The 144,179-nt window shown below is 41.3% G+C and overlaps 1 long non-coding RNA gene across 1 annotated transcript; it reads right to left on the reverse strand.

The window, feature by feature from the left end:
- Positions 1-22,890: 22,890 nt before the first annotated feature.
- LOC125630957 (uncharacterized) lies at positions 22,891-82,818 on the reverse strand. Its single transcript, XR_007354834.2, has 4 exons — positions 82,691-82,818; positions 55,822-55,927; positions 31,375-31,561; positions 22,891-23,582 (listed from the first exon to the last, which is right to left on the reverse strand). It is a non-coding gene; the product is annotated as an uncharacterized LOC125630957 (long non-coding RNA).
- Between the last annotated feature and the right edge of the window lie 61,361 nt (positions 82,819-144,179).

Raw genomic sequence — 144,179 nt, forward strand, 5'->3', positions numbered from 1 at the left:
GGAGGAGCTCCCTACGGTCAGCGCGAGTGACCGAGACTGGCTAGAGTTGCCTCTCACTCTGTCCGAGTTCTCGGAAGCCCTCCGTCGTATGCCCACTAATAAGTCTCCAGGCATGGACGGGCTGACCATGGAGTTCTATCGCATGTTTTGGGACATCCTCAGCCCAGACCTAGTCACTGTCTGGGCCGAGTCTCTGCAGAGTGGGGTCCTCCCTCTTTCATGCAGGCGAGCTGTGCTTGCCTTTTTGCCGAAGAAGGGGGACCTCCGCGATTTACGAAATTGGAGTCCCATCTCGCTCCTCAGCACGGACTACAAAATCGTAGCGAAAGCAATCTCGCTGCAGCTACGGTTTGTGCTGGCAGACGTGATCCACCCAGACCAGACCTACACTGTCCCAGACTGCAGTATCTTTGATAACCTATTTATGGTTCGGGACCTTTTGGAACTCGGGCATAGAGACGGTCTGTCGTTCACCCTCCTGTCCCTAGATCAGGAGAAGGCGTTCGATAGGGTGGACCGCGGGTACCTCCTGAGCACTCTGCAGGTGTTTGGCTTCGGACCCCAGTTTGTGGGTTTTCTCCGGGTGCTGGCACTTCCACAGAGTGTCTGGTTAGGCTCAACTGGATCCTGACCGAATCTGTCAGGATCGGGCGAGGAGTACGGCAGGGGTGCCCCTTCTCGGGCGAACTGTATGCTCTGGCGATCGAACCCTTCCTCTGTCTCCTCCGCAGGAGGTTGACAGGGTTGGCGCTGCGGGAGCCGGAGCGACTTGGTGCGGGTGGAGGCTTGCCAGGCCATCTATTCGGCAGCCTCCTCCGCCCGGGTCAACTGGGTCAAGAGCTCTGGCTTGGCGGTAGGAGACTGGTGGCAGGCGAGCTCCCTCCCACCCGCACTTCAGACCATCCGGTGGAGTGTGGGTCCACCACTCTACCTCGGCGTTTACCTTTCTGCCACGCATCCCTCTCCGCCGGAAAACTGGCAAAATTTAGAGGGCGGGGTGATAGAGCGGCTCCGGAAATGGACGGGACTACTCCGATGTCTTTCCCTCCAAGGGAGAGCGCTGGTGCTTAATCAACTTGTCCTGTCCATGCTCTGGTACCGGCTCTACACCCTGGTCCCGGTCCCGGGTTTCCTGACCAACCTCCGGACATCGATTCTGGGGTTCTTTTGGTCAGGAATGCACTGGACCCCTGTAGGGGTTCTTCATCTATCGCTGAAGGAAGGAGGACAGGGCCTGAAGTGTCTACAGAGTCTTCCGCCTCCAGGCCCTACAGAGGCTCCTCTATGGTGCAGGCAGTTCAGTGTGGAGCACACTGGCGCACACCATCCTGCGCCACCTCCGAGGGCTCCGATATGACTGGCAGCTTTTTTATCTCCATCTGGGAGGTCTTCCGCAAGACCTCTTGGGGCTGCCAGTCTTCTACCAGGAACCTCTTCCGGACTTGGAAACTGTTTTTAACGACCAGGTCCGTGGCGGCCACCAAGGAGGTAGATCTCTTCGCGGAGCCCCTGCTACACAACCCCCAGCTCCGTGTGCAGGTGGCAGAGTCCCGCTCAGTGCGCCAGAGCTTGATCCTGGCAGAAGTCATGAGAGTTGGAGACCTCCTGGACTACAACCGGGGAGACTGGCTGGATCCCCTGATGCTCGCCCGGCCCATGAGGCTCTCCAGACCTCGCACCCCCCGGCGCGTACTTCAGGAGGCGAAGGCTGCTTTGCCGCCCGCTGCTCGAGCTTACCTCGACCAGGTCCTGCTCGACGGCAAGCCCCACCCACCCTCTACCCCAGGCCCACCGGACCTTTAAATTGGACCCCTGCCCCACAGACCCAATTGACCCCCTCACTCCTTCACTGCAGCCGGTACGCTTCCAAACCGCGCCAAGGAAACATCTATACATGCTCGTGCTCCACACCCTTCACGCCCTCACCCTAGTGTCCCACCCCGACACAAAGTGGTGAGACCTTCTGCCACCTTTGGAAGGTGAGCAGCCCCAGTGGGCCAGCCTATATTCCACCTTGGTTCCGAGGCCTGTCGGGGACATCAGTTGGCGGCTCCTTCACGGAGCTGTGAGCACGGGCACATACTTGGCGCGGTTCACCCCCATCCCAGATACCTGTCCCTTTTGTGGTGTGATGGAAACCCTGGCGCATGTATATTTGGAGTGAGCCAGGCTGCAGCCCCTGTTCCAGTGCCTCACAAATCTCCTATTATGTTTTTGGTTGCATTTTTCCCCTCACCTTTTTATTTATGCAGTTCCCATCTGTGGCCTCAAAAAGTCGCGGGATCTCCTAGTTAACCTCCTCCTGGCCCTGGCTAAAATGGCCATCTATAAAACCAGAGAAAGGAGGTTGGCTGATGGAGTTTCCTGTGACTGTGGGGCCGTTTTCTGGTTCTCGGTCCGTTCATGTATCCGGGCGGAGTTCCTCTGGGCGGCATCCACCGACTCCCTTGATGCTTTTGAGGAGTGGTGCACGCTGTCCGAGGTTCTCTGCTCAGTGTCCCCATCTGGGTCCCTTTGTCTGACCCTTTGATTGGGGGAGAGAGTAAGGGACCCAGGCCCCAAGCCATTGCTGCTGTGGACACCACCACCTTAGAGGGGTCCTTTCACACTTGGGTGCATGTGATCCCCCCCCCCCGATTGTCCACCCCACAGCCTGCCCCTCTTGTTGGGTGCTTTCAGAGGAGGGAATTGTTGGTGACACTCGGGCATGGCGCCAGGTAACTCGAAGGGGTGGAAGACCACAAGAGTTGATGAAGCCCCCTCGCTCTGGGCCACCAGGTAACTCGGAAGGGTGGAAGACCACGAGAGTCGAGGAATCCCCCCGCTCTGGGCCCAGGCAAGCTTGAACACTTCCCTCCCCTGAAGCTAATGAGAAAACAATTGTGATTTATTGCTGTGTTATACATTGCATATGCTGCTGTTTTTACTTTGTAAGTGTGTTATGCAAATAAAAAAAAATGTTTTGCTTAAAAAAAAAATTACTCTCCTATAGCCATCTGGTCCGACCCTGTCACAGTACGTATAATACCTAAGGATTTATATACACGTGGGGACACTCAGAAAACTTAAGATGAATTAAATAAAGGAGCATAAGTTAAAGTGCATTTAATTCCCCATGGTGGATGCTCTTATTCAGAAGAAAAGTGACTTTAGTTCACTATAGCTTAGCTTTAACTTATGCACATTAACTTCAAGTTTAGTTAATTCAGCATAACTCCCTGTGTAGGTAAGCCTTTAGGTCAGGGGTTCCCAAACTTGTTTTGCAGCTTGTTCAGGGTAAGCCCCTGGTGGGCAGTAGACGCTTTGTTTATCTGAGCATCCGCAGGCATGGAGAGCTCGCAGCTCCCAGTGGCTCCGGTTCGCCGTTCCCAGCCAGTGGGAGCTGCGGGAAGTGGTGGCCCTGCCTATGCTGCTTCCACAGCTCCCATTGGCTGGGAATTGTGAATCGCAGCCACTGGGAGCTGCAAGCAGCCGTACCTGCGGAGGCTCAGGTAAACAAAGTGTCTCATGGCCCGCCGGGGCTTACTCTGAACAAGCCGTGCACCAAGTTTGGGAACCCCTGCTTTAGATAGAAGCAACTTATTGAAAAAACCTGCTAAGCAAAGCCTGGAAAGCTGCTAGTCTCAAGAAAACTGCTAAGTGTGTTATATATTGTAATCCTTCCAGTTCTCATGTGCTCTTTTTCATTTGTTTAGGTACTGGCAGGTTCGCAGACAATACAAAGAAAATGAATGAAAACTGTACATTGGTTTCTGTATTATGAATATTTACAAAAAGAAAAGAAAAAAAGCCCCCCAAAAGGAAAATAAAAGAGAAAACAGAACCATTTCAAGACAAATGTATTCTGCATTTACTTTGTTAGTTGCATGATAGCATTTATGGAGCTATGCCTGAATTTAGAAAGGCACTGAAGCACAGACTTAGCTTTATGTACGTGGTGAAGTCCCATTAGTATCAATCAAACTTAAGCACAAACTTATGTGTTTTCCTGAAAAGGGAGGCTTTCCTGAGTTGAGGCCTTAGTTTGTAGGTATTTGTACCTATGAAATGCACATTACTCCTAGCATTTGCCAATATATTTCAAAGCAAATATTTGGAGATCAATTTCATGGAGAGGGCGGGGACCTCAGTATCATTAACGTACAGTGAGTTACCATTTACCTGATCATATTAATTATATGAGTTTACACTAATGACAGGCTAGGAGAAGGTTTTGGAGGTCCTGTTCTAACTATTCCAGAGTGAGGATTTGGTTTTGGTGAAAATGGAAATAATTTTTAAAACATGTCAAACAACTCAGCAAACAAGTCTATCACTTAATGGTATCAGCTGATTTGTCATTAGGATGCCTCTTTCTCCTGGTTCACTACCGATCCTCTGAGTTGTTCAGTCCTCCTTTTCCTCTGAAGTTTGTTTTTTTGTTTGTTTTTTTTTAAATTTACACTCCTTATACTGACAAGTTGGACACAAAGAAACATATACAAGCTCATGAGACAGTTTCTGAATCTTCAAACACCAAGGTAAGAACAATGGATGGCATGAACTTCATTCTAACGGTGACCGGGTATTTGTCCCTGTTATCGTTTTACTATTATATTAAATCAAGTCTCACCTACTTTGACAGTGAGACAGAAGACATGATGGCTGAAATGTTATTTTGCTGCAAAAACCCAAAGCAGGTTGTTTTCCCTTTCAGGTTGAAAGATGGTTTTCTGTGGAAACATTCAAATAAAAACAGGCTGTCATTTTCTCTGGCAATTTTAAGCCAAAGTGCAACATATTCTGCATAAAAAACCCAACCAAACAAAAAAGTAAACTCTAAAAATAGGAATTTTCCCCAGTTTTAGTGCCATGGAGACTTTTTTTTTTCATAGCTCTAGGCACATACTGTATACATGCAACTGAAGCAGAATGTGAGGCCAGCTTGGAAAGCAACATAAAAATAATGTTTTGGGTAGTAGTGGGAGATGTAGATATGATTTGCGCTGCAATTAATAGTGGGTTCAAAACCAGACTTCATGGGTAGTAAATGTATTTTTTTAAACCAGTGACAAAGTAACTACTTCTAAAAAAAGCAATATTTAGGCTAATACATAAATCACACACATTCCCATTATATTTAGAGTTATGGCATGTTACACAAGATGAAGTAACATTGCCATCAGGTCATACAGCAATCTATATTTTAAACTCTTCTTTTCAGATTTGTTTGAAAGGTACATGAAAAAGGGGTGACTTTCTGAAAGAACAAAAGCAGTTGTGAGCATTCGGCTGCCAGCATGTCTCTGGCGTTGACTCTGTTTCTCTTCAGTTTTGTTTTGTCCTCTTGCATTTGGAAGCTTGCAGTGGGCCAGATTCATTAGATGAGAATGGCAGCTCTATGGGCAGCCAAACAAACTGTTAAAAGGCTTTCAGTTTATTTAATGTATTTATTTATTTGTGTTATTGTGATCACTACATAGCTATAGTGATTTTGTTATTGTGATCACTACATGGCACTGAATGCACAGCAGCGTGTTTCAATGCCTGAAAGTAAAAGTGATTCGTGTGAGTGTGTGTGAGAGAGATATTATGAATTAAGTATCTGTTCATTATTCAGATGTATCGCTTGGGATTAACTACTATACTGTGTGAACCTAATTCAGTGCTCCTTCTGAAACAAAATTTCCCATGGACTTAAATTCACTTGAATTTCTTGTACAAGGAGTGCTAGATCTGACCCAATGTAACAGAGAAATCTACACACATGAATAACTATGGGCCAGATTCAGGCACATTAATACCTTATTCCATGAGCTGATCCACTATGGAGTAAGGTACTAATCTGGAGTTTGGGCAAGATCGTGATAGCTTTTCTTATGAAATATCTACCTCTTTACATTTAAAAAGCGACTTACTGAATTAACAACAATTAATTATTAGAAAAGTATTACTGATGAAGTGTATTTAGAAGACGAAGCAAAGGTGATAAAATTGTTAACTCTCAGGGGTCAAATGCTTTTCAGACCATTCATGTCAGAGGGACAGCTCTGTAATTTAGAAAAAGATCTGGAGTTGCTTATGTAGCTGTGAGCTTTCCTCGAGCTTGTCTAATTTCTTCAAAGGAGGTTAGTGAATTGACCAACCCCCTGAAGACGATACCTCATCTTCTGATAGCTATCAAACATGTACCACCAAGTTTCCAAGCAGGGGCAGCTGTTGTGTCTGGAAAATCGCACCTTTATACACACAAATTAGGTAGTTAGGATCACAAGAGCTTGACTTACACAAGCAAATGATCAAATATAGGTATTATAAAAAGCACAAGTGTATGTGCATTTTCACGTGAGTAATCTTGGTTTGTTCATTTCAACGTATAGTCCTAACTGTGAAATGAAAAGGCTTTTTACTTGTCAGGACTTGAGATCAGGTTTATCTCTTTCAATGGTTGATAAACAACATCAAAAACAGTTCAGGAAACTGCAGTCATTGCACTGCTTCAGGTGCATGTGATGTTGGGCAACAGACTGAGACTCATAAGACATTAGTTCTTTGGCCAGCTCTGCTTCTGATTCCCCTTGACAGAGTGAAGTTTGGCCATAACTGCTCTGTTTCTACCTCAACAATTGTATTAGACCTTGTGAGTGTGTTAGGAAAGGAAAAATTGATATTGATAACAACTGTGCTATTCACTAAGGGCACGTCTATACTGTCCCGCAGTTCAGACTAAAGGGGTGTGAAGAGCAGTGCTCGCCTGTAACTCCCCCATGCGGATACTACAGACATGAACTTACAGGTCCCAAGCTCACACTAGTGAAGTCCTCTTTGACTACTATTCACTGTTATTCACACCTCCTTAGTCCAAACTGTGGGGCAGTGTAGACATGCCCTTAGGTGTTTGAAAGGTCCAGGGCCTCAGTAGACTGAGGATCAATCCGTTGTATAGAAAGTGATGGTCTTGACTCTGGAGAGTGTGTCCAAATGCATGTGAAGGGAAGGTTTTAAAGAACACTTCAATTCAAGTATTTGCACCTCTCATTTCAGAAAATGAATTTGCTATGTCAGCATCCTCTGCTGCTAGCATGTTATGTTCCAGGAAAGAAATAAGACAAATGTAGCAGGCCATCTGGAGCCAGCAGGCCTAATGGTCAAGCCACTGCCAAACAGTCTATCCAAATCTTATGGTGGCTCTTCCAGGTATTCTGGTGGGGGTCATGGCCAAGGCACAGTTTGTGTCTCCCACCACACCTCAGAGCCCTCCAGGGCTCTCTCAGTCATCTCGGGAAGGAAGGAACGGTAGGGGCACTCAGATTCTCCCTCTCCACCAAGTCCTGGCACAGGGCCCAAAGGGAGAGAGGCAAGGGATGGGTCAGTCCCTTCTGGCTGCTACTCCAGATCAGCCTCCCCTGGACTTCTTCCTACCTTCTCTGATTTCCCCACAGTTTGTGGCATGGACCCAGCCTTCTCCTTGTACAGCCTCAGTAATTCAGAACCTCATCTGGGAGAGGGGGAGGGGATTTCTGATCACTCTGAGTCCATTTGTTCCCCTTGGTCAGGGAGAGGAGGGAAGGGCGACAGGGTCAGACCCCAGCCTCCCACCAGAGTCTCTCTCAAAGTCCCAGTCCTTTCTAAGTAGATTGCTCTGGTGCAGCAACTACTTCCTCTCTGCCTTCTTGCAGCCAGTCTCTCTTTCACTCTCCCAGTGCCTGGCTGCCTGGCTCCCTTTTAAGCAGGCCCTCCAGAGGAAGCATGCCTGGCAGCTGCTGCTGGGTTGGGGCCTTCTTGACCTAAGACTGTTCCTGTCACACTGTCTGGCGTGGCTCACAACAGAGAGTGCTTACCTCAGGGCAGACTGCCAAAAGCAGGGCAGATACCCCAAACTGGTGGTGTGCTCTATAAATAGATTTCACCAAGCCGGTAACAAATGTGAACTCCCAAAGTACTACAGTACTACAGTCAGCCTCACTTCAGTCCCCGGCAAAATCAGGGAGCAGGTCCTCAAGGAATCCATTTTGAAGCATTTGGAGGAGAGGAAGGTGATCAGGAACAGTCAACACGGATTCACCAAGTCATGCCTGACCAACCTGATTGCCTTCTATGATGAGTTAACTGGCTCTGTCGATATGGGGAAAGCGGTGAATGTGATATATCTTGACTTTAGCAAAGCTTTTGATATGGTCTCCCACAGTATTCTTGCCAGGTAGTTAAAAATGTATGGATTGGATGAATGGACTATAAGGTGGATAGAAAGCTGGCTAGATTGTCGGGCTCGAGGGGTAGTGATCAACGGCTCGATGTCTAGTTTGTAGCCGGTATCAAGCGGAGTGCCCCAGCAGTCGGTCCTGGGGCCGGTTTTGTTCAACACCTTTATTAATGATCTGGATGATGGGATTAATTGCATCTTCGATGCATTCGCAGATGACATTAAACTGCAGGGAGAGGTAGATACTCTGGAGGGTAGGGATAGGGTCCAGAGTGATCTAGACAAATTGGAAGGTTGGGCCAAAAGAAATCAGATGAATTTTAAAAACAACAAGTGCAGAGTCCTGCACTTAGGAAGAAAGAATCCCATGCACTGCTACAGGCTGGGGACCAACTGGCTAAGCAGCAGTTCTGCAGAAAAGGACCTGGAGATTACAGTGGACGAGAAGCTGGATATGAGTCAGCAGGGTGCCCTCGTTGCCAAGAAGGCCAACAGCATATTGGGCTGCATTAGTAAGAGCATTGCCAGCAGACTGATGGAAGTGAATATTCCCCTCTATTCAACTCTGGTGAGGCCACACCTGGAGTATTGCATAGTAGTGTCCAGAGGAGGGCAACAAAAATGATTGGGGGCTGAGGCAAATGACTTACGAGGAGAGGCTGAGGGAACTGGGGTTATTTAGTCTGCAGAAGAGAAGAGTGAGGGAGGATTTGACAGCAGCCTTCAACTTCCTGAAGGGGGGTTACAAAGGGGATGGAGCTAGGCTGTTCTCAGTGGTAGCAGATGACAGAACAAGAAGCAATGGTCTCAAGTTGCAGTGGGGGAGGTCTAGGTTGGATATTAGGAAATACTATTTCACTAGGAGGATGGTGAAGCACTGGAATGGGTTACCCAGGGAGGTGGTGGAATCTCCATCCTTAGGTTTTTAAGGGCTGGCTTGACAAAGCCTTGGCTGGGATGATTTAGTTGGGGATTGGTCCTGCTTTGAGCAGGGGATTGGACTAGATGACCTCCTGAGGTCTCTTCCAACCCTAATATTCTATGGTTCTAGTCTTATAATGGAATCACAGACAATCATCTTGGACACTCGTCTATTTTGCCACCCAAGGAAGGTGGACTATGTAATAAATGGTCACTTACACCAATAATCACAAAATTTTACAGGTTACTCTCAGTCCCAAGAGACCGGTCACTCACCTAGCTCTATTTGCATCCTCGATCTAACTCCAAAGACAACGCTGGCAGTCACTTCTATAATAAACTAAATAAAGGTTTATTAGCTAAGAAAAAGGAATGAAAGTTATTGAGAGGTTAAATCAGGTAAAAATATATGTACAGGTAGGTCACAGTCTATAATTCCAAATACTAGCAGAGATGTAGTAATCTGCAAGTTTCCCAAAAGTCTCTCAAGGCTACCCAGAATAACTCGTTCAGTTAGTCTGCCTTGTCAGAACCCAAGTGCTCCACAGATGCTGGATCTTTTCCTGAGTCCATATTTAGAGCCTCTTCTCACAGAAAACAAGCTGACACAGTCACTACTCATGTGGGTTTTTTCTCTGATTGCAGAGAGCGAGGAGTGCATTTAGAGTCTTTGATCTCTAATTATCACATAAAATGACACTTGCCTTCAGATGCTCACAAATTAGTACTTTCCTGTAAGGTTCTTCCTTTGCATTGCACAAGGCTTCTTTCTCATTTGATGGGCTATTCAGTTACAAGGGTATATACAGTTGTAATGGAACACAGGTAGGTGAAAACAATGTATGTAACATCCCATTAGTTTTTCTGAGGTTTAAACACCAAATACACTCTTATACATTTAACTATCACTTTGATCTATACTAATACACAATCAAATGGGCCTGGCTTCCAACTATGCATTTGTAAGTGTTCAGTGAGGTCTGGGTCTTTGACATGATCTGGCACCTGATCTGCCAGCATCACAGTTCCCCCACTCCTTTATCCTTAGTGTGCGATCCATAAACTCCATCATACACCCTCCCCCGAGGCTAAGCACTGTGGGGTGGGTCTGTGTGGATGGGTTTCCTTCATCCCACAAAAAGAAATCCATGTTATTCTGATCATATCTCACTCAAGGTACTAGCTTAAATTTGTTCAGCTGAAGTCAGAGGTACCAACACAAAATCTGCGGGTTATGGTCTTCCATGGAGTTCAGCCACCAAAGGGTGCCATGATCCATCACAAGGTGGAATAGCTGTCTCCATAGGTAGTAGTGGCTTCAGAGACCCATTTTACTTCCAAGACCTCCTTCTCTATTACCAAGTACACACAGGCAGTAGAGCCTTCCCAAAATTGGGAGGGTGGGAGGGCATCCTCCCTCCTCTGTGGCCCTGCCCCACCCCTTCCACCTGAGGCCCCACCCCCAGCCAAGCCGGAAGCCAGAGCGGGCTGGGAGCTGCAGATCCTCCACTTGCCCGGAGAGCAGCCTAAGGCAGGAGGGTCCACAGGTCCCCATTGCTGCCTGTGTGGCTATTATCCCAACCTGGCTCCAGACGGTGGATGGAACCTTGGAGACACAGCCCAGCCATGGTAAGAGTTGCGTGGCTGGGCAGCTATGAGGAGCTGTGAACTCTCCATCTACCCTGGGTTAGGGAGACATGGGGTCGGGACATGCGATGGGGGCTGCTCTTGGCCCCCCACCCTGGTCAGGTGAAGGATCCGTGGTGCTCTATGCTGCTTGGGCTCCCCAGCTAGGCTCCAGCTGCTGGCCTGGCCAGGTGGGTGGGGTCTTGGGGGGGAGGAGGAGGGGCTGGGGAACCCATGGAAAAAAGTGGACTGTCCAGGGCCCCTTGGCCCCCCATATTCCAGCACCCCTGCAAGTACACCACTTCCGAAGGGAACAATTTATGGCAAAGTAAAGGATTCGTCTTCCTCCATTTCTTGGGACAGCACGGCCCTGAGACCAATGTCAGAGGCATCCGTCTGCAGGACAAAAGATTTTGAGAAAGGGTGGAATAAGATGGGATCAGAAATCAGTTGGTCTTTCAATTTTTTGAAGGCTGGTTGTACAGTCCCAAGACCACTGGACCTTCTTGCAGGCTCCATCTTTTACCAGATTATCAGCGAGGCCACAATTATGATGAAATCTGGAATAAACTGCCCATAAAATGCTACCAACCCCAGAAAGCATTGTACCTACCTCTTTGTGGTGGGTTCACAACATTCTTCTAGAGCTTGGATCTTTCCCACCAACAGGTGCAGGTACTCTCTCCCCACTGTATACCCCAGGTACATCACCTCTTGATTAGGTAGGTGGCACTTGGCAGGATTAGCAATAAATCCCACACTTTTGAGGGCCTGCAACATTGTTTTAAATGGAAGACCACTGCAACATTGTTTTAAATGCTCATTCCAGGAATTGCTATAGATGACAACGTCATCGATGTATGTGGTTGCATACTGGTCATGAGGCCGAAGCACCTTGCCCATCAGCCTTTGGAAGGTAGCTGCTATGCCATGTAGCCAAATGGAAATGTATTAAATTGGTACAAGCCAAATGGCATGTCAAGGGGATCAGCCAGTAACCCCTGGTTAGGTTGAAGGTGACAATATATCTGGAAGCTCCCAAGCTCTAACAATTCATCGACCCTCAGCATTGGGTAGGTGTTAAATTTAGACACTGCATTGACCTTCTGGAAGTCGAAGCAGAATCTAGTTGGCCAGTACTGTTTAGGTACCACCACCATAGGGCTTTACCGCTAGCCAAGAGTCCTCGACCACCCCCAGGTCTAACATAGCTTGGAGTTCCTTCTGTACTGTTTCCCACATGTGTCTTGGCAAAAGTTCTCTCTCACCTTTTTCCCTGGTTTGGTTATTATGTGATAAAACACCAAGTGATTCTGTCCTGGAACCACAGAAAAGATCACCAAAAAGGACAGGGAGAATTTTTGGATCTGCTTTTTTTGTTCTGCGTGCCGGTGTTCTCCTACTGAGACTTGGTTGGATCTGTGGGTCTATGGGGACCTGGTGGGCCCTGAATTCCTGTTCTGGGGGAAACAGCATTACCAGAAGGCCTTCCCAAATTTTCTAGGCCTTAAGCAGGTTGACATTTGGATTCCTAGGTGGGAAGCAGAAGTAACACCTGGTCCCCTGGTTGGAACTCCCGGGCATCGGTTCCCTTGTTGTATGCTTGTGCTTGTCCCTGTAGTGCCTTGACTAGATTACCTCTTGCAAACTCGTCTAAGGCCTTTAACTTCTCTCTCAGCTGTAGAACACACTGCACCAAGTTCATGGCCTTGGAACTTTGTTCCTCCCACACCTCCTGAAGGAACTCTAGTATTCCCCTTCGCCGTCTTCCATATATCGATTTGAATGGCGAGAACCCCATTGCTGCCTGAGATACTTTGCAGATGATGAACAGGAGTGGCAGAATTAATTGGTCCCACTGGTGAGGTTCCAAAGCTATGAACTTCTGCAGCATACTTTGCAAGATCTTATTAAATCTCTCTACCAGTCCATCGGATTTGGGGTGTCACACCAACATTCTTAAGGTTTTTATTTTCAATGGGCTACACAGTTCCCTCATAAATCTGGACATAAAGTTGGTGCCCTGATCTGTGATTATTTCCCAAGGGATCCCCACCCAGGCAAATATTTTCATGAGCTCTGGGACAAGGGCCATTGCCTTTGTGGAGCGGAGTGAATCACTTTGGGGTATTGCATGGCATTGTCTAATATGACTTGTATGCACTGGAATCCAGCTACACTCTTTTTTTCCCAAGGAGCCCACCAGGTCCATGCCAATCCTCTCAAATAGGGTCCCTACCTGGGGGAAAGGTATGAGCGAGGCCCTGAGTACCTTCCTTTGATTTGCCCACTGAAATTCTGGGCAGGAGATGCAGTACTCTTGCACCTCTTGGTGGATGCCCAGCCAATAAAAATGAAGAGTTACTCGCTTGAGTATTTTCTCCCAGCCAAGGTGTCCCACACAGGTTATGGTGTGTGCTAGGCATAGTAGTTTTCTGCAGTACTTCTTTGGGACAAGCAGTTGCATTTTAACTTCCCCCATCTGGTGGTATTTTTCTGCTCTCTATATTTTATCTCCCTTTAGCTTAAAGTGGGGCTAGGGCTTCAGGAGTTGAGGTACCATCACGTCACCATTGACCTACATGAGCTGTTCATAGGCTTATCCCAACGTTAGGTCAATTCTTTGTTCTAACACAAAATCTGTGTTGTCTGAAAATATGTCAGTCTCTGCTGGCTCACTTAATTTCTCCTCTTGTTTTCCCTACTAGGGGAAAGCCCACCCAGCCCCAGTCGATGCATCTTCTGAGGGGCCGATGTTTCTTCTCCTAGGTCTTCTTCCACACCTTCACTTGCTAAGTCGTGCAGATCTGCTGTCTCTTCATATCCAGTGTCACTGTTGATCCCTCCAGGGCCTCCCTGTTCTTAAACCTCATCAGGTCTCTAAAAAACCTCCAATCTTGCCTGATTATAACTGTATATGCAAGGTTTGGGGCTATCTCACCACACTGATCTCCTTATTGTGGTGTCACACCCTGAACTGCACCTTTGTGAGGTACGGGCATACATCCCCATGGAAGCATTGCAAATAGAAGGTGCCCGTGGAAACTGCTTCAGGCCGCCTCCCCTCCCCCATTTGACCTCTCAAACATCTGGCAGGACCCAGAGTCTATTAATCCTTGCACCTCCACAGCATTGACCTACATGGGTACTAATAGTTTCATTAGACCTCTCTTGCAGGCCCTAGATTCAGCCACCCATATTTGGCTGTAGAAGCAGTCCATGTATGGGCAGTCATGACAGAAGTGGCTGGCTCCACAGATGCCAAGCAAGCCCCTGTCTTTGAGGGGGCTCTGTCTGGTCTTCTGCAGCTCCCAACAGCTTCAGGGAGGGCCTGCCCCCCAAAGCCCCTACATTTCTTAATCTTTGGTCCTATTGGAGATGCATCCCCACCTGCGACTCTTGACCTGCAACTCTATCTTTGCTGGGACAGGAGGCCCTGTCCTTCTGTACCCCCCCATACCCCTTCTCACTTTCCCTTCCATTGTCTGAGCTGGTTGAGACAGGACTGGACAAGCTCCAGGTGTCTCCTCCATGGGCCCTTTGGGGACTGGATAATTCTCAGACAAGATTATGGCCTCAGAAAGGATTTCAGGATGGCAGGGCATCACCCACTCCCTTCCTCTGGCTGAGAGAACCAGTGTGAACTTTTCTGGGACAATTCTTTTTACCTGGGCTCTTTGACACATAGCACAAGCTACCCTGTACTTGTACTGATCAAGAGTTTATGACCATTTCCTTATAAAGATCAATAATTGTATGGCTCTGAGACCCTACATTTGTTTACACTATATGGTAGCTCTGTGATATCACTGAAGATGCACGTGTTTAAAGGCTTTAAAAATGATTAAATGTTTGGCAGGAATTTGATTTTGAACAGCCACTTTGTTTTGCTGGGGATGTTTTGTTTGTTTGGAACACCATCCATTTTTCTGTTTCAAATTTTGACATACTACAGTGGGTCTTATTGTTCAGGTCACTATACTTTGAGCAATCAAACACAAGAGGTGGTATTTCTTAAATCCCAGCTCCTGGAGTCAGGTGATCATGTGGGAACATCAGGTTTCTTTTTCTTCTCTTTTTTTTTAAATGAACTAAGTTTCCAGCCCTCATGGTTGTGGAGAAAAGCTGGGAAATGTGAACCTGAGAGACTCAGGAAACAGAAGGTAAATTAAAAATTTGTGCTTTAAATGGCTCAGACCCTTTGTAGATCTGGCCTATTGCATTCAAAGAGCTCCTTCTGGGATGCTGTGCCTTTGGGATGAGACTGTCAAACAGAATTGAGTCCTCATCATCCACAGCCTGTAGTACAGGATAGGGGAAGAGACTTTTTGGTTCTGAGTGTGGCAATTCCAGAGCTTGTTCAAGTAATTTTCCCTTGTATGTTCTTAGAAGGATCTTTTTTATAGCTAGAGCAGTGGACTTTGCATTCATTATCCATTAAAATGCATTTAATAAAATATATGTTAACTTTTCTTTTAAATTCATGCTATTAGGTTGTTTGAAAACAGACTTTCTTTTGGTTGACTCATTAGCACTGAAATGCCATTTGTAGAAAAGCCCAAAAACGCAGGTTTAGGTATTTGCTGACAGTAAAAGCAGATAATTAAGGAAGGACTATAGATGATACAGCACACAATAGCGATAACAGACCCTAAAATAGTAATTAGAGACAAGTTCTAGAGATAGGCAGACCCATCTGAGTATAATAAAAACTAATTCAAAGTGTCAACTAAAAAATGACCAGACCTTTCTTGAATATCTAAGCAAAACACCTGGGAAAGGCATGGCTACAATAACATTAATATTAAAAAGAAAAAAGAAAAATTTGATTATCTACTTTACATGGCTTTTCTTAGTTTTGGCATAGTTTAAAGAAATTAGCATGGTGCTCTTGTGAGCAACATCCTGTAGGTCTTAATAAAGATGAAGCCAATGGGGATCTACAGACATTAACTCTATCCCATATAATTTAAACCTATACAATTTCAAAACAAACCTAGTCTATGGAAATTGAGACACCCAGTAAAATTTTATTGCAGGGATATAATTCTCTAAACTAGAAAAAGTTTGCTGCCACCAGTGTGGTCCTTTAGCTGTCTTTAATGGGTTCAGAGTTCACTCATATATATATAATTTATTCAGCCCAAGTAGTAGCTAGCCTGTTATTCATTTTTTCTCTTTGCCTTTCTATCTGTCCATTCCCTCCTTAATTTCAACTGTTATATTCTTCTGTTTATGACCAGAGTTTGAACAACTTCAGATAACTCTGGATATAGTGGTACCTGCCTATCTGGGTAATGCACCCTAGCAATGCCACCTCTGGGGCTCTTTCCACTATGCTACCTGGCAGTCAGTATTGCTTGAGGGACTGCTTTTTAAGAGCCATTCTGCTGAGAATAACTTCATCGAAGATGCCCGCAGTGGCTTCAGATAACTGATGGACTCGTGTGGGAAAACTGAATGTTTTCAGGATACCTATTGGTAATCAAGTGGTTGAGGTATATCATAACTTGCCTTTGCAAAGCTACAGATGAGTAAATCCTGGGAAGCGCTCTCAATATATGCTCTGTTCTCAAATACAAAATCATTCAGACATCAGCAGCTCAGATTCAACCTACTTACTGAGAAAGAACAGATATGCGATGAAATCTGTTTCTTATATTGGGCAAGAGGAAACGAGACTACAATAATAATATCATCTTTAAAAGACACAGCTTTGCTGATGCCTTGTTCCTGCCCTGTGTGAGTAAAGGTATGCTATAAAGAGACAATTAAAAGAAAGATTGAATTTGCAAAGAAACCTGGCACATAAAATGCATTTGGATGTAAAATTTCTATGCAGTCCCAGGAGCTTTCAGAGCTTTAGATAAGTCTGGGTAATAATGACAGCATATATGAGTGAGTTTTAATTAAATTAGTAACTGAACTCTGTGCCATGGTATCATACATCACAGAGCCTTTAAACCACAAGTTTTCTTCTGGAAGCAATAATGCATTCCACTGGCAGCAAGCAAATAAAAATAAATAAATAAATAACCAATAACAAATAAATACACACATTGATTGTCTCCAAGAAAAAATACGGAGTTGCAGTCAAAGCACAGCTGAACTTTTTGTGCCAAACAGGGCATGAATCAGAATGTTTAAAATATAGGTTCTTTCTGACACTTAATACCTAATCCACCTGACAAAGTGATACAGTCTGTGTGATCTTTAAACTGAGCAACTGTAAAAAAAAAAATTACTATACGTCTATACCTCTGATGTACAAGCCAAAATCTGGCAGGCACTGCATATATAATTAAGCACCTCCCTATCTTTAAACATATGAGTAGTCAATGGGACTATTTACATGCTTACACACTGTACTGGCATTTGCTACCCTTACCTGGAAGAGGAAGGGTGGAGTAGAAGTTGACTGCTTCACAAGTTACTCTCTCACACTCTAAAGAGAGGTTGTACTACAGCCTAATTATGACAGAAGCTGTAAACAGCCTAGCTCCTTTACTGAAAAGGCCTATCAAAGTGAATAGCAAGTTATAGCCTGTGTGTTATTAACTAGTCTATAAGATTTAATAGAGCAATATAAGCCTGCTGTAAAATTCCGTAGGGTGGTTCTAAATATCCATTGAAAAGAAATCCTCTCTCTTAAAATCTAGCAGATTTTAAATTAAAAGAAATTACAGAATTCCTATAAAAACCCTCTAGGTTTCATTCCTATTGACTTCTACTGGATTTTCCATATGGGACTGTCCACGCACTTGTGTGTGAATGCTGATGACCCAGCAATGACCCCTATGAATAATTGTGTGCAAAGTTTATTCATGATCTTTGCCCAAATGTGGGTGGGCTGTACAGGGAGGGCACAGCAGGTCAGAAAAGAGGTGTATATTAACATTTTAGAGATGTCAGTGTGCTCCAGCATAGGGCTCTATTTCTGTCACTCCAAATGGTAATTGGTTTAGAAGCTTTGTCCCCCTTGACGTTTTATTAATTATTAATGATTATATTTAACAGAAGTTATAGGAACAACACTGAGTCTAATTCAGTTTTCATTGCCACTGCTTGTACACTAGCATAACACCATCACCTGCAGTGGAGTTACTCCTAAGCTACAACAGTGTGCAAAGTGAATTAAAACCAACATATCTTTCAACAATCAAAATGGCACTGCCTCACTACTCTATTAGAAGTGTAACATTTTCAAAAGTTCCTACAAGACTTGTCTATCTAAGTCCCATTTTCAAAAGTGACAGTTAGGCTTCTAAGTGCCTAAGGGGAAAAATTTCAAATGCTCTTAAGTGCCCAGGTCACTTATGAAAATGAGTCTCCTAAATCACTTTGGGTAAAATTTTCAAAAGCACCTAAGTCTCAGAGCACAAACCCTATGATTCTTTGATATTTAATTTAATTACCTTTCAACAGTAACTCTGCAATGAAACTGTACATTAGCAGTACTTTTGGGGTAAATTTTGTATCCAATGATGATGCCTTTACTTTTATTCAGATACATGAATCTGATGATTAAAGAAGGTGGATTGTACCCAGATTTTAATATCAACCAACTGTCCAGTTCCCAAAATTAATTAATTAGAAGAGACCCTCCTCTCCTGTTGATTTTGATGAGCAAAACATTTAGAACCAACCTCAAAAACAACGGATTCCATTAAAAAAAAAAACATGACATTTCAAACAAGGCCACCAAACATTCAGATGTTTTGTTCTTGTAACGTTTTCACTCTGGTTCTTAAATGTTTTTGGAGGTGGAAATAGGAAATATAACAACAAAAGAAAATAAATCCCTCAAGTGAAATTCATAGGGAAATGCATACATGCATAGGAAAATACTGCAGTACATCAGATATCAACAGGTGGTTAACTGTGAATGGCTGTTGACTTTGAATGGTGACCATTGTTTAGCAGCAGTATAGAAAATGTTGGTCCAAATCTTTGGTAAGATGAAGACCTGGTCCACTGCTCATCATTTGCCACTGCTGGGATCACTTTTGGCCATTTTTCAGAAAATAGAACTGCAAGGATTATGGCTGAGGGGCTGGGTTTGAGGGAAGAATTGTTGCTATTGTGATGTGACAGTAAAAACTGCTCTTTACTCAATGAAAACTGGAGACTGGGCATCATTACTGGGTGTGGAGGAAAGTGAGATCAAATTAAAATCTCTTTTGCCCTTACTGGTGGGAGTCTTGGGAACATTGGGGGTGGAGCATCACCATCTACCTGACCCAAGAGCCATCCTACTAGGATGAATAGCTCAGAGAAAGCTGACCGTTGGAAACCTGTTTCCTGGTGTATTTTACCACTGCCCTGAAATCATGGTTCTTGGCAAGCTTGTGCTCTAGAATGCAACACAAACAATAGCAGACTGGAACTCCATCCTACCCACTAGCTAGCAGACCACTCATTGATGGGACTGTAATGGACCAGTCTGACCCTGCTTCTAGGCAGGTACATTTCATAGGAGTGGGGCAGATGTTCCCTAATTCCCCTTACACCCCAGCCCAATCATAAAACAGAAGACAGGAGTTGGTCCACTTGCATGGTCAGTAGTGCATGCATCTTTAAGAGACCAATTAAGCAGGAGGACAATGAAGAGAAGCTGAGAAGGAAAGGGGAAAAAATGCAAAGTCAAATGACAATAGGCATATTGCTAATACAATACATTTTTTTAGATTTGTTAAAATGTTAAATTTTGCATTGGAAAATTTCACAAAGTGAAAATTACACTGTTTGGCCATTTTTAGCCAAGACCATTATTATAGCTTCCTGACTTGGTCGGGGAGGGGAAAGATGCATAATTCACTGCTATATCCCTTGTCAAGAGAAATGATGGGTGTTTTCCCTTACTAGTTGCTGGTGACCTTTAGAAGTTCACTTGTGGTAGGGTGATGGTGACTAGGGGCCTGATCTAGGAGGTGCTGAGCTCCCTTAGGAGTTTAGGAGTACCCTCAATTCCCACTTGAATCAATAAACATCAAGAGTGCTCAGAACCTTGCAGGATATATTGTATTAATTATTATTATTATTATTATTAATTATTATTATTAGAGCTAGTGCTTGCACTTCTACTATTAATAATTGCAATACCTAAAGGTGTTAAACAAGAATTGGAGCCAACTATGAACACATATTTTAAAAAAGGTAGTTCTTGCTTCTAAGAGCTTACAGTTGACGTCCTTGACATTGTAATTCACCTCACGTGTGCCACTCAGTATCCCACTGTAGTCAATGGGGCACACACACAGTGAATTACAGGACTGGGACTCAATCTGAAACCCCAGTTCTGCAAAACCATGCTTTACACTATGAATTGCGAGTAGTCCAATGGGATAGTTGTACAAGATAGCCCAAATAGGCATACTGAGTTGTCCATTAAAAGGTACTCATATGCATAAGTGTTTGCAGGATCAGGGCCTAAGGTACTGAGTACTTTGCAGACAGAGCTGTGACAAAACCATTTATTGTTGTAGCTGTCACTGTCCAGAGTTTTTGTTTTCTAATGAACACCTGTTGCAGTGCATGGACACCCTGTCCCCGTTGGGGCAGGGCAGGGTTGCAATACCACTGCTGTTACAGTCTCCTTGACAGCCTTTAGGCCGAAAGCAGCCAGAGTCAGGGCACTTCCAGCAGCCCTTGCATTCAGGGCAGCGCAGCCTAGTGGCTAGAGTTAATAGAACCACCCTCAGGTGCAGGGCAATATGGCCTAGCAGCCAGGGTCCATATAACAGCCCTCTGGTACAGAGTAATGCAGTCCAGTGGCTGGAGTCAATGTCATAGCCCCTAGGTGTGGGACAGTGACACCCAATGGCCAGTGTCAATATACCAGCCTTTGGGTACAGGACAGTGAGACCCAATAGCCAGAGTCAATATTACAGCTCCCAGGCACAGGGCATTAAGGCCCAATGGCCTGTATCTGGGGAGAAGAAAGGGGCTGCCAACAGGGGGGTGGTAGCCCAGGTAGGGAGGCCCAGGCCCACCCAACTCCACCGGCCTCAACCCAGGGCCCTGACAGAGGTGGAGTGGTGCACCACTGGATCAGCAGGAACTCCCACTTCAACCAAGTGAGGTCAGCATGGTGTGAGGTACCGCTCATGCACCCTCCCTGGGTTACTTCCTACCACATTTCCAGGCATTGTAGTCCATTGACGATCAGGGTTCCTGGGCTCCTCAGTGTGGGTGATTCCCTGCAGCTCTGTTGGCTGCCGCCCTCCAGTCAGGCTCTCAGGGTCTCCAGTTCCCACAGGCAAAGGCTGTGATGGCTCTTTGGCTGGAGCCTCCACCCAAGGTCCTTCCTCTCCAGTTGTCAACCTAGAATAAGCTGGGCTGCTCCTTTTTATACTGAGGCAATAGTTGGAGCATGCCCAGTATGGTCTGAGGGGCGGGACTTCCACCACTCATAGTGTGAGGTTAACCTCCTCTTGTTCAGTGCAGGGTAGGCCCACCTCCCGGGTTTTTCAATACGACAACGTCAAAGATGATTAGATTAACGATAGGATTCCAATTCCACACACGTATCACCCAGTTCTTGCTATATTTCTTTCTTTTTGTCCCATAAACATGTCTTAATTGCATTTCATTTGCTTGAGGATATAAACAGATTGTGGTAAACCTTTCTTTTACAAGAGTGCCTTTCTTACTTGCTTCCTGTCGCTCTAGTGCAGCTACCCAGCTATATAACATAGCAAAGATATAGCTGTTTTCTTCTGGAGTTTTTTTTCTGTACTTTAGCTCCTGTACAAATTTATTTCAGACAACTGCAAAACAACTGGATGGCTTGTTGTATTATTGCTGACATGTCTCCGTTATTCTAGATCACTGAAAACTAACATGCATAAGTAGGGTGGTGGTGGAATATTTTAAGCTTCGACTTACAGGCTTCACTGGCAAAAGAGCAGAGTTCTAATCATTTCTTGCTTTCAGTGGCTAACAATGGAGCATTTAATTAGCTACACCGACAAGGGATGAAAGTTGCTAATAATTCCGACCCCAGGAGTGAAAATTACTTAACAAGATTTTTTTTTTTTAAATGTGTAAAGAATCCCAGAAATGAGCTTCTTCTGGGTGCTCTTGCAGACAAATGGCTCATCTTGCAGAGACAGAAATCCTACTTGCCTCCAAAGATTGAAAACTGGTATAACAACTTATCAGAAATGGCAGCACTGAAAGACTCATGTGCAAACGACAGCAAGAAATCAAAAGCTTTCAGGAAATAGAGTCTTTGTTTCTTTTGCTTACAGATTTTTTTTAGACAGACAATTTTCCATTTTTTTTACATAAATATCATATGACATACAAAAATATCCTAAGTTTTATTTTTTAGTAAATATGTGTATCTGCATGTTAGTAAAAAGAAAAGGAGTACTTGTGGCACCTTAGAGACTAACCAATTTATTTGAGCATAAGCTTTCGTGAGCTACAGCTCACTTCATCGGATCCGATGAATTGAGTTATAGCTCACGAAAGTTTATGCTCAAATAAATTGGTTAGTCTCTAAGGTGCCACAAGTACTCCTTTCCTTTTTGCGAATACAGACTAACACGGCTGTTACTCTGAAACCTGCATGTTAGTAAATTTTCAATCAAATCTCCTGCTCTATTTGGGGTTCTAGTAGGCCGTTCCAAAACTTTCCAGCTTGAATCTTGAGAATGACAGGGAAAATCTCTAATTCTATTCTGAAATAAAGAATTTATATGCAGTATATAATCTATATGTTGTGGACAAGATTATCAAAGTTATGTGTATGTCAATATGAGCATACATTTGTACACTTGTTTACACAAGCAATACCTGATGTGTGTGCAAATTAGATATTTACATATTGTAGCGAGGTGGTCACCCGCTCCCTGGTCTGGAAAGGGTTACAGCCAGTCCTGGGAGAGGGCTGGAGCTGTGGGCTAAAAGCTAGGCTGATTGGGGAAGAAGCCACAGTTGGGCCACATCCCAATCAGATCTCAGCTAGCCCTGATAAAAGGGCTATGAGCCAGGAGCTAGACAGGACTCTCCCTCCAGCTTCAGAGGGAGAAGGACCTAGTTGTCTGGGGGGCGGGGCGGGGCGGGGCGGGGCGGGGCGAGGCGAGGCGAGGCGAGGCGAGGCGAGGCGAGGCGAGGCGAGGCAACGCAACGCAACGCAACGCAATGCAACGCAACACAACACAACACAACTTCCGCCTGGCAACTTCCGCCTGGCAACTTCCCAGGCTGCAGGCCTTGTCAAAGGCTGAACCAGGTACTGGGGTTGCAGGTCCAAATCCCCCTTTGCCAATGATGAATGGCTTGTACACAGGGAGTGGGGGCTAGATGGTGACTGGCAGTAGCCATAGACTGAGGCAAGGTGGGGATAGAGGGCTGGGGGTTCTCTGGGGAGCGGAGACCCAGAGCTGTGGGGTTACTGCAGGGGCAGAACCTTGCTGTAGGGGGCACCGGGGTCTGGGAGGGACATGGAGGCCAGTGGCAGGCAAGACACTCGCATGCAGAGGGCACTCTGGGGCAGCAGAACTAATTCCCAGGATGACTGACAGGAGGCGCTGAGCCACTGAGTCATTGCGCTTGCTGCACATATGCACAAGGCCAGGTAAGTGCCTAATTGTTATGTGCCTACAAGGACACCTGATTTGCATGCAAATACCTGACAAATATATGCATAAATAAGGCACCAGACAACTGTCCCAGCTCTCACCTCCTCCTTGGTCTTTTGGCTTCTTCCTTTGTGTTTGCCTGCCACTAGCCTGAAAACAACATAATTCACTGGGTGAGATCCTTTGGCAAGACTGAGAGGAGATGTAGGTTCCAGAAACCCTTTACCACCAATTTGTAGATGTTCTCTCTTCTCCAGGAACACCTGTGTAAAAATTATCCAGAAAACAGTAATTTAAACAAAAACAAAGTTTATTAAAAACAGAGAAAAAGTAATTAAAAGACAAGAAACTGTTCTCTTAACACATGTAGATCTATACCTCTCAAACTAAGGTAGATGAGGCTTCTTCAGCTTAGATACACTGAACAAAGAAAAGTGGAAAACTTACATCTTATGAAGCCAATCCTTTCATCAGCCTGTCACCAATTCTTGCTGTCCAGATATCAACTACTTTGCTGTCTCCAGAGATTAATTTTATCCAGCCATAAATACTTTATCCGGCCATAAATTTGTATGATCATGCAATTTGATCCTGTTGGATCAAATTGCATGATCATACAAATCTTTCACCTGATGATCATCCCTCTCTCAGATGTTAGAGCCCATTACCCACCAGGATGAGCTTTCATTCACATTTACACAAAGAGTCCTTAATAAGAAGTTTTGTTTGGGTGAAGGCCATATGACTAATTTCTCCAAACTAACTCTAGCCATTTCTTCTAATCGTCCTGTCTCCAAAGTTGCTATGTCAAAAGCCCTAATGACTACCATTATGTGATCATTTTTAGAAAGTTATTTTCTGCTGAATGTTTCAGGGCTGGGTTATTTGGTTTTGCTTGGGGATCTGCATAGAGCAATGGCAATCAGAGATTTGGCATTTCCTGTCTTGTGAGTTCTCAGCTTTCTAGCTAATGAGTTTGCACATGTTAGCATGTAGTATGGAAAGAACTGTGTGGAATATGTGTTAAGAGGATTGAAAATAAATAAACCAGTACCAATTTTAGTACAACTAATGCTGTAAGTGTTGAAAAACTCTATTACATACTTCCTTGATAAAGGAGTACATTTGCTAAGTACCTAAGCTTTCTCCTTAAGAGATCTCTTCTGTAATTTCGTCCATCCATTACCAAACTGAAAAGACACATAACCAAAAACAACATGTACTGTTGGTTTTTGCTTTGGTTCAGGGAATCTTGCGTTGATGTTAACTGTCACTGAGAACAGCAGATGGTAATTTTCCAAGGGAAACAAGCAGCTACTGGGCCAGCCATTCCTTATCCCTGAGAAGCATTGTGCAGGGAGTATTATAAATGGTGCGGCCTGCCTCATTTGTCCTTGCTTAAGATGACATTGTCATTCAAGACTACACTGTGAGTGTAAATGACGGTCTAATGTCACTTCTATAATTACTTGGCACCCTGTAATAAACTTTAATCTCACTGGGTCAATAACTGTTCTCAGCTTGACATTCAATAAACAAGAGTTTGAATTTTTTTTTTCTTTCCCCAGTGCATTTGCTGAATGTTTGGGTTGGAGTTCAGGATCAGGATAAAAAAAACAAAACCCTGCATGTGGTTTGAAAATATTCAAGGCGGTATCCATGACTATTACATTGATTTATGAAGTACCTGCTCTGAGAAAATCATATTGAGCATAAGTAAATGGAATGCTGAATTCTGCCCTAGGGCCCAAACCAGTCCTCAAGAGTTTTGCCCATATCACAACCCAAAACAAGTGAGGCACTCTAAACAGTGAGCTCCATGGCGCTGCACCATGCTTAAGAACTCATAGCAAATATTGTGATCGGGTCTCTTCTAGATGGAGGAAGAAGACTATGCAATATTTTTTGAGCATACCATAAACTGAATAGTTTGTAGGTGTGACAGGGAAGGGTTAAAAATCAACTTTTAAGAATGCACAGTAGCATTTGGTGCACACTCGTAAATCCCTGGGTGAAGATGGCTTAGCAGTATCCATGGAAGCAGGATGCTGAAAAATCTTTCATACTTACCAATGGCATTACCTTAGCATCATGCAAATCCATAGAATGGTAGAAATGTAGGACTGGAAAGGACCATGATAGGCTCAGTTTCCTGCACTGAGGCAGGACTAAGTATTATCTAGACCACCCCGATAAGTGTTTGTCTAAGTTGTTCTTAAAAACTTCCAGTTACAGAGTTTCCAAAACCCTGCTAGGTAATTTGTTCCAGTGCTTAACTACCTTTACAGTTAGGAAGTTTTCCCTAACATCTAACTTAAATTTCCCTTGCTGCAATTTAAGCCCATTACTTCTTGACCTATTCTCAGTGGATAAGGATGACAATTTATCCTCTTCTTTATAACATTTTTTTTCATACTTGAAGACTATGTCCCCCCTCAGTCTTCTCTTCTCCAGACTCAACAACCCAGTTAATTGAACCTTTCCTTGTTAGTCATGTTTTCTAGACCTTTAATCATTTTTGTTGTTCTCTTCTGGACTTTCTCCATTTTGTCCACATCTTTCCCAAAGGCTGGTGCCCAGAACTGGACTCAATAATCTGAGGCCTTATCAGTGATGAGTAGAGGCAAAGAACTATTTCTTGTGTCTTGCTTACAAGACTCCTACTGATTTTATTTTTTATATAATATATATAGTGATGCAGCAGGAGAATGTTAGAAGGGAGCCTTATTCCCTGTAGAGGGAAGAAAGTTTGCTATAGATTAATTTAAAGCACCTGAAACCAGACACATGATAAAAATTCCTGCTTCAATCAGACAAGAGGAGTCGAAGCAGAGTGGATTGGTGTTGGAGCAGAGAGCAGTTTGGAGGAGTCAAAGCAGAGTGGATGGCTTTGGAGCAAAGAGCAGTTTGGAGGGAAGCAGAGGAGAGTTCGGAGAAGTGCTGCGGTGGGCTAAAAAGACCAAGACCCTAGGTAAAGGGACACCTGGTTTGTGCAGAGGGAGGGCAGGAAGCCCCACAAGCTGAAGGGCAGGAGAGAGAAGTAGCCCAGGGGAAGGAACCGCTAGTTCTAGTGGTTTATCACTATCCCTAGGGCCCCTGGGCTGGGACCCGGAGTAGAGGGCCGGCCTGGGTCCCTCCCTCTCCACTCCCCTCCTCTAGGACATTAGTGGGGCAGTTAATACCCCAGTTCAGGGTCAATAAACAATGCTCTGACACACACACCCCCCAAGAAGAGAAAGTGCGAGACCCATCATAGTAGTGCCGGCAATTTGCCTATATATATATATATATATATTTTGCAAGAGTACTACATTACATTATTGACTTATTTAGTTTGTAATCTTTTATAACCCCCAAGGTCTTTTCCTGCAGTACTCAATCCGAGGCAGCCATTTCCCATTTTCTATTTGTCCAGTGGATTATTCCTTCCTAAGTGTAGTACTTTGCATTTACCCTTATTGATTTTAATCCTATTTATTTCAGACTTTCTCCACTTTTTCAATATCAGTTTGAATTTGAATCCTGTCCTCCAAAGCACCTACAACCACTCTCAGCATCATATCATCCTCAAAATTTATAAGTGTACTCTTTATACCATTATCCAAATCATTTGTGAAGATAGTGAACAGAACTGGACCCAGGAGAGATCCTTGTAGGACCCCCATGCAATATGCCCTTCCAATGTGATTGTGAATCTGATGAAGTGAGCTGTAGCTCACGAAAGCTCATGCTCAAATAAATTGGTTAGTCTCTAAGGTGCCACAAGTACTCCTTTTCTTTTTGTGAATTATTGATTACTGTACTTTCTGAGTAAAGTTTTTCAACCAGTTGTGCACCATCTAATGGTTGGTTCATCTAGGCTATGTTTCCCTAGTTAGCTCATGAGACAGTATCACTGAATGCATCCAATGAAGTGAGCTGTAGCTCACGAAAACTTATGCTCAAATAAATTTGTTAGTCTCTAAGGTGCCACAAGTACACCTTTTCTTTTTGTGAATACAGACTAACACGGCTGCTACTCTGAAAAGTATCAAAACCGTTACTAAAGTTGAGATATATCACATCAACTGCTTCCCCTCTATCCACAAGACTTCTTACCCTGTCAAAGAAAGATATTAGGTTGGTTTGACAAGACTTTTTCTTGACAAATCCACAGCAACTGTTACTTATCTTCTTATTATCTTCTACATGCTTACAAACGGATTGTTTATTTGCTCATTTTTTTTATTGGGTACCAAACTTAAGCCTACTGATCTATCATTCCATTCTAGAAACCACTCTCTTAGTTTGAAATATATAGTATGGCTTTATGATTAAGAGAACTGCTCACTCCCAAGGGAATGGCAGCAGAGAAGACACCCTTCAGGTGGTGAGGTGAGATCTCAGCTGGGTGATCAATGTTCCATGTGCTCTCTCTCTCTGCACCCACCCTCCCCCCCCTTCATCTTTGATGGGTGTAGTCTGCTGCTTCACACCCCATGTTCTTCCTTGTCCTGCACTGGTGTGGTGGAGGAGAATGGGGAGGGATCACATAGTGTTGCCAGGTGTCTGTGTTTTGACCAGAAAGTCCAGTTTTAAAGGGGACCTCTACAGTCTCTGGTCAGAAGTATTAACCAGACACCAAAAGTCTGGCTACCACAATTCCATTGTTCCCCCCCTCCCCCAGCCAGCCCAAGGCCACTTTCATCCCCGAGCACTGGTCCCAGAGCTGGGGAGGGGCAGAACTGGAGGAACCCCAGCTGCTAGTCCTGGCTGGGCTGGGGAGGGATGCTTCCTCTACTACTGCACTGGCTGCTTCTGGGGCTGGGTCTTACGCTCATCTCCAGGAGCCTCTTCTGGCTGCAGGAAGCTCCCCCCCACTTCCTGCCCCCCTCACTCCCTGCAAATGCTTTGCCTTGGAGTCACTGCTGGATGGAGCAGCAGAGACACAGTCCCCTTCAGCCTCAAATTTTGATTATAGCTAAGGGTCCGGTTTTGAGAAATTGAAAAGTTGGTAACCCTATTTGGGACTAGGCTCTAGGGCTTGTCCTGCCCACTGCTGCTGCCATTGGGTGCTGCAGAGCCAGGTGTTTGGCTCCCAGGTTTTGGGGTGGGGGTTGATATAATTTGTATCTCAGGTTGGTAGCCACTGCACACTTTCTGTTTCTGTCTACTGCGTATAGGGGTGACATTGGTATGGTTAATTTTAAATGACTTCTCAGAGCAGAATGATCTCCTCATATGCTTATTCTGCTCCTTCCTACTATCTCCTTTTCTGGACAGATTGTATCTTTTTGACTGAAACAAAACAGACCCTACAGATATGACACTGGCTTTCTTTTCTTTTACATCACCCTCCACCATCTTCTACTGGCATCACGGGAAAAGGCTTCGTGGCTGCTGAATTTAAGGAAACTAGTGTTCCCCAGTCCCTACTCTACAATCAAAGCTTGAAGCCAGAGATGCAATGCCAGCTGTACTACTCATTCCTTGTTGCTTGCCTCAGGCCAATTCTGGCATGAAGATGTGTGGTAATAACTGAAATGGCAGTGTGGAGAAGCAGAAACCTGAGATGACAAATCTTTCAGTGAGCTTTCTTTGCAAACAGGAAATAGTCCCTAACATAGACATCTTACCACTTACATTAGCAGCAGTAACTATGTAGGGAGTAAATTGCTGGGGACTGGACGTGATGGACTTTTCAACTGGAATGTATTAGTTCATATTGTGCTCAAATACGCAAGGAACAAAAGCTGTCCTTATCTAATAGTTATTCAATGCTCTATGTAAAATTAATTGGTAGTTTCTGTCTAGTCTCTGGAAGAAAAGTGTTCAGATCTCATAAAAGACCATCACCACTGGCACCTTTCTGATAGCTTAAGCAGAAGGACCAATGATTAAAGTATATCAAGTAGCATAAGATCATTGACTACTTTTTTTAAATCAGAAAACTATCAGTATTTCTAAATATAAATTTTGCAATATTAGTCTCCATTCAATCTTATTTTTACTTTTCCATGCATTGGAAATTGCAAGATTTGGATTCCAAAGCTTCCTGGAATCATTGTAAAATTGATGCATCAATTTGGTTCATCATGGTAGGGTAGCTCGCCTCATTGTTAGTTTATAAAGAAAGAAACTGAGAGGATGTAGCCTGAAAAGCAAATTAAGTGGTAGCCTGAATCTGGAGCTCCTGATTGCTCAACCAATGATAGGTGGTTTTTGTTTGTTTTTCAGTTTCTGCTTGAAAGAAAAAGTTAATACACCATCCTCCAGGGAGAGATGATTCAGACCTTTCTTTATTGAAAAATCTTTTGCCAAAAGTTCTGAATCTAGATGTAAAAGAATATCCTGTCTATCTGGAAAAAGGCTAACACATTCCTATGATGAAAACCCATGAAAACTTCCAGGGAGGAAACACCATCATATCTCTGTCTGATCAGAAAGATAGAGACAGAATTTTGGTTGTTGATCATACTCAAAAAGAAACAGAATTTATAGGGGCCAAACTGTTGTCTTCCCCAGATACCAGCCCAACCACAAAGGGAAAGAGAGGGGACTTTGTTTTTGGGAAAAATAATTTTGTGGAAACACATTTCTTATGCAAAACTCAATCACTTTTTAATGGAAAAATCACATCAATCCTGGTATTAAATCTCCAAGGACCCAGTTTAGCATGTTAATGAACAGGTACTTAACAAGCATGCCTAACTTCAAGCATATTAAGAGTAGCCCTTTGAAGATAATGTTTCCCTCTTCAGGTGAGCACCCAGACATTGGTGAATTGAAGTACAATAATTCAAATGACACAGGATTTTTTGCATATGATATTAATCTTCCCCTTCTTTGACACACTCCTCTATGGTCTCCCCTAGCTAGGAAAGACCCCTTATTCTATGGTTTGACATGATTTGCTCTTGACAAATCCATATTGACAGTTATTTATCACCTTATTATCTTCTGGGTGCTTTCAAATTGATTGTTTGATTATTTCTTCCATTATCTTACTGGGTACCAAAGTTAAGATGAGTGGTCTATAATTCCATACCAGACACCACTATCTTAACAGTCTGAAATATGTAGTATGGATTTAATGTTTGGATGATTACTTGAACAAGGCAAGAGAATTGTTGATCTTCAATACACATTAAAGGAATTTTCAAAAAGAAAAGTAAGTTTCTATTCAAAAAATAAAGAAGGTACTGGACCAGATTCTAATTTCACTCACAGTGGAATAAATCCAAATAACTCCACTGAAGACCACACACACACACACACACACAACTGGAATGAGGCCTACAGCGTAGAAAGAATTACATGGACTTTGTAAAGTGCAAGAAAGGGATTTTGCAGAAAATCCCATAGGCCTGATCCTGACAATTGTTGAGCTCCTACAACTCACATCGAAGTTAATTGGAGGTACCAGGTTTATCAGCATGAGATGTTCAGCAGTTTGCATGATTTAGCAGTAAGGGCCAGATTCCACCATCCTGGGACTAACGTAGCAGGTGTCTGGATAACAGAACTGGCCATAAGTGACTTATTGAATTCCAAGTGATTATAAGTCATTTTGTTATCTAACAAAATTGTTCACAAACTTATTTCCCCAGTCTGATTCACATACTTTATCAGTCTGATTCACATTTTTCTAACCCATTGCAGCATTTTCCCTCTGTTGGTCAGCCATGATCAACAGAAATTTAAGACTTGAAGGCATTATTCTTCAGGTCTCCACTCACTATGCAATAACAACAAAAAAGCCCAATTCATATGCTCTCTTGGTTTTACTTTGATGTAGCAAACCTGAGAAGGCTGAGAAGTTTAGTCTGGTTCATTCTAATATCTGAATCCTTTACCAAAGTTTGTTGGAAAAACCCAGACTAGTTCTACAAATTATGTTGGAAATTTGTAGAACTTGTAGAATAAGAACAGTTTTTTCACAATCTCTAGTACCTTCTGATTTTGGTCAGGTGGAAATACTGCAAGGACAGCCTTTCTCTCTCAGTATTTCTGACACTGGTAAGATGAGTATCAAGGCAGAAAGGACAGACACATAAAATAAGATAAAATTCATACCTCTTTTGTACGGCTTTTCATCAGTAGATCTCAAAGCACTTTATAAAGGAGGTCAATCTCATTATTCCCATTTTACAGATAGGGAAACTGAGGTACAGGGAGAGGAAGTGTCTTGCTGAAGGTCACCCACCAAAGCAGTGCTGGGAATTGAAACCAAGTCTCCTAAGTCCCAGTCCAGTACCTTATCCTGTAGGCCATAAAAACAAAGACAACAAAAAAGGTAAAGGAATTTATTTGAGAAAAACATTAATTTGGGCCCCAAGAAAAATATCAGTTATTTCTTATTTTACAAAAGACAGGCTTGAATCAAAACCCCTAACAACAAATAGTGCCAATGTCCCACCTGTGGTCAAAATCCAAATCCAGGCTTTATATATGGCCTCTATTTTAATAATGAAAAGACTCAACTCATCTTCTGAACATACCCACACTTTGGGGTGTTCAAAATCCAGATCAGGATGCATATCTCACATCTCTTTTTATTAGTTAAATAATTATCTGCCTCTCTGCTTTAATGCTACCAAATTACTCTCACCTTGGATATTGAGTTGGACTGAGTTTCCGTTACCAGACTATTGATCCAGAAGGGAGTTTTAGGTAGGTTTTTTTGAGTGAAATTTTTGAGGTATCAGTTAAACAGTGCTGGCATCAAGTAGTAAGATTTATCTAATTTCAATCATTGGGGTTAGTGTGCGGGTGCTGGGTGGTGTTGGTGGCCTGTGACATACAGAAGGCCGAAATAGATGATCTCTTGGTCCATTCTGGCCTTGAATTCTATGACTCTTCTTAGCTCTATAGAGCTTTTGGGCTAAGGATCCTAATATACTTGTACAACAATTAATGAAATAAATTGCCTAATATACTGGTGTCTGTAGGTAAGTGGTGTTATACCCATTTTACCTCTGAATAAACTGAATTACAGATTGGTTAGATGACTCTGGTAAGGTCGTGACACCTTTGTCCTTACAAATGTCTACCAGTTATTCTTTTATCTTAAAGATTCTGATTCAGCTTTGCTTACAGTATTTCATTTACCTCAGAGACATCTGTTAACAGAGATGGACTTGAATACAAATTAAAATTTTGTTCACTAATCTTTCCAAACAATTCTGTAATATTTTAAAGCGCACATGAAACTTGTCTGCCAAAAAAGTTTAGGACCTGATCTAAAGCAAACTGAAGTCAATGGGAGTCTTTCTACCAACTGCAGTGAGTTTTCGATTAGGCCTTTAGATTACTACTTATTGTTCATAATACTTCACAGCTATAGACGTGTATTCACTAAATAATTTTGGAAACTTTTTCCATCCATCCAAGCCTGGTACTGTTTTGGTTTCTTAACTGCCCTGTATTCATTTCAGCTGAAGGCCCTATCTCAGGGAATATAACAGAGATGGGCATCAGCCATTTCTCGAGATCTGGAAATTGCAGCTCTGGAGCCAGTCTTCAGAACTGAGCAAATCCTGGATGCAATTGGGCAGAAAGTTCAAATCTGGATAAGGACTGAGAGCTGAACTTTTCCGTATGGGTTCCTCTCTGCAAATTTCAAATAATTAGATGAATTTAAGCAAGTGAAAATGTAGGCTAAATTACCAGGAAATACTTCCTTGGGACGTCTGATAGATTGTGCAACAGCATCCCAAAAGCAGGGCTGGAAACCCTGTAATCTGAATAATTCAAAACTAAATTCAACAAAACAGTGAGGAACATTTCACTAAGGCTGTTTAAAAGACTCACATTATCATAATAGTAGTGTTATCTCCCACAATTCCTTGAATGATGTGACCAGGTGATAAACTCAGCTTTTGTGTAAAATAAAAATGTTCCAGCTCTCAGAGCTGTGGGGGGAAAAAAAAGCTTGAACATGTAAACCCTAAAGGCTTAAAAACCAGAATGCAAATAATAACTCCATGTTTATCTTTTTTTTTTTTAAGACTCATGGCTTTTAAGCCAATCTCACGATATTTGGGGGCTTTAGATGATTTTAGAACGTTTACGGTTGGCAGTAGCATTGTAGTAGCTGCATTAGCTTTTCCACAAGTACCGTTACAATTCCATTTTATTCTGCAGCAGTTCTTATACTGCCCTTGTCACCATGGTACCTGAGAACTTTCCAATATTGCATTAAGTGACATGACTAATATCTATCACGTGTGGCTCACTCTTTCTTACAGCCTCTCCCCAGGAAGTGAATTGTGTGTGCAGTACAGTGTTGATATTGGTAGGTTTTTGTTGTTTTTGTAGGGGTGGTGGTAGTTAATGTGTGTGTGTGTGTGTGTGTCTGTGTATGTGTACACACATGTATACAGGCATCTTACTTTTAAACCATCCTAGTGGTACCATAGGTAAAATTGTGAATTGAACTGGGGTGACTGGGGATATGGATAAGATGGCTTAATAGTTCCTCCCCCCTTCTCTAATTTCTGTGACTTAATTTGCAATTTTATGTTTGCTCTGTAACCATGCATTAAATGAGTAAGTGGGGATACTCTCTCCTGTGTAAATTTTTGTAGAGTGAGCTCTGCTGATAATATTTTGCACATTTGAAGGAATGGCTGAGGCTAGTGACATCCCCAGAGGGGATGGAGCTCCTGGGGGTCATTGTTCAAGGTGACAGTTAGACAGTGGATCTCAAGAGAGGGAGATCTGGGAATGGTGGCAGGGAACAAGGAATCAAGGCATTCAGACAGAAGATCTGTCTAAACTTGCCTGGAGAGCTGGGCTGACTGAAGAAGGTTAGTAGATCTCTGAGGAATTAAAAGAAAAAGGCTGAAGAGAGCTCAGTGTGGTGTCCTGAGCCTCTGAAGCTCCCAGCACAGGTAGATTGTATTGGATTTTCGAGGGGAGAGAATCCTCAGAGAAAATGAGGGACGTGCAAAACCGTCCCAAGTAACCCAGTAGCAAGGGTTTCTGCTTGTTCTGTTGCAAAATGAATTGTTAAGTTCACTGTCTACATGAGCTATATGACTCCAGACACAGTAAGGTCATGGCACAATACATGTATATATTTGTAGAGGATTAAGAAGCTCAAGATTGACTGACATGATAAGATGAGCAGTTTCTGTGAATGAAACTATTCCTTTAATGTTTCCAATTCCATGTTATGTTATGTTTGTTCTGAGCGTAATAAACAAAATCTGTTATTTTCACTAATTCTAAGGCTAATCATCATATGTGTTACTAAGTTATTTAGACAATTAACTGCTGTGTCTCGAAGTGATGCCACATAATAATTACCACATGCTAGAGTGTATCTCTGTGTTTTCCAGTCCCCGGGGAGGAAAGACTAAAACTTTTTACCTCTAGACTCTTTAAAATTTTAAGTCTCAAAGAGACAGGGAGCGAATATTGGATGATGGCAGCAATGGTACCAGACAGAGCGTCACCAAGTCTATTCATGTAAATGTGGCAGCTGTTCAAAAAAGGGGGAGAAAGTCATCACATACTATACTCGAATAGGACTCGCTTGTTGAGTTGTGTTGGTTTGGTTCTCAAACTGGGAGTCATGACCAGGTTTTAGAAGCTTACGACTAGGCTGGCTGGCAGACAAGTATCCCATTTCTCAATCGAGATCTTTTAAACTCTTTTTTTGTTTGTTTTTTGGGTCAGAACTGGGTGTACATAACAGACACTAGAATAGACAAGTGTTTGCTCTGCCTGAGTCAGAGCAGGGACTTAAACCTGGTTTGCCCACATGCCAGGCAAAGGCCCTAACCACCAGGTTATAGCATCAGTTTTCCTTTGTGTCTTGTTCAAACCAGAAATTTCACTCTGGACCCGAGAAATTTTCCCAATGAAGATTTCATCGAAACCCGTATGTTTCTGTGAGAAGTGTGGTTTTGACAAATCAATGATTGATGGAAAAACATTTCATCAAAAAATTCCTGACCAGCTCAAGTTGTGACGTCTGTTCCTTTTATGTCTGGAAGGTGGGGTGAGGAGAACCCAAAACTTTTCTTCTGTTCTAACATGGGGACACAGTATGGAAAAAGGTGAACAAAATTGCAATTGCACCTTCCATTTGAGGATCTCAAAGCAAAACACTCTACAAATACTTATGCATTAAGCCTTACTGCGTCTCTTTGGGTACGTCTATGCTGCAATTAGACACCCACAGCTGGCCTGCACCAGCTGATAGAGGCTAAGGGGCTTGGGCTAAGGGGCTAAAACTTTAATTGCACGGTGGACATTTGGATTCAGGCTGCAGCCCAAGCTCTGGGACCCTCCTACCTTGTAGGGTCTGGGTTCCATCACAAGCCCAACTATCGACACTAAAATTAAACAGTCCCTTATCCTGAGCCCTGTGAGATGGAGTCAGCTGGCATGAGACAGCCCAGGTTTTAATTGCAGTGGTCACATACCCTTTGAGGCCCAGTCTAGTGATTTTACCACCTGTGTCATCTAATGTTAGATTAAGAACAAGAGAATCTGTAAACCATATTTTAATTTTTACCTTCACTTGCACCTATGTTGGGATCTTCATGAAATGAGAAATTTTCATCCCCCAAAAAACAAAAGCTTAGCTTGTACCTCCAACAAAGAAGCTTGAAGTCTAATGTGATTTTGTGCACACTGCTGTAAGGAAAAGGCATATTGTACCAGATTTGCTCAGCTCCCACCTACAGCTCCATTACTTTAAGTATTTTCAGAAATGTAACCTGCACCTGGTTTGAAAATGTCATCCCAGTATGGGATCAATTTTTAGTGTAGTGTGCAGGGATATAACCATTCCACTCTCATTATTTCACTGCATTTTGAATGTACTCTAGTATTATTCTGCACCAGTGAAATATTCCTTGATTACCTTCCAATTACTACTTTCCCAGCAACTCAAGGCTTTCTTTTTTACCTTCCTTCAGATTCTTCCATTCTGATTTTTTTTACACATGAACTAAGAGAAGAATACAAAGTCCTCTGCCAAGCTGCTTGCCCCTTCTTCCCCTTTTCTCCTCTCAGTCCTACCAGAGCTTTCTCTTTCCCCCCAAACATTTCCCCCCATGATTCATGACCTCTTTTCACTGCGCACACAGACATCTTGAATGATCCTTTGCCCAAATGATGGACAGAACCCTGAATAAAGCCTGTTGTTCAAATGACGGGAACATTTTGGGAAATGAATCTGTGTATTATTGGAGAGGTCAAATTGTCTGTTTCACCTCTACCCATACTACAAATGTTCTTTAAATTCTGTCCAATAGCATTTTGCTGAGAAGATAATTAAGATTAAATTAGCTGATGGCAAGTTGGATAACTGACAAGCACAGGCCTCCTGGGCCCTGCCTACTCCACTGCATCCCAGCCCAGGGCCCTAACAGCGGCAGCGTGGTCCAGAGTGGGTCAGCGGGGATTCCAGCCGCAACATGGTGACGGTGTTTCCGGCATCACCACAGCCAGATAGTAGTCTGGTTTTCCTGGGCTGCTTCCTACTCTCCCTCTTGGGTGTACTGGTGTCCAGGGGTCATCCTCAGTCTCCCTGAGATATACTGCCATGCGTAGCAGTAGTGGCTTCTTAGTATAAGGAATGGTAGGGCTCTCTGGAAGTTCTGGCTGGTCCTTGGGGTAGCTGTGGTTCTCCTTGGCGTTCCACTCCAATAGTGGGGAAGAAGCATCTGTCTCCCTCAGCAGCTCCCTCCTAACTGAGCTGCTGGGCCAACCTTTTATATTTCCTCTTCTTGTCCCACCCCCCTGCTTCCAGCATGTGGGGCATGGCCGTCCTGGTCCTACCAACCAGGCAGCTTTCAGCGTTCCCTCCCCATCCACCTCTGAGGAAGACCATGCCTCCTCATTACAAGGATGATAGATTAGATAACTCTTGAGGGTCCCTTCCGGTCCTACATGTTCATGATTCTAGCTTGCCTCATTTGTGTTCCTTTTTCATTTGCAAAGGATGCATCCCGCATATGAATGCTTACTGCTTCGCTACACATGGAATTATTCAGGAGTAAGTGTTCCTTTGTTCCTCTTTAGGTAGATCATGATAAACCAGAATGAGGACTTCTTACTCTGGATTAAGAATGTCCACACAGTTATTCAGGATTAGTTCAGGATTCGTTCAGGCAATACCCTAGTTATTTAGAGCAGTGGTTTTCAACCCTCGGGGTATACAGAGGTGTTCCAGGGGGGGTACATGAACTCATCTAGATATTTGCCTACTTTTACAAGAGGTTACATAAAAAGCCCTAGTAAAGTCAGTACAAACTAAAATTTCATACAGACATTGACTTATTCATACTGTTCTATATACTATACACTGAAATGTAAGCACAGTATTTGTATTCCAATTGAATTATTTTAGAATTATATGATAAAAATGAGAAAGGAAGCAATTTTTTCAGTAATAGTGTGGTATGACACTTTTGTATTTTTATGTCTGATTTTGTAAGCAAGTAGTTTTTAAATGATATGAAACTTGGGGGTCCACAAAACCAATCAGACTCCTGAAAGGGGTATAGTAATCTGGAAAGATTGAGAGCCACGGATTTAGTGCATTAGCATATAATGTCATGTGGCATTTACAGTGCCAGCCACATAGCCAAGAATGTGTTAAATAGTGACTTAGGCATTATGTTGATGTTCATTTCTGACCCTACTCAAGAAAGCATTTGGCCATCAACATTAGGAGACATTTCATTATTTTATTCAGTGTTATTGTGTAGTTTACTTTTGAGACACATTACTAGTTTACGTAAAATGAAGTCTGACAAACAGCCTGTGAAAGAAATGCTTTCTCATCAACTTAGAAGGATCAGATCTCCCATTTTGGTGTGACAGGCAAGGTGTGGTATCGGAGGAAGGATATGGGTGAGGCCTCAAAACATTCTGGGCTTGTCTACCGGGTACAATTAGTCTGCACCAAAGGGATGTAAATTGTAATGCCCCCTAGCACGTTCCATGCTAACTGGCCTGGGTGGACACTTTTGGTGTGTAGTAATGTAGTCCCCTTTCAAACAGCACTACATAAACATGCACTAAGGAACTTTTGCTGCACACCAGCAGGGTCCACCTGGGCCAGTTAGTAGATGACAAACCAATGGGCACTAGAATTTACAGCCCTCTTGTGCAGACTAATGTTCCATGTAGACAAACCCTATGTTGAAATAATCCCCAGCTGCTCTTGGGCACAGACTCATTGGGAGCAGACTCAAGCTTTACAGAAGAAGCTTCAGGAAGATGAACAGAGACTACTAAGGAATTATCCAGAGAAACCAAAACTAGAACCAGACTGACAGCACCATTTCTGACAGCACGTTTCAATCTACAGCCAAATGGCTACTCCACAATCAGATGTCGTGCTACTGCAGACAGAAACCTGAGCCTTTAGACCAGTAGCATATGCCTCTAGGAACCTTTAAACACAGAAGTTTAATTGCAATTGTTTTCCGCCAGTCTAACCAGGGAAAGAGGTGTAGGATTGCTATGTTAAAATAAAACCAGGGAAGGATGAGTTGGATTGCTATGTTAAAATGTGGTTGTGGCTGCAGAGACCAAAGATCAATCTACATCGTGGAAAGTGAAATCCTGGACTGCAGGAAACTACAGGCTGGTGCACTCAGTACCAAGCTCGGATTTATAAACAAATAAAGTAAGTGTTCAGTCCGAGCTCTGTGTACTTCAATATAGGTAACCCTTGTCAACACCCGGGCCAGTTGTGCTTTTAAAGCATGCCCACAGATGGTAGTGGCCATGAGGAGCCCTCCACATAAAGCAAACTGTCATAGCTCCATTGTCTTCAGTGGAGCTATGACAATTTCTAGAAGCTGAGGATCTGCCCTTACATGCATAATGTCTAGAAAAAAAATCCAAAAACTTCTTCAAGCCCTTGTGTACAGGCATTTTTTGACCATCCATTATGGAAATGTTTAAGATTTTCAGATAAGTCATTATAAGCGCTCTCTCTCTCTCTAATTCCCCCCCCCCTTCAGCCTAAATCTTCAGTATTAACTAAGATTCTCCAGGCTTTGAAGGATTGAATGTATTTGTGTGTCTGTCCTTTTCATCAGCAACATTCATAACAACTTTTTAATTTGTGTTTTCTCATTTCTCTCTTCAATGCAAGCTCAGGTCAGGTCAGATTGAAATTTTCCAACTGCTTAGCCAATTAGGATAATGCTTGTGGTGTGTGTACATGGTGACTACAGGTATAACATACAGTTTAAGTCAGCGTGCCAAAAAGTAATTGGTGGCAGTATACCAGAAAGAATTAAATTAAGTGAAAACCTTATTAACATCTATTCAATTAGGGATATTTCTCTTTCACACTCTGTTAGCAACTCTACCAACAGACCTCTCCCTAATGAATTAGTAAAACAGATTTTATAAAACAATATAAATAGAACATATAAAGATTTCTATTAAACGATAACAATACTAAAGACTTTCTCCAGTGTTCTCAGAGTATTTTAGACAGGCAAAGAATATAGAGGTTGTGCTAAAAAATATAATGTAGCAATGTATGTGTGTATATATGTTTGTCTGTGTACACACATGTAAATGCACACATTAAGGGAGATGATGCTCTCCTCTCTGGTTCCTATTCTGTCAATGTGTGTGTATGAAGGCGCACACGCAAAAATCCACAGTGTAAACAATTATGCCCAAAATTGCAATGGAGAATTACTAGGGTCCTGTTCTCCCACCTTATCATGAGCATTAAAGCTGGTCAGAAAATAAAGGGCAGGGGAGGGAACGAGTGTCTGGAGAAAATTTGGACAAAAAAGAAAACAATGTTTTTATAGGAATGTTTTGAGGATTTTTTTGAACCTTCCTAATCTTGTCAGTAAGTGGATGGATTATGACCTGAAGCATGAGGGTTTATACCCTTAATTTATGTTTATTTTTTTTCTTTTTCAATATAACTGTAGATGTTCAGGTTGTCCATGCACATGAATCCTACTAAGCCCTTGGCCTAAAAAGTATCACGAGGCAATGAGTTCCACAAGTTAGTGATTAATTGTGTGTATAAAAAAATTCCTTTTGATCAGTTTTAAATGTGTTACCTTTCAGTTTTATAGACTGTTACATCCCACTGTTCGTGTATTATGAGAAAATGTCAATAGAAGAGCAGACTTTATTTATCTTCTCTATATTATTCATTATTTTGTATACCACTATCATTTCCCCTCTTATTTGTCTTGGATAAACTAAACAGAACCCAAACTTCCTTTTCTTCAAACAAAGGTAGGTTTTTTAATACATTTAGACAAGCGTATAGTATGTACATCCAAGAAATAATAACAGAATGGGCTCTATCATTGTTGGATAATGATATAAACATGTGGGGCCTGATGATAATTTAATCAAAGAGTTTTGCTTTTGGCCAGGATCATTGCCAATGGTATTAATTTTGGTGGAGTGCCATCTTTAAAGTCAAAATTTCCTGTCCATTATCCACCAAACAATATACCTTGCACCCTGGTAAAGCCAAAATGTGAGATGCAGTGTATGACAAAGACACAAAATGGGGAGTACAAAAGATTTATCATGGAAGAAGTTTGAAATTCTGTGGGATTCATTCCTGTAGTGTAAACAGATCTTTCTATAGCCTCAGTGTAATGATTCTTTGCTTCTGATGTGAATCATTTTCAGCAATAGAAGTGAGAAGGATACCAGATTTGTGTGCCATGCAAGTACCTTCAAGAGTAAAATGTAGTTATCATCCCTCAGTACAAGGAGCAATGGAAAGATGTAAAGAACAAATTAATACTGTAGATGACATGGTAAAGTTATGAAAATAATAAATCCATTGGAATAGTTCATATTTGAGATGACTACCCAAAGAAAAGTCTATTTATACCTATGTATTTTTATGGCCCAGAACACTATTCTGTTTGTGGGGTTCATTATCAGTTTGGGTTATCTGTTAGAGTGACTTAAGTAACAACTTGACTCAATCATTGCTATCTTTACTGCATCTATTGCTTTCAGAGTAAAGCTGATCTGAAATATAATGAATAGAAAGGACTTCAAATGTATCCCTTTTGTCTAGCCCTGGACAAATTGACACTAGTTTGGGTGTGTGATTTTCATCCACACCCATGGCTAGTGGCTGAAGGTAGTGACTTTGAGTGACAGCTGCAGCTAGGTGAATAATAATAAAAATGTATTCATGAATAATTTCTTCCAACAAAACTGCCAAAATGAATTGGATAAATTATTCAAGACAAATAATTCAACACGCTCTAGTGATATTCCAGGGCCATCCTCTTAACAAAGGATTTTAACGTGTTTGTTATGACATAGCAATCAGGACAACAATGAATGAATGAAGATTTGAACTCAGCTGATTTCTGGAGGAATGAGAGTTGTGACTTTTGCTTCTTAATATCTATCTTTGCTCAAAGCATTAGCAAGAACAATGTAGATATTAGACATAAATACACACTAAATTAGGAAAGATTATCTGGAGTCTTTGTCTTGTCTCTCTTAATAAGGAAATGTCCTACTTTTGGAGGCCAAGGGTCAAAGTCTGTTTGTCCAGATTATTGATTTATGGATTTTAATGTTAGAAGGGACCATTATACCATCTAATCTGACCTCCTGTATAACACAGGCCATTTCACCCAGTTACCCCTGTATTGAGCCCAATACCTTATGTTTGACTACAGCTCATCTTCCAGAAAGGCATTCAGTCTTAATCTTGATCAAGATGGAGAATCCATCACTTCCCTTGATAGTTTGTCCCAGAGCTCAATCACCCACAGCATTAAAATAATTGTGCCTTATTTATGCTTGCTTATCATTTGATCCAATTACAGTTCCCTGATTCTCATCCCTGGGCCTACACTCAGAAAAGTTTAGAGCAGCCTTAGTATTATGTAGAGCCCAGTGTGGGACTAGTGTAGAACCTTGCAGTGGGACTGGTTTCCTGTAGGTCCAGCAGGACCCTCTGCCATAATAGCGCGAGTGGGAGGGAGGGAGTATTGTGAGGTGGGACAGGAATGGGATTAAAAATAGTCCCGCACATGGCTCTAGTGCTATGAATATTATCAGCCAATTATTTAACATTTATAATATGGTAGTGCTTGGATGACAACCAAGCCCATAGGGTCCCTTTGTGTTAGGCACTGTACAAACATATAGTAAATGACAGTTCCTGTTCCTAAAGAGCATTCAGTCTGAAAGAGCTTCCGATCTAAAAGCCAGTGCTGATTAGCTGATGTGATGTAAATTACAGATATGCCCCCAGCAGAATTATCACATAAAATCGTCTGAATAGGAGGGACCCATGATTATGTGAAAGAATATCGAGGCAGAACAATGTCCTCTAGGATAAATTCTAACTTCAGATGTGCATGCCCTGCACTTATTGATCTCAGTGGGAGCCACTACATATTTCAGAGGGCAGAATTTGGCCTTTTGTCTTTAGCAATTTAGTCAAAGATCCTAAGTGAAGCTTTGCAAGTTTAATAAAGCTTGCAAGGCCTGACAAACATAACAGAGAGAAAGGGATTTTTACTCATCCTCTCTGGCTTTTTGCCAGCACATCCATTACAGAAACAAATTGCCCAACACATATCCTAAGGATGAGATCATGTCTTGGAATTGGTTAGGATTTTGTGATGGAGTTCAGTGATTAATTTCCCAAGTGAATCAGAAATGTGATGTTCACTTAGGGGATGATCCAATGCTCACCATAGTCAGTGGGAGTCTTCAGTGCAAGCCCTTTATCTTACATTGATTTAAACCAAACCAAATCAAACTGAAAAAGTCTAACCCTATTCTCTCTAAAAACAAAACCAAAAAACCTTACCCATGATGTTAACACAATAAGAGAATGTAAGATAAGAAACCTATGAGACAACACACAGCTGGAATTTACTGAAGGGCTTTTCTAATGTTGTGGTCAGTACCATCAACACAAAAGTGAAGAGGTCCTTCAAGCATGCTAATTTTCAAAATATTTTAAAATACCATTTTCAAATTTAAGTTGTGCTTTTTGTTTTGTTTTGTTTTTAAATGGGGACAAAGGAAATTGTAACCATAACCGAAGGGTTCAATACCCCATTATGAGATATGTCTAAGTCATGATACGCCCTTTGCTTTCATAGAATCATAGAATCATAGAATATAAGGGTTGGAAGGGACCCCAGAAGGTCATCTAGTCCAACCCCCTGCTCGAAGCAGGACCAATTCCCAGTTAAATCATCCCAGCCAGGGCTTTGTCAAGCCTGACCTTAAAAACTTCTAAGGAAGGAGATTCTACCACCTCCCTAGGTAACGCATTCCAGTGTTTCACCACCCTCTTAGTGAAAAAGTTTTTCCTAATATCCAATCTAAACCTCCCCCACTGCAGCTTGAGACCATTACTCCTCGTTCTGTCATCTGCTACCATTGAGAACAGTCTAGAGCCATCCTCTTTGGAACCCCCTTTCAGGTAGTTGAAAGCAGCTATCAAATCCCCCCTCATTCTTCTCTTCTGCAGGCTAAACAATCCCAGCTCCCTCAGCCTCTCCTCATAACTCATGTGTTCCAGGCCCCTAATCATTTTTGTTGCCCTTCGCTGGACTCTCTCCAATTTATCCACATCCTTCTTGAAGTGTGGGGCCCAAAACTGGACACAGTACTCCAGATGAGGCCTCACCAATGTCAAATAGAGGGGAACGATCACGTCCCTCGATCTGCTCGCTATGCCCCTACTTATACATCCCAAAATGCCATTGGCCTTCTTGGCAACTAGGGCACACTGCTGACTCATATCCAGCTTCTCGTCCACTGTCACCCCTAGGTCCTTTTCCGCAGAACTGCTGCCTAGCCATTCGGTCCCTAGTCTATAGCTGTGCATTGGGTTCTTCCGTCCTAAGTGCAGGACCCTGCACTTATCCTTATTGAACCTCATCAGATTTCTTTTGGCCCAATCCTCCAATTTGTCTAGGTCCTTCTGTATCCTATCCCTCCCCTCCAGCGTATCTACCACTCCTCCCAGTTTAGTATCATCCGCAAATTTGCTGAGAGTGCAATCCACACCATCCTCCAGATCATTTATGAAGATATTGAACAAAACCGGCCCCAGGACCAACCCTTGGGGCACTCCACTTGATACCGGCTGCCAACTAGACATGGAGCCATTGATAACTACCCGTTGAGCCCGACAATCTAGCCAGCTTTCTACCCACCTTTCAACTTCAGCAAGTGAAAGTTTTCTGTCAATCTTGAACATAACAGTGAGACATTAAACATAACTGTGTCATTTGATTTATAAGTAACTTATTGCATAGACCCAGACTCAGAGACCCTACCCTATTCCTGGTAAATGAGGAGTTCACATAGGATATGTCTACACTGCAGCTGGGAGCATGCTTCCCAGCATAAGGAAACATAGCTATGCTGCTATTTGTAGTGTGCTAGCTCAGGCAAACCTTAACATATCTGGCTACCTACTTGTGGTATTTATATGTTGCTTGTAATTATTAGAATTTGGAGCACTGGCTGTCTGGAGTCTGAAAGGACAGGAAATAGGAAGGATCGGGGAGGAGTTGAAGGGGCTGAGGGAGAGCTACTGAGGGAGCAGCAGCAGATTGGAAAAGAGATTTCCACTTTAAAAAATAAAGTCCTGTTGAAGTTTGTTAGTACCTTGCCTAGCTACTACAACATTTTCATAGAATCATAGAATATCAGGGTTGGAAGGGACCTCAGGAGGTCATCTAGTCCAACCCCCTGCTCAAAGCAGGACCAATCCCCAACTAAATCATCCCAGCCAGGGCTTTGTCAAGCCTGACCTTAAAAAACTTCTAAGGAAGGAGATTCCACCACCTCTCTAGGTAACGCATTCCAGTGTTTCACCACCCTCCTAGTGAACAAGTTTTCCCTAATATCCAACCTAAACCTCCCCCACTGCAACTTGAGACCATTACTCCCTGTTCTGTCATCTGCTACTACTGAGAACAGTCTAGATCCATCCTCTTTGGAACCCCCTTTCAGGTAGTTGAAAGTATCTATCAAATCCCCCCTCATTCTTCTCTTCCTCAGACTAAACAATCCCAGTTTCCCTCAGCCTCTCCTCATAAGTCACGTGTTCCAATCCCCTAATCATTTTTGTTGCCCTCCGCTGGATGTTTTCCAATTTTTCCACATCCTTCTTGTAGTGTGGGGCCCAAAACTGGACACAGTACTCCAGATGAGGCGTCACCAATGTCGAATAGAGGGGAATGGTCACGTCCCTCGATCTGCTGGCAATGCCCCTACATATACATCCCAAAATGCCATTGGCCTTCTTGGAAACAAGGGGACACTGTTGACTCATATCAAGCTTCTCATCCACTGTAACCCCTAGGTCCTTTTCTGCAGAACTGCTGCCTAGCCATTCAGTCCTTAGTCTGTAGTGGTGCATGGGATTCTTCCGTCCTAAGTGCAGGACTCTGCGCTTGTCCTTGTTGAACCTCATCAGATTTCTTTTGGCCCAATCCTCTAATTTGTCTAGGTCCCTCTGTATCCTATCCCTACCCTCCAGCGTATCTAGCTCTCCTCCACAGTTTAGTGTCATCTGCAAACTTGCTGAGGGTGCAATCCACACCATCCTCCAGATCATTTATGAAGATATTGAACAAAACCGGCCCGAAGACCGACCCTTGGGGCACTCCACTTGATACCGGCTGCCAACCAGACATGGAGCCATTGATCACTACCCGTTGAGCCTGACAATCTAGCCAACTTTCTATCCACCTTATTGTCCATTCATCCAGCCCATAGTTCTTTAACTCGCTGGCAAGAATACTGTGGGAGACCGTGTCAAAAGCTTTGCTAAAGTCAAGAAACAACACATCCACCGCTTTCCCCTCATCCGCAGAGCCAGTTATCTCGTCATAGAAGGCAATTAGATTAGTCAGACATGACTTGGCCTTGGTGAATCCATGCTGACTGTTCCTGATCACTTTCCTCTCCTCTAAGTGCTTCAGAATTGATTCCTTGAGGACCTGCTCCGTGATTTTTCCAGGGACTGAGGTGAGGCTGACTGGCCTGTAGTTCCCAGGATCCTCCTTCTTCCCTTTTTTAAAGATGGGCACTACATTAGCCTTTTTCCAGTTGTCCGGGACTTCCCCCGACTGCCATGAGTTTTCAAAGATAATGGCCAATGGCTCTGCAGTCACATCCGCCAACTCCTTTAGCACTCCCGGATGCAGCACATCCGGCTCCATGGACTTGTGCTCATCCAGCTTTTCTAAACAGTCCTGAACCACTTCTTTCTCCACAGAGGGCTGGTCACACGCTCCCCATGCTGTGCTGCCCAGTGCGGTAATCTGGGAGCTCACCTTGTTCGTGAAGACAGAGGCAAAAAAAGCATTGAGTACATTAGCTTTTTCCACATCCTCCGTCACTAGGTTGCCTCCCTCATTCAGTAAGGGGCCCACACTTTCCTTGACTTTCTTCTTGTTGCTAACATACCTGAAGAAATCCTTCTTGTTACTCTTAACATCTCTTGCTAGCTGCAACTCCAGGTGTGATTTGGCCTTCCTGATTTCACTCCTGCATGCCCGAGCAATATTTTTATACTCCTCCCTGGTCATTTGTCCAATCTTCCACTTCTTGTAAGCTTCTTTTTTGTGTTTAAGATCAGCAAGGATTTCACTGTTCAGCCAAGCTGGTCGCCTGCCATAGTTACTATTCTTTCTACACATCGGGATGGTTCGTTCCTGTAACCTCAATAAGGATTCTTTAAAATACAGCCAGCTCTCCTGGACTCCTTTCTCCCTCATGTTATTCTCCCAAGGGATCCTGCCCATCAGTTCCCTGAGGGAGTCAGTCTGCTTTTCTGAAGTCCAGGCTCCGTATTCTGTTGCTCTCCTTTCTTTCCTGTGTCAGGATCCTGAACTCGACCATCTCATGGTCACAGCCTTCCAGGTTCCCATCCACTTTTGCTTCTCCTACTAATTCTTCCCGGTTTGTGAGCAGTAAGTCAACAAGAGCTCTGCCCCTGGTTGGTTCCTCCAGCACTTCCACCAGGAAATTGTCCCCTACACTTTCCAAAAACTTCCTGGATTGTCTGTGCACCGCCATATTGCTCTCCCAGCAGATATCAGGGTGATAGAAGTCTCTCATGAGAACCAGGGCCTGCGATCTAGTAACTTCCGTGAGTTGCCGGAAGAAAGCCTCGTCCACCTCATCCCCCTGGTCTGGTGGTCTATAGCAGACTCCCACCACGACATCACCCTTGTTGCTCACACTTCTAAACTTAATCCAGAGACTCTCAGGTTTTTCTGCAGTTTCATACTTGAGCTCTGAGCAGTCATACTGCTCCCTTACATACAATGCAACTCCCCCACCTTTTCTGCGTTGTCTGTCCTTCCTGAACAGTTTATATCCATCCATGATAGTACTCCAGTCACGTGAGTTATCCCACCAAGTCTCTGTTATTCCAATCACATCATAATTCCTTGACTGTGCCAGGACTTCCAGTTCTCCCTGCTTTTTTCCCAGGCTTCTTGAATTTGTGTATAGGCGCTTGAGATAACTCGCTGATCATCCCTCTTCTCAGTATGAGACAGGAGCCCTCCTTTCTCACGTGCTCCTGCTCGTGCTTCCTCCTGGTATCCCACTTCCCCAGTTACTTCAGGGCTTTGGTCTCCTTCCCCCGGTGAACCTAGTTTAAAGGCCTTCTCACTAGGTTAGCCAGCCTGCTTGTGAAGATGCTCTTCCCTCTCTTCGTTAGGTGGAGCCCATCTCTGCCTAGCACTCCTCCTTCTTGGAACACCATCCCATGGTCAAAGAATCCAAAGCCTTTGGCAACGAGAATGGATCTTCTGCCTCTCAACCCACCTGCACCCTTTCTACAAAGCCCAGGTGAGCCTCTAATTGCTTTTACTGCCTGGATCCATATGTTTGAGATTTATCTGCTTGCAATCAGTGCTACAGAGATTTCTGAAGTAAGAAAGTGTGCTCTGCTAATCCACTGCCTTGGAGCAGAAAGGCAGCGTATATTTTACACTTTCCCCTTGCAGATGGTAAATATGAGACTGCACTCACTGCATTAAAGAACTTTTTGGACCAAAAGTGAATGTAGTAGCTAATCCCTACAGATTTTGCCAGCATGAGCAGAAACCAGGGGAGACCATAATGCGGTATATTACTTCCCTGAGGAGTCTGACTGTAACTTGTGACTGGGAATATGGCAGATGAGATGATTAGAGACCAGCTCATTGAGAGAACTATTTGAAAACCATATTCCGGTATGTGGCTGCCTGCCAGCAATAGTTACTTTTGGTGATTGCTGTGTAACTGCAGAGTTCTACATTGTCCACAAAGCCTCTCCTATCCTTGGCAGAGATTTATTGGCTGCTTTAAATCTCAGGGTAGTTAATGGACAAATTGATCTCCCTCAGTAAAGCACTCTTGCGGTACACACACCAGGTTGAGGAGAAACTCGGCTGTGCTTATGGGTTTCTGCATAAAGTAAAAATGCGAAATAATGTGATGCTTGTATGACAGAAGTTATGGTGCTTACCATTTTCAGTCAGGGAAGCTGTTTCAGAGGAACTTAGAAAACTTGTTTAAGAGGACATTATTGAAAAGATCGACTCCTTGGATTGGGTTTCACTTATAGTAGTGACGCAGAAGAAGGGTGGAGGCATTTGCCTTTGTGTGGATTTAAGGGAGCCAAATAAAGCTATTGTGATTGACAGCCATCCTCTTCCCCACATAGAAGAAGTATTTGCAGAACTCCATGGAGCAAAGATGTTTTCTACTCTTGATTTGCAGAGTGCATACCACCACGTTATGTTCATGAGGATAACAGAGACCTCACAGCATTTATTACACGAGGGACTATTCCGTTTTAAACGTGTTCCATATGGTCTTGCATCAGCCCCAAGTGCCTTCCAAAAATGGTGTCATTGATTTTGAAGAATCAACAAGGAGTTCAGTGCTATTTGGATGATATTATCGTGTTTGGAAATACTTTGGAGGAGCATGACAATAACCTGAAATCTGTACTAAACTGCATCAGCAAAACAGGCCTCAGGCTGAACAGGTCCAAATGCAAATTTAGACAAACTGAACTCTCCTTTCTGGGGCATACAATTTTACAGGCTGGACTAAAATCTGATCCGGTTCATATCCTGGCAATTTCAAATGCTCCTCCTCCAACAGATTTGCAAACCTTACATTCCTTCTTGGATCTTACCTCCTGGTATGCAAAATTAATTCCCAATTAGGCTTCTGTCATTGAACTGTTACGAGAATTACTACAAAGAAGTTCAACCTTAGTGTGGACAACAGATGCACAAGCTAGTTTCGAAACGGTGAAAGACTTGATTGTACACAGTCCAGTACTTGCACTATTCAGTCCTGCATTGTCCACAGTTGTCACTACTGATGCTTCTGATTATAGACTTGGGGCTGTCCTCACACAACTACATGAGGACAACACAGAGAGGACTGTTGCATTTGCTTCAAGGACACAAAATAATGCTGAGAGAAAATATTCTACGGTCGAAAAAGAAGCACTTGCTTGTGCCTGGGCTACTGAAAAATGGAGAACTTACCTTTTGGGCCACACGTTCAAGATGTGCACAGACCACAGCCCTTTGATGACGTTGCTCACCATGAAAGGACTGGGAAGAGCAGGATATCATATTGCTAGATGGTCTGCAAGACTACTCTCTTTCAATTATGAACTGGAATATAAGCCTGGAAACCAAAATGTGGTAGCTGATTGCCTTTCTCACCAGATGGTCCACCGGCGGATGAGGATGTTCCATATGGAACCATGTCTAGTTGGCAGCCGGTATCAAGTGGAGTGCCCCAAGGGTCGGTCCTGGGGCCGGTTTTGTTCAATATCTTCATAAATGATCTGGAGGATGGTGTGGATTGCACTCTCAGCAAATTTGCGGATGATACTAAACTGGGAGGAGTGGTAGATACGCTGGAGGGGAGGGATAGGATACAGAGGGACCTAGACAAATTGGAGGATTGAGCCAAAAGAAATCTGATGAGGTTCAATAAGGATAAGTGCAGGGTCCTGCACTTAGGATGGAAGAATCCAATGCACTGCTACAGACTAGGGACCGAATGGCTAGGCAGCAGTTCTGCGGAAAAGGACCTGGGGTGACAGTGGACGAGAAGCTGGATATGAGTCAGCAGTGTGCCCTTGTTGCCAAGAAGGCCAATGGCATTTTGGGATGTATAAGTAGGGGCATAGCGAGCAGATCAAGGGACGTGATCGTTCACCTCTATTTGACATTGGTGAGGCCTCATCTGGAGTACTGTGTCCAATTTTGGGCCCCACACTACAAGAAGGATGTGGATAAATTGGAGAGAGTCCAGCGAAGGGCAACAAAAATGATTAGGGGCCTGGAACACATGAGTTATGAGGAGAGGCTGAGGGAGCTGGGATTGTTTAGCCTGCAGAAGAGAAGAATGAGGGGGGATTTGATAGCTGCTTTCAACTACCTGAAAGGGGGTTCCAAAGAGGATGGCTCTAGACTGTTCTCAATGGTAGCAGATGACAGAACGAGGAGTAATGGTCTCAAGCTGCAGTGGGGGAGGTTTAGATTGGATATTAGGAAAAACTTTTTCACTAAGAGGGTGGTGAAATACTGGAATGCGTTACCTAGGGAGGTGGTAGAATCTCCTTCCTTAGAGGTTTTTAAGGTCAGGCTTGACAAAGCCCTGGCTGGGATGATTTAACTGGGAATTGGTCCTGCTTCGAGCAGGGGGTTGGACTAGATGACCTTCTGGGGTCCCTTCCAACCCTGATGTTCTATGATTCTATGATGTAGTAGTTGCGCTTATTACAAGCACTCTTACTGCAGTTACAAGAGAACAAGAGATGGCCCAGTAACCCTAAAAACCAATTTTGCTGCCTCATTTTAGAGTTCGGGATGAACTTTCTTTGCTCGATGGCTGTGTGCTATGAGGTACACACCGGCTACTTGTGCCAGAAGAATTAGTCAAAACTCATACACCTGGCACACGATACTCATCATGGAATTGCCAGAATCAAACAAAACCAAACAATGACTACATGATCTGTATTGGTGGCCAGGGATGGACTCTCAAACTGAAGCACTCATAAAATCCTATGTCACTTGCCAAATGCATGATAAGACAGCAGTGACATGTACCCCTCCATTACAGCCTGTTCCTCTTCCTGAATCTGCCTGGGAAAAAGTGGCGATTGACACTGTAGGACCCTTTCATACTGCTCCAAGTGACTGCCATTATGCCATCACTTTAATAGACTATTTCAGTAAATGGCCTGAGGTAGCGTTTACATCGCAAATCTCTTCTGCTACGGTAATTAAGTTCCTCTCTTCAGTTTTTAGCAGGGAAGGTAACCCCAAAGAACTGGTTTCAGATAATGGTAGTCAATTTACTTCCCTGGAGTTTGAAACTTTTCTAGCAGAGAGGAACATTTTAAATAGAAGGTCATCCCTATACTACCATCAAGCCAATGGGGAAATCATCCCTATACTACCGTCAAGCCAATGGGGAAATCGAATGGTTTAACAGAAGTTTGAATGAGAGTTTGCAAATGGCTAAATTGGAAGGGCGATTGTGGATAACCTTCACTACTGATTTCTTGCAAGCATACCAGGCTACATGACATGCCACAATGCAAAGATCATCCGCAGAGTTACTGCATGGGAAACAGATGAATACTAAACTGAACATTGTTGGATTGTTAAAGGCATGACCTGCGGCCCCAACTGAGGATGATGTGAGAAAAACAGTTGAATAGAACGAAGCAAAGTATAAGGCTTTCACAGACAAGCGGCGGGGTGCTAAGGAACCAAAGTTCGGGTGTGGTTCCTTCGTTAGAATACAAAAACCTGGAATTTTACGCAAAGGGGACCATAAATTCACAGCTCCTCTTAAAATCATAGAGACAAAGGGACCTTACACCTACTGACTTTCTGATGGGCGGCTATGGAATGCTTCTTATCTTGCACCTGCCTATGCACCAAGAGGAGATTATGCCAACACCCAGTCTGCACTGGATGACTTCACCATAGTATCAACACAGCAAGACATTGCACCGGAACAGGGGCTTGAGAGATGGCCTGTCAGACCCAGAAGACTGCCTGTCTGGACTAGACTATGTTACGTAGTATCTATTGTGTGTTTAATGTAATATTTCTGTCAACAGTATAGTGCCTTGTTTCCTATTTGTTCCTGTGGTTAGAACAACGTTTGTTGTAATTGGGAGAGTTTCTTAAGAGAGGAGAGAATGTGGTGTTTAGATGTTGCTTGTAATTATTATAATTGGGAGCACTGGCTGTTGGGAGTCTGAAAGGACAGGAAACAGGAAAGAGGGGGAGGAGTTGAAGAGGCTTAGGGAGAGCTACTGAGGGTGTAGCAGCAGCTTGGAAAAGAGGTTTCCACTTTAAAAAATAAAGTCCTGTTGAAGTATGTTAGTACCTTGCCTGGCTACTACAACACTACTCATGCTGGGAAGCACACTGTCAGCTGCAGTGTAGATATACCTCAGGCTCAAAAAGCTTCTAAAACAGTTGCCCAGAGAAGGGTGTTATCTAACCCCAGGGTTGTGGGTCTGCATAAGAAGCTCAAATCTGGGGAAGATTTGGCTGTTATATTGTTAGTATTTTCACATGACCAAGATAAATATGTCCTTGGTAAAGAGGATCTGTCAGGCTGAGCCTGTAGCTTTTCTGTGCTCAGGTGGTCCAGCAGCAATATACCAAACGGATAATGAGTCAAATTCATCCCTATTGTGGGCTTTATGGTGAATTTGGCCATAAATGATTTAAGATGTGTGGGCCAGGACAAAAGCTGTTTGAAAAATATAAACCTATTTTCATGAAGGGTGGTGGTGGTCAGATGAAATGTTAAAGTTGTTTTAATTTGGAAGTGTTGGACATTGAACCATTTTTGCATTTTTTTATTTTATATATTTAAATGAAAACATTCACAGATGGTTATTACATTTTCTCATCTACCAAAAAACGCATTATATTGAATTTATACCCTGTTCTAGAGTTGCCATCTTGGAGCACCCCTTCATGGCTGAACATAAGCATCAGCCTCAGCTCCATCTCCCCCACCACCAGAGTCTATACTCCTTGTACACTCCCTTGGGCTGAGGACACCTTATCACAGGGTAATTTATGATTACACATCTCAAAGGTATAAGCTAACTGTAATTCAAAACACCTCAGTCTCTGCCAGCTTTTAGAACTCTCATCTCTTCTTTGGTCCGCAGTCTTTCTGTCAAATAAAACAATGTCTGCCCAACCTGGGCTTAACAAAAGGCTTATGTCCCAGCTGGGTCCTTGCCCCTTGTATGGGACAGTGGCCACAGGGCTGGTCCCCTGGCTTTCCTTCCTGGAGTCTTTTCCAGGGACTACTTCAGGAAACTTTCCCTTTCCTCAGCTCTTTATAAGGAGCATCTGTCCCTTGCTCAGCTGGAACTGTTTAGTGACCAGGGCTGGCCAGCCCCAGGCCTTTAGCCCATAAATGAGCAGGCCATCCATTTACACACCCACTTGTAGGTCCATGTTAAACAGCTAGAGTGGTGTAAATGGCTTTTAGCAGCCCATGGTCTTTTGTAACTTGTAGAGAGCAGATCAGGAAATAAATATGAAATGTTTGTCATACTGGACAGATTGAAATGCATAAGAGCACACTGATAAATATTCTTTTAGGAAGTACGGTACAAGATCTTAGACAAAAGCCTCATGTCAAAATCCTTAGCCCATGTGGAGAATGTAAAGCTTTACTGCTTGTGTGATACCACCCTGGATTCAGGGCATAATTTATTTAAAAAAAACCAAAAAACAACAGAGCCCTTCAAAGGCTTGCGTGTGCTTTTTAGGTCTCTTTTCTTTGGCATTTCACTTTATAGAAAATAACCCAGAGAGGGTTCTTCCTTTTGGCTAAAAAGATAAGAGTCTTTTGTTGGAGTACTGGGGTTACACAATCTATGAACAACAAAAAAGGAATAATTGATTTCAGGGGCCTCCAACTCCATTTAATCATTTTACTTGTAAACACTTACATCTGAGATTCTGTCACAGACTCTTTACTACTTGGGCAGGATCAAAGCGGACATCATTCCGGACTACAGGCAACCATATCAGATATGATGATAACATACAGGGCCTGGTTTTCCCTTGTTTTGTTCAGTCATTTACACCTGTGTACAATGCATGTAAATCACTATTATTTTGATCTGATAGCATGTTCACCTAACTTTACACTCACTGGGCTCACTCCTTAACTCCACCTAGTTAACACTGAATGCAGCTGAAGACCAGTGGGAGGGGGAAATGTGGGTCTGAGGTGCATTTCTGCTCCCCTGAACCTGGGATGGCAGTAAATATCCCCCGTGATAATTTAGAGAAGCTTAAATAATCTAAACTACAGCAGTTCCAGGGATTCCATAGGGTCTGATGTACCAGCCTAGAATCAGGTGTAACATCAAGTGCTCGACCCCTCTTCTCCCCTTCCATACCTTCATGGCCCAGCCTGATCAGGGGTTCAAGATTGAGCCCAATATGAAGATGTCGTAAATGACTGCACAATAGAAAGGACAGGTGAGAATCAAGCCCACTGAACATGTGCTGCAGAACAGATTTGAATGTTGGAAGTTCTAGAAGTGCAAACAATTAGGGATTGAGAAACAGCATACACTGTGACCCTGCAATAACACCCATCAACAAACATACCCTGGAGTCTGGTAAAAAAAGATTACTATACCCATACCAAGAACAGTTTAAACATCACAGTTTCTGCCTAACCAGCCACAACATGGTAACCACAAGCTATTATACCCCAGAACCAACATACTTTACCATACTTCCAATACATATCACTTGTCTGCACCCCATATTTAATCTCACCAGTATTAATATACTGTGAACAAAGATCTATGTTACATCTTGGGTAACATATCACTGTGGCCCAATGGCTCTAAAATTGCATCAATAATGAGAAACAAACATTTCACCTCTTGTCCTAAAAACCCAAAATTGTCTCTTTCCAGTTCTAATCCAATCTATCTCATCCACACAGCAAAATATATTGGTTGACTGTAATACTCCTCTATATTCTACTATCCCATTTATCCACCTGATGCACAGGAGGTTGCTCACCACAAAGTGGTTATCATACAACAGAGTCCACATACTGGAAGCAAGTCTAGAGCCTCATAATATCCTCTTTGGGGATTTCTTTCAGAGAAATCAACCAGCCAGACACAGAAATCCACATTTTCTGGAATCTTGGCAGCCATTTTTACTTTTATCTTAGCCCCTAGCTGGAATAGACTAGTTAGTGTTTGGCTGTTTTGTTCTTCTTCCCTTAGAAGGAAGAAGTCTACAGACAAATGCTAAACCTGAGCCTGCTAGAGAAGAAGCTTTACAGCAGGCATATCTGAACACGACTTTGCAAACTGAAAACATCCCACACAGCCTTTGCGAACCCTCCCACAGTCTGCTCCCATCATCACTTGAGAATTGTCTTCTCAGAGGTGAGAGAAAGTGACATGCTACTTACATTCAGCAGCTTGGGTGGTTGGACACTGCAGCAAGTCCCCTTGGTTTGTGTGGCAAGCAAACAGTGAATATTGTGGTAAATAGGACCATGGGCAGCTGCCTGAAATCTGTGGAGAAACATTCAAAAGCGGACTTAAATGAAAATAGACCTCAACTGAATTGAAAACAAAAAGTTCTGTACAACTCAGATCTTAAAGCTCATTTTCTGAAAGTTTTTCCAGAGAATTTCCAGCTTCTAGAGGAATTTAGCAAACAAACCTGAGGACCACGACAGAGTTTAGGTTAATTGTTACCACAGAGAACACAATGGTCTGGGCATATCATAAGTGAATTATAGACGGAGACAATGGGCGAGCGTGACAGTTATTTGGGTAACTTTCACTATGAATTTCTAAATCTTTAAATGTTTCCCTTTTGTTAACTGTGTCAGACATGTATTTCTTTACCATCTTGGCAACCTTAATGGATAATCTCAAAATCCCAGACTTTAATATTTACTTTAATATTTTGTATGGTGTCTGAGAACCTGCACCTCACCTCCTGTGACATGCCCATGAATTAAAAATGCCCAGAATTATCCCTGCCCCAAAGACCTCACTCAGTCTAACATGGTTTTTCATATGACAAAGTTGGTAATGAAAAGTAAAATCCAATTCCAAACTTTGATATAAAGATGTTCTATCCACTTAAAATTTGGAATTAAGCTATAAATAGGAGACTGAGCTGGTGGTCATTTGAGTCCTAATGATAGACTGTCCTTGAAATTTGGTTGATCTGCAATTGTGGCCTGATCAAAAGCCCACTGAAGTCCATGTGAGTATTCCCATTGACCTCAATGAGCTTTTGATCAGGCATTAAGCGTTTTATAATTTACTTCAGTGGAAGCATAACTGGATCCTTATTGACTAGTGGATGCTGAAAAGAGAAGAACTGATGTTGATAAATGTCTTGCAAGTTTCGTACCAGTAATACCCAGGCAGTTTAGACCTTGGAATCTATCTTGGAGATTAGAAACAATACATCTGGTATCACATTTGCTTATGTGGTCTCCCACCATACCCACCTGACCCCTTTCAAGGATGTGAAGATGAAGATTCAATTACTTTAACTGAATATCTCAACTATTAAGGAAATTCTTGTGTCTCACTTTTTGAACAGCAACACACAAATCATATCAATCTCTGTTAATACAGTACCACGCTGCATCGCTGTGGTAACTGAATGGCTCCATGGTGTCTGAGAACCTGCACCTCACCTCCTGTGACATGCCCATGAATTGAAAAGATGCCCAGAATTATCCTTAATAACCCTACAGTTTTCCAGATAATGCACTCTTTTCATATTTTAGCTCCTTTAGCTAGTCTCTGATGGATACAATGTGGTTTTGCCCAAGATCTTTCATGTGAAACCACCAATGTAAAAAGAAATTTCTGGGCTGTGAAGTCACAACCCAAGCTGCCAATAATGATTAAACCTTTCAAAAACAACTCTCCCACGAAGATATCCATGAGCAGTCTTCTGTAGCCATAGGTTTCAGAGTCACAAAAGGCAGAGAAAGGTTAACAGTTATTCATCTTGACTTGAGCTGTAAAATGATTAAGTTCTCTGTGCAGGGAGATGAGAAGAGTGGTCACTGTTGTTTGCGGGGAGTTCAAAGCACAATCACTTCAGACGTCAGTTTGATACAAGTTGTTCAAAAAACATAAAGCCTTGACAATGAGTAACTTGTTAAGCACAGGGAAATCTCTGTAAATAGAAATCACAGGCTCACTGTTTATCTGAATTATATATGAATAAATTCAGATAAACACAGTGAGCCTGTATATTTATTTGATTTATTTTCAAACTATCTTCTGATCCGAAAAAAATAATTGTGTTTACCATCACCAAACTTCCAGAGAATTATTTGGTCAGTAAACACTTGCAAATTTCAGATTTCTGAAATGATGGGAAAGTTCAAGGCTGATTTTTTTCCAGTTAAGAATTTATTCTGAACTATTTTCAGAAGATGGTGTAAATCTTGATGTCCCCATTAGTTATTTTAGATTACCTTTTGCCTGAGTTACACGAAGTTAGATCTAGAGAAGCCTGACTAAAGTCAATTAAGCTAACTTTGGGTTTACACTAGTTAAATGTGAGCAGCATGTGGATATTTGTATTAAGGGGTAGCTGAAACCAGCAACAAAATTGGTGTCAGTATATTTATGACTATATAATATTTACATTATTTCATTTTAAATGAGTTAATGTTAAGGATTGTTTATCAAATATGAATATGGATTTGAGTAATTAATAATTGTCATTATTTAACTTAAATTTCACTTCTCTCTTTTTTTGCTCACACGTACAAATCCCTACTTTTCTATCTAAGTATTTATATATCACCTGCTGCTGTAATTCTGAGTTCCTGAAATTGATGTCTGAGAGTTTTTCAAATGAAATCAGAGTTTATAATTTGAGAAAGGTTGCTATCATGCAGATTCAGAAAAAGGAAGATATTATTTCTTATTTGTACTACTATAGCTCTTTAAGGAATGTGATTTTTAGGACTCATTTTTGATTAGGTTAAGTAAAAAGTATCATCTCTGTGATACTTCTAAGAGATTTCATACTGAAAACAAAACTGATATCAGTTTAAAGTGTTTCAGGGTTAAACCTAAATTTGCATATCTACAATAGCACCAGAATTAGCAGTGTTTCCAATAAAAGGATAGTGAGTAAATTAAGACTGCCCAGGGTAGCTTTAAAATTATGCTCTGGCCATTTGTGTAGGTTTCATCTGACCATGCACTATTAATTCTGCTATTCAATAAAAAATGAGTACAGTTACTATAGCAACTAAGTAACACATAGTGTATATATAGTATGTTGCCTGCAAGAAACAGAACAGCTTCTTGCAGAAATGCAATTCCAACCATACAGTATGAACTGATGTAAAACACTCTTCAAAAAATATTAAGAAATACATTTTTTAAAGCAAGCAGACATTGGCTCTTTTTTTAAACAATTTCTTTGGTTCTAAGTTGGTTCCATTATACCATGATTTTGACTTTTTTTCAGTTTGTTCTTGGGTTAATTGAACATTGGGTAGTAAGATTGTTACAACAATGTTCTGAGTAAATTTGAATTGGGTGGTTTTTTTTTTTATGTGAAGTATAATTTAATTGTGAAATAAATGTTCATTTAATTGTTTTGGAAAGAGATTAAATGACCATGATATACATGTATTTTCCTCTAACTAAACATGCTAAAATATAAATAGGGAACCCACAAAGAAAAAGCTTAAGAAAGTTTAAGCAGACAAAGAAATCAGAAGGAGCTGTGGACAGATTTATACAGATTTGTGTGTTTTAATTGTACTGGCACTTTAGTTTCGTTGTAATTGCACTTAAATTGCATATATTTTTACAAAATGAAAAAGTAGTTAAAGCTGAATTGTACTGCATGAAACAATTTCAGGCATTTACTACAGACATTTTAAACAGTTCATGTGTGGAACAATTTCACAGTCCTAATTATACTAAGCATTTTTTTAAAGGAATGGTGAGTAAATCCAGCTCAGTTACACATAAAAGTTATAATCTTGGTTCCAGTCATCCCGCAAACTCTGAGTGAATAGTCCTATTGACTGCAGTGGGAGCTGCTGGGTGCACAGCACTTTTGAAAATCAGGCTACTTATTTAGCTAAATATAGATTTTTTTGAAGCCTAACTTTGGGCATCTTTTTTTTTTCTTCTTCTTCTTATTTGGGCCATTGCTTTTTGTTACCTCTTGTTCCCCATTTATATGTTGCCTGTTTAGGCAGAAAGTTCTTCAGAGACGGGAACTTAGCCATGATTTTCTAAAGTGGCTGGTGATTTAGGGTACCTCAGTTTTTGGGTGCCCAGCAGGAGACACCTTAAAAGGACCTTATTTTTAGAGATGGCTGAGCCCCCATTCTTTGAAAATTAGGCTACCTTAAAGTGTAAAAATCAGGCACTGACTTGAGTTAAAATTGAGGAACCCAAAATCGCTAGTAATTATAGAAAATGTTAGCTGTTGAGCCCTACATGTCTCTAAGCTATCTCTCACATTGTTAGCATTAGAACAATTATTCATGGTCATAAGTTCCATTAGGGAGAAGGTCCCCTTTATACAAGGTGCTGCAAAAACTCCATCCTTACTTGAAAGAGTTTACCATCTAATTAAAGCCAGATGAAAAGTGAAAGTCCGATGCCAGGTGAGTGTGGCTGATAATGGGAAGGAAGCAAGAGAGTGCTTGGATAAAGGTAAGAATAAAACAATTCTGTCTAATATGATCTGTCTGGGGCCAGACCGTACCATCAGTGTTTTGCAGAACTCTTTGCAGAGGTTTTGCTTAAAAACATATATTATGACATGACTATTTGTTTGGCCTTTTGTTTCCTTCCTGGTCTGCACCTTGCTTGCAGTGTCCAGAATGTGTTTATTAGGCTTTTGGTTATTTCTTTTGGTCCTGCAAACAGATGCACCATTATTTATACAAATTCAGTATCAGTAAATATCAATAAACTATTTATAGGCCATTGCTAATGAGAAGCAATTATCTGAATTTGTATATTGCTAGATATTGACAGAGCCAACTCAGATTAATAAGGTATATGGAGCTATTAACATTTTACAGACCACTAATGTGCACTATTAGTGACTGGTGCAAATACAGTTGGGAAAAAAAAAGTAAACAAAACAGTAGCAGGTCATTACCGCTGGAAAAGTATAAGAATTAGAAAGTAAGTCAAGGAACAGTCCTTGCTTATTAAATACAGCAGTGAAATGTATTTACAGGCCGTCTTTGTTTCCATCTCTACTCACACAAAACTTCTCCTGTCCTTGATGGGAGCTCCCTATATATAGGATAGGGTTGGAAGATTGGATGCTCATTTTAGTACATTTTGCTTCCATCTTTGAACATGCAGCCAGTTCAAAAAGTCCTTTAAAATATGTCTCTTTAAAGAAGTTTAATGTAAAATCAGAAAAAGTAAGAAAAACATTTTAAAAACTAGCCATTATACAGTAGATCAAACTATTCAAGGTATTATATATAATACATAAAATAACAATAACACCCAGACTTTATATAGCATTTTTCATCCATAGATCTCAAAGCACTGCATACAGGAAGTATAGCTAACTAGCCATATGTCATCAAAGCAAGTCTGTAATTCACCCATTATTCTATTGACCAGTGTCAAGAATACACAATGGGCACAATATGTTAATCCCAGAAAGCAAATACGCAACTATATTTTACATTTTATACTAGCTCCAAGCAATGAATTTATTCTAGTGACAGTCTAGACTAGAGGAAATTGCAATGGTCAAGCCATAAATACCATGGCAAAGGCCTGAATGGTAGCATCAAGATTTCGCCAAAAGAGCAGCAAGTGAAGACTAACCAAGCTTTGAAGATATTAGAAACATCTTAACCACCTTCATACGTAGTTCTCAACAATAAGAGAGCGATGAAGAAAGACTCAAGGTTCTTGACAGTTCTTAAGAATTCTCGCTGTCCACAAACCATGATAGTGATGATCCCTGAACTCCACCCAGAACCCCTCTCTCTAGTATGAAGATTCAGTGGGAGAAGAATGTAAGCAGACATGGCTGAAAATTTCCTATCATGGGGAAATTGCAATTTTTCCCAAACAAAATTTTTCAACAACAACAAAAAATCAGTTCGGTCAACTTTTTTTCCCCTTTGAAACAAGAATTGTTTCCCTCTTTCTCTCAATTTTTATTCCTCATTTTTTTTTCTAGTGGCAAAACTGCAAATTAAGGTGAGAAAGGAAAAAAAATGATACTCCTCCCCCCACACACACCTAAGCATTTTTCAAGTTTTTCCACAGAAAGCAATTAACATTTTTAAACCAGTTTTAATTATCAGCTCTTTGGGATAGGAACCAGACCTTCCTTTGTGTTCGTACAGCACCCAGAACATTGTGGGTGTCACTGGAGAGACCTAATAATAATTCTAAAATCCAACCACAATTCCCTTCCAAAAAAAAAAAAATTGCATGGCGGGTGCCTCTCCATGGTGACATTCAGGCCTCAGTCTGATGCCTAAGCAATTGTTTGATAATAGAAAACATTCAGGGAAGATCACCTTTAATTTCACTTATGTTTTTCTCAAAAAAAAAAAAAAAAAAAAAAGAAAAGAAGCTACATTCTTGCAACTTATGATACATTTTCTGGACAATTTTCAATTGATTCTTTTTTTGAAACAGTGCTAGAAAGACAGCAGGTTCGATGCCATGGTTTCTTTGATCTCACTATAGTTAAATTAGAGAAAGCAACAAGCTCTTCCATGTTTAGAGGCCAGCAACGAGTAGAAATCAGTGCTTTATGTGAAGCCTGACACATTTTTTATGTATTCATGTGGATGACAGTTCAAGCAGTCCCTTTGTTGTCTCACCTCTATCAGATTCTGGCTCAGAGATTGTCGGAAACTAAGCTTTTTATGAAAAGAGGAACCTTCATTAGTAAGGCAAGTCTGAATAGCTAGAATCTTACCATTGCTTTTTTTCTGGGGAAAGCTGACGTGGGTGTAGAACTGTCCATCCATGTAGGACACACTTAAATCACTTCCTCTGACATGGAACTACGCAATTCATTCTAGGGTAAACATAAAACTAATTGAGTTCCCAATTCCTAGGGCTACCTCCTTATGCCATGAAATAGGTGTTGTAAATAGTGAATATGTGAGAAGGAAGGCCCACCACATCAATGTGTAGAAAGAATAGTAAATTGTGTAGAAAGAATAGTAAATATGGCAGGCAACCAGCTTCTCTTAACAGTGAAATCCTTGCTGATATAAAAAACAAAAAAGAAGCTTACAAGAAGTGGAAGATTGGACAAATGACCAGAGAGGAGTATAAAAATATTGCTCGGGCATGCAGGAGTGAAATCAGGAAGGCCAAATCACACCTGGAATTGTAGCTAGCAAGAGATGTTAAGAGTAACAAGAAGGGTTTCTTCAGGTATATTAGCATCAAGAAGAAAGTCAAGGAAAGTGTGGGCCCCTTACTGAATGAGGGAGGCAACCTAGTGACAGAGAATGTGGAAAAAGCTAATGTACTCAATGCTTTTTTTGCCTCTGTCTTCACGAACAAGGTCAGCTCCCAGATTACCGCACTGGGCAGCACAGCATGGGGAGGATGTGACCAGCCCTCTGTGGAGAAAGAAGTGGTTCGGGACTGTTTAGAAAAGCTGGACGAGCACAAGTCCATGGGGTCGGATGCGCTGCATCCGAGAGTGCTAAAGGAGTTGGTGGATGTGATTGCAGAGCCATTGGCCATTATCTTTGAAAACTCATGGCGATCAGGGGAAGTCCCAGACAACTGGAAAAAGGCTAATGTAGTGCCCATCTTTAAAAAAGGGAAGAAGGAGGATCCTGGGAACTACAGGCCAGTGAGCCTCACCTCAGTCCCTGGAAAAATCATGGAGCAGGTCCTCAAGGAATCAATCCTGAAGCACTTAGAGGAGAGGAAAGTGATCAGGAACAGTCAGCATGGATTCACCAGGGCCAAGTCATGCCTGACTAATCTAATTGCCTTCTATGACAAGATAACTGGCTCTGTGGATGAGGGGAAATCGGTGGACATGTTGTTCCTTGACTTTAGCAAAGCTTTTGACACTGTCTCCCACAGTATTCTTGCCAGCGAGTTAAAGAACTATGGGCTGGATGAATGGACAATAAGGTGGATAGAAAGTTGGCTAGATTGTCTGGCTCAACGGGTAGTGATCAATGGCTCCATGTCTAGTTGGCAGCCAGTATCCAGCAGAGTGCCCCAAGGGTCGGTCTTCGGGCCAGTTTTGTTCAAAATCTTCATAAATGATCTGGACGACGGTGTGGATTGCACCCTCAGCAAATTTGCAGATGCCACTAAACTGGGAGGAGAGGTAGATATGCTGGAGGGTAGGGATAGGATACAGAGGGTCCTAGACAAATTAGAGGATTGGCCAAAAGAAATCTGATGAGGTTCAACAAGGACAAGCGCAGAGTCCTGCACTTAGGACGGAAGAATCCCATGCACCGCTACAGACTAGGGACTGAATGGCTAGGCAGCAGTTCTGCAGAAAAGGACCTAGGGGTTCCAGTGGATGAGAAGCTTGATATGAGTCAACAGTGTCCCCTTGTTGCCAAGAAGGCCAATGGCATTTTGGGATGTATATGTAGGGGCATTGCCAGCAGATCGAGGGACGTGATCGTTCCCCTCTATTCGACATGTGTCCAGTTTTGGGCCCCACACTACAAGAAGGATGTGGAAAAATTGGAAAGAGTCCAGCAGAGGGCAAGAAAAATGATTAGGGGCCTGGAACACATGACTTATGAGGAGAGGCTGAGGGAACTGGGATAGTTTAGTCTGCGGAAGAGAAGAATGAGGGGGGATTTGATAGCTGCTTTCAACTACCTGAAAGGGGGTTCCAAAGAGGATGGCTCTAGACTGTTCTCAGTGGTAGAAGAGGACAGGACAAGGAGTAATGAAAAGCATGCCACATTTGAGTTAAATTCTGTCTTGCAAATTAAAATTTTAATTGAACTTACTTAGTGCTAGATTGTCACTTGGCCTGTACACTTATATAATGGTATATGGGGGAGTAGGAAGCCCGCTTACGCAGCTGCAATCGCTATTTGGACCTGGAGTCTAGATGTGCAAGGGTAAGCAGGTACTGCACCCATCTACTCCTTCTCTCCCAAGCACATGGGTAGGGGAATAAATGGATGGCAAAGCTGAGCTGGCCTGAGGATGGGAGTGTGAACCAGCAGAAAATTACTACCATCCTCTGGAACACGGCAGAACCAGAGTGGGCATCAAAGTCACAATCAAGCACCTATATTTTCATGAACAATTTCTCAAAACTGGTTAAATGAACATCAGAAAACCAGGTGTAATCTCCTTTTCATGGCATGAAATTTTGTTGAATGAGCAAGACAAACTCTTGTGGAGTAGAATTTAACCCTTGAAACTGAGCACTGTTGATTAAGCCATTGTTCCTGCTGGAGCAAAAAGGCCCCAATACTTATTTGGAATGGGGAGAGGTTGAGCATTTTTATCTGGCAATCATGAAATCTGATTGATGGGTTGTATTTTCATTTTGCTTGTTGCTAATAAGCTTCTTTGTATCTGTCTATTTTGAATGATTACATCTTTAAAGTAGGTTAATTTAAAAGGTCACATTATCAGACATTGTGCTATTGATAAAAAACTGTAGTCAGTCAATTATGCTTCATTTACTTGGCTGCCTACTTGTTATACTATGACTGAACATGTACCTGTGTTCATATTGTGTGGGAAGGGATGTGGAATAAGCTGTGGTGATGTACTAAAATATACATTATGGAACATAAAAGGAGATAAGCACGGTCAATAAAACACAATTTATCAGCTAAAATCTATATTTTATTTGCTCTTTACTTAGGCAAAAATCCCATTGATTTTAGGACTGAGTAGAATACCTGGGATTTGGTCTCATGATGCCAGGATTTCACCCTGCATCACCAAGGTTTAACAAGCAAACTTTCATATAAACTAAAGAGAAAACTCTGAAAAGAGATCTTTTATATTTTAGTTTTAGGGTCAGATGGTCTGATCCAAAAATCAGTGAAGTCAGTGAAAAGACTCCCACTGATCTCAAAAGGCTTTGGATCAAGACCCAAACGAGCATTATTTTTTTTTCTATACTGAGGCTCCCCCACCTCAACCTGAAATTAATCACAATGACTTGGAAACAAAGATAGTTTGATGTTTAGGCAATACATCCCATCTCTCCCTTTTTTATATGATTTGACAGGGTGCCAGGATGAGAATCACCCCCCACTAAGAAAGGGAAATTGGTGAGATCAAGTGGCAATTCTCTAAGTGTGAACTTCCCTTCATGGCTTCAACAGATCCTCTGGTTCCCGCATAGGATTTCTGTTTGGCTCATTGTGTATTGTACAGTCACAACAAAAAGTGAACTAGCAAGACAGCCTATTAACTCTTTGTATAGCAATAACTATCCAGGACCTTCAACACCAAAGCACAGTCCTCAATCATGTGTATTAAAGGAACAACTCTGTTAGCAGGTAGAAGTAATAGTTGTATTCTAGTGAACTAGCCACTAGAGGGAGACCTGGTGCAGTGGGTTGTGCTTGGAAGAGTTTGCTCACTAGAGCTTGACACTCAAATTCGTAATAGTATTTTGTTCTCGTATTAAGCCTTTCATCTGAACCTGTCTAAGCAGTTTACCAATGTTAACTGAGTCTCATAATATAACTGTGAAAAAAGTAAGGGATATAAAAAGATACACCCACCACTAAAAATGCAGACCCCTCCAAAGAAAAGAAGACAATTTAATAGCGCACAGCAACACTTCCCCACACTTTAGTACATGATATGAAGATGGATACTGCATCCAAATGATATAGCAGCACTAATTTAGATAGGCAGATGTAATCACCTGGGCTGGCATTTTGCCAGGACACTGACATGAATGCCCTGGCTTTTATGAAACATGTCAAGGGATCTTTAATATTTGCAAGAGGCCTAATTCTTATGGGAAAAGTCCCATAGAATTTCTTAGGGAGTGTTTTTTTTTTTTTAAATAAAACTATAATAGGGTTCTGAGGAGAGTGCCATGAAAAATGTATGTTTGCAGGGTTGTTGCCACTGTGTTTGTCCCAAGATATTAGAGAGACAAGGTGGGGGAGGTAATGTCTTTTATTGGATCAGCTTCTGTTGGTGAGAGAAACAAGCTACTGAGCTTCACAGAGTTCTTCAGGTCTAGGAAAGGTACTCAGGGCAGGTCTACACTCTGGCACATTGGCATAGCTGCACTAATCAACCATCAACCTAGCTACAACCTCTTGAGGAGGTGGATTACCTACGCTGATGGGAGGAGTCCTTCACTGACAAAGGTAATGTCTATATGTAAGCACTACAGTGGTGCAGCAGCAGCATAGCTGGGGCGCTGTAGCATTTTAAGGGTAGACAAGCCCTGAGTACATCTCCCAGACCTAAAGAAGAGCTCTGTGTAAGTTCAAGAGCTTGTCTCTCTCACCAATAGAAGTTGTTCCAATAAAAGATAGTACCTCACATACCTTGTCTCTTTAATAAAAATGTACACAATGTTAGAGAATTTTTAAAACTAGAGAATTTAATAGCTCTTTTGTAAGTTTTTTGTTGTTGTGACACCATCCTTTGCAAGAGCATTACATCCATGCTATAAAATTGAATTCTCCAGTATTGTTAAATCTATTCAAACATTGTGATTTTCTATTATATTCTAGAGGATTTCTCTATATGATTGGAACCTCAACATCTTCAGCTGCACAGTGTGCCCTTCCACAATGCTGTGTCATTGGTTCAGTAATCACTTAGATGGAGGAAAACTGCTGCCTAATAAATTACTATTACTTCTTCCCGCAGCATCTTGGTGTTCCTAGAACTCATGTTTGAATCCTGACTTAGGGCAATAGCCTCCTGAAGCCACAATCTTGCACATGGTTAAGGATGTATGAAAACTCTTGAGAGTTGTCCTGTGAAAGTCATCTTTCTGAAGTTAAATGTTTGCAAGATTAAGGCCACAGTTTTTCATCTTTGAGACATGATCTTATTTTTCTTATCTTTTTTATCTTCTAGCACTCTCCTCAGAACCCTATTAACTTGTCCACCATATTTCTAAAAATAGAATTAAAGCTAATACTTATGCCCTGACTTAAACAGAATGCAACTTCTAGTGACATTGAAAACAAATTCCACAATGTTAATTAATTTTGGAAAATCCAGAAAGAAATACAACAGTAAGCACGCAGACTAAGTTCTGAAATACAGACTCAGAACATGTCCAACCCTGAGTGCTAAACTCATGTTGCCTGGCAATATATTTAATCTTTGAAAGGCACATTTTAAAGTGAGTTATTATTCATAATGTCTGTGTCTGTATAACACAACTATTCTGAGTAAATGCAAGCAAGCAACTTACTGCCCCAAGTTACGGAGACTCGGCATTCAGCAAAACAAATGATAAAATATTCAGAACTTCTGAAAACTCAAACATCGTTCAACAACAGGCTCTGTAATGTACATGTAACCCACACACCTTCTGGGTGTGGTGTTCTGTCCCATCTAGTGGCACTGCAACCACTTAGCCCTGGTCTACACTAGGACTTTAGGTCGAATTTAGCAGCGTTAAATCGATGTAAACCTGCACCCGTCCACACGATGAAGCCCTTTAGTTCGACTTAAAGGGGTCTTAAAATCGATTTCCGTACTCCATCCCTGACAAGTGGATTAGCGCTTAAATTGGCCTTGCCGGGTCAAATTTGGGGTACTGTGGACACAATTCGACAGTATTGACCTCAGGGAGCTATCCCAGAGTGCTCCATTGTGACCGCTCTGGACAGCACTCTCAACTCAGATGAACTGGCCAGGTAGACAGGAAAAGAACTGCGAACTCTTGAATCTCATTTCCTGTTTGGCCAGCGTGGCAAGCTGCAGGTGACCATGCAGAGCTCATCAGCAGAGGTGACCATGATGGAGTCCCAGAATCACAAAAGAGCTCCAGCATGGACTGAACAGGAGGTATGGGATCTGATGGGGTATGGGGAGAGGAATCCGTGCTATCAGAACTCCGTTCCAGTTTTTGAAATGCCAAAACCTTTGTCAAAATCTCCCAGGGCATGAAGGACAGAGGCCATAACAGGGACCCAAAGCAGTGCCGCATGAAACTTAAGGAGCTGAGGCAAGCCTACCAGAAAACCAGAGAGGCGAACGGCCGCTCCGGGTCAAAGCCCCAAACATGCCGCTTCTATGATGAGCTGCATGCCATTTTAGGGGGTTCAGCCACCACTACCCCAGCCGTGTTGTTTGACTCCTTCAATGGAGATGGAGGCAACACGGAAGCAGGTTTTGGGGACGAAGAAGAAGATGATGATGAGGAGGAGGTTGTAGATAGCTCACAGCAAGCAAGCGGAGAAACCGGTTTTCCCGACAGCCAGGAACTGTTTCTCACCCTGGACCTGGAGCCAGTACCCCCCGAACCCACCCAAGGCTGCCTCCTGGACCCGGCAGGCGGAGAAGGGACATCCGGTGAGTGTACCTTTTAAAATACTATACATGGTTTAAAAGCAAGCATGTGAAAGGATTAATTTGCCCTGACATTCGCGGCTCTCCTGGATGTACTCCCAAAGCCTTTGCAAAAGGGGAGGACAGCCTTATTGCATCCTTCATGGTAGGACACTTTACCACTCCAGGCCAGTAACACGTACTCGGGAATCATTGTACAACAAAGCATTGCAGTGTATGTTTGCTGGCGTTCAAACAACATTCGTTCTTTATCTCTCTGTGTTATCCTCAGGAGAGTGAGATATAATTCATGGTCACCTGGTTGAAATAGAGTGCTTTTCTTCAGGGGACACTCAGAGGAGCCCGTTCCAGCTGGGCTATTTGCCTGTGGCTGAACAGAAATGTTCCCCGCTGTTAGCCACGGGGAGGGGGGAGGGTTGAGGGGTAGCCACGTGGTGGGGGGGAGGCAAAATGCGACCTTGTAACGAAAGCACATGTGCTATGTATGTAATGTTAACAGCAAGGTTTACCCTGAAAGACTGTAGCCACTGTTTTATAAAATGTGTCTTTTTAAATACCGCTGTCCCTTTTTTTTTCTCCACCAGCTGCATGTGTTTCAATGATCACAGGATCTTCTTCTTCCCAGAGGCTAGTGAAGATTAGAAAGAAAAAAAAATGCACTCGTGCTGACATGTTCTCTGAGCTCATGCTGTCCTCCCACACTGACAGAGCACAGACGAATGCGTGGAGGCAAATAATGTCAGAGTGCAGGAAAGCACAAAATGACCGGAAGGAGAGGTGGTGGGCTGAAGAGAGTAAGTGGCGGGCTGAAGAGAGGGCTGAAGCTCAAATGTGGCGGCAGTGTGATGAGAGGAGGCAGGATTCAATGCTGAGGCTGCTGGAGGACCAAACCAGTATGCTCCAGTGTATGGTTGAGCTGCAGCAAAGGCAGCTGGAGCACAGACTGCCACTACAGCCCCTGTGTAACCAACCGGCCTCCTCCCCAAGTTCCATAGCCTCCACACCCAGACGCCCAAGAACGCGGTGGGGTGGCCACCGGCCAACCAGCCACTCCACCACAGAGGATTGCCCAAAAAACAGAAGGCTGGCATTCAATAAATTTTAAAGTTGTAAACTTTTAAAGTGCTGTGTGGCATTTTCCTTCCCTCCTCCACCACCCCTCCTGGGCTACCTTGGTAGTCAACCCCTTTTTGTGTGATGAATGAATAAAGAATGCATGAATGTGAAGCAACAATGACTTTATTGCCTCTGCAAGCAATGAATAAAGGGAGGAGGGGAGGGTGGTTAGCTTGCAGGGAAGTAGAGTGAACCAAGGGGCGGGGGGTTTCATCAAGGAGAAACAAAGAGAACTTTCACACCGTAGCCTGGCCAGTCATGAAACTTGTTTTCAAAGCTTCTCTGATGCGTGCCGCGCCCTCCTGTGCTCTTCTAACCGCCCTGGTGTCTGGCTGCGCGTAACCAGCAGCCAGGCAATTTTCCTCAACCTCCCATCCTGCCATAAACGTCTCCCCCTTACTCTCACAGATATTGTGGAGCACACAGCAAGCAGTAATAACAATGGGAATATTGGTTTCGCTGAGGTCTAAGTGAGTCAGTAAACTGCGCCAGCGCGCCTTTAAATGTCCAAATGCACATTCTACCACCATTCTGCGCTTGCTCAGCCTGTAGTTGAACAGCTTCTGACTACTGTCCAGGCTGCACGTATGGCTTCATGAGCCATAGCATTAAGGGGTAGGCTGGGTCCCCAAGGATAACTATAGGCATTTCAACAAACCCAATGGTTATTTTCTGATCTGGGAAGAAAGTCCCTTCCTGCAGCTTTTGAAACAGACCAGAATTCCTGAAGATGTGAACGTCATGTACCTTTCCCGGCCATCCCACGTTGATGTTGGTGAAACGTCCCTTGTGATCCACCAGAGCTTGCAGCACTATTGAAAAGTACCCCTTGCGGTTTATGTACTCGCCGGCTTGGTGCTCTGGTGCCAAGATAGGGATATGGGTTCCGTCTATGGCCCCACCACAGTTAGGGAATCCCATTGCAGCAAAGCCATCCACTATGACCTGCACGTTTCCCAGGGTCACTACCCTTGATATCAGCAGATCTTTGATTGCGTGGGCTACTTGCATCACAGCACCCCCAACAGTAGACTTGCCCACTCCAAATTGATTCCCAACTGACCGGTAGCTGTCTGGCATTGCAAGCTTCCACAGGGCTATCGCCACTCGCTTCTCAACTGTGAGGGCTGCTCTCATCTTGGTATTCATGAGCTTCAGGGCAGGGGAAAGCAAGTCACAAAGTTCCATGAAAGTGCCTTTATGCATGCGAAAGTTTCACAGCCACTGGGAATCGTCCCAGACCTGCAACACTATGCGGTCCCACCAGTCTGTGCTTGTTTCCCGAGCCCAGAATCGGCATTCCATAGCATGAACCTGCCCCGTTAGCACCATGATGCATGCATTGGCAGGGCCCATGCTTTCAGAGAAATCTGTGTCCATGTGCTGATCACTCACGTGACCGCGCTGACATCGCCTCCTCGCCCGGTATCGCTCTGCCAGGTTCTGGTGCTGCATATACTGCTGGATAATGCGTGTGGTGTTTAATGTGCTCCTAATTGCCAAAGTGAGCTGAGCGGCCTCCATGTTTGCCTTGGTATGGTGTCTGCACAGAAAAAAGGCGCGGAACGATTGTCTGCCATTGCTCTGACGGAGGGAGGGGCGACTGACGACATGGCTTATAGGGTTGGCTTCAGGGAGCTAAAATCAACAAAGGGGGTAGCTTTACATCAAGGAGTATTTCAGGCAGGACTTCACAGAGGGTTCCAATGAGAAATGGTGCACCTAAGTTATTGTTCTTATTGGATCAAGGAGGCTAGTCTGGCCTCTGATTGATACATGGCTAGAATTACCTTGCTGCACCTTCTCTGTGAGTGACTGCAGTGTGACCTAGAGGAATGAGTCCCCTAGACGGGGGGGGGGGGGCAAATGAGTACAAAACAAATCTGGTCTATTTCTTGTTTTGATCCACTCCATCTATCTTTTACATCTTTGGCTGGCAGCAGACGGTGCAGAAGGACTGCATGCCATCCACATCTCATGGCTGCTCAGAAGAAGATGGTGCAATACGACTGCTATCCATCCTCATCTCTTCCTGCCCGGCAGAAGATGGTACAGTACGACTGCTAGCAATCCGTATCACCTGCCTGCTCACCATAAGATGGTTCAATAGGACTGACTGCAGGACTAAAGAGAATGACCTGGTCAAGTCACTCCAAATTTAGTCCCTGCGCCCATGTCTGCCCAGGCGCTCCTGGCCAACGCAGCCAGGAGCACCTCGGACATGACAATGATGGATACCGGTCATATTGCACCATCTGCTGCCAGAAGGCAATGGGTTGCTGCTACTGTGTAGCAATGCAGTACCACGTCTGTCAGCACCCAGGAGACATAGGGTGACGGTTACCTGAACAGGCTCCATGCTTGCCGTGGTATGGCGTCTGCACAGGTAACTCAGGAAAAAAGGCACGAAACGATTGTCTGCCCTTGCTTTCACGGAGGAAGGGAGGGAACGGGGGCCTGACGATATGTACCCAGAACCACCCGCAACAATGTTTTAGCCACATCAGGCATTGGGATCTCAACCCAGAATTCCAATGGGCAGCGGAGACTGCGGGAACTGTGGGATAGCTACCCACAGTGCAACACTCCGGAAGTCGACTCTAGCCTCGGTACTGTGGAAGCACTCTGCCGAGTTAATGCACTTAGAGCATTTTCTGTGGGGACACACACACTCGAATATATAAAACCGATTTCTAAAAAAACGACTTCTATAAATTCAACCTTATTCCGTAGTGTAGACATACCCTCAGAGAGATAAAATGAGTCTGCTCTGCAACCTTAGCTAACAGCCAGATGGCTTTTCGCTCATATGGTAGAAGCTTGTGAATTAAGTTCCAGAAGTCTCAGGTTCAATCTTACCTGCTGATGACCAAGGTCTGTCAGTGTTACATTTATCAGTGTGGAATCTGTGTTTGAGTGTAACAGACTATACACATTCCATTCACAGAACACTAATTCCACTACATGCATTTCAAAGTTAGCTCCATAAGATATACAGAAAAAATATTTTATTTGACCATAAAAGCCACAGTTCTCAATAGTACTAAATCAAATTTTCAAACAATGGGCCTAATCTTTCTTCTCTTGGCTTCAGTCAGAATTACACATTTAAGGAGACCAGAATCTTATTATTTGGACAAATACAAAGGGCTAAATTCTGCCCTGAATTAAACCAAATGCAACCCCTTTGAAGTCAATGGAAATTCGTTCTGAATCTGCAGTCCAGAACTCAATTTGTGTGGAATTTGCTTTTAATGTCATTAGAAGTTGCATTCTAAGTCGGGGAAGAAGTTTTACCTTTAATTTTATTTTTAGAAGGTTCAGGCAGTATAGTACAAAGTAGCAAAATCTCCTAGGATCTGATTAATATTTAAAACAGAAACCAAGCAATAAGCTCAATTTCCTCTTATATTAATGTCTGTGCACCTCTTTCTCATAGAGGATACATAAAATTAGCCACTACTATTGAATTTTCATACTGATCACTTACTGGTGAAGTAATACACCAGTAATTGTCATAATATTTATATATTCTTATTCATACAGATTTTTTCTTTATAGCCAGTATTGTCTGGTAGCAGTCATTTACCAATTGTTAAAAATCTGTTTATGATTGATGTGTTAATTGCCTCCGGAGGGGGAAAAAACATGCATTAATTAACCACACATCAGTTGTTGGCCACAATCCCCTGTAATGGTGTTTAAAAAAAATTAAAAAGTACAATCAATATAAGTTCAGTAAAGACACTTTAAGGCTTTAAATATAAAAAAAAAAGTATTCAAATGCCCCCAAATAGGCATCTAGAAATAGATTAGAGATATCCTAATTTCAAACTGAACATAATTATGAAACAGAAGAAATCCCATTATTTCTTCCCAGATGGATGTTAACACTGTGCAGTTTACAGGACATTAACAAAACTCCACTTTTCTCAATAGCTCTCTTCATGGCACCGTTTGTAATTATAAGTAAAGGTTATTAAATTTTAACTGTTGTCAGCAACTGCTGCCAAGAACCAGTTTTTAGCAGTTTAAGCAATTCAAGGGGCAGAGAAAGAGTCCAGGGAGTAGTAGCACATTGTGGCATTTTGTCACGGAAATTGGACAGAAGAGAAACTGTAGATCTGTCTAGGACAGATCAGTAATTGGAGAGAGACTGATAGGGAGTTTGAGAAAAAAATAAAGATTGCCTGATTAATCTATCCTAGATAGATTAGATGAAAAGCAGGAAATAAGAAATGTTGTAAGGCTGTCACTTTCAGTGAAACTTTATAAAATAAAAGACCTTTTATAACCTTTTTTTCTCTTTTGCAAAACAAAAACAAAAAAAAACAACAACGATGTTTGAAACAATAGTTTTATTTGCTTAGTTGTCTCTTTTGATATAAACTAGCAACAATGCTAATTCATAGATGTTATCCAAGCTGGATGTGAGAGCTGTACATTTTCTCAAACACAGATGACAGTTCACAGTAAGTAGAGGCTAACCTCAAGTTTTAGTTATAATTACACACAGAAAACTACACTGAAAGAACATTATTAAGGTTGCGAACTGAAGCACTGAAAATTTAGGAAATGCCAAAATTAAGGTTGCCTCTGTATCCTTAATTAAGCTTCCTTGTGCATATATATTATAATACAGTCTTTAATAATAACATGATGCCATACACTATTGTCTCAGGACCCCCTCCCTCATTCAGGATGGACCTGGACTGGGGATATAGCAAGGCTGTATGGTGAAGGAGATTGCTATCTGTAGGACCCATGCTTAATTTGTCTCAAATTGGGCATCCTACATCAGGGGAAACTTTTGACCTTAATTTCTCTGGCCCAGATCCATAAAGGTACTTAGGTGCCTAACTCCCAGTTTTGGCTCCACTGCAATCCACAAAACTCCCTCCAAACCCTGTAACTACCTAAACTCACTCAGCGCTTAAATATTCAGCATAAAAGTTCTCTAGGCACCTATATTTCCATCTCTGGGCATGTGCACTGCTGCCTCCCTCTAGATGTCCGGACACCTATGTCCCCCTAAGCCCTAGAGTGATTTACAAACCAGAAAAAGATGGAGTTCAGCCACTTACATCAGATGTAGAGCTGAATTGGGTAGGAATACTTAGAGGCCACCTACCAGGTTAGGTCCCATTTAAAATCTGCAGACGGGAGAGGGAAACGAGGTGAGGGAGATACCAAGCTTAGAGCTCTTATACCAGTGGTTAGAGCAATAGCCTGGGATGTGGGAAGACACAGGTTCAATTCCTGCCTGTGCTTGATGGGAAGAAAAGTTTTGAACAGGGGTCTTCCCGCTCTCAGGAGAGTGCTCTAACTGCTAATATTCTGATTTGGGGCTCCCTTCATCTTTCCTGCTGAAGCTGTTCCACTGTGGATAATTTATCAAAGGAGATAGGAGCTGGGGGACTGAATCAGACCCTGGCTGTCCCATCTTCCAGGTGGATGCCTTAACTACTGGACTACAGAGTCAGAGTCATTGTCTCGCTCTCTGGTCACATGGATAAACACTTACATTTGTTACCATTACTTGAACACCTGCTATATCTTTTTGAGATAGGGTGACCAAAACTGAACACAGTATTTCAAGTGAGTGTGTATATAATGGCACTATTCATAGAACCATAGATTCAGAAATTCCAAGGCCAGAAGGGACCATTGTGGTCATCTAGTCTGATCTCCTGTAGAACACAGGTCATAGAACTTCCCAGAATAATTCCTAGAGCAGATCTTTTAGAAACACATCAAGTTGTGATTTTGAAATGGTCAGTGATAGAGATTCCAACATGATTCATGATAAATTGTTCCAGGGGTTAATTGTCTCACTAGAGAGTAATTTAACTAGATACGTTAAATATGTATGCCTTATTTACAGTCTAAATTTGTCTAACTTCAACTTCCAGCCATGTTATACCTTCTTCTACTAGACTGAAGAGCCCATTATCAACTATTTGTTCCCCATGTAGGTATTTTTATGCTGTAATCAAGTCACCATTAACATTCTCTTTGTTAAACTAAAAAGATTGAGCTTATTGAGACTATCACTATAAAGCATGTATTCTAATCATTTAATCTTTCTCATGGCTCTTCTCTGAATTCTCTCTAATTTATCATCATCCTTTCTGAATTGTGGACACCAGACTTGGACACACTATTCCAGCAGCCATTGTACCAGTGCCAAATAAGAAGGCAAAATAACCTCCTTCCTCTTATTTGCAATTTCCCTGTTTATGCATTCAAGGATGACATTAACCCTTTTGGCTACAGCATCTCAATGGGAACTCATGTTCATCTGATTATCCACAATGATCCCCAAGTCTTTTTCATAATCATTGCTTCCCCCATTTATAAATATGAGCTATATTTGCTGTTCCTACATGTAAACATGCACATTTAGCCACATTAAAACATATTGTTCACTTATGCCCAGATTACCAAATGATCCAGATCACTGTGTAGCAGTGTCCTGTCTTCTCCATTATTTAACACTCCCCCAATCTTTGGGTCATCTGCAAACTTTATCAGTGACAATTTTATGTTTTCTTCCAAATCATTGAGAAACATACTTAAGGTCATAGGGTCAAGAACTGATTCCTATGAGATCCGACTAGAAACTCATCTTCTCATTGATGATTCCCTGTTTACAATTACATTTTTGAGACCTATCCATTATCCAGTTTTTAATCCATTTATCCAAATGTAAATAAGTAACAAAAAATCATAGCAGAATTTTCTGAAACCTTCATGATCAAATGCTAACCTCAAGCACATGGCAGCTGATCTTCCAGTGATCTGCTGCACACACCCATCCAACTCCTCACTGATTGGTCACTACTATGATAAACCTCAACCATTTCTTCCATAATAACTTTCTCAAGGTTATTTCCATCTCTACGTTTGTGGGTTTTTTTTCATTTCTAACATCAGGGTCTGCTTCTCTCCAATAATATTTCTACAATAGACATTCATCTGTTTTTCTATCCATGAGATATGCAAAACTCTTCTCCAGAATCACATTTCAAAAGCTTCAATTTTCTTCTTGTCAGCAGCATTAACTTCCCACGGCTCACATCCATAAATTACTATGGAAAAAAATAGGCTTTTCACCAGTCACATCTTTGATCATTTCAAGATGCCATGATTTTTCCACACTTTCTTAAGAGAGGCAATAGGTGAGCAAGCCATCCCAAGTCATTTTCTGATTCTTTAGCAAAGCCTTCTTGTTTGGCCATATATGATCCCACATAATTAAATCCTTCTACTGCCTCTACAGCTTGCCTATTGTGATGTTCACTCGCTGTCTGTTTTTGTTAGTTGGCTCTGTCACAGAGCCCAGTGAACGCCCTTTCCTGGTCACGCATTAAGTTTGCTTTGTGGGGAATCCACAGCTCTGCGCTCTGGATTCCTGAGGGTGTTTTAAGGTCTCAACGGAGTCCAGCTACAGCCCCAATCTCAGGGTCCCTCAGTTCACTCTCAGGGCGAACATCTTCTATTTAACACCCTCTTCCAAGTGTTGGAACCCACTGTCCAGCCATCTAAACCCTGTTGGCACAGCACTGACCCCTCTGACTCTTCTTAAACTCACCCCCTCTCCCAGGACTCCACCCAAAAGGTGTGAAACTTCTGGTTTACAGTTTAATTCTGGGGTGGGGGGGTGGGAGGGGTTGAGAGTACTTGGAGACGATCTGTGTTCTTCAATCTGGGAGGATTCTCCATCCCCTTGCCTACAATGCCCCTGCAGCAGGATCCCTCAGGGTGTAAAATGGTTTTTAGTTCCCTACAGAGAGTCCCTTGCTGGGGTACCTTGCTTCTTTCATTTTGCCATCTGGTAATTTACCATTAATCCCAAATACCCTCCCTTTGGACAAGAGGAGGAAGTGTCTTCTTCCAGGTAAAGCAAATCTCTTGTCCCAAGGTGTTTTACTTTGAATAGACCATTATTGAGTGCTAGTCATTCACCATTGTCTCTGGGCTGGCATGGACATGACACAACCCTGCTAACTCATAGGGGACCCACAGACATCCAGGCTTTCCATGACACAATAATTTCATAATAAATTTCATAAAATCATTCAAAATTCAGAAGTGTTACAGACAGAACCCCCCCCCCATTCATCACAGCATCATATTTTTGTTTTTGGCTTACATTTTGTTTTTGGCGCATTCAGGAATAGTCCATATTCCTCACTAACTGTTTTTACAGACTCCAATATTAGTTGCATTACATTGGTGATTGTAGCAAAGAGTGTCGTCGCATCAGCATATCTACGGTTGATTGATGGACATTGATTGTCCATCAATGACAATTCCTGTTCCTTCCACTACATCAGAACCTTCCAAGCTTTTCTCATAATAAAATCTGTGTATATGTTAAAAGACTTCGGGACAAATCACTCACTATCACCTGCTTCTGTTCACACCATTTCATATATGCCATATAAACTTTGTATTGTTCTACTTTTTTATTCAAAATGTTGCATGGTAGCAAGTCAAATGCTTTACAGAACTCTCAGTGTATTACATCAGCACTATTACTTTTATCAGTCAAACTAATAATCTTATCAGGAAAAGATATCAAGTTAGCTTGACAGATCTATTCCCCATAAATCCATGCTGATTGGCATTAACTGTATTATCCTCCTTTAATTCTTTATTATTGGAGTCCCTTACCATCTGATCCATCATCTTCCCTGGGATCAATGTCACACAATAATGGTTCAGTGAGCTCATTAAGCCATCTCTTTTAAAACTCTTGGATGCAAGTTTTTCAGACCTGCTGATTTAAAAATGTCTAACTTTAGTAGAGGCCATTTATCATCCTCCTCAGTTACTATTGGAATGGAAATATTGTCATCATGATCATCATAGGATATGACTAGATCCATCTGGCTTTTTCCCAAATACAGATCAGAAATATTTATTGAACACATCTGCCTTTTCTGAATTATTATTGATAATGCTGCCACTTCTATCGACTAATTTTAGGATACTTTTTGTTTTTAATATTCTTAAAACCCTCCTTCTTATTGTCCTTAACTGCAGCCCATTGATTTTTTCTTTGCTTCCCATATCAATCCTCTACAATTCCTAGCTTCTGGTTTATATTCATTACTATCAACTTCCCTCCTTTCTTCCATTTGTGATATACATATTTGTGTGTGTGTGTGGAGGGGTGTTTGTTTTATATCTGTCTTCATTTCCCCTCTAAGCCAGGTCATTTTTTTTCACCAGTACAGCACCCAAGTGGAACTAGCATCAAGCCAGAATTTTACCATTTGCATTATTGTTGATAACATATTTATTTATTTGTAGAGATCATGTACCAAAGGTAACAAAGTTCAGTGTTCTGCCACAGGGACTTTCAATTACCTAAACAAAATGTCCCCTCTTGGAACATCTCTGTAGTTAGTTCAGACTAGCTTCTAATCACTACTGAAGTCAATTACTGACATGTTTAGTAGACAAATGGTGTATGGATAGAAGACCTCTGGATATCTCCTCCTGCCACCCTCCCCTTCCTATGTTGAAGGATTTTTTGTTTGGACTAAGCTTGGGTCCATTCCTGCTTCTGATCCACTTAATAGTTTACTGCGTTGTGTTAAATTCAGTGTGGCTGGCTGGGTAACAAATGGACAAGCTATAAACTGGGGCCACAGGGGCTTGCAGTTGTCAGCACAGTGATAAGCTAGTGCTTTATCATCAGAAACTAAAGAGTACTTAAATGATACCGGCTATAGTTGTGGTCATAATTTATTGGCCTCAAGAGATTACTTGCTGTATGGTGTCCCTGCTTTTTCTCTTCCGAGTTTCTATTTTGCTGTAGTTGTCATTATAAAATCTCAGCAATCCTCTTGCACAAAATCTTTATCTCCACAATATAAGAAAAAGCCAGAGAGATTATATAGTAGAAAATTGGAGAGACTAAGAATACACCGGACATTTTTATTTAAGGCCATTATAAAATACCTCTGTAAAACCAGAATGAACACTCCCCTATTCTCATGAAGTATCCTCCTCTACACATTTTTATAATTTTTAGTAAAACAGGGCATTTTTTTCACATGGGCATTTTTATTGTGCTCTTTTATTAATGTCATGAACAGATTTTCAAATGTGTTCACCCACAAGAACTAGTCAGGAAATGATTTTCCCCTGCAAAAAATGTGATGAAAGTGAAAATAGTTTGGTTTTTGTCCATTCATTTTATTTTTTTTTTAACTTAACATTTTAGGCAACGGTTTTTTTTTTAATTTTGTAAAAAACATTCCTTGTTGTCAAAAAGCCTCTTTTCATAATACGTTTTTCAACTATGTCTACTCAGCCTGCAGCATCTCCCATTGAAATCAGACCATTTTAGTTAGGGACCTCAGCACCTTGAGAATCTATATTTTAATTACAGTTTGTAACATGCCTCAACCACCTCATGTAAAGAAAGGGTCAGCTTTAATTAAAAATCATGAAGGAATTAAAGCACAACTAGGAAACAATTCTGTCTTTTTACAAATTACCATTTTGATCATTGTTACTGTTAATCATATTTTATTACAATAGTGCCTAGGAACCAGACAAGAATGAGGCCCCATTGTGCTAGGCACTGTACAAACAGAACAGACAAAGGGTGGGGAAAAGGGATATAACATACAAGAGTCCATGGATAAACATGGAATGATAGTTGTTTCACATTTTGTGTTGCTTTGACTTTGGGCATTGCTTCTTATGATGTAAATGGTGGGGATGAACTTTATTACTGAAGGGTGCACTCAGACTGTGATTGTGCTTTAGAAACATTTCTTACTTTTAGCAAAACTAGCTAAAAATGATGAAGACAGGTTGGTGGTTTGGTTTGTTGTGTTGTCCTGTTACCTGGTGGAATTTTGTGAATTGTTTAAACTTTAATCATAAGGTCTGTTGCTTTCAGTTTCATGATGAAAGTAAGATAAAAGCATCAGAAAAGGTGAAATTCAACCCCTAGGATAAATTTGTGACCGTTTTCAGTTGCAAAAATAACTTTGAGTGGATGTATTGTGCAAGTCAGAAATCTAGGTCTTTGTTATGGGAGTGAACTTAGTACTTACCAAAGTAACAGCACTAGTTAAAGGGAAGCAGACAGATCCGGTTCAAGGTTCCCAACAAAATTTTGGCAAAACACCTTAGTTTTGACTCACAGACCCCTTGTTGTTCCAGCCCTGGATCTCTTTCAAGAAGAGACCTCCACTTATATCAATTTGTGGTGGTTCTGTGATGTCCATCAATGGCACTCTAATCAAGATTTGACAGTTTTTCTACCCAAGGTCACTTCATCATGTAGGGTGATGTGTGGAGACCTCCAAGCCACCTCCGCCGGAGAACTGCATGTGCACGTAATAGTACATTTATAATATACCATTTTACTATGAGAACTGAAACACACAAATCCCCCTTTTTGCGATATTGTGAAAACCCCTATAAATAATCTCTGTTGCCCAACGCCAGCCCCTTCACTCTGCCAATGATGCCTCATCACCACCTTGTTTGTCCGCTTCTTCCTCAGCTAACTGTATGCTTTCTCTCATGCCATGGAAGACCTTGATCCACAAAACTGCTTCCCTCTCCACATTTAAATCCCTCCTGATCACCTATCTCTTTTATGATGCTAATGAGAAACTGGAGACCCAATCCTCAGAGCTGCCAAGTACCTTCAATTCACATTTGCTTCAATAGGAGTTGAAACATTCAGCTTCTACTAGGATCAGGCCCTAGCTGATTGAGGCTTTAATTTTACAGATGAATGCCTGGATGAATTCGTGCACCTTCACAGAGCACCACTGATTTCAACAGGGCTCCCAGTGCATGCAACGGTCTGCCTGCAGGCAATTGTAGGATCAGTGCCTAATTCATCCACTTCCTATGCCTATCATTTTCTTGATAACTTTGTAAATTATTGTGTTCAGAGGGAGGACTACAAGCCTGTTCTTATACCTATTGTCAACTTTAGGAAGCATTTTTCCAATTTCCTGTACATTTTGTTAGTCCATTTCTTTCCTATCCCAGCTGATTCCCTCCTTCTCCCTCCTTTACACTCTATTTCCTCTTCCCCCTTCTTTGCTCCCACATGAATCACTTCCATCCCCAGCTGTCACTGATTCCCAATTTATTCTGTCCATCTCCCTCACTTACCTGATAATGAATTTTTTCCTCCTTTCCCCTCCGTTGTTCTACCCCCACCATCACAGTAGAAAATACAGAGCCATGTGCTCCCTGCCCCAAAACCATTCATCTCTGTGCATATACATATATCGGCCACAGAACAGAACGGCAAATGAGGCAGGGGAAATGGGCAATATCCAGCTGGCCTTCTGCCCACTCTGAGGTATACTCAGCATACCCAGTACCCAGGATTAGAGCTGGTTGGAAATTTTCTGATGTAACATTTTTCAGGGCAGCCTTACTGGTAGGTTGATGAGAACCCCAGCTCCCAAGCTCCTCTGCTGCTTAGCAGCCTGCCGAAAGAATGGCTGCAGAGGCAGGGATCTCAGCGCTTCCAGGCTCCAGGAGACCCCGGGAAACTTACTTCATTTCAGCACATCTGAAACAAATTTTGTGGACCTCCGGTTCTGTGAAAAAATTCAAGTTTTTGAATGTTTCTCCAGATTCAGGATTAAATGTTTTCCAAATACTCACAATTCTTTACAGAAGTAGAGATCCCTTTCCTAGCCCCCACAAGACACTGGCCAGGACTGTGAACACCTGGGATGTTTGCAGATTAACCAGGACAGTTAACATCTAATCGGGACTTTTAGCCTCTTTGAGAAATGTGCCATAGATTGAAGACTTGGGATCCAAAACAAATTTGAACTCATTTCACTGGATTTTATCGTATGAAGAACTAACTCAATCAACACCAAACTTCTGACCTGAGCTTTGCACAAGAATGGAGTGATAGGTGGAGAGAGGTAAATGTAGTGTTAGGCCACCTTTGCAGGAATCATTTTCTGGGGCTGCCCGGTCTGGCCCATGGTATAAGTTAGAGCACATTCAGTGGAACTCTAAATTACACTCTGTTTCCAGTGAGCTCTGGGAAGCAATATATAACCACCTGGCAGTGCATTCTAGCTTTGTCTCCATCCTGCCCCTCATGTACCTAGTGCTGGTGTAGAGAACTTGTGCCAATTCTGCACTTGCTAGGGAGCCCGCTTGTGTAGAGCAACTGTAAAGCCCCTTTACATTTCCAGAATGATGTAAAGGGGGCTTAATATAACTGACAACCAGGGCCAGTAATCAAAATTAAGCTAATCACTATTTGATGATTAACCGTGGTAGAAAAATTAAATACTTATTGTGATACCAAATACCGCAGTGTTAAGGACCTGCTCCCTTAATATGAACCCTTACCCATGTGAGTAATCCAGCTGAAGTATTAGGGTTACTTGTAAGTGAACAAAATATATAAGCTAAGCAAATAACTTCTTAACTGAATATGGGTTGAAAGATTAAGCCCTTAGTTTCAATTTTCTAATTGGCAACTATAGAATAAGTAGTATCTTTGTTGCACAGTACTACCATTAAAGCTTTTTATGAAAACAACAGTATTTGACACTGATTTAAATAAGACCCAGATTTCACTTTATAGTCTGTGGGAGTTTTCCATTCCACAGAAACTGTTCTGGGATTTACAATGAGGCTCTGGTTTAACTGGGGCCTTTAGGTGCTACTGTACTACAAATAATATATACATAAGTAATAATAAATCTCATAGGTTGTTTCAAAAGCCCATCATTTTCTATGTAATTCAATAGAACTTTCCATAAAGTGAGACTGTGTTAATCAATGCATTTGTCCTACAGGGCTATCACCAAGGGGCTCCCGCATTCAACAAAACACAAATTATATTAAATTGTATGTGAAAAGATAATGAGTTTGTTCTACAGAAATTCAGTGTGACCTGTCGACATTAGTTACCAAAAAAGGATAGAGAAGTTTGCATAGCATTCCTGAAAGAACATCCTGATGTAGATTGGAATTTAAGGTAAAGAATTTGGATTTGAAACATCATGGATCCATCCCAAGAGAAGGGAGATTTAGAGTAGATGTTCTTTTGGGGATCAGCATCTAAGGGGAATATATCATCATCAGGATTAATGTAACCAAAGATGGAAAGATAAAATGCACAATTTCTCTTCTTTTGCATAAACAATATCAAGGCCATCTCACGCTCATGCACATACTCAGATAAAAAGGAATTCTAAAGATTATTCCAGGATAAACAAAGAAGACTTGAACATTCCAATGTATCATTTCTGTTGCTACGTGAATCTGATGGTGATTTTCATGACTCAGATTCCTTGGCTAACAGACCGCCTGCCTGTAAGCCTATATGATTTTCTCTCTGAAGCCATATAGATTACAAAGTGAAAGTTCAGCCTTTGTTTCCATAGACTGCATTTTTAACTAAGCTCCATTTAGAAGCTTTGTTTGTATGAAAATGTAATACTGAAGGTGAGCAGTTAAGTGTAAAAAAAATAATTAGTATTTCTTTACATGAAACTTTGGGAAGCCCATTGACTTTCCTGCTCATCAATCCAAATGCCCAATCCACATATAAGTACTGTGAATAAAGTACTATACTTTGTATTCATGTAATGTGCATCCATATCCATTTAGGATATTGCATGTGTATATACTTCCTCAGGAAATTTAGTTAAGGTTGCATGCCCAAATCAGTATATTTTACCTTTTAGGAATATTGTATTTAATATTAAACTGCCTTACCTCTGGACCCACACCGATCTCACTATAACATCTTCCCTTCTGTTCATATAGAGTGTCAGATCTTCAACTAATGTAAATCAGTATAACTTAGCTGAACCCAACCATGACCCAAAATTGGCTCCTCAGCCTTCGATGAGCCAAAATCAATCGCTTAGTTTCCAGTGGGTCAAAATAGCCTAGCAAATCTACTAATACTTACCTAGGGACAGTGGTGGTGCATGAAGGGGTGGAATCAGAATTCAGGGCTTCCTGGCTCCCAGCCTGGTCTCAGTCCACTAAACCAAGATGACAGATTTTAAATTTCACAAGTACATATTTTCTAACAAAAGGGGCTTTTGTTTTAATTTCTTGCACATGTGTAAAATATGTCTAGCCTTTCCAAATTTCTTTAAAAAAATATTTTTGGGGTGGGGAGAATGGGAAAATGATGTAAAAAGTTGAAAAAAAATCATGCCCACCTTTTTTTCTGGCATAGCTGTACCACAGGGTATATATTTGGGTAAGTTTTGCTTTAAGGCTGGTGATGACATGTCCAAGATTAAAAGCTTTTCTGCATTAAGACCCTTTTAAGATAGAAATGAATATTTTCTGATGCATATTGAACTTGACAAATTAACTCCTGGATGAATTGTTTACAAAGGGAGTTGCTTAAGACTATTAAGATACACAGTGAAATGTTCAGTGTTATGTGTTAACATTACTCCAAAGTGTATTTAAAATTTAAAAAAGGTCTGGTTCAGCTTAAGTTTCTCTCTTTAATCATGCATACTCCCCCAGGCTGCCAAAAAAGCAGCCATCAGCATTGCGTACTGAAGGCAGCTTAGTGCTGTCAGCCATCTTATCTCCCCTGTTGCATGGACGATAGCTTTTATCTGTGAGTATAAACATTAAAATGGAACCATAATCCTACCTTAGTCCTAGAGAAGATTTTCAGCTGCTTCTCAGAGATGAAGAAACTCCTCCTGTTACAGAGAAGAATACACACACACACTCACACATTTTTTAGCGTAAGAAGGCAGCTAAAGGCAATATTGTTTTGATGAACAGCATAAAAATATTTTGTGGGAAAAATCCCCTCAACCCCTAGAAAATTTTGGAGCCAGTGAGCTTAACCTGAGCCTCAGCCTTATGAGGAGCCCTGACCTAACTTGTACCAGGTCATTTAAAATCTCTAAGAATACTAACTTGGCACTGTAGCATGATCCTCTTTATGCCTTTTGTCTTCTTAATACACAATATTTTTTTATTAAAGTGCTTTTTAGACAATGTACCTCAGAGCCTCAGACTAAATAAGGAACGACAAAGAGAAGAATAGCAATGATAACTTATGAAATCTGAAAATAAATACAGTGTAAGTAGGTTTAAGCTTTGCTTCTGAAATAGGAGGAGTCAGAATTTCTAATCACTTTGGGCAGATAATTCCAGAGTTTCTGCATAGAAACTGAAATCTCTTTTCTACCAAGTAGTTGGCTGAATACAAGGACATTTTCCTAAAGATGCTTGACCTCAGCAGGATAACTCAAATGGGGGAAATATATAGCACATCTAATAGACTTAGTCTTTCTTTACTCTCTAACCTGCTCTTTTTATTCAGAAGCTGCATTATCTCTTCCTCTTCCTACAGTCTCATCACTGTAAGAGCCTTCTTGCTATCGCAACTGCCAAGTGGAACAACTTCCTTACATCTTTCTGCTGCAATGATGCTCCATCTATTTTCAAATCTCAGATGGAAGTTTACTTTATTCCCCTTAAATTTCTCTCTTCCTCATTCATATATATGAATTATATGGATTATATATGGATTATAAATGAAAGAGGAAGAGAGAAATATACATGTGTATATATTTATATGTATATATATAGTGGGCCTGTGCAGGAGGGATAGAAGAGTGCTGCATCTGTTTCACTGTTACCTATTTCCCCAGAAGGGGGATTGGGCTGATAGGCAGGGAATGCTGAGCATTAAGAAAGGGTAGACAGGATATGATAATCTCTCTTTTGCTGTCTCCCCAGCCTCCACTGAAGCCAGTGGAAAGACTCCCACTGATTTTGATGGAGCTAGATCAAGCCCTAATATTAGGGTTAAATGATACAAATTTTACATATATGCTTAATTTTAGGCAGATAAGTAGTTCAATTGAAGTCAATAGACCTATTCACATGTTTAAGATTAAGCACATGCATAAGTGGTTACATGATTGGGGCTTTGATGCTTCCAGAACTATACATGTGTATGGGTGGGATTTTCAAAGCCATGTAAGGGATTCAGACACTCAACTATCAATGGAAATTAATTGTAACTGGTTATCCAAATACCCTAGGTAGATTTGGAAATTTCAGTCTGTGTGTAGTGGGCACATTTCAAAAGTTCTTCCATTTTTAAAGAGTCTAACAATTCTAATGATATTCCCTCACTTAAGAATGAGGAAGTCTGCTGGAAATAATAGATCCTTAATTTTCACATTTTTAATAGTGTCAAATGTATGTCTATTTGTATAATAGGTAGATTGTTATAAAATATATAACATCTGCTAATTTAACAAGACAGGAACATTTTTTCCCTATTCTATGGAGCTAAAAAGTATGCAAGAATGTATTAAGCATAATATGCTTTATTTTATTTTCATTTATTATTTTCCAAGAAGCTTTGATTGCTGCAGTTTTTAAGCTTCTGTATGAGCATTTGACATTCTTACCATGGGATTTGATGCAGAAATATGCACTCAAATCAAAATAGTTTTCATCAAACCAGGACTGTTAGTGTCCTCCTTCACCAAAATCAATAGTTTTTACCAACTCGATTAGATCAGGCTAGATATACAAACTGCTTCTGGCATCTTTATCATTGTCAACTACATATAAGTAAACAAATTATGTCAAGAAAAAATACATTATACAACTGTTCATTTACACTGGAATATAATCCTTTTGTGGAAAGAATATCACACTACTGAATTACACACACCCCCACACCAGGGCAGCTTCTGACATTTTTACTCACTGAGTTCTACCACAGAGCTAATCCAGCTCCCATTAAAACCCCTGGTAAGATTCTGATTTACTTCAGTGGGCATTGAACCAGGTTCTTCACAAATAGTCCCACTGAGGACAATAGAACTCATGGAATAATCAAGACCATAACTTTTAATAATTATTCTAATAATATCTGAAGCAAAAATAATATGGTGCAAATTAAAAAGAGAAAGCTGCAATTTTTAATCAAACTCACAGGTTTCTTTGTTAATTTTTGTCTTGTATAAAGATGATTAAAGTGGAACAAATTGTTAAAATAATTTCCAACTTTCTAGTGCTACTGAATCAGGCAAAATCTTACACTGAAGAGATAATTGGCATATTTAGCTAATCTTTTATTAAGGTAGCACAATTTAAAATACTTGTTGTCTTGGAAAAATCAGCATGGAAGTTTTCATGTCAATATGATGCAACACCCCTTTTAATAATTCTCTGCAGGATTCACTTTTACATGACAAAATGAAATTTTTCACTTTTATATGTACTGTATATCATACAGATTTTATTCTGAGGAAAGTGGTTCCTTGATTTGAAAAAAAGAGCACTAAATCCTTGTATTACAGACTTTTATTATGGGAAGCTGTATAAAACTTTCAGGGATACATTTGAACCTCAAAATTTTTACTTTATACAGTTTGTATATAATGTGCTACTTTATAGCAAATCATATTTCTTTTGAATCATGTGAAAACAATATATACTAGATCAAGGAGGGCCAACTGACTACCAAAGGACAGAATATCCCCCAAGGCTGCACACAAAGGGGTTAGTTCTGGTCCCAAGTTCTCCAAGACTTAAATGTGAAGGCGTGAGACCTACTATTGTGTGATTTAAGTAAGCAGATCTCACCAGGTATTAAAGTCTGTACCTGGACTAAAGTAGAGCATGCCAGGAATTAATAGAGATTTTTGTGCCCAGAGATCTGGGCACAAAAACACGTAACCAAGGAGGAGCAACTAGGTCCTACTCATGCAACAAAAAGTAAGATTCTTCTCCCATCCAGCTTTCATGAGGAAAAGAAAGAGAATGGGATGATGTCCATGTAATATTCTGGCATATCCTTTGCAGTTCCTAACCAGGATTGTGAAAAAATCAAAGAGGAGACTATCCTCACACATCTGTCTCAGGTTTTACATTGAACCCAGTGCATTCTGGGATAGGGTTTTGGCAGGTTAGTTAGTACTGCATGTATATTCATGCAGTGCAGACATGATCAATAATAATGCTATCACTGTACCTCACCAGTGATTTTCAGCACTTTGAATTATGAAACAAACCTTATTCAGGGACACAACTCCCTCAGCCACCCTATTCCCAGAAAGGATGGAACTCTGCAAGCAGGAGACTGGAAACTGGCTCGAGTATGTGCAGGGGTACAGTAGGATATCACTGACCTAGATACCTTCACTATAAACAAAACATAGTTATTTTCTCATGGAATAAAACTAAACATTACAGGGCAAAATTCTTCTCAGCTGAGCATCTGCAGTAGAATTGAGTAAACAATTAAAAAATAATAATTTGTAAACTGAATTTATGTGCTCGTTGAATACCCATTAAGAGTTTATAGTTTCAATTGTTTAATTATCTAACAAAAAGTTGTGGTGACTTGCCTGTGGATACACAGAAGGTCAGTGGCTGACACAGGAACAGAACTCAAGCCCCTCCTCTAGCCGTCTACTGCCTTATCATCAGGACCACACTGCCTCTCACAGAGTGAAGATGAAGGTGTGAAGAGGGGCGTCCAGAGCCAGATTCACCCACCATGACCTCTGTGTGTGTGCGTGCGTGCGTGCATGTGTGCACGTGTCTAATACTTACTTGTTTTATTTGTCTGATATTTGACTTGTTCTGCTTATTCATAAGTATTTTTCCTAATAATTGACAATGACCAGGGGTGAAATCTTGGCCTTATTGAAGTCAATGGCCAAGATTTCATCTCCAGTTCAGTACAAGGCATTATGGGAAACATAGTTTTACATACTTCAGAATGTAAACATATTATAGAGTAATTACCTTTTATGTATGACCAAAAATGCAAGGGAGTATGACAGTAATGGTTCAAAGCCATGTGACATAAACAGCACTAACATTGCAAAACTCATATAATTCAACTTGAGGGGAAGTGTGGGAAATTACCCTTCCCTAATTGAACACTGAGTTTATATATTTACTCTTTTGTCTATTTTGATGCATTTGGAATTAAATTCAAGCATTTCAATGTTTTGACTTTAAAATCTCTATTCCACAAGGCACCTGCAGCATAGTGAGAACACACAAGTAAAGCCACAGGTTCTCAACTGGAAAGCAAGAGGTAAATTTCTCATGTCCCCAGGAAACATAGTAGTTAAAAGCCTTGAAAGCCATCCTTATACAGTGAAAGCCTGATGGGATTTTCTCTAGAGAACATGAGAGATGCATAATCCATAGGAAACAATATGGCTGCCCATTATCTGCCCTGTTGTAATGTCAATAAACAGAATTTAAACACTGTTCCTTGCTAGTGTTGCCGGCACCCAGTGCCAAGAGGCTGAACAACAGCTTGAGTGGTTCGTTACCCGGTGTGCTACACCCAATAATCACAACGGGGTGGAGAAGCAGAAAAGTTTATTTGAAGCTTCAAAAAGGTACAGGGAGATTTGAATCTCAAATCCTGTACACAGAGCAGGAAGTTACATAGGCTCTTATACATCCTTTTTCCCAGCATACTTATCCAATAGCAAGCTGCCCCAAGTATCCATATAGCCAGCAAATCCAGTTCCCAGCTAGTTCCCTGATTCTCTGTATCATTTGTTAAACTATACATAAAGCTGCTTTATTCAGCATTGTTCTTCCATATCTGCCCTGTTTGGCCTTGCTTAGTTTCAGGCAGTCTGACTCTGCAACATATTGTTGCAGATTCTCAGCATAACTGCTGTGTGTGCCTCCAGGCGGGGGGGGGGGGGGGGGGCGGGCAAGGACACTTGGGCCTAGTACGCAGAGCTGCTGCGAGTGCCTCCAGGCAGGAGGGGGGGGCCAAGGACACCTGGGCCTAGTGAGAGGGGGCTTCATCGACACTCGTGGTCTTCCATCCCCTCGAGTTATCTCGTGGCCATGCCCCAGTGTCCCCAACACCAGGATTAAATTATTTAAACTCTTTCTTGCTGAATCTCCCACTCAATTACAGCCTATATATCCATGTCTAGTTGGCAGCCGGTGTCAAGTGGAGTGCCCCAGGGGTCGGTCCTGGGGCCGGTTTTGTTCAATATCTTCATAAATGATCTGGAGGATGGTGTGGATTGCACTCTCAGCAAATTTCCAGATGAAACTAAACTGGAAGGAGTGGTAGATACGCTGGAGGGCAGGGATAGGATACAGAGGGACCTAGACAAATTGGAGGATTGGGCCAAAAGAAATCTGATGAGGTTCAATAAGGATAAGTGCAGGGTCCTGCACTTAGGACGGAAGAACCCAATGCACAGCTACAGACTAGGGACCAAATGGCTAGGCAGCAGTTCTGCGGAAAAGGACCTAGGGGTGACAGTGGACGAGAAGCTGGATATGAGTCAGCAGTGTGCCCTTGTTGCCAAGAAGGCCAATGGCATTTTGGGATGTATAAGTAGGCGCATAGCGAGCAGATCGAGGGACGTGATCGTCCCCCTCTATTCGACATTGGTGAGGCCTCATCTGGAGTACTGTGTCCAGTTTTGGGCCCCACACTACAAGAAGGATGTGGATAAATTGGAAAGAGTCCAGCGAAGGGCAACAAAAATGATTAGGGGTCTGGAACACATGACTTATGAGGAGAGGCTGAGGGAACTGGGATTGTTTAGTCTTCAGAAGAGAAGAATGAGGGGGGATTTGATAGCTGCTTTCAACTACCTGAGAGGTGGTTCCAGAGAGGATGGTTCTAGACTATTCTCAGTGGTAGAAGAGGACGGGACAAGGAGTAATGGTCTCAAGTTGCAGTGGGGGAGGTTTAGGTTGGATATTAGGAAAAACTTTTTCACTAGGAGGGTGGTGAAACACTGGAATGCGTTGCCTAGGGAGGTGGTGGAATCTCCTTCCTTAGAAGTTTTTAAGGTCAGGCTTGACAAAGCCCTGGCTGGGATGATTTAATTGGGGATGGGTCCTGCTTTTGAGCAGGGGGTTGGACTAGATGACCTCCTGAGGTCCCTTCCAACCCTGATATTCTATGATTCTATGAAAATGACTATGGCCATGTGTTTCTGTAAGTGAAAAAAAACCAAAAACTACCTAGAACATTATGAAAAGTATCTGTTCTCCATCTATGAAGGGCAAGGTTCTGATCTCAGTTCCACTGGTATAAATCTGGATATCCATGGAGTTACTCCAAATCCACAGCAGAGGAACTGAGATCATAATCTGGAGCATGGTGTTTACAGTGTTAGATACTGGTAATCTATGGGACATATGTTCCCTTCTGCTGAGCATGGTGGAGTGGAGCAAAGGAGTTGAAACCCCACAGAAAAGGTTAGAGTGGATGAATGGAAGCTATGGAATGTCATTCTCTCTCCCACACCCCTCCATGTAGTTGCCTGAAACCTTTCTATGGCACTCATGTGAACAGAACTCTACCTGGAAGAGGATGAAGAATTGGTTAGCTGGCTGGGAAAGAGCTGCTCTGTGTAGCACATTCATTTTTCAGGGCAGCTTAGTTAATGACACAGTGGGCAACATAAATCCCTTTCTCCAGCTTTTACACACTGTGGAGAGGATATATGTGAGTAGCTGGTGTGGGGAGGCAAGGGGGAGACACCAAGGATAAACTGGTATGACAGTACTGGGGGACAATGCATATATGGTGAAATCTTCAGGCAAGAACTTTGGCTAGAACTGCCCTGGAGTTACAGATTCTCAAAGCCCAGGGCCCCTGAGCCCTGGGGCAATCCAACTGTCTGTCCTGGAATTGTGGCTGCTGGAAGCCCTTCAGTCCCCAGTCCCATGGCAGCCCACCTGGATTGCTGTCACAGAGCCACCCCTGGAAGCCCATGCTGTGGAGGAGCCAGGCAGGCAAGCTGACAAGAAACCAGGCAGATTTCTGACAAAACCCTGCCTGGTTTCCAGAAAAACTTTATTGAAACTGAATTATCTCCATGCAATGTTTTGATTTTGATGAATCCGTGAATTCTGAAAACTGTTTTGTCAGAACTTTTCTGGCTAACTGTACTAGAAACCTAACTTGCTTAGCTTGTAATCTGCATAGACCCTTATTATTTCCCCCACAGCTGAATTTCCGGTTTTACAGGGTTATGATGCACATAATAAAGGAGCACAAAAGAATGCTGTTTTGACTACACTTACAATCCTAATGCAATATTTTGAACAACGGAATGCCCAGCTACTGCAAATCTCTCATGTCGAGACTGGCAAATTTAATCTCATTCAAACTCATTACAGATTTGATGAAGATATTTATGGCCAAGAAAAAAATTAAAAGGAGCACTGTCATTATCAGGAGGGATACAACAATCCTGTTGTCAGGACTACACAATTTTTAAGGAGGTTTACATGACTCTGCTCATAATGAAAACACTATTTTGAATCCTCTGATCAGAGAGAAATGATAAGTGTGCAGTGTGGATTTCACAGTTCTGTTTTCCATCCTGTAGATATGTAAAAGGTCTGTCATTTGGAAAGTTACTGAAATCTTCAGGGGCCAAAACTGGAACCTCAAATATAGCCCCTCAAGGCTTAGAGAAGGTGCTTCATACACATTTAAATGAACACATCAAATCCAAATCTGTTTGAAGTTCAGAGCCATTTGCATTAAGATGTCAAAACCACTAAGATATGGATCCCAAACTAAAATGCTATGGGAGTGACTTACATTTTCTGATGATGAAAAACTCAGAAAAACAGTGGCTCGTATGGGATTTGCATCTTTCCAAGATGATGAAAATCGTGGAAAAACATCTCACAAACATTCAATGCCATCAAATCTGAACTAAAACCTTGGTCCCAATGCATGTTTATATGTGGATCCTTCTCCTGTGTGTACCCTTCTCCAAACCCAGTGAACATCCAGATTCAAACACAACCTCCTTGATCCATTACTATTCAAATCCAATTATTTTGAAGTCCTGCTATACAGAATTTGTCAAACACCATAAGTCCCATGCAATCTTTAATAAACCAAAATGACTTCCTTTCTTAAAAATGGCTCCTCCAGCAGTACAGTGCCTACTAACAGCATACTGGGACACTGTTTGAGTACTAACACAGAGGGAAGAGTGCCACAAATTTAATCACAAACATTGCTTCTGGGAGGAACATGGATTTTTTTTCTTCTAAGAGCTTCCATTCGAGCACCAATGTGACCTGTAATAAAAATCTGTAAGTATCTGCCCACAAGGAGGTGATATCTGATACTAGAGGGCTCTCTAATTTAGCAGACCTATGTTACAGGATCCAGTGACTGGAAATTAAAGTTAGAAATATTTAAACTGGAAAGAAGACAACCTTTTAACAGTGAGGGTATCCAATCATCGGGACTGCTTATTGTGGCATATGGTAAATTCTCCGTCACTTGGAGTTCTTCAATCAAGACTGGATGTTTACTTAATAGATATCCTCTAGTTCAACAAGCTATTGGTCTGCATGCAGGAAGTACTGGGTGAAATCCTCTGGGCAGCATCATGATCAGACTAGATCACAGTGTTGCCCCTTTTTGCCCATTCAACTACGAGACTGTGCTTTGGATCTGAACCACACATGCAGAAATATTTGTCTTATCTTTAAAAAACATCGGTGCTTAATTGAAGAGACTTGACACACCAGAATACAGTATATCAACACTCATATGTGGGATGCCTATATTACCAGCTGTTGGATCCTTTGTGAGAAAATTACCCTTTACACAACTGGCTGTGTACACGTTGCATAAATTGTCAGGTTTTACAAAACCTTTTCTACTTGTCCTTACTCTGCTGCAGGCTGCTGCGTTAACATAATGTACTGTACTGTTGTGTCTGCAGCACATTGCATTTAAGTGTATATTTGATCAGATTTGGGCTTTTACGCTTTTGTATTTTTCAAGTAAAGTGCCTGAATTTGCACTTGCATATTTTATTAGATTTTTTTTTTTAATCGTGCTTGCAAGCTGCTAGCAACAGACTGTATATAGTGCATTTGATTACATGGTTAGACAACACAGTTTAGTACAACACCGTTTAATCAGAATTACTCAAAAAAACCCAACGTAGCCTTGATCTTGTAATATTTTTTGTGGCCTGAATGTACAACTTGCCCATTTTAGGAAGGCATTGTGTAGCTGTAAAGTATGTGGAAACAAGCCTTTTCTTTCCCCCCCATTTGCTCATATGTAGAGTAAATAGATTGGAATTACAAAATCAGGTATGTATGCATGTTCTCTGTGGAGGTATTGGATAGAATAAGAAATTCTTCTCTTTTATATATTTCTTATTGGGTAGATGAAGAACGCTAGCAATTCCTAGCGTGAGGTTAGAGACTCAAAACTGGTGGTTAGGAAAGGAATCAAATCACTTAAACTAAGGAGGCCTGAGAGGGTGAATGGGGGCAGGGGATTATTGCTGAGAAAGTAACTGATCTTTTGGTTAAAAAAAATCACTTTGGGTTGAACCAAATGAGAAAATTCCAAAAAAAAAATCAGCAAAGTGAAAACATCCTTTAGAAGTTGACCTAAACTTTTTTTGTTTTCAGGCATTTAAAAAAGATTAGATTCACACAATGGACAAAGAAGGTGGTGCCTGCCTTATAATTTTTATCCAGTGATTAGTGCACTCACCTGAGAAGTACGACATGCAAGTTCAAGTCCCTGCTCCAATTCATATTTAACTGGAACAGGTTCACCAAGAGAAAAAGAGAGAAATCTGCCCCTGAATACTCCATAGCCCAGTGGTTAGGGCATACTCCTGCAAGCTAGGAGATCAAATCCTTTCTCCTCATCTAGTCGGGTGGGAGGAATTAAAACCAGGTGTCTTCCATTCTGTGTGAGTGCACTAACCATTTGTCCAAAAATTATAAGTGAGCACTAACACCTTTTAGTCATTCTCCCACTTTTTTGTGAATAAAACCCTGTGACAGAGTGTTGACAGCTCTGGTCACTATTAACACCTATTAGCTTAGGTCTAATTGGTCAGGGTACCTTATCCGTGTCTGATTACTAGGCCAGACTGAGGTTAGGAAATTAATTATCTAATTAGCCCATTAACACTTTCTTGGTCACTTTTGAAGGAGTAGCGATGGGTGCAGGTTGAAACAAGGAAACTTAGGCCCTACAGCTAGCACCCTGTTTGACTGGGGAAGGTTAGGTGGCCTACATGGTTCTAAGCAAGTATGAGACTATGATGTGGCTAAGGCAGTCCTGCTGGAGGCCGTTGGCCTGTCCTCGGCAAAATGCTGCCAGAAATTTAGAGTGGCAAAATTTAGAGTGGCAAGAAGGTCTCGGGGAATACAGCCTATGAGTTTGCACAGAAATTAACAGATTGGGCTACTCACTGATTAAGACCAAATACCCAAACTCTGGGGGAGATTCTGGACTCTGTGATTCTGGAACAATTTCTTCAGTGTCTCCTGACAATACCCAAGTATGGATTAGGTAGCATCAGCCAATTAATCTGAACAGCACAGTTAAACCTACCAAGGAAAATATAGAAACGGACATTCCCAGGGTGAGTCAGGAGTTTAAGAGACTAGATCTGGAGAGAAGGACTGGAGAGCCTGCAGCTGGAAAGGGCATCAACAAGAAGAGTGAGGAGCCCTGAGGAGCTCAGGTAGGGGCTCTAGACATTGTGTGTTTTCGGTGTGGATGTGAAAGACATATAAAAAGAGACTTTCCATTCATGGACTGTGGTTTTGTACAGTTTTGTGGTTGGGCTGACACCCCCAGGCATGGAAGAAAAAAAAAAAGTAATGAGAGAGAGGAGGCACCAAAACAGCCTCGTGGACACAGGTTCAGCCTGCTCATTAATCAAGCAAGATCAAGCGATGCCTCACCAGATACTTCCCAGAGCAAGGGTCAAAATTGCATGTGTATATGGGGACACATTCTGCTCTATGACAGTGGTGCCCCTGAGAGTCAAGAGCAAGTTTACGTGGAAATGTTTAAGATTAGCGGCTGGATTACCACACCCACTTGTACTTGGCATAGATTGGGAGCCCTTCCCATTAGGGAAGAAAAAGACTAGACACTACCTGCAGTGGGTGGAAATAAAACTTAGTGGGCAAGATAAGAAGGAAACAAACAGAGGAACTGGAGAAATCTAGACATGAAATTTTAGGTCACAGAGAGGGATGACAGAACAGCCCTCCAAGATACTGAGTGGGAGAAGGAAGAAAACAAAGATATAGAATCAACGAGTTGAGGTAACACAAGCTTCTCCATGGAGGTTGAACCATAAATTGAGCCCCTAGAATTAGTTAAGGTAGGCCTCTAGAATGTCAGGAGAAGGCATTCCTGGAATACTTTTAAGGATTGGGCAAAACAGAGATCTAGGGCAAGAACAAACTGTGACACCAAACAAAGAAGGTGAAAGCAGGGAGAATAACTCAATAGGCCGCCCTTGTTGTGAGGACCTGTGGGAGTAGAGAGAACTATGGGGGTTACCTCCACCCCCAAAATGTGTATGTGTGTCTTTTGCTGGTGGAGAATGGACTGATCCTATAGGAAAATCCAAGATGACTACACTGAGGGCAAGAATAGGCAATGCTCTAATAAAACCTTCAGTAATGGAGGGAAAGTGAGGGGGAAGAAACTTCCTTGCATTAGAAAGGTGGGGAGCTATGTAATAGAGTGCTAAGCGATGGATCTTGAGCCAGCACTCTGGTCTCTATTAGTACCAATTACGTTCCCCTGGAGAAAGTCTTATTTGTCAGATGTGTGCCTGATTATTAGGCCAGACTGGGGTTAGGAAATTAAAGTGCCAATTAGCCCATTAGTGGGCAAGTAGTTTAAAAAAGGACACAGGAGAAGAAAGGGAAGAGAGAGATCAGCAGGGTAAAGGAAGATTGCTGCATAGAGAAAGCTCTTCCCTTGATTCTCTCTGGCAATGTGGTTTTCAGTTCAGTATTTCTTGCTTTAGGCTCCCCTAGTGCTATTTTAATATTTGTGCTCTTGGTCTTGAACAAAAAAAGAAGAGATTATATAAAAAAGAAAATGGTCTGAACCACTAAATTTTACGGTCACTTTGAAGTTGCAGCAAAATTTAAACACTTCAGTATTTGATCAGCTCCTTTTATAAATAAATTGAACCAGTGCCTTGCCCACTTGAAATAAAAGAGCCAGATCCCTGGACCCTGTTCCAGCTGCCTCACAATCCTCAGGAAGCACAAAACACTGAATAGGTGCCATAAAGGGGCAGCCAATATTTCTCCAACATAAGGAAATCCTTGGGTGGTGTAAACGGAGGATAAATAGCCTGATACCATCCATTCCACCCAGATGGGAGAGCACAATGAGGCATGGAAAGACAGCAGCCCAGAGTGCACAGCACTCTGGCTTATCCTCAGCCTGTGAAACAGTCCCTGTGTGGCCAATCCAGGAGATACAATTTAGAGCAGGTTTCAGGGAGCTCTCAGTTAGGCCAGAGGCCACATCAGTCCTTGGCATCCCCAGGATGAGGGGAGTTGAAAGGTGGCTTAGAGACACATTCTCCCCACTTCTCAACATAGGAGAAGAGTCTGCTCCAAATCTTGACACTAATGGAAAATGCATTGATTTTTTTTAACCCAGTATATATTGCACAATCTAAGAATATAAAATTGGAAAGCAGCACAGGATAACTTGCAATGATGTTCCTAAATTCCAGGAAATTGAGTTCTCACAAGGAATGTGTCTTACTGTTTTTTAAGACAGGAATTAAACAGAACAGTAGATTTTCTATAAGTGTTAATGGCCTTTTCAGCCACCCTCTAGCCTAGTGCTATAAATAGGGACTAAAGAGAGAAGCTGCTGCCGCTCTCTCTGCATATCTGCATTTACTGATATGGCCCATTTAAAACTCTACCATCTCAGTGGCAGCCAGCACTGGCTAGCTTGCCTGAAATTTTGAGCTCTTTGGGCCTGATCCAAAGCCCGTGGAAGGAAGTGGAAAAACACCCACTGACTTCACTGGGTTACAGTTTGATCCCTTAATACAGTGCAGCGCTAGGCATTTCAAATGCCTGCCTCTTAAAAACACTACTTCTCTTTCTATTCTGAAATAGAAGTGTCAGATTTGTCCAGTTATGCTTCTTAAACCTCTAAAGTTTTTAAACCATACAAGAGAAAGTACTCCATTCTCTGTCTTGCAATTTCTTAGTACCCTGTGTTCCATTTAAGAAACAACCCCATACTACACCACCACCACTGAACATGTAAGAACAGTCACTCAGCTGATGTAAATCACTACAGCTCTATCTAAGCCAATTTACAGCAACTGATGGTCTAGGGTGAAATCTTGGCTTCATTGCTGTCCATGGAAGCTTTGCCATTGATTTCAGTGGGGCCAGGATTTCACTCCTACCCCATCATATCTCCCCAGATTGGTCTAACAGGCCTTCGGGAAGATTAGGTATTTTGTACTTCTTTAGAAGAGCTGGATTTTATTTATTTATTTTTAATAATTGAGAAAATGTAATTAGCTGCTTTAGCATATAATTTTGGAGGACTCCGACATGCAGTTAGTTGTGCCAGTCTGTCTTTGGGCTTTTAACATTCTTTCTGAGAAGATACATGACACCTTGCATAAGTGTACAGTCACCATCCAGGCAGCCCATGCGCTACCCACCACTTCCCAGAATGGTCTGCTGTACCACATTTGTGAAGTTCATGAAGTTCCAGCTGCATAGTGTCTCTCATCTATTTTAGCAACATATTCTCTCTTTGATACATTATTGGAGCACTTTCAGTTGATGGTATTAAGTTATTTCCTGAGGCACAGGATGCCTTTTTCCAGACTTGTCCCTTTGAGATCTGGGTAGCTCTTTTGGGTGTAATCCACCTCCATCTTCATTGCAGTTTTACTGGAAGCAGCTGTTACCTCTTCTTTAATAGTCTGCAGGTCGTCAGGTAGCCTGAGGGACCCACCATCTGACATCCGTGCTCGATTCTAAATATACACCTGCACATCATGTTTTCTTGGGGCAATAATAGAGCAGTGGGACTCTCATTTCCTTTGGCACAGATGCACTTTCATCTCATGCCTGGGAAACTTTATTTAATCCCCACAGTTTCATTTCATAGTTTAACTATTCTTCCCAAAATAGGATAAACTTTATTGTTTACAGATATGTGTAAAAGTGCTCCAACCCATTTGTCTATGTCTTTCTAGAGATAAATATCCAAAACTCAAATCTCTGTTACCCCTTATGTTTCATTCCTATTCAACGGAAGAAATTCAGACTCTCTTTTGTTAAGAAAACAGGAAGTAATACAAGTATGATTCATGCGTCTCAGCTTAAAGAAGTGTGACATTATTAGGGACAGGCTCAGAAAGAATAAATGTAAAACGGTATCAGCCAGAGACTGACACATGGGCAGTCATGCCTAATAGTTCGAGCCAAAGACAGTAGCCAGGAATTGGAGCCAAGGGTCAGAGCGTGAGTCAGAGGACAGATGCCATGGCCAAGGGTCAGAGCTGCAAGGCAAGGCAGGAACGGGCCTGGGTCCAAGGCAGGAGCAGTGCTGGAGCAGGACTGGAACAAGATGAGAACATGGTTGGGAACAAGAAGGCACCGGAGCTATGGCAGCCATGGGTAAATGTTTGAGCCTCCACCAAGTTGCTGCTGCTGGGCTTAAGAGAGGTCTGTTGACTCCTCCCACCAATCCGATGGTGTAGCCAATCACATAGCCTACTACCAGACAGCTGTACTTATTAGATTGCCTGGAGACTGGATCTGCTTCAGGTCCCGATTCCTGGTAACATCATACTATTATTCTGTGTTCTGCAAGATTAGGCTTGATAGTGGACATAATAGTGAAGACATTAGTACAATGCAATCAAAAAAGCAAAGAGAATTATATATTGTAGTTGGGGACCCCTGAACACGATGAGTGTAATTATCTATAAGAAACTTGCTAAGCCATTTTAAATGATTAAATGCAACAAAAATGACACAGATGTGATAGAAATTAGAACAAGAATGAAGGCTACAGAAATGTCTGATGTAGAAAGGGTAAGAATCTAGAGTGACTAGGATATCTAATGGAGAAAAGGAAATTCAGAAGGGGCATGATTCAGTTTTCACAATGCTAAATGAGAACCTCTTGGATAATGTATAGTAAGACCCATGACTCAGCACAATAAAGTAGTCTAGAATAGGGAAAATAAGAATGTGTAGAACATCTTACTTGAAAACAGTAGTAGTGTCCAAAAATTACCACCAGTCCGCTCTGTACTGGACAATGTGAAATATGCTTAGTGGTCTCAACTGGGAAAATGTTCACAAATGGGAAAAGCAAACCATATCACCACAACAGACACTGATACTTGTGAAGCTACTGGATTGGCCTACATTTTCAAAGAAGACTCATCTTGCTGTCTCTATTTGTGCATGCAACATGTGCACTAAATATTGGGACCCTGTACATAATGTATGTAAAAATGATAGTAACTGCATGTGCAAATTATTTGTAGATCCTATTGTTTGTGTTAAAGCTGGGTGACAAAAGCTAAAAAAAAAAGGAATTGAACATTCACTCAAATAAAAGCATAAATCACTTTTACCCCTTTTAGTGTCAAATTAGTGTTCAGCAACTATCTAGAAACCTTGTTGACATCCCTTCTCCTGTTTGTCAAAAATCCAGTCAGTGAACAGAAGCAAATGGCTTAGATGACAAATTACAAACCACAAAAATAATAGCCAAATATACAGGCTAAACATTTATGAACAACCTGGAAAATCTAAACTGTAACATGACTTAGGCCCTGATCCATGCATTTCTTTACTCACTTGAGCAGGCCCAGCCATTTGCATAATACTGCTGGCATCAGAGCTCTGCAGAGATACCAAAGAGCATAGGTTTATTTCTGTGTGCAATGAATTCCTTTGTGCAGTATGTTAATTTTTAAAAGCCTACTTAAGATCACCTCTGATTTCTGCAATCCTGAAGGCACAAAAAAGGCATTACCATCCTTTCGAAGGTTGATCAAGAGCATATCAGACAATACCACAAAATGCTGCACATGGGACACACAATACAAATTTCCCAAAGTATATTTAAAATATTCAGAAACAAAGCAATAGTCAATATTAATATTCATCCTAATTTATAAATTGAGGAGGCACAAAATGTCACTACCCCATCTTCTACTGAAGCACAAATTTCTTTTACGAAATTTCCATTAAAGCAATCAAAACAACAATCACAAGACTTCAAAGATGACTGACCACAGTCTTTTGCCCATTTCATAACCAGTGTAAAAACATTGGTTTTCTGTTTAGTCTCAAGGAACATGTTCTAGTGATCTGAAAGACAGAGCAGTGACTAAATAATCAATTTATTCCCTTTTTAATTTACAGAGATGATGTATCTATTTGCAAGATTTTCTTCTGTGTTCACTGCTCATCACTGTAGTATCTGAGTGCATCACAGGTTTATCCTCACAATAGCCCTATAACATAGGGAGAGTAACACTTCCCTATATTACAGCTGGGGAGCTGAGGTAATGAAGAGGTTAAGAGTATTTCTATACTGCAATTAAAAACCCATAGCTGGCCTGTGCCCTCTTACTCTGGCTCATGGGACTCATGCTAAGGGGCTGTTTAATTGCAGCGTAGACATTCAGGTTCAGGCTGGAGCCTGGGCTCTTGGACCCTACGAGGTGGGAGGATCCCACAGCTTGGGCTGCAGCCCAAGTCCGAACATCTCCCCTGCAATGAGTCAGCCCCTTAGCCTGAACCCATGAGCCAGAATCAGCTGACATGGGCCAGCTATGGGTTTTTAATTGCAGTGTAGACAAAGCCGCAGTGACTTCCCCGTGTTCATACAAGCAAAGGCTTGCAAGCCCGGTAGGCTTGAAGAACAGGATGCCCACTGGAGGTCTGAATATGCCTTTTCCCAGATCAGGCTGTTTCTTGACCATAGCAGGTACTGTTGTACAATATCTCAGCACAGCAAGGAGGGGAGAAGAATGTAGAAAAAATTCAAATACACATTAAAGCATGAATGTTTTCAGTTCTGTAGATAAAACATTCCAATCATCAGGATACAAATATGCAAAGCTGTATAACTTAATTTTACATTGGGGACCACAGAGTATTTTCAGAAGATTTAAATTTCTAAACAGGGGAGACATTTTTAGAAAATGTCATCTCTAATCTATAATGATACCATTTATGAATACTTAAAACCCCACAATGAAATATATTCAGTGATACCTACTACAACCTAATGATTCAAAACGCTGCATAGACAAATGCATGACATCTCTATTTACTACATCCTAGGGATAGAATGTAATATTTGTACCTTTCTAACTGAACACAACAATGGCAAATAATTTTCATGTGATGAATGCAAAAAAGGTGCCAAAAAGAGGGAGACAAATTTGCTGCATACAGTTCCACACAGATGGAGAGGTTTAATCCCACTGACTTTCTTATTTCTAGAGGAGATACAAAATGATAAATTCCAAGATGGGTATTATCAAATGATGAAACTTTTTTTCTTGGGAGATTATCACTTATTTATTGAGAGCCACACCATGTAAAATGTCCAGGAGGAATTAATATTAATCATTTGTTTTAAAACTTTTTGGGGTGTAAAATTACACTGTTCTAACCACCTGTTCTCCCTTGCCCATCATTTCCATCCTTTACTCACTGTTTCAGAAAGTTGCCACTTTGTGACTCATTGAAGCAAATTCCAAGAGTGCTGAATAGAAAAGGGGGAAAGAAATAATGGCATAAGGTATAAACTATCTTTTCTTTTTGCTGGACTCCATTTATCAGCTTCATTTTCTTGATTACCTGTTCCTCCCTTGGGATTTCCTCTCAAAATCTACTTCCCTCTGTCCCCTTCCTTCACCAGCTCTAGAGTGAGGATCCAGTCACTGGTCTACGTAAGGTTCACAATCCTGGTTAGACCACCATGAGCAGCAATTCAAAGTGTCTGTAGTCCACACCTCATCTATGGTCAGCCAGGAGTGGATATCTCTTCTGTTGTGTTCTCAGCTATGAACAAGCTCATTGGTGGCCAGAGGGAAGGAGGTACTTTAAGCCACAGCGATGGGGGTCAAGTCAGATATGTTGATGTTATGAACCCTGTTAATCTCACATTCCAGCTGAGCATGGGAGAGACCAAATCTGACAACACACACCAAGACTGCAACAGAAGACAGGGACATCAATATATATGGCCCTTCCTAGAGTCTCACCCAAATATGGCATTTAAAGTTGTCAGCTCCAAGGTGGAGGGGTTGTCTACTGGGAAGGCTGATGTTCTATCTGGCAAGAAAGCAAACATTGTATGCCTGTAAGAGACACCGAGATAATAGCACTAAACATCCCTGGCATGCACAGTACTGTGAACATCAAAAGCAACATTTATGGCAACATGATATTTGTATGTGATGAAAAACACTATTGTGAAACACCATGATACAATAAGAAAAGGAGTACTTGTGGCACTTTAAAGACTAACAAATTTATTTGAGCATAAGCTTTCGTGAGCTACAGCTCACTTCATCAGATGCACTGCTATTCATGAAGGTGATAGATTTCCACTCCATATGGCTACATTCAGTGCCTTGCATAATGACAGGTTTCAGAGTAGCAGCCGTGTTAGTCTGTATTCGCAAAAAGAAAAGGAGTACTTGTGGCTGTAGCTCACGAAAGCTTATGCTCAAATAAATTGTTAGTCTCTAAGGTGCCACAAGTACTCCTTTTCTTTTTGTGAATACAGACTAACACGGCTGCTACTCTGAAACCTGCTATGGTACAATGGAACTTTTCCTGGCTCTACATGACCAAATAGTGGTAGTTTCTGTTTACAAACCACCAGGTAAACATTTTGCATGGACAAATGACTTTCCCCGTCCAGAAAAACCATGCCAGGTCAAAGATGATGTCAACAGTCACAATATCATCTGGGGATACCCTAACAATGACAACAGTGAGGAAGAAGTTGAGAAGTGAGCGGCAACAAGCGATCTGAGGTTGCTCTATGACCCCAAGAACAAATGTTCTTTCCCAAGTGCATGATGGAACAAGGGGTGCAGTTCTGACTTAGCTTTTCTCACCTCTGAAAATGCAGTCACCTTCAGAAGTTAGGTCATGGCTGTAATCCCAAGATCTCGGCAATGTGCAGAGACCAGAGCAAGTGATAACAGTACTGCAGTACAACCCAGGAAAACAAAATAACTGCTAAGATCAACTTCAGGAAAGCTGACTGGGTAGGCTGAATTGGCTGAATCCATCTGTAACATTAGTTTGGGATACAAGCACTATGGGGAATTTGTGTCCCTAGTGTGGAAGACTGCCCATAAGTACATCTCTAGGGGATTTTGGACATTATATGTACCTGGGCTTTCAGAACAAACCAACCAACAATATAAGAGAGATTCAGAGTTGTTTGACTTGGAGATGTTTGACTTTGGTGAAGAAACCACTGGGCTTGGGGAACTGCTTATGAGAGAGATTGGAACTGATGGAGGGGGCTAATTGTGGCACGGATTTGTTCTTTCAATAGCAAAAAAGCTTGGGCCTTCATTTGCAAGCTGAACCCCGATGGAGAACAACCACAGTGCATTTCTGCAGTCTCTCCCAAAAAAGTCACACACCAAACTCATCCTAAATGATTAACCAGAACACAAAGTAAAGCACTAAATGAAACCAGTCAAGATGGGACTTTGCTCACTCCTCAGAGACAGCAAAGTCCACAATCAGCAGCTCACACTGAGGAGCTGACAACAGCTATGAAAACCTTGAGAAGTGGAAAGGCAGCTGGACTCAGTGGTATAGCTAATAGAACAACTACTATATTTCAGGACAAGCACATTTGTGGCTACCTGACTTCTTTAATTTTTAGACAGCAACAATGCAGATATTCAGGTTGTGAATATAGAGAATGACTTGGTTAAGGCAGTAATAGTCTGAAAGGCAGGTATGTAGCAGCAGCTCCAAACTAGTTGCACACAACCAACACTATACACTGTGACAGGGTCAGGCCAGATGGCTATAGGAGAGTAATAGAAGGCAGATATATTAGCCCCAGGCTAAGTAGGTCCCTTTTCCCTGGGTAAGGTAACAGGGAAGGTTCCAAAACAATCAGGAACCTTCTGGAGACAATTAAGACAGGCTGATTAGAACACCTGCAGCCAATCAAGAAGCTGCTAGAATCAATTAAGGCAGGCTAATCAGGGCACCTGGGTTTTAAAAAGGAGCTCACTTCAGTTTGTGGTGTGCGTGTGAGGAGCTGGGAGCAGGAGGCACTAGGAGCTAAGAGTGAGAATGTGGACTGTTGGAGGACTGAGGTGTACAAGTATTATCAGATACCAGGAGGAAGGTCCCATGGTGAGGATAAAGAAGGTGTTGGGAGGAGGCCATGGGGAAGTAGCCCAGGGAGTTGTAGCTGTTGCACAGCTGTTCCAGGAGGCACTCTAGACAGCTGCATTCCACAGGGCCCTGGGCTGGAACCCGGAGTAGAGGGTGAGCCCGGGTTCCCCCCAAATCCTCCCAACTCCTGGTCAGACACAGGAGGAGTCAACCTGGACTGTGGGTTCAGAAAAACGGCCAAGCTGAGGGCTGCCGTGAAGCTCCAAGGTGAGCAAATCCACCAATAAGTGCAAGACCCACCAAGGTAGAGCAGGAACTTTGTCACAATACATGAACTGGAACACTGAGTTCAGGGAGCAGGAACCAGGAAACAAAGAGGAACAGGGAGCAGGAAAAAAACACACACACCAGTCATGACAGTAGTTTAAGGAGAATCTTGAATAAGGAGTGGAGGGGGAGGAGGTCCTTTTGGATCAGGTGCAGGGGACAGCATGGAAGAAGGCCACAGACTGGCATCAGTGGAGCAGAGTGGATGAAGTGTGATCCAAAAAGCAGCAAAATAATTTAAATTGGGGAGGACAGAGTGATGGGGCAGGAAGAAACATGTGCATGCAAGTGAAAGTGTGTGTGTGTGTGTGTGTTAGCGAGAGAGAGAGAGAGAGAGAGAGAGAGAGTATACACACACAATATTTAAAGAGAAATTAACCTTTGTCTAGACGTAAAACAAATAAAGGAACTTTTAAGAGTACTTCACGCATCCTGCTATTCTCCAGTAGCCCATGACCTAATTGTCTGAGAACAGACTTGAATCTGCCAGTTACCAGCTGGGATGCCCAAATACAGCTGTGGTAGTGGGACACCTTGTTTGTGCACATGCAGGCGCTTGTAGATGACTGATTCATTTAACACAACTGTCTGAAGTTTTGTCATTAGATTTAGAAAGCTAAACCAGCTTATGCTTTTCTTTAGTAGAAACTGGCAATAAGCAGATAAAGTCCTCAAAGAATGAGCTACATTTTAAGGACATTTCCCAGAGTTTGGCCCAGTGAAAGGACTGAGCTTCTGAGAGAACTCAAGTAAGCAAGTCACTGCTCAGTGGCACTTCCTATGGGTGTAGAAGGTTCCATTGAATCTGACTGAAATTCATGGGCTCAAACAAAATACTAAGGGAAAGTCAGACTTAAAAGTATTTGAAATAGCTTCTTCTCTTTTTGTTACAAAAAGAATAATAAAGAGATGCACACATTTAAAAAAGGAAACAAATACAGACAGCTCTAAGATTAAAGAACGGCAGAAACCTAAATCCAACTAACTAAACCAATCTTCAGGTAACAACAATAGATCAAGTCCGTTGCAATAGAAATAAAACTGTATCAATTTCAAAACTGAATAATGCCTGTGAAAGTATTCCTTATGATATCTAGAGAAATTGACATAAAAATGACTGCTGGAACAGTTTCAAAAAGAAGTTCTTGTTTGCAAGGACCAATAGATAATAATAGATTGCACCTCGTCTAGAAAACTTTCAGACAGAAGGCTGCCTATGATACATGGATATTGTCTCATACATTACTACTACAATATACAATTAGATCCTGAGAAAAGAAAATACCTTTAAAATACACTTTTGAAATGCTGCCTGGTTTACCAGGCCTGAAAGAGAATGTGTTAAGTTTAATGAAAATGCAAAGGGTGCATAGGTGTGAAACTAATATTTGTAGTGAATATTATCTTGGAAAGAACATCTGGTAGAACAGCATCCACAGTCACTAGCAGTGACAATGTATAACTAATAAAGCATTGAGCTCATTGGTGAGGACAACACATACCTTTCTACTTGATGGGTTGTTAAAAGCTGACACTTGGAACAGCAATGAATGTGGTCTCTGATACCTGCAATGAGATCATCATCATGGTAAAATCCCAAAAGGATGTGGCTTCCTTGAAAACTGCACCACCTCGATTAATGTATGTCAAATAGGGCTGTCAAGTGATTAAAAAAATTGTGATTAATCGCACTGTTAAATAATAGAATGCCATTTATTTAAATATTTTTTGGTGTTTTCTACATTTTCAAATATATTGATTTAAATTACAACACAGAATACAAAGTGTACAGTGCTCACTTTATATTTATTTTTATTACAAATGTGTGCTGCAAAAAACAAAAGAGTATTTTTCAATTCACCTCATACAAGTACTGTAATGCAATCTCTTTATCATGAGAGTTGAATTTACAAATGTCAAATTTTGTACAAAAAATAACTGCATTTAAAAATAAAACAATGTAAAACTTTAGAGCTCACAAGTCCACTCAGTCCTACTTCTTGTTCAGCCCATCTCACAGACAAACAAATGTTTACATTTGCAGATAATTCACCCTGCTTCTTGTTTACAATGTCACCTGTCTCACTTTCAGATGTTCGCATGGCACTATTGTAGCCAGCGTTGCAAGATATTTACATGCCAGATGTGCTAAAGATTCATATGTCCCTTCAATCATATGCTTTAATCATCATTCCAGAGGACATGCGTCCATGCTGATGATAGGTTCTGCTCACTAACAATCCAAAGCAGTGCAGACTGATGCATGTTCACGTTCATCATCTGAGCAGATGCCACCAGCAGAAGGCTGGTTTTCCTCTTGTGATTGTTCGGGTTCTGTACAAGCCAATCTTAGCTGACTCCTCCTTGATTTACCGGAGTGCCTCACAAAACCTGTCGGGACTCCACACTAGAAGAATGTCATCAGCATAACCAAGGTCTGAGAGGAAAAGATCACCAATCTTAATGCCTATGGACCTGACAGAATGCTGCATTATGAAATCCATCACCTGACAAAAGAGTGCAGGGGCCAAGACACAGCCCTGCCTGAGAACAGATACTGATTTAATAGATGCTGACATACAATTCCCACATGTACACAAAAAGAGAAGGAGTACTTGTGGCACCTTAGAGACTAACAAATTTATTGTACACAGGCAGTGGTTCCATTATGCAGCTCTCTAATGAAGTCCAGCAGAATATTAGGGACACCTATGCCCTTTAAGGCCTTCCATAGAGTGACACGGTCAACAAGGTTCCCCCACCTCCACCCCGCTCTCCTGCTGGTAATAGCTCACCTTACCTGATCACTCTTGTTACAGTGTGTATGGTAACACCCATTGTTTCATGTTCTCTGTGTATATAAAATTTCCCCACTGTATTTTCCATTGCATGCATCCGATGAAGTGAGCTGTAGCTCACGAAAGCTTACGCTCAAATAAATTTGTTACTCTCTAAGGTGCCACAAGTACTCCTTTTCTTTTTTTTTTTTTTAAATCAAATGGAGGCTTAAGATTGACGTACGCCCCATGCAGGGGCTTTGTGAACTCACGGTGTATCTCTGACAACAAGCAAAGGGCCAAAATCACGTCTAATGTGGACCTGTTCCTTGTAAAGCCTAACTATTGGGGGTGATGCTTCTCATGTAGCAGAAGCTCCAAGCATGCCAGCAGAACATGCACAAACACCTTCCCTGGAACGGAGAGCAAGGTGATCAGCCTCTAGTTCTTATATTCACTGTGTGCTCCCTTGCCCTTATAAAGTGAGATCACAATACCGTCCTTCCAGGTGGTTGGCAAGGTTCGAGTTCTCCACATCAGACGAAAGATGGCCAGAAGTGATTCCGCTATTATATCTGTTGGCTTTCCAGAATGATGCAGAAAAATTAATGAGGAAAAGTGGTTTAAAAAACCCCTGTTCTTTTTAATACACTTCTGTTTTAAAAGAATCATCCCCCATAACATTTTGTCTAAGTCCTCATCCCTCTGTATGTCTGAATAGTTAAAATTAAGTCATTTATAACTGAGAGGGATGTTCTAATTCCTGAAACTATTGAACAGCTTCACTTTCAACTTTCACAAACATGTACTCTTTACCTTAAGGGAAAGTGATGTACATTTGAATGCAATCAGAACCTGTTTTTAAGCTTTGCAATGGGATTTCAACAGTGTAGTTGAAAAATTGAACTCAACTTTAACTGTGGGAGTAGTTGGTAAGACCTGCATAATGCAGGTCAGGGTTTTCAAAGATTTGGAAATGTTAACTGAATTATGATCAGAGATTAAATCCTATCCTAGTGCCACATAAAAGTTGAGCACTGTCAGAATAACACAATTCACAATGAACTTTGGAAATAAGCCAGAATTTGTGCAGGTGTGGTCTATTATACAGTTGCTTTAATTATCAGCAATTTCATTAAATCTACTCATTACAAAACGTGCATAGCTGCACCTTGAAAATCTGTTTTATTGGTTGTGAATCTCATTTTATGAAAGCAGTGATTTTTGTCCTTTTCCTGTTCTTTGCTCATGAAGAATTTAGTGGATAATATAGCACTAATTAAATAATACTGCACATACATGACTTTTATTAGCCATATCACTCTATAAAAATGGAAATCACACTTCCTTCTCTACTACTACAGCACAGTACCGGGGGGAGCAGCACTCTAAAAATAGCTGCTTTATGAGCTTTTTAAAAACTTTACTGGCTAATTCTTGGTCACTTTACTCACATAAGTAGTCCTTTCTATTTAAATGGAAATAGTCTCATAGGAAAGAGCTGCATGGTTTGGTCCTATATTTCTTTTGAAGTTTTGCCTGTAATGCAGACAACAGGGGGACAATTTCTTTTACAATCATATTCTTAGCATAAGCTTGGAGTCTACAATTTTCCTATTTTAGCACCAAAACACAACGGCACTGCACAGATGACAGACACAGTCCATCCATGCCCTGGAGGGCTTATAAAATAAGTGGCTCTGTTTCAGGAAAGCATCCATATTCAGGATTTAGCACACGGTTAAATGTTTTACAAGTTGGGGCCTGAGCAGGCACATAGGCAGGCTAGTAGTCTGATTTCAGTGTGGCTATTCATGCACTTAAAGTTATGCATGTGTGTGACCAAATGCACCTCTGTATTCACACTCTACACACTACTGTAGTCATCTTTGCACAAAATGTATTGTGAAGTATTATTTGAAAACTAAACTCACTGGTCAATAATATCATGATGAAATATGCATAGTAACATTATATATAAACAGGTTTCAGAGTAACAGCCGTGTTAGTCTGTATTCACAAAAAGAAAAGGAGTACATGTGGCACCTTAGAGACTAACCAATTTATTTGAGCATGAGCTTTCGTGAGCTACAGCTCACTTCATCGGATGCATACCGTGGAAACTGCAGAAGACATTATATACACACAGAGATCAAGAAACAATACCTCCTCCCACCCCACTGTCCTGCTGGTAATAACTTAACTAAAGTGATCATCAAGTTGGGCCATTTCCAGCACAAATCCAGGTTTTCTCACCCTCCACCCCCCCACACACAAACTCACTCTCCTGCTGGTAATAGCCCATCCAAAGTGACAACTCTCTTCACAATGTGCATGATAATCAAGGTGGCCATTTCCTGCACAAATCCAGGTTCTCTCACCCCCACACCCCCCTCCAAAAACCACACACACAAACTCACTCTCCTGCTGGTAATAGCTCATCCAAAGTGACCACTCTCCCTACAATGTGCATGATAATCAAGGTGGGCCATTTCCAGCACAAATCCAGGTTTTCTCACCCCCCCACCCCCCTACACACACAAACTCACTCTCCTGCTGGTAATAGCTCATCCAAAGTGACCACTCTCCCTACAATGTGCATGGTAATCAAGGTGGGCCATGTCCAGCACAAATCCAGGCTTTCTCACCCCCCTTTTTCCCGAGGACACACACACACACACAAACTCACTCTCCTGCTGGCAATAGCTCATCCAAACTGACCACTCTCCAAGTTTAAATCCAAGTTTAACCAGAACGTCTGGGGGGCGGGGGGCAGGAAAAAACAAGGGGAAATAGGCTACCTTGCATAATGACTTAGCCACTCCCAGTCTCTATATAAGCATAAATTAACAGTATCCAATTTGCAAATGAATTCCAATTCAGCAGTTTCTTGCTGGAGTCTGGATTTGAAGTTTTTTTGTTTTAAGATAGCGACCTTCAAGTCTGTGATTGCGTGACCAGAGAGATTGAAGTGTTCTCCGACTGGTTTATGAATGTTATAATTCTTGACATCTGATTTGTGTCCATTTATTCTTTTACGTAGAGACTGTCCAGTTTGACCAATGTACATGGCAGAGGGGCATTGCTGGCACATGATGGCATATATCACATTGGTGGATGTGCAGGTGAATGAGCCTCTGATAGTGTGGCTGATGTTATTAGGCCCTGTGATGGTGTCCCCTGAATAGATATGTGGGCACAGTTTAAGGATCTACAACCTATCCTAAAGGATGACCCAACACTCTCACAAATCTTGGGAGACAGGCCAGTCCTTGCCTACAGACAGCCCCGCAACCTGAAGCAAATACTCACCAACAACCACATACCACACAACAGAACCACTAACCCAGGAACTTATCCTTGCAACAAAGCCCGTTGCCAACTGTGCCCACATATCTATTCAGGGGACACCATCATAGGGCCTAATAACATCAGCCACACTATCAGAGGCTCGTTCACCTGCACATCCACCAATGTGATATATGCCATCATGTGCCAGCAATGCCCCTCTGCCATTTACATTGGTCAAACTGGACAGTCTCTACGTAAAAGAATAAATGGACACAAATCAGATGTCAAGAATTATAACATTCATAAACCAGTCGGAGAACACTTCAATCTCTCTGGTCACGCAATCACAGAGATGAAGGTCGCTATCTTAAAACAAAAAAACTTCAAATCCAGACTCCAGCAAGAAACTGCTGAATTGGAATTCATTTGCAAATTGGACACTATTAATTTAGGCTTAAATAGAGACTGGGAGTGGATAAGTCATTATGCAAGGTAGCCTATTTCCCCTTGTTTTTTCCTACCCCCCGCCCCCCAGACGTTCTGGTTAAACTTGGATTTAAACTTGGAGAGTGGTCAGTTTGGATGAGCTATTGCCAGCAGGAGAGTGAGTTTGTGTGTGTGTGTGTGTCCTCGGGAAAAAAAAGGGTGGGGTGGGGTGAGAAAGCCTGGATTTGTGCTGGACTTGGCCCACCTTGATTACCATGCACATTGTAGGGAGAGTGGTCACTTTGGATGAGCTATTACCAGCAGGAGAGTGAGTTTGTGTGTGTAGGGGGGTAGGGGGGGGAACCTGGATTTGTGCTGGAAATGGCCCACCTTGATTATCATGCACATTGTAGGGAGAGTGGTCACTTTGGATGAGCTATTACCAGCAGGAGAGTGAGTTTGTGTGTGTGGTTTTTGGAGGGGGGTGAGGGGGTGAGAGAACCTGGATTTGTGCAGGAAATGGCCACCTTGATTATCATGCACATTGTGAAGAGAGTTGTCACTTTGGATGGGCTATTACCAGCAGGAGAGTGAGTTTGTGTGTGGGGGGGGTGGAGGGTGAGAAAACCTGGATTTGTGCTGGAAATGGCCCAACTTGATGATCACTTTAGATAAGCTATTACCAGCAGGACAGTGGGGTGGGAGGAGGTATTGTTTCAGGATCTCTGTGTGTATATAATGTCTTCTGCAGTTTCCACAGTATGCATCCGATGAAGTGAGCTGTAGCTCACGAAAGCTCATGCTCAAATAAATTGGTTAGTCTCTAAGGTGCCACAAGTACTCCTTTTCTTATTATATATAAAGTTATAAACATACACTGAAATTAGGTCCAAAATGTATTTACCAGACAACTGTGGGTAAACCAGTTTCTCAAAGACACCTCTAGCCAGGTGCCATCAACACTGATAGGCAATCACCTGTCAAGTGGCCATTCATCTGCATCTTAGCAAACAACAAGGTGAAACCTCTTTTACCACAAGACTCCATGACTCCAACCTCACAGCAGGAATTAAATTTATCTAAGGGTAAGAACTGAAAAAGTACAAGAAATGCGTTGGGCAGAGCATGTCAAAGAATTGCTGAACAGGGAGCCACCTAAAGAGGAAACAAACATCAGGAAGGCAGAAGATCTTGATATCAACACAGACACCCCAACGAAGGAAGAGATCATTCAAACCATCAAATCCTTAAAAAATGGGAAAGCTCCTGGCAAGGATAACTTGAATGCAGAACTGTTTAAGGTAAATCCTAAATTAGCAGCATCTATCCTGGCCCCCCTATTTATATCAGTCTGGGAAAGGGTAAAAGTGCCAGATGAGTGGACCAATGGGGTTATAGTGAAGATACCAAAGAAAGGAAAGTTCAGTGATTGTAATAACTGGCATGGTATCAGACTTTTATCTGTGCCAAGGAAAGTATTGTGTAAGATCATAGTCCAGCGTATATCAGAGACAGTTGATAGTATTATCAGAAAAGAGCAAGCTGGTTTTTGGAAAGGAAGTAGAGGCACAGACCAGATCTTCACTTCACTTCAAACATAATAGAATGATGCTTAGAATGGCAATGGCAACACTACATAAATTTCATAGACTTTGAGAAGGCTTTTAATAGCATTCACAGGACCACCCTATGGCGCATTCTGTGAGCATATGTAATTCCTTTCCGTATAATCAATGTCGTCAAAAGCTTCTATTTCAACTTTACATGCAGTGTTGATCACAGTGAGCTCAGTTTTGAAGTCAAAACAGGAGTATGTTAGGGGTGCATCATGTCTGCAATCCTCTTCAGCATTGCCATTGACTGGGTAATGTGGCATACAACAGAAGACATGCCAAGAGGAATTAAATGAAGGCTCTTCTCATCCCTTGAAGACCTGGACTTGGCAGATGATGTCGCTCTCCTATCACATACCCAACACCATGTACAAGAAAAAGCAATTTGATTCAACACATTCAGCCAGCAAATTGGACTGAAAATCAACCACAATAAGACAGATACCTTTAATATTGCCTCACCATCAACAGTATGAATAGAGGATTATGTCCTCACCAATGTAGAAACATTCACATACTTGGGCAGCGCCATCAGCCAAGATGGTGGAACAAGCCAGGACATCCGGAACAAAATCAGTAAAGTCAGGAACATCTTCAGGAGCTTAAATACAGTCTGGAAATCATCAAAAATACAACACCAAAACCAAACTCAAGATTTATCAGAACTGTGTACTTTCAACATTACTTTATAGTGCAGAATTCTGAGGAATGTGCAAGTATGATATGTCCAAACTGACTTCATTCCATACAACCTGCCTCAGAAAAAAACCTCTGTATCTGTTGGCCCAGAACAATCTCAAACCAAGATCTATTGACACAGTGAAGCCAAGAGGATCTGAGCACCATCATTGCCAGGAGGTGTTGGAGGTGGATCGGTCATGTGCTTCAGATGGAAACTGATTCCAACACCAGAATAGCAATAAGATGGACACCTGAAGGCAAGTGAAAATGAGGCCGCCCGAAAACAACATGGCAAAGAGCTGTGGAAGATGAGCTGAAAAACCTGGGGCACAGCTGGGAAACCACTGAAAGACTTACCAGAAACAGACAGGAGTGGAGGAGCTTCGTCACTGCCCTAAACGCCAGAGGCGTAATAGGAACATGATGGTGATGAACAACCCTCAGGAAAATGTATTTCAAAGGGGGACTGGACTATAAAATGAGGGGCAAAACCACCCTAAGGTGTCTCTCTCTCTCTCAATTTTTTTCACCTAAAAAGACAAAAGAAACAGCTGCTGGACTTTGGGAGCAGATTCTGGCCTGAGAATTTGATCAGCAGTGTTACTGGGAACATGTGGTAAGGGACATCATCTTGAACCAAGTCTAATTTGGCAAGTTTTAGTAGTAGGACATGTCTGATCTTTATTTCTCTTGTAACCATTTCTGATTGTAATGCCTTATGCTTGTACTCATTTAAAATCTATCTCATTGTAGTTAAATAAACTTGTTTTCTCCTTTAATAAAAACTAATTCAGTGTTGTGAACTGTGTGGTTAACTCCATTTAAAGTAGCAAACTGTTGTACATTGATCCCCTTCAATGTACAAGTGACCTAATATATCCAGCCTGTCCAGGAGAGAGCTGGGCAGTGCAGAACACATACTTTGGGGGAAAAGCCATAACTGGGGGTGTATTGGGGTCACCCTGCAAATGGTAACCAAGGCTGGTGGAAAGCCTGAGTGTGACTGATGTGTGGCTGGCAGGCTGCAGCCGTATACAGACACTCAGGGTGTTACCTGCATACTGGAAGGGCTTTGTGAGAGTGGCCCAGTTTGGAGCTCCAACAACAAAGCATCGAGAGGCATCTAAGTGTGCAGGACAGGGGTGACATAGCCCCTTGCTGGTCTGGATTGCAGCCAGAATGTCATAATGTGTCCAAATAGCTTGCACAATTGGAACCAATTAAGGATAAAAGACCAAAGGAAGAAGATGCAGTGTAGATGGATGAGGCTTATCATTTAATCCAGTTTACCCTAACTCCAGAAATAAAGCCTCTAGGTCTACCCACATAAATCCAGCTGCAAGGTTGGGTCCCAAAGCAAAATGCACGGTACAGGATCAAATCATGTTGCCTCATTTGATGAAATAATGGCCATGTTGCTTGCTGACGTAACTCCACTGAAGCAAGAGTTGTCGTACTAGCAGGTAGTTTGTTCCAATATGTTCAAGACACTATAGCTGGGAAATTTGGTACCACACAAATCGATATACAAGGATGTAATAGAGGTTTGATTTTAAAAGAGGGGTCTCTAAAAGTTGACATTTGAGCTGAATGTTTAACTGAAGTTTAGGATCTTAAAAAAAAAATTGGTAGAGAATACAAGAAGTATCAAAAAAGGATGAAATCCTTCCCTCATCACCTTCTCTCCACTCTACCTCGTTCTGTTATTCATTTAATTCCTGAATCCTGGAATTTTATACTGTATATTCTCCATAATTGTAGCAGATTCATTCTGGTGGGGATTTCAAATAACATTGGAAAGATGCACAGGCATGTGAAAAGAGAACTTGAAGCACATGTGTACTTGTGTATTAAAATTAGAATACTCTTCACCTCAGGCTTCCCAAGGAGCCTAAGAGAGAGTTAGGTACCTCTTGAAATTCAATGAGATTTGAGACCCCAACTCCCTTAGACTGCTTTAAAAAGTACAAGAATGTTTTTCGCTTCAGGGAATTATGGGACAACTCCTTGAGACATGGTACATAGAAGGGGGATTAAATTCTCTAAAGCAGATGTGCTTTAGAGTCTCTAGCTTTGTTAAAATTCAGTGTGGTTAGTGCAGCTTTGTAAGAGAAATGTTCAAAATTCCTGTGTGAACATACCTAACGTGTCACTTACTTTGCAGCACAAATATTTGGAAAGGTCAAGTCATTTAAAAAAAAAAAAGACTGATTGCCTTCCTAAACTGAAACTTACCTACTCTACAGTTCCAGGAGTATTTTTGGCATCCCGGGGTCCCTTCTTTCTCAACTGTCAACAAAATGATGCTCTCCCCTTTTTTCCCTGATAACATTTATCTTGGAGCCAAATCCAAGCTGTGTACGTAAGTTTGAAATAAGCTGCCTATGTGTTACCATCGTTTGATAAATCATCTTATCACTCCTCCTTCACAAAGTTTTATCCAAGTGATCCCTCTGATGTTAAAACGTGGAAAAAGTGATAGCTTTTCTCTTCAAAATCTTTCTATCCTCACCTCAATCTTGTGTGCATCAGGAAAACAATAAATCCTCCAAAGGCTTCTGTTCTTTCAAGCATCAGGACAATTCAAATGTCTCACAGGAGCACTGCAGCAACATAGCAATGCAATCTAATCAAGTATTAGAGCTCCAGGTTTTATGCTGGAGGTGATGTCATTGACACAGACTGCGGTGGACTGAATTGAATACCACATTAAAAAAATGCACAGTGCTGACTTTTAAATCATCGAAAAATGGGAGCCAAAGTCATGCTTGTTAATTGATTATTTATCACTTAACATAGAGAGAATGGGGCTGAAGTGTCAAAATATTGGCACACCAAGAACTAGCTCATTAATAAGGGACAATTTGAAACATGACTGTAATAATGTTAAACAAGTATATTACTTCCTTTTAATATCCAATAGAATCTAAAATGAACTATAAAGTTCTGGGGGTTTCTTTAAACTGGATTAAACTTGAGTTTATGTTTCTCCTGCAACAAAAAGATAACACGAGTACTTAAGCAGCAGAGTGAGCTGTATTCATAAAGCTGCATTAAATTTAAGGGAGGTCAGGTTTGTTATTGGCTCCACAAGTACCAAAATATGAACTCAGGTCTTGACAGATTAGTAAAGGACGAAATTATCAAGTCTATTTTTTTGGTACACTTAATTGCAAATATGTCTAGGTAACGCTCAAGTCTCTAAAAGAGTTACATCAAAAATCTGTAGTGAAACTGAAACCACATGAGGGATGTTTGCGTTTCTGCACCTTGTTGCAAAAATTGCTCTATTTTTGTGCATATAATTATGCATTTTGTTTAAAATCCAAAAGGGAATCCTTTTGGTTAAAATCCATTCATAAATAGACAGAATAAGGCTCATTTACACACACACACACACACTCAAAACATGGCAGATGTAAAGCTCACCAAATAAAAAGTGTAAACATTTGTGCATATTCATTTACATAAGTAGATTCACACATTTAGATGCACAGAAATAATTACATATGTACACAAATGTGCAGTTTATAGAAGCCATGGGGCTCTAGTTATCACTGTAAATCCAGAGAGACTCCATTAATGCCCATGGAGTGACTCAGGTTTAACTCATGGCCAGATTAAAGTATAGGTACCGTGGTACCATCCCCACTTAGAGGGGAAGTGGTATGGGATCCATCCCACTGGCGCTGACTCTGAGGTAACATCAAGTGGCCGCTTTACCTCCTGAGGGGTAGCAGTGACCTCCCTCCACATGGGATAACAGGAGCTTCCTTCCCCTGAAGATACTGGGGTGGCAGAAGAGGTTCCTCAGTACTTTCACTGAGATAGTGGGATATCTGTTTGGAGATCTGATGGACTAGGCCCGCTGCTCTGCTTCTCTTGACACATACACTTACAGACCTCAGAGCTGTCAATCTTGCTGTTAACACCCTGTTGACCTTCAAGGGGAAGTTCACACCTCTGTTGTTCCAGGCTGTCTGCAGACTCCAGGAAATATCAGTGCTTCAATTAGGCTCAGCTCATATTTTCAAGCTTTCTTTCACAACTGTGAGTGCTAGAAACTTCCCTAAAAATAATAATAAAAGTTGAGATGCATATGTAGTCACATGACTCCAAAAAATGGAGCCCCTAAGCACAGGCCTATGGAGCCTATACCTTAATCTTGCCCTTGAGGAGAAGGAAGAAAGGAAGTATGGTTGCTGTGACTGATTTTGTTTGCATCTCCTTGTACTGTCTTTTAAAAGTTGATATCAAGAGCACTCAGAGTTGTGGACAGGCATCCTTTGGTTTGAACTCAAAATAAATAAAAAAAAACTGGCTGAGGGTTTTGTTTTTTGACTTTTTCCTTTTCTATTCATACTCCTGGTTCTAGATGTGAGGACTATACATATACACACACACACACACACACACACACACACATATATATATATATATATATATATAGCATGACTGTATTCTTTATATAATAGATAGAAGCAGACACCAAATAATGTTGTGACGTTGCACTCCATATGATTTTATGAAAATATGCTAATGAGTGTGAATATAATGTAAGTTAAATATGCTTCATGAAAAAGGTCTCTTGTAAGGTATCATTACAAAGCTTATAATCTACTGAGTGTGGTCATCCTATTTGTATAAATGCATCATTCTTGTATCTGAAACTAGAAATATGCAAAAAGAAAAGGAGTACTTGTGGCACCTTAGAGACTAACCAATTTATTTGAGCATGAGCTTTCGTGAGCTACAGCTCACTTCATCACGAAAGCTCATGCTCAAATAAATTGGTTAGTCTCTAAGGTGCCACAAGTACTCCTTTTCTTTTTGCGAATACAGACTAACACGGCTGTTCCTCTGAAACTAGAAATATGCAATATAACTCTGAGGTCTTATTGTAATTATGCAAAGTGTGGGCCATTAATGGTGGTTTGGAATCTTGATGGCTCCCATCAACTAGGACAATTGGTTGTAAATGGCTGTTTACTTGCAAGCCTTCCTGTGAGTCAGGCAAGGAAGAATGAAGGCTTGGGGTTTCACAGGACATGTGACCATATCACCTGGTACTGGAATCAATCTTAAACCTGGTGCTTTTCCATTTAGAAGGAGGGATGGGGACCCAGAGAGACAAAAGATTCCTGCCTTGTGCCAAAGCTATATAAGGGGGTGGAACAGAACAAAGGAGGTTCCTGTCATGAGAAATCCCCTAGTTACCACCTGAGCTGCAGCTAACAAGAACTTTATGAGGGGGAAGGATTGGGCCCAGACTAGGAAGGAATCTAGTCTGTGAAAGAAGCTTATTGGAACATCTCTGAGATTTACCTGTGTTCAGTTTCCTACTGTATTAGGCTTAGACTTGGGTGTTTTGTTTTATTTTGCTTGGTAACTTACTTTGTTCTGTCTGTTATTACTTGGAACCACTTAAATCCTACTTTTTATACTTAATAAAGTCACTTTTTGCTTATTAATTAACTCAGAGTAATTAATTAATACCTGGGGGAGCAAAAAGCTGTGCATATCTCTCTATCAGTGTTATAGAGGGCAGACAATTTATGAGTTTACCCTGTATATGCTTTATACAGAGTAAAACAGATTTATTTCGGGTTTGGACCCCATTGGGAGCTCGGTGTCTGGGTGCCGGAGACAGGAGTACCTACTGAGTGGTGTTCAGTTAAAGCCTGCAGCTTTGGAGATGTGGTTCAGACCCTGGATCTGTGTTGCAGCACGCTAGCATGTCTGGCTCAACAAGACAGGGTTCTGGGGTCCCAAACTGACAGGGAAAACAGGCTCAGAGGTAGTTTCAGCATGTCAGGTAACAGTCCCAAGGGGGTCTCTGTGACTGAACCCATCACAAATGTAATGTGTTGTTTCATTTAAATATGTAGGGTCAGATCCTCAGCTGGTATAAATTGCCAGAGTTTTATTGCATTCAACGGAGCTACATTGACTATATCAACTGAGGATATGGCCCATATTTGGAAGTCCCAACACAAATAAATAAAATCTACATATCCTTTTTTTGAAGCCAATTTACCCTGTGTGCATCTGTAGCTCTGTGTACTCTATCTGAGAGACTTCAACTATTCCTATACTATACCTGAGAGGTATAACTGTTATAATAACCCTCTTTTATCTTACATAAATGGAAGGGATAAATGAATTGTAGAATGAACACTTTTCAGATAAATCAACTCAGCAATTTTGAAAGAAAATTAAACCCTCCCACCAAAACATTCATTTGCTGAAATGAACTGGAACTTTGAACACTATTTCACACTCTCAATTAATTATCTAAAAAGTTTTGCTCTGCTAAGTCAAATGAAGTTCTCAAATGAACTATGTAAATAGGAGTTAAGCTAATGTTGTAAGTTCTCTGTTTATCCCTGAGGATCCAGTTCATATCCTACAAGAGAATGTATGTTAAGGAATTGTTCTGAGGGACACATTGACATGAGACAACATGATTTATGTTTCACATCCATCACATTGTCAGACTTTGGACAGATGTTGTTTGAGCTAAACTGAGCAAAACAAAGCAAAACATCTTAATCAGATAAAGAATATTTTAAGCTCTCTTTCACAATACACACAAATGCACTCGATCATGGTACATCATGGAAACAGCAGAACCAGAAGCCAAACTGATCCCTCTTAACGGGAAAGGAATAAGAGAAGACTGAAAACTCTGCAAGATTCATCTCACAGAAACTGTTCCATCTAGCAGGAGGGGTCTGATAAGGAGAGGGCCCACACACCTTGGAGATCTAAGGATCATCCAGATCCATGGAGACAGGAATTGTTCTATATAGGTGCTTTCATCTGTGTGGCTCTTCTGGCACCTCACTGCCACTCCCCTGGTGACTGCCCAGGAGTTCCCAGAGAAAGAACCCAGAGGGAGAGCTTGAATCAGCTTCAGTTCCTGACCAGATTTCAACTAGGATAAATTCAGCCAGGAACAATGCTACAAAAAGTAGCTTGTCCCCAGTACCATCTCATTCTCCCTCTATTGTCACTTCTGGCAAATTACTAACCTAGTGCCATGAAGCCCAACTGGAGGGACTCCCAAGGACAAGGAGAGGGAAAGTGTGCTGTGGTAACTCAACTCCTCCTATATTACCCCTCCAAGGGATAGAGATTCCCCAAGACAGATCTGAAGTGAATCTAGGCACGTAGTATAAATATTCTCCCCCTCCCCCACCCATGTACATACCCAAGGGTGTGTTAGGTATGATTTTTCAATTAAATACAATACTAATGGTAAAATAATACTTAATATCACAATACATTATTATAGTTCTGGTCAGAGAAATATGGCATATGTTTTCAGAAAAAAACATTAAGGCCAAGATTTTCAAGTGACTCAGGAGCATAAATTCCATTGGGACTAAAATATAGATACTTTTGAAAATTGTATACCTTGTGTGCCTTACTTTTCTTTTTCAAAAGGGACTGATTTTCAGAAAGTGATGAACACCCACCCTCAGAAAATCCAGCTCTTTTAAAGCATCTCAAACTGGGCACCCAAAACACTGATTCATCTACAATCATTAGTTCATTCTGAAATGGAACTCAAATGCGAAATTGCAGAAATATTGTGTTATGTAACTTATCACTAAAATCAGTCTATCTACCAGATGCTATGGCAGATAGCTACTCTGATGCCAATTTTTAAGAAAAGACTCCAAAGGCAATCCTGGCAATTACAGATTGGTAAGCCAATTCAGTACCAGGGAAATTGGTTGAAACTATAGTAAAGAACAGAATTATCAGACACATAGATTAACATGATTTGTTGGGGAAGAGTTAACATGGCTGTCATAAAGGGAAATCATGACTCACCAACCTATTAGTATTCTTCGAGGGGGTCAACAAACAGGTAGACAAGGGTGATCCAGTCAATACAGTGTCCTTGGATTTGAAAAAGTCTTTCACAAAGTCCCTCACCAAATGCTCTAAGCAAAGTAAGGAGCCATGGGATAAGAGGAAAATCCTCTCATGTATCAGTAACTGGTTAAAAAATAGGAAACAAAAGGTAAGGAATAAATGGTCAGTTTTCACAGTGGAGAGAGATTAAAACAGGGTCCTACAGGGATCTGTACTGGCAACAGTGCTGTTCGACATATTCATAAATGATCTGGAAAAAGGGTTAAACAGTGAAATGGCAAAGTTTGCAGATGCTACAAAATTACTCAAGATAGTTAAGTCCAAAGATGACTGTAAAGAGTTACAAAGGGATCTCACAAAACTGGGTGACTGGGCAACAAAATGGCAGATGAAATTCATTGTTGATAAATGCTGAATAATGCATCCTGGAAAACATAATCACAACTATACATACAAAATGATGGGGTTTGAATTAGTTATTACCACTCAAAAAAGATCTTGGAGTCATTTTGGATAGTTTTCTGAACACAGCTGCTAAATGTGTAGTAGCAGTCAAATGTTGGGAGTCATTAGGAAAGGGTAGATAAGACAGAAAATATCATAATGCCATTCTGTAAATCCATAGTACTCCCACATCTTGAATATTGCATGCAGTTCTGGTCATTCCATCTCAAAAAAGATGTATTAGAATTGGAAACTCTATAGAGAAGGGCAACAAAAATGACAGGCGCTACAACAGCTTCCATATGAGGAGAGATTAAAAAAGACTGGGACTGTTCAGCTCACAAAAGAGACTACTTAGAGGAGATATGATAAAGGTCTATAAAATGAATAGTATGGAGAAAGTGAATAGGGGAGTGCTAATTTCCCCTTCACACATAAACCGGGATCACCCAATAAAATTAATAGGCAGCAGATTTAAAACAAACATAAGGAAGTACTTCTTCTCACAACACACACTCAATCTGTGGAACTCCTTGCCAGGGAAGGTTGTGAAGGTCAAAAGTATAACTGGGTTCAAAAAAGAATTAGATTATTTCATGGAAGATAGGTGCATCAGTGGCTGTTGACCAAGATGGTCAAGGATGCAACCCCATATTCCAGGTGTCCTTAAATCTCTGACTGCTAGAAGTTGGAACTGGATGACAGGAGATGGCCGACTCAGTAAATTGTCCTGTTCTCTTTATGCCCTCGGAAGCATTTGGCACTGGCCTTTATCAGAAGACAGGATACTGGGCTAGGTGGAGCATTGGTCTGACCCAGTATGGCTGTTCTTACATATGTAGTAGTTCCTTTTCCTTTGACAATCTCTCCTGATACTGCAATGAACTCCATGCTGAAAGACTTCAGTTTCCCAGGTGGTTATTCTGATGTTGTGAATGATAATTTCAATTTTAAAAGGAAACAATTAAAGGTGTTTTTCCTCTACTGCTTATTCTGAAAAGAAAAAATGTAGGAGTCTTACCCTCTGTGTTTTCATTGGTATCTTCAAAACTTAGAGATAGCCTTGTTTATGGGTTTTTTTTTTAACCCCAGCAAAAACTTGACATTGCATATAAGAATACAAGCTATTTTGCTGCAAAACCATGAAATTTTTCAGAAATAGCTGGCTGTAAAATCGCCTTTTCAAAAATGAAAAATGAAAATTGTAAGTTGTGAACAACCCTAGTGTTCAGTAATGGAATAGTTCTTCCCCATTGCATGCAAAGTAGGTGCATTGGTCCACTAGCATGGCTCTCAAAAAGGGCTGTCAAGTGATTAAGAAAATTAATTGTGATTAATCATGTGATTAATCGCTCTGTTAAACAATAATAGAATACCACATATAAAAATATTTTGGACGTTTTCCACATTTTCAAATGTATTGATTTCAATTACAACACAGAATACAGAGTGTATAGTGCTCACTTTATATTTATTTTTTATTAGAAATATTTGCACTGTAAAAATAAAAGAAATAGTATTTTTCAATTAACTTAATACAAGTACTGTAGTGCAATCTCTTTATCATGAAAGTTGAACTTACAAATGTAGAGTTATGTATAAAAAATAACTGCATTCAAAAATAAAACAAGCCTACAAGTCCACTTAGTCCTACTTCTTGCAGCCAATCGCTCAGACAAACAAGTTTGTTTACATTTGCAGCTGATTATGGTCTCTGGTTCTTGTTTACAATGTCTCCTGAAAGTGAGAACAGGTGTTTGCATGGCACTGTTGTAGCTGGTGTTGCAAGATATTTATGTGCCACATGCACTAAAGATTCACATGTCCCTTCATGCTTCAACCACCATTCCAGAGGATGTGCTGATAATGGGTTCTATTCAATAATGATCCAAAGCAGTGCAGATCAAGACATATTCATTTTGATTATCTAAGTCAGATGTCACCAGCAGAAGGTTGATTTTCTTTTTTGGTCATTTGGGTTCTGCAGTTTCCACATCGGAGTGTTGCTTTTTTAAGACTTCTGAAAGCATGCTCCAGACCCCATCCGTCTCACATTTTGGGGGGCACTTCAGATTCTTAAATCTTGAGTCAAGTGCTGTAGCTATCTTTAGAAATCTCACACTGGGATCTTCTTTGAATTTTGTCAAATCTGCAGGGAAAGTGTTCTTAAAATGAACAACATTCTGGGTCATCATCCAAGACTAGTGTAACATGAAATATATGGCATAATGTGGCTAAAACCTAGAGCATGAGACATACAATTCTCCCCCAAGGAGTTCAGGTTTAATTAACGCATTATTAACACATTATTTTTTAATGAGTGTCAACACCATGGAAGCATGTCCTCTGGAATGGTGGACGAAGCATGAAAGGACATACAAATGTTTGGCACATAAAAACCTTGCAGTGCCAGCTACAAAAGTGCCATGTGAATGCCTGTTCTCACTTTCAGGTGACGTAAATAAGAAGCGGGCAGCATTGTTTCTCTTAGTGATTGATTGCAAAGAAGTAGGACTGAGTGGACTTCTAGGTGCTGAAGTTTTACGTTGTTTGGTTAATGAGTGCAGTTATGTAACCAAAAAAAAAATCTACATTTGTAAGTTGTGCTTTCACGATAAAGATATTGCACTACAGTGCTTGTATGAGATGAATTGAAAATACTATTTCTTTATCATTTTTACAGTGCAAATATTTGTAATAAAAATATAAAGTGAGCACTGTACACTTCGTATTCTGTGTTGTAATTGAAGTCAATATATTTGAAAATGTAGAACATCCAAAATATTTAATAAATTTAAATTAGTGTTGTATTGTTTATTTTATGCTAATTTTTTTAGTTAATCACGTGAGTTAACTGCAATTAATCAACAGCCCTACTCTCAACATTTCCAGACTACTGTTCAGGAGGCAAATTTGTCTTGCATACCCCCTAGTTTCACGTCACTTAAAACTACTTGCTTACAAAATTAGACATAAAAATACAAAAGGGTCACAGCACACTATTGCTTCTCATTTTTCTTATATAATTATAACATAAAATTCAACGCACATGCCAGGTTGAGAAACACATATAGTATATAGAACAGTATAAACGGTCATTGTCTCTATGAAATTTTAGTTTGTACTGACTTTGCTAGTGCTTTTCATGTGGCTTGTTGTAAAACTAGACAAATATCTGGATGAGTTGACATCCCTGCTGGAAGACCTCTGCGTACCCCTGGTTGTGATCCACTGCACTAAGAGAAAACACTCCATAGCCACAGAACCCATATCAGATGTGTTTAGTTAGTTTGCAATGTCTGTATTCCTGAGTACAATTTTCACACTTAAAATGCATAGTTCAGCATCAGAGCATTATAAGCAATCATTTTCAGACCTGGAAGCTTAAAGCTAGACTCCTAAGCAACAGTAGCCTGATTTAAAAATGCACTGAGCACCTGCAGCTACCATGGACTTCACTGGGATTCTGGGATAATTAGCACTTCTGAAAAAATCAAGTCAATTTTATGTAGTAGCCTAACTTTAGGCACCCAGCTCTGAAAATAATTTTGGACATGGTTTGGACAGAGATACAAAAGAATGTAGAAAAGACTTTCTGCTATACAAAGAGCATATATGCTTTTGATATCTGATTGGGCATACGTGCAGCTCCATTAACTTCAGTTTGCAAAATTTGGCCCTATAATGCTAGGAAGATCTCACAGGGAACACAATCACAAAACTAAATGTGCAGTGCTTTGAATGCATAAACAGATATTGATACGAATCACAGACTATGTGTATTTGTTTCCTTTAACTACAGCTGTTTCTTGGCTTTTACTGCTGAGGAGAGGACTATACTTCTATTTTAACAACTAGCTAGAAATCAAATCAAGCAGACTTGGCATCTTCACTGCACAGACAAAAGCAATGGAAATAATCCACATGAGGAAAAAAAATAAAACCAAAGAAGGAAGAAAGGGAGGTGGCAATAATTCTATACTGAGGCAAACATTCTGCACTAAGCATCGAGCAGACCCAGTGGACTATATTCTTCAAAATGGAGTAAGCCTTACATTTCTTAGCTTTGGTTGGTTTTGTTTCAGAGCCTTAATGTTATTAAAGAAGGTTTTTTGCATTGAAAAAATGAGTCCATTCATATTCAGTAAAAAGGTATGATGATGTGGGAAAATAACTTTCAGGCCTGAATCTTCCAAGTAAGTCTGGAGACCCAAATTCATTTCCAGCCTGACCACCTCATTTCTCATGCTATATAAGTTGTTACTCTCTGTTTGTTATCTGCATGCTTGTTTGCAGACCTCCAAGGGATACTTCAGAGGGTATCTACAGAGGTCATAATTTTATCCTTTGTGAGACACAATTCAAAATGCCTTGTTGTTGAAGTCCGGCCTTGAATTTTTCCTGTGTAAATGCTAGGGATGAGTTTGTTCCCTCTCCTGCTCTCCCATAGGCATGGGGAGATTGTGATAAAGTGCAACATGAAACAATTGAAGGGGCTAATTTTTCTATCATCTGGAAAAAGCTCAAGAATTAATGGCAGAAGTAGCAGGTGCTCTAGCATTGACTACTCCTAGCTTTCTGTATCTCTGTTTATTAGTCCCACGCAGTTGTGAGTAGCTCATGACCTGGGTTTAGTAGAAAATTGAGGTTAAAGGCCTTCCTCCTTTGCTGTAGGCCCCTCCAGGTTAACTCAATCTAGGCTTCTTGCAGCCTTTCTAGCTAAGCTCCCCCATGCTTTTATCGTCCGTTTGAAGCATAGTTCCAGATATTAGCTCATCCCTTGGTAAGCAAAGAGGTGGAGAAGCATCTGTTATTAAAGTCTGCTGTTCTGATAAATAAAACACATGGCTTCTTTTCTTATCTAAAGTGGGGCGTGGGTCATTTGTATCTTATCTGTCTTTCTTCTCTCCCATCTTATGAAGATCTAAGTGTTTGGGAAATTTTGCTGAGGAACTGACATTGAAATACAAAAAAACAAACAAAAAACCACCTATTTTATTTAGGGCCATGATTTTTTTAAACTGAAATAGTTCAATCGATACAGCCCCTAGTGTGAATGCAGTTATACAAGTACAAAGTGCTTAGAGCAGAATAGCTTAATAGGAATAAACAATACTGGCATAACTGCATCCACACTAGGGATTGTACCACTTTAGCTATATCAGTTTCAAGCTGATATAATTCAAGTGCTACCAAAACTGTGTGTAGACAAAGCCCTTAAACTGTCTGAGTTGAAATCCTGACTCTCTTGTTTTCAGTGAGTCTATGACTTCACCCAGCTGTGCTGTTTCCCCATCCATTAGAGCGGGTTAACAATGTTTACTTACCTACCTCAAAGGGATTTGGGAAAGATTAATTAATGCATAAATTTGTACAATGCTTTGAAATTGAATAGTGTTGTATAGATCCTAAGGGTTAACATAAGCAGCAATAATTATCACAATAAATTACTAGATAGCTACTTAATGGTTTTCATTAGAACTGCCTGTTTTCAGGCATTCATATTTTTTTGAAATTTCCACCTTTCAGGATGAAATTTTTCAGGCCTTGTCTTTTTCAGATCAGTTTTTTTAGTCTTAACAAAAGCTACTCAGTTGCTTTGGAGTATGCACAGAGTGCTGTTCTTGTCCCATATGTTTGTCTAATTATGTTCTATCCAGCAGTATATTGGTAATTTCATGAGCAGGCAAATTGTATAGCTTAGGTACTTCATTTTCAGTTTTTACTGGTTTTCATCTGCATTTTGGACCACTAAAGTACATGCAAATACTGACTATGTTAGGTAGATGTGTTTATGTTAATAATAAGTTATTCAAAGTGTAAATGAAAGGCTGTTAAAGTAAAGCAATGTATTGGAAGATACACATATGCGCACGTGTGTGTGTTTGTGTACTTTTAATGTACATTTATGAAATAAACCACAGAATTAAACGGCTTTTACTTTCAATACTTTTTTTCTGTCCTCCCATCCCCTAATATTAACCCTGATATTTACCAAGAAAACTGGAAGTTAACTTTTTGCACTGCTTTTCACCCTTTCCCTACCCCATTTTTGTAATAAATACTCATACATTCCGGGGAAATTTTAAACAAAATAAAAAAGTGAAAATGAAGGGCCTTTTGTAGAGCACATTTATGTTTTGTCTGGCTCCGGATCACAATTTACGTTGGGGAACTATGAGGCCAATTTAATTTCTGATGTAACACGACTGAAGACAATGCAACTTCATTGCACCAGAAATGGGAGACTAAGGATAACCCAGTGGGTAGTAGCTTGGGATTTAGGAGACATGAGCTTAATTCCCTACTCAATCACAAACCTCTTGTTTTACCTTGCTCAAGTCATTTAGGATATGTCCACACTTTGAGTTGGGGGTGTGATTCCCAGCTTGAGAAGTCAGCCATGCTAGCTCTGGTGAAGCTAGCATGCTAAGAATAGAGTGTAGCTGTAGTGGTGCTAGTGGCAAGGAGGTATATGCCAACCTAAGTATGTGCCTAGCATCTCACACGGGTATGCACTCAAGTTGGCTAGCAGCTCACAGCTCTGTACCTGCACTCTCCTTTTAGCATGCTGGCTCCATCAGAGCTAGCACAAGTATGTCTTCTTGAACTGGGAATCACATCCCTAGCTTGAAGTGTAGACATATCCTCAGTCTCTCTGGGCCTCACTTCTGATGGGGAGAATATATCCCTACCTCATGTGGGTGTAGTGAGGATTAACACAATTTAAGATTGTGAGGCTCTCAGATGCTCTGGTATTGGGGGGCCAGACAAGCACCTATGATAAATAATTATATTTGGTTTACTGTGGATTGGATTAATTTTCTTTTCCTCTTAACAGATCTGATAAACTGTGAGACTTATCTACTGCATAACATTTACTGGTATACCTTCTTCCCCATTAGTCACAGCTGCCAAAATATACTTTGCTCCACAAATAAAAAAATTAGTAATATGTTACCGGCCAGATTTCCAAAAACACTCAGCACCAGTAGATCCCACAGAAAACCAGCAAGCAGCTACACTCCAATTTATACCAACTGTTATGCTGAGAATAATTGTTGCTGCTGGATGCTAAGTGCTTTTGAAAATCTGTCCCCAAATCCCTGTGTGCATCCTCTGCTATATTTTGGTTTATTTGCTCTGCTGTATATTCTTCAAGCAATAGTGTGCAAGGTGACTTAGGAAAGTCAATGGGACTTGCACCCCTGAGTCACTTACGTGCTACCCTGTACTCCTGAAGCCATCAATCTGTCTTCAGTGGGAGTTTTGCTATTATGAGGTCTAAGAAAGAAGTTTGTAAGGAACTTAGGATTTGATCCCAGGAATGTATAAACATCCTCCAATCCAACAGTAAATTTACGGATCTAAAAAGAAAACCAGCAAATTAGCAAACCACATAGGGGCATGTCTACACAGCAGCTGGGAGGGTGCTTCTCCTATCTTTACATTAACTGCTGGATCGACTATTGATCCAGCGGGTGTCGACTTATTGCATCTAGTTTAGAAGCGATAAATCAACCCCCGAGCGCTTTCCCATTGGCTCTTGTACTCCACCAGGGTGAGAGGCGCAGGCGGAGTTGACGGGAGAATGTCAGCTATCGACTTGCCTCAGTGAAGACACCACCGTGAGTAGATCTAAGTACATCGACTTCAGACACAGTATTCACGTAGCTGAAGTTGCGTAACTTAGATCGATCCCCCCCCAGTGTAGACCAGGCCTCAGTGTGGGTGTACAGACTTGCTCACAATGCTTGAGCTAGCACACTATAGAAAGCGGTACGGTTATGGTAACACAAGTGACAGCTTGTGTAAACCGCCTGAATACAATGCCACCCGATCCCTGAGTAAGTCCTGGGGCAGCTAGTCTCACCCCACCTGTGCTGCCATGGCCACACTGATTTTTTTTTTTAATGTAAGAGCTTGTGCAAAGCTAGTGCATGTTTGTCTACCCACGCTGGGAAGCACACTCCAAGCTGCTGCGTAGTCATATACCTACTATCAGAAGAAAAGTAAATGGTATGCAATATCCTTTTGGTGTAACTTTTTTTTTTTTTTTTAAAGATTAGAGGACAGAGTTCAGGTGAGAAATGTAAGGTTTACAGCAAAAATTCATTGTAGACCAGGTCACCAAAACAACTGGTCTGAGAGATAAAGATAAGGCATTATCTACTCCTGGCAGAGGGGTGCTATAGACTGAATATGCTCTTTGTCATTCTTCTACTACTGAAAAGCTGCAGAACATTTCTGCAGTAAATACTTGCTGCTGTTTAGACTCAATTTGCTCTGAATATTTGAAACATGCCTGTTTGGTTCCAAGAGGTGTCTATTCCTATTTAAATGGGGCTCAGTTTGAAAGACAAAACAGGTTTTAAATTTATGGCTATCATTTTATTACCTTACTTAATGTGTGGGAAAATGTAGAGACATCATTGTTCACCATTCCTATAACCATTCTAGGCACCTCTAATTTCCCTCCAGCTTACACCAAAACCTGCATCTATTGCTGTTGCCTTGTTTAGGGACTTATCCACCATTGTTGGTGTCCATACAACTCACATGAATGCCAATTAATGGACACTGAGTAGAGAATAGTGTTTGCTAAATGCTTTAGTGTGAAAAATGAAGGTTGTAAAGTTAATATTTTTATAAAGATATTACTAAGTTTCTGTTAAGAGTATGTTGACAATAGAAGGCTGAGGTTCAGATCTGTCTAATTTTCTCTCTCTCTCTTTTTATTATTGAATACAGTAATATGCAATTTGTTAAGGATGGGAATATGGGGTGAAGTCAATGGGCTTCACCATGGATTTCAGTGAAATTGTGCTAGGTGTGAATTTGGTCCACTACATTTGATGAAATGAAAAAGCCCCTTAAACTCTGTGGTTTTGGAATGTTCTCAGAGAAACCAGGTGGAATCCTGGCCCCACTGAAGTCAGTGGGAACTTTGAAGTCTATTGTAGTCAATAAAAAGAGAAATGGATAAGAATGATGGTTTCCTCTTGTAGATGATATCTTCCCACACTGAAAATCAGAGTCTGAATAAAGAAAGCTCCAGAAAGTATCAGCACTCAGCTAATACCATCAAACAAATGTTGCTTTCTGGCATGTTATATTTTACATCCTGAACAGACAAGTTTAATCACCTCTCCTAATTCTGTCTGTAAAAATAATATCTCTCTCCATTTCTCAGATCAGTGGAACGTGAGGGTTAAGTTTTAAAAGACTTTCTTCCTCCAGGCCTCTGAACAAGTGGCTGGATTTATATTTGCACAAAGCTATTCTGAAATGTATTACAAGTTTCAGAACCAGAAATGGCTGTCACCTCATACTAAATAGCTGTCAGTCATGATGTATTACTCTTCTCCCCTCCCTCTGACAATAAAACCAGATTAAAAGATTTTCAGATTCCATTTGGAGTATTTGCACAACATTTTTCTCACATCTCCAAGGTTAAACTGTACATTGACAATATACTCATCAATATAAAATACAATTAGTCATGATATGACTGAGTTAAAGGTGCTGGGAAAACAAATATTTTAACTTCCTATCTTTGGGAATTAATATTCTCAATTTTAAAATGCCATTGATATAGCATTTTTGTCTCAAAGGCTCTAACCTGAGCACTGAAAGCATTGGAACCAGGATTGACCCCTGATATGAATATACCTTAGAGTATAGTACACTGAGATATGCATGTGTGTATCCCATTGTATAGTAGAGTGTACAGAAAGCATGCACGTACACACAAGCTGGTCCTTTTCTCCCCCTCATGAAAATCTGACAAAGATGAAAAAAAAACCTTCTGGTTTTCCTGAAATTCTCCACAGAAATCTTTGAATTTTCAGTGAAAACTCAGAAACCAAAAGATTTTGGCTAAAACCTTTTGACAAAATAACTAAATTCTGTGGAAAGAACTTTTCAGAGAAAAAAAATGTCATGTAATCAAAAAGCCAAATTTTCTGTTTAAAAACATTTTCTTCTGGAAATTTTCAACTAGGTCAACCATATTCAGTGTTTTTTGGATATTTTGGTGATCAAGAAGGTGAGGCAAAGTACCCGTATTTTAATTACAATTCTTTGGAAAGAGTCAAAATCAGGAGTCAGTTCTAAAATTGAATTATATGGGAAAAGTGGAGAAAAAGAAAACGAGTACATTTTACTTGGGTAGTCAAAAACAAAAGGGATGGCGGCGGAGGGGAATGATATCAACTATTACTAATGAGCGGCTTGAACAACACATCCAGTTTTGTGGGTGGGATTTTTCTTTTTTCCTCTCCACAAAAGGCTTATGTAAACAAGTCACATTGTTGTTGGAGTTTTCCGTCGTAGCTGACGGATGAGAGTAAGTTTGTTTCTGGTCATACAGACTCATTATTCGGCTCAAAAGCTTTGCTTAGGTAACATTACTGTGGGGAACCTGACTTACCCTATGGGTGCAGAAAAATTCAAAGATGAGCTTCTGATTCTAAGTACACCTTTCTCCAAAACTTATGTGGACATCACTGTTCTTTTTCTTCAGAGCGGAGGCTGAAAATCTAGACCGACATTCCGGGTTTAATTTACTCCACTGTGGGAGTGTGAGAGGAAGAATGGCACAATGCATGAGTCAATATAGAGTGTCAGCCCAGATTTTCAGCCTTTACTCAGGATTTCCATGCTTTTGTTGGTTGAAGTGAATGCATTAGTGCTTCATACAATGCAGTTTCTGGTGGTCCCAGATCCTCTTTTAAAAATGATTGCATTTACAAAAGAAATAAATAATTTTAGCTTGGGAAAAATAAAACAGTGAAATGCAAATTCTCCTTTGCAGCTATTGTGGTCTATTGTTTAAGTTGAAAACTACAGTCCTTAAAACAAAAAGAACAGGAGTACTTGTGGCACCTTAGAGACTAACACATTTATTTGAGCATAAGCTTTCATGGGCTACAGCCCACTTCTTCAGATGCATATAATGGAACATATAGTAAGAAGAGATATTTCTAAATACAGAGAACACGAAAAGGTGGAAGTAGCCATACCAACTGTAAGAGGCTAATTAATTAAGATGAGCTATTATTAGCAGGAGAAAAAAAACTTTTGTAGTGATAATCAAGATGGCCCATTTAGATAGTTGATAAGAAGGTGTGAGGATACTTAACATGGGGAAATAGATTCAATATGTGTAATGACCCAGCCACTCCCAGTCTCTATTCAAAACCAAGTTAATAGTATCTAGTTTGCATATTAATTCAAGCTCAGCAGTTTCTCACTGGAGTCTGTTTCTGAAGCTTTTCTGTTGCAAAATTGCCACCTTTAAGTCTGTTATTGAGTGACCAGAGAGATTGAAGTGTTCTCCTACCGGTTTTTGAACATTAGAATGCCTGATGTCAGATTTGTGTCTATTTATTCTTTTACACAGAGACTGTCCGGTTTGGCCAATGTACATGGCAGACGGACATTGCTGGCACATGATGGCATATATCACATTGGTAGACGTGCAGGTGAACGAGCCCCTGATGGCATGGCTATGTGATTAGGTCCTATGATGGTGTCACTTGAATAAATATGTGGACAGAGCTGGCATCGGGCTTTGTTGCAAGGATAGGTTCCTGGGTTAGTGGTTCTGTTGTGTGGCGTGTGGTTGCTGGTGAGTATTTGCTTCAGGTTGAGGGGGCTGTCTGTAAGTGAGGACTGGTCTGTCTTCCAAGATCTGTGAGAGTGAGGGATAAAGACTAACACGGCTGCTACTCTGAAACCAGTCTTTAAAACAGTAATTATTTACTCCTTTTTATTCCTTTATAAACAGTTGTGCTATTAAATTATTATGGCCTTATTAAAAACTGGATGTTGTTGGCTACCAGCTTATAGTTGACAAAAAAAAAAGGTGCAGTGTGTGAATTCATGCACTAATGGAGTATACTGATTCCTTTGCAAAACTACACAGAATATTTGTTTTGAATTAGTTTTAAATGTTTAAGTTCTGATTGAAATTATTGTGCATGAAAGTAAGGGACTAAAACAACACTGGCTTGAGGCACACATAATACCTAAAATGGCCTTAGGTGAGCTTGTCTTCCTATTTCTATCTGTGTAACTGAGTCCAAACCTTTTAGTCCCTGCTGATCCAGGTCTCTGCTACTTCTCAGTACAGACTGCCAATTGTACCAGGGGTGAACTGTCACTCCACTGGGATGAACTGTCGAACCAATGGAACTGTAACCGTTATATCAATGAGAATCTGCATGAAAGACCTTTTCAGTGAATAAAAAATAAGAATGTATGAATTTATATTTAGCTTGGATTGATGTATTATCTATACATATTTCTAATTACTTACATCAGCCAGCAGGTCTTAGAACCATATTTTCACCCTCTTTGTCTTTCCTTCATTTTGAGTCTTGCTAAATAACTTTTCCGTTTCTGAATTCTTATTTGTTTCAGTCATCTCTGTGTAAATATTTATTCTGGGAGATGCAGAAGTTATATTGCATTATACATGAAGGTGGTATGAAAAAAATGAATTTCATGAAAAAAATGAATTTCTTTAAAAAAGCCAATTTTTAAATAAAAGCAAAGATTAGCAATGTTGTTCCAGGCCATGTTGTAGAGCTCAAATTTTGCTTTTCATTGTTTCCCCACCCCCAATCATATTGTAAGGAAGAGGAAGGGATGCTATAGTTTTCATTGAACCATAACTCATCCCCCTCTCCGAAAATAGTGTATCTTTTGATATGAAAATTACTTTTTCTTAGAATGCAAATTTGTATTTAGAAATCCATAGTTTCTAGGTATTTGCTTTAAAACATGAGTATATTTTCACTCAAAATCAGTCTTATTTTGAGCCATACCAACAAAATGTTATGGGTTTTCATTGTAACATTTTCACAAAATCAAATGAATTACGAAAATGTCTAATTTCAAGGTTCAAAATTTCACTGCAATCATTTGCCATGCTGGTAATACTATCTCAGTTGTATTTCTGGAGCCTCACAACTTTATTTTATCCTTGTTTCAACTACTCAAGAAAGTGCATGCCAGAGCCAGTTCTATCCTTCTTCCCAATTCATGCCAACTGGTAGACATTACTAGGTTGATTTTGAAACATCACAAATCATAGTTAGGGCACCTTGACTCGCACTGTTCTTTTACCACAATTTCCAGACTCTCTCACATGCTCCTATTTTTAGTACAAACCAACAATTACAAACAACAGGAAAAAAAATCAGAAACTCTGATGTGAAATTCTGACCAAACTGAAATCAGTGCAAAGCTCTCATTACCTTCAATAGGGTCAGGATTTCACTCCTTGCATTTAATTTTCTATTTGAAAGCAAATTAAGAAGTTATTCATAATGACCCTTTTTAATAATACTCCTTATTTCACTATTACTCTATTTGCAAATATCATACAGTATTGTTACTCAAGGTGAAGAATAGGCACAGAGAAGTAATGACATGTTTCAGAGTAGCAGCCGTGTTAGTCTGTATCCGCAAAAAGAAAAGGAGTACTTGTGGCACCTTAGAGACTAACCAATTTATTTGAGCATAAGCTTTAGTGAGCTACAGCTCACTTCATCGGATGCATTCAGTGGAAAATACAGTGGGAAGAAATCCGAAGTGAAGTGAGCTGTAGCTCCCCCACTGTATTTTCCACGGTATGCATCCGATGAAATGAGCTGTAGCTCACGAAAGCTCATGCTCAAATAAATTGGTTAGTCTCTAAGGTGCCACAAGTACTCCTTTTTTTTTTTTTTTTAAAAGAGAAGTAATAGTTGGTTTCCATTATTCACCTGCGGAAGCTCTGACAGGGTGAGGTAAACAAATAAAGAGTACTGGAAGCTCTCAAAAGGAAAAAAAATACTGCTTGAATATAAAACTGAATGCTGAGGCTAAGGATCATAGAATCATAGAATATCAGGATTGGAAGGGACCTCAGGAGGTCATCTAGTCCAACCCCCTGCTCAAAGCAGGACCAATCCCCAATTAAATCATCCCAGCCAGGGCTTTGTCAAGCCTGACCTTAAAAACTTCTAAGGAAGGAGATTCTACCACCTCCCTAGGTAACGCATTCCAGTGTTTCACCACCCTTCCAGTGAAAAAGTTTTTCCTAATATCCAACCTAACCCTCCCCCACTGCAACTTGAGACCATTACTCCTTGTCCTGTCCTCTTCTACCACTGAGAATAGTCTAGAACCATCCTCTTTAGAACCACCTCTCAGGTAGTTGAAAGCAACTATCAAATCCCCCCTCATTCTTCTCTTCTGCAGACTAAACAATCCCAGTTCCCTCAGCCTCTCCTCATAAGTCACGTGTTCCAGACCCCTAATCATTTTTGTTGCCCTTTGCTGGACTCTCTCCAATTTTTCCACATTTTTCTCGTAGTGTGGGGCCCAAAACTGGACACAGTACTCCAGATGAGGCCTCACCAATGTCGAATAGAGGGGAACGATCACATCCCTCGATCTGTTGGCTGTGCCCCTACTTATACATTCCAAAATGCCATTGGCCTTCTTGGCAACAAGGGCACACTGTTGACTCATATCCAGCTTCTCGTCCACTGTCACCCCTAGGTCCTTTTCTGCAGAACTGCTGCCTAGCCATTCGGTCCCTAATCTGTAGCAGTGCATTGGATTCTTCCGTCCTAAGTGCAGGACCCTGCACTTATCCTTGTTGAACCTCATCAGATTTCTTTTGGCCCAATCCTCCAATTTGTCTAGGTCCCTCTGTATCCTATCCCTACCTGCCACCGTATCTACCACTCCTCCTAGTTTAGTATCATTCCCAAATTTGCTGAGAGTGCAATCCACACCATCCTCCAGGTCATTTATGAAGATATTGAACAAAATCGGCCCCAGGACTGACCCTTGGGGCACTCAACTTGATACCGGCTGCCATCTAGACATGGAGCCATTGATCACTACCCGTTGAGCCTGACAATCTCGCCAACTTTCTGCCCACCTTACAGTGCATTCATCCAGCGCATACTTCTTTAACTTGCTGACAAGAATACTGTGGGAGACCGTGTCAAAAGCTTTGCTAAAGTAAAGAAACAATACATCCACTGCTTTCCCTTCATCCACAGATCCAGTAATCTCATCACAGAAGGCGATTAGATTAGTCAGGCATGACCTTCCCTTGGTGAATCCATGCTGACTGTGATGATGAGCTGATGGCAATATGCAAGATAATTTTGGTGTCACCATAAGCAAGCGCATGGTTAACAAAATTGGCTAAATAAATAATAATAAAAACAAATAAATAAAAAGCATTAGGGAAAGACCAAGCAGATATTATAACTAAGTTTACTTTCACACACTGTTCATAATTTGCTTCTTTGGCCTCTAGCCATTGACTTCTCATTTTAGATATGAAGCAAAGGAAGAGTGAGAATCAGGGCAAAAGCTGGATTGATGTCAGGCAGATGTTTCACAATATTATCTTCATGGATGAGACAACCACAGAGAGGGAAAGACACAAAAAAATACACTTTTATGACGTGGATATTTGCCTATATAAGCCATGAACAAAGTACCCACTGAAGTTTTGTGTCTGGAGACCTATTAGCAGACAAAATGGACTGTCTACACGAAGATACATTTCTTCCCCTATGGATTTTTACTTTTTATACATATAAACAAAAAAAGTAACTATGATGCATTTTATTTGTTTTATTTATATTTCTAAAATTGAATTTTTTGCGGGGAAGGAGTTAGGGTTGAAGTGGTGAAGAAGGGGTTGTTAGAGTACACGAGAGAAATATAAAAAGGAGAGAGAAACCGAAAGGAAGGATATGACAAGAGGAAAAGAGATTGGTGGGGACACATCTATTTAAGGTATCTCATCCTCATTTTACAGATGGTGAAAACTGGGGCAAGGAATGTTAAGGCCAAAATTTTCAGACCTGAAAAACTTAAGAGAAGTACCTGAATTCATGCTTAAATAATTAAATTAGGCAATTAAATAAAAGTAGCCTGATATTCAGGGATGCTCAGACCTTCCAGTAAAGTCAACAGGATTTGTAGGAGTATAAACAAGTATGAAAACAGAATCACAGCACTGTAGGGCTGGAAGGCCCCTGAGAGCTCACTTAGTCCTTCCCCCCATACACACACACATGGAAGCAGGACCAAGTATACTTAGACCATCCCTGACAGATGTTTGTCTAGCCTGTTCTTAAACACATCCAGTGATGATCAAAGACTTATGACATGCTCAAAACCACAGAGGGATCCACTGCCCTCATTACTCCACCATCACCCTTCTTCTATTTTCCCTTTAGTAGTGGTGACAACCTTGGAACAGTACAATGTTACAATAAAGGAATTTAACCCCTATTGACCACTCCATATTTGCATACTTCTTTTAGTACCAGACACATTTTTGTCTTGCTATTGTCACTTCCTCCATTGACATATGGCTTTCAGGAAACCATGGTGAGTTTCCTTTCAACCACAGAGGTATTCAAAACAGTTAAATGAGGAAAAGCAGAAAATAGAGGAAAATGTGGATGTTTCAGGATTCAAATTAGGCATTTAACTCCCCCCCCCATATTAATCTTCCTTCTGTGCAATTATAAAGAAAACCAAACCTTTAGACATGCCCAGCTGAGGATATTAACTTTCCAAACCTTTTTCAGAGCTGACTGTTTCACTGCCTTTATAGAAAAGTGCATGGCATGCACTGCACAGTCCTGGTCTAATCAAAAATAATTTAATTAAAAATTGCTGCATAGGTGTTTTTTTCCACTAGACTACACAAGCATTTTAAGTTATCTTTCACTTTTTCCCCTTTGGACTTTAATGCTTACAAATGGAGTTTCACGCTTCATGAAACAAAGATTAGCAGGCCACTTGGGCAAACAACTAGCAGGTAACATGATAATGCCAAACTCTGGATCTGTGGTGGGACCTGAAAGTCCAACGAAACTCATCTTAGGCGGAGAATATAGGGAAGGAGCTTCTTATGACATTCTGTAATCACTCTCGCTTTGGTCATCCCAGGTCAGTAATAACTAGCAGCTCTCACAATTTTATCACAAGTCTGATATTTGGTAATTTTTTTAAGTCACAGCTCCTAGAGTCATATTATTACATGAGAATCTCTACTTTCATTTTAAAAAATCCAGTTCTCCAGTGGAGAAAAGCTTGAACCCTAAAGACTCAAAAACCAAAAGGCAAATAAAAGTAATGCATCAATTTAAAAAAAATCATGATTTTTGGACTGCTTGGACTTGGCAATACTGATAGCTCCAGAAAGCATATCCCACCCACCGTACACTGAAGAAGGTTCACTCTTTTGAGAAGGAAACAAAGAAGATGCTTAAGGATCCTATACCTAGAAACTTCCTCTTTCCTCCTCTTCCCCTTCTCCTTAAGCATTCACCACTGTGGAGTCTAGAGGCAAAGTGGCAGTGCAGACTGACACCAAAGCAAACGCATTTGCAATGCCTTTGATGGAAGCTTCCCCCTGCCACACCAACCCCTTTAACTCCTTCCTCACACAGCCTCCACCACACACAATACACCCCCCTGCTTCATTCCTTGTAGAATGACTTGGGAGTAGCAACTTGATCTTAATATTTTGTTTCCTGTGAACAAATCTCTCTACTATGTTTAGCAGAGGAGGAAAAGTCCCTCCTTGTGGCTACAAAAAGTCTTTTGAATTTACATTATCCATAAAATATACAACTATGTATGTTCTACAGTCACACACAGCCAGTGCTGCTGAATTGCTTAATACAGCCTTATGTGAGAGGAACACTATAGTGATACCTGAACACATGCACTTTTAAGCTCATAATGAACCACACTAGAGCAATGCTTTCAGGATAAAACAGTAATTACTTTAGGACCAGGAGTAATTAAAAATCACAGAACTGGATAATGTAAATAAGGTAACCATGCAAGTCAGAGTGAAAAACAACTACTAACCCAGAAAGGAAGTACAAAGAAGAATGCATCTTGGTAGAAAATATAAACAAAGACGAAGATCACCAGGAGACACAGGTATGTGTCTGACATAACACAGGAATCATTGTATATATTAATGTGTAGGATTCCATAGAATGTATATATCTAGTGTACCATGTTTCATAAGAATCTGTTAACTTAGTGCCTTGATACTGATAGTTCTCATCTGGACACTGTCTCTGGTATTTCTGGTTGGTGGCAATGCTGATAATGTGATGGCCCAATCACTGGCTAGTCTCTTCCCCACTGATATAACTACATTACCAGTACTTCTCTGGTTCACACGCCATCACCAGACCATTTATCTTTTCTCTCTCAAAAGGATAAATATTTATTTTTATAGCACCAACAACATGACTAGGCTAAACTATATCATTATATCTGTCCAAGCCCATGACACCAACTTATATCCTCCCCCGCACTGTCCATTTGCTAACAAAGATTGGCCCTAGCCATTTTCTTTGGCCCGGGCAGAAAACATTTCACTGGTGGTCTCCTGCCCATGAGCACCAACAAATAGCCCCACCGTGGTGTGGCGGCATCCCCTGGAAGTTGGCATGCAGTGCAACCATTTTGCCCACCCCCAGAATGAGCCCTAATGCTAACTTCTTGAAGGTCCTCTACACTGTTCTATTCATACATGATGAAAATTGCTTTTCATCCATAGCCCTGATCAAATTCCCCTTATTTCCCATATTTCACTTAGTTCATCCAGGCAAGACATTATCTCCCTCTTTAGAGTTAATTAGTTGCCCTCAGACTGACACAATTAAAGCTATTTATAGCTTCTCCTTTGCCCATGGAGACACATTTTCAAACTGGATGGAAGAGTCAAACCACACTCATAGTCTTGCTATTCAAGTAGTTTATTCTTCATAGCAGTGCAATCCAAGAATATCAATGTGACACAAAGACCCCTTAGCAAATGGTCCCCTGTTCTTTGCAAACAACTCGTGTCTCAGTCCTGACAATCTCACTACACCAAACACATGTCTTGAAGAGGTAACATGTAAGGTATCTTCAGAAAGCTTATAACTTATCAAGACTCATTATCACTGTGAGGTGTATGTACGGGAATATTTAAGGAATAATGTGACTATACTGAAAGGATGCATTGAGGTCCTGGAGTAAAAAAGTTAGTCACCCGGGGGAAATATATCTCAGTGATGGTCCATTGAAGTAGAAGGAAGATGTCAGCACTTCTTGGTTAGCCAGTGATGCACTGCAAAACTCAGTTGTATAGCCATCCCAAGAATATCAATGGAAAACTATTGAAACCACGTGGAAGTAAGAAAGGAACAATAGGCAGGAGATTGTCCTATCTATAAATAGAGACAAAAGACTGTTTCAGTATAACAGACTGGGGAGAGGCACTCTATATCCATTCACTGAGGAAACATCTTGTGCAGCAGGAGTATTTCCATTAAAGTTTGGATCCTGTAAAACAGTCAGCTCTCCACTGGACTAAACTTTGTGGGGAAACCTACTTTATAAGATAGGAAAGGTAATTATTAATAAGTATAGGCCCTAGTTCACATGTTATGATGCTATTTGTTTCCATTGCACTTCCTCATTTTTAGTTGAATCTCCATTCTTTCTTAAGTAAATCTTCTCTTGTTCAATTACAAGTGCTATGTGATACACAGGAACAGTGATTTAAGGTAAAGCTGGATACTCTGCTCCTTTGAGGGCAGAGGATATGGGATTTCTGTGAGTAGCCACTGTCAGGGGCTGGATATCACAGGGGAATATTTCAAGTGGACTTGGGAATTAGGTGCACCTCCTGTCAACCTGCAAGGCAAAGACATGCATGGCATAGCCCAGAGGAGAGTGCTTGAATGGCTAATAACAGACTTGTGGTGTTAGGAAGCTAGCCACCACAGGCAAAGCTACCTGTCGCTAGAGGCAGGAGGGGTAACAAGGTAATAATCCTTGGTATCCTGAGACCATTACAATCAGAATGCTCTGTTTCCCAGAATTCTGCAGCATTCTATCAGAGTGAGCACATTCCAGGTGTCTAGCGTCTGTGCCTGATCTAAAGTCCATTGAGTCAATGAAAAGATTCCAGATGACTTGGACGGTTGTGTGGTATTCTCTGGAACAACCAAAGTATTTTCAACATGAAACAAAACTACAGCTGGGTGAATTTTTTCTTCCAAATCTTTTTCCTGTAAAAAATGCAGATTTGGTGACATTAAACATTTCACAACTTCATGCTGGTTTTGCCAAATTGTTTTGGTTGGGGAAAAACAAAACAAAAGAATAAGAAAATAATTGAAATGTTTCCTTTTGATATTTTTGAAATGCAATGTTCTGATTTTTCTGTTTGAAAAGAATGTATATTTCAAATTTCCTTCAATTTTATTGAAAACACGAAAGGCCCAAAATACAAATAAAACCTTTCATTTCCAGTCAATGAAACATTTTATTCTATCCAAACTGATTTTTTAAAACTTTTTGATTCACTGAAAGTTTCAAGAAAATTCTGTTTCTGGTCACCCCAACCTG

Source organism: Caretta caretta, chromosome 2 (assembly GCF_965140235.1).
Source record: "Caretta caretta isolate rCarCar2 chromosome 2, rCarCar1.hap1, whole genome shotgun sequence".
In the NCBI taxonomy this organism is placed as follows: domain Eukaryota; kingdom Metazoa; phylum Chordata; order Testudines; family Cheloniidae; genus Caretta; species Caretta caretta.